At 44.3% G+C, this 144,179-nt stretch overlaps 1 protein-coding gene and 1 long non-coding RNA gene across 2 annotated transcripts; both read right to left on the reverse strand.

Moving 5' to 3' along the window:
- Nucleotides 1–1,537: 1,537 nt before the first annotated feature.
- Nucleotides 1,538–4,957, reverse strand: LOC143998996 (uncharacterized). The gene is made up of 2 exons (XR_013277979.1): nucleotides 4,158–4,957; nucleotides 1,538–3,760 (listed from the first exon to the last, which is right to left on the reverse strand). It is a non-coding gene; the product is annotated as an uncharacterized LOC143998996 (long non-coding RNA).
- An 8,497-nt stretch (nucleotides 4,958–13,454) lies between these two features.
- Nucleotides 13,455–121,382, reverse strand: LOC143999107 (interleukin-13 receptor subunit alpha-1-like). Its single transcript, XM_077493981.1, has 10 exons — nucleotides 121,227–121,382; nucleotides 107,789–107,936; nucleotides 95,851–95,977; nucleotides 69,272–69,319; nucleotides 65,963–66,147; nucleotides 62,647–62,792; nucleotides 47,542–47,686; nucleotides 39,543–39,639; nucleotides 34,579–34,642; nucleotides 13,455–14,170 (listed from the first exon to the last, which is right to left on the reverse strand). Exons 1-10 carry the CDS (start codon nucleotides 121,326–121,328, stop codon nucleotides 14,066–14,068), a joined length of 1,167 nt encoding a protein of 388 aa, XP_077350107.1. The 5' UTR covers nucleotides 121,329–121,382; the 3' UTR covers nucleotides 13,455–14,065.
- Between the last annotated feature and the right edge of the window lie 22,797 nt (nucleotides 121,383–144,179).

Below are 144,179 nucleotides of genomic sequence, written 5' to 3' on the forward strand. Positions count from 1 at the left end.
TTGATGGCCAGCATTTTATTCTCTAAAAGTACTGTAAACGTTTCTGAGAAAACCACAGAGACTGCCATTGCTAAATTATTATTCTAGAAATTCTCCTTCTGCTACCTGGTGTTAAACCAAATGCATTTTTTCATTGACTAGAGCAGCTCTTCCCAACGTGGGTTCCTTGATCAATTGTCTTCCACCCAAGATGGCCATAGTGTGTAGAACATCAAAAGGACATTGGTTTTTCAGCTACTTTGAGGGAATTTAGTTATGTGGATTCCCTATATATTCAATAAGCAATAAGGGTTTGCTGCTGTTATATATAAAAAAATACATTAACAGATACAACTTGAGTAATGCAAATCTGACCCTTGCTGCTTAGATTGAACCAACTGGCAAAAATAAGGTGTATTGACACAACAATGATGCACATTTATTTTCCAGTGTACATTGCAGAGAGTTGGGTGTCTTATATGCCCTTCAGTATGAAGCACATGTAGTATTGTCCAAAATGTATTTATATTAAACCACTTGCAGACCGGACCACTTTGCTGGTCAAAGACCAGACCACTTTTTGCGATTCGGCACTGCGTCGCTTTAACTGACAATTGCGCGGTCGTGCGACGTGGCTCCCAAACAAAATTGACGTCCTTTTTTTCCCACAAATAGAGCTTTCTTTTGGTGGTATTTGATCACCCCTGCGGTTTTTATTTTTTGCGCTATAAACAAAAATAGAGCGACCATTTTGAAAAAGACGCATAATTTTTTACTTTTTGTTATAATAAATATCCCCAAAAATATCTAAAAAAACATTTTTTTTCCCTCAGTTTAGACCGATACGTATTCTTCTACATATTTTTGGTAAAAAAAAAAACAATAAGCGATTATTGATTGGTTTGCGCAAAAGTTATAGCGTTTACAAGATAGGGATAGTTTTATAGCATTTTTATTAATAATTTTTTATTATTTATTTTTTTACTAGTAATGGCGGTGATCAGCGATTTTTATTGTGACTGCGACATTGTGGGGGACCCATCGGACATTTTTGACACATTTTTGGGACCATTGTCATTTATACAGTAATCACTGCTATATAAATGCAGTGATTCCTGTGTAAATGACACTGGCAGTGAAAGGGTTAACCAGTGGGTGGCAGTGTAGGGGTTAAGTGTTCCTAGGGGTGTGTTACTAACTGTGGGGGGGTTGGGCTTTCATTTAGTGAACACTGATTTCTGCTCCAATCACATGGAGCAGAGATCAGCGTCACTAGTTGCTAGGCAGAATGGAGAAATGCTGTTTACTCGGCATTTCCTCCATTCGGCCGCTCCGTGAGACGATCGCGGGGATGCCCGCAGCGATCGAGTCCGCAGGTCCCGCGACCGGACTCATGGGGGTCCCGACCAGCGCTGGCAGATGGCAGGGCGGCATTGAATATTGGATGTACCTATACGCCAATATGCCTGCCCGTGCCATTCTGTCGACGTACATCGTCGTGCGCTGGTCGGGAAGTGGTTAAGGAATAGTATTACAATAGTATTACAATGACTGCAGATGAGATAAATAGATACTTTATTATCATAAACTCTGTGTTAAAAGCTCAAACAGTACAACATATATACATCTCACATTTTCCACAATTACACCATGGTGTGTGTGTGTAATTATAATGAGCATCATTTTAAAACAAATGTAATACACATTGTCCTTAAAAAGTACTTATTTACAAAGGAATAATAAAGTAAAAATGTGAAAAAACATTTTAAGTGCTGTTTAAAGTTTGACTCCAGGCAACATTTATATACATACAGTGCCTTGCAAAAAGTATCCATACCCCTTGAAAGAACAATAAATTCAGCTTGGTCACCAATCCACCCCATGCTGTGGTTGTACACCAAATGGGCAGACACAGATTAGGGAGGTCATCTTTCTGCTCTTAGTTTCTGCCCACAGGAATAATGACTGACAGTAATTTGCAAAGCAATAATTGACCAAGAGACCTGCATCTGCCCCTTTGACTCTGATGTGCACAGGATTATATGAAACTGGTATCGAGACTATATATACAGTGAGGGGAAAAAAGTATTTGATCCCCCTGCGAAGGGGTCAAATACTTATTGCACTCATTAAAATGCAAATCACTTCATAGCTTTTTTGAGTGCGGTTTTCTGGATTTTTTTGTTGTTTCTGTCTCTCACTGTTAAAATAAACCTACCATTTAAATGATAGATTGATCATTTCTTTGTCAGTGGGCAAATGTACAAAATCAGCAGGGGATCAAATAGATATAAATAAGAATGTGATTTATATGATATCCAATTGAAATTCAGCTTTTGGACTCACTGAAAGCATCACCCGGTTTACATCATTTTTGCTAATTACCAAATGCCACATCCCTTTTTAATGTATGTTGACCAATAACTGAATGCCAATCAAATTTTTCTGCAGAAATACCATATGACATCAAGTGGAAGATGAACTACAGATGAACTATTAATGTTAAGATCATGACGTCCATTTTGTACAGTTGAACTTCTCAGCCCATGTGTCTTAATCTGTATAGACAATGAGTATAAAAGCACAGAATGAGAAGTCCTAGAAATTGCTCAGGAGTTTTTGGCAACAGACTGGATCTATTCACCATTTATTTGCTTAATTCATTCAATTTTTTTGTGTATTGGATCAATCACTTCCTCTTTGCATTTTTTTACCTACAAATAAAACATCCATTGTAAGAGAAAAAAAGCAAGACAGGACCTATTAAATATGAGATCTGGGGTCAAAAAGACATCAGACCTCATACACTAAAATGCAATAATTAAAAAAAAACAAAAAACGAACTGTCGGCCGAAGAAGAGGATACCGGGGTTATGGCAGCTAGCTGCTGCCAGAACAAAGATATTCCTCTTCAAATGTAGGATGTAGGTTGCCATGTGGAGGTCCATAAGTGGTTAAAATCAACTCCAGACTCCTTTTTCCCCCCAACAATCACCTCTAGAGTAGACTGAGGGTGGGTTTTTCACTAGTCAAAGAAGACATAACCACCATTTTAGGAATGTGTAAGCTGTACTAAATGAAACTCAAGCCATATACATGGGGCAGAATCCATCTGAGCTAGCCAGCATAGCAGGGGATCTGTCTGCTGATACCCGCTGAGCGGGTAAATGGCAGATCCATGTTCACTCTGCTTATGCAGAGCTGATAAGGACAGGATCTCCTCTCCTCTATGGGTGGTCAGATGTAAACGGACCGCCTCTTCATTTACACCCGACTATCATCCAATCTGATCTGCTGGACAGGAGGGGATCCCCATCTGTTTGTTTTTAGCGGATCAGATTGCATGTAGAGGAGTGTAAACATCCATTTACACCTGTCGCTCTATAGAAAAGAATGGAGTTTCCAATCGTGTACACCTGAATATCGAACAGTTGGACCCGATTGGATGGTTCATGTGAAAGTCGCCTAAAGTTAACACATATCAATGCTTTTTCTCATGGGCTAATAGAACAATTGCTAAAATAAGGTGCAGGAGCAATAGAAGTACACAGGATCAATACAAGAAAATCCCACATTGATGTCTAAAGCAGTGTTTCTCAACTCCAGTCCTCAAGGCGCCCCAACAGGTCATGTTTTCAGGCTTTCCTTTATTTTGCACAGTTAATTTGATTAGTTTCACTGCTTTTCTAATTACCACAGCTGTTTCATCTGAGGGAAATCCTGAAAACATGATGTGTTGGGGCGCCTTGAGGACTGGAGTTGAGAAACACTGGTCTAAAGACTTAGGGTCCTTTCACACGGGGCGGATCAGTTCTGATCCGCCCCGTGGATATCCGTTTGCTCAGCGGGGATCACTCCGCCGATCCCCGCTGAGCAGGGAGATGACAGCTCCATCTCTGCACACTGCGCAGGGACGGACCTGTCACAGCGCCGCTCTCCCCTATGGGAGATCAGATGACGACGGACCGCAGTGCCCGTCGTCACCCGATCCGATCCGCAGACGGATGGAAAAATAGCTTTTTCCTCCGTTACACTTTTTCGGATCGGAGCGGGTCGGATGTCAGCGGACATGTCACCGCTGACATCCTACGCTCCATAGAGCTCTATGGAGCACCCGTTCAGGTCCGCCTAAAAAAACTGACAGGCGGGCCTGAACGGGACGTCAGTGTGAAAGAGGCCTTAGTTTGCAAGTGCCAAAATGTATTAATACAATTTATTTTCACTTTAAGCTGGACGCAGTCTTGCAAAGTGAGACACACAAACCAAAAAATACACATTTATGGGGAAATCCCAGAATTTACAAAGTTTTGGCTGTCAGTTGAATCTGCTTTAAAGATAAATTCCAGGTATGGATATTTTAAACATGGTTACATTGTTCCAGCTTGGACCAATGTAACTATGCAAATACCATACCTTTGCAGATGCCTCTGGTAGCTGGAAACGATTGAAGTAGACTCCATTACTCCAGTGATCTATACTAGGTTTAGGGTATGTGCCAAGTGGCTATTATGCTGCATTGTGTGAACACCATTGGTCAGCCACTCAGCATGGGCACTTTTCAAGAATGTAGACTATTGCAGTTTTTACCCAATTTAAAGGGGTTGTAAAGGTAAATGTTTTTTCACCTTAATGCATTCTATGCATTAAGGTGAAAAAACATCTGACAGTGCCGGCGCCCCCAGCCCCCCTGTTTTACTTACCTGACCCCTCAAAAAAGTCCCGCGCTCGTTCCCCGATGTCCTCTTCGCCACTCAGCCTGGCCGCTGATTGGCTGGAGTGGATGGATTGAAAGCAGCACATCCAATGGCACGGCGCGCCGGGGGTGGGACCGTGTGATACAGCGAGCGGCTATAGCTGCCGGCTGTATCACAGGAGCGTGCCCGCAGGTGCTTCTCACCATGCGAGGGAGCTTGCATGAACATGAGAAGTACCTGCGGGAGGAAGCCGAGTCAGCCGCCGAGGGACCCCAGAAGACCAGGTTCGGGGCCACTCTGTGCAAAACGAGCTGCACAGTGGAGGTAAGTATAACATGTTTGTTATTTTTTTTTAAATAAAAAAAATACCTTTACAATCCCTTTAAGTTTTTCTGAGTGTCCTAACACAGGTATTTTGCGGAACTGCATTCCATCCAACACATACCTCAAGAAAGCCCTAAGGGTAAATAGCTGCACTATACAAACAGTGGCAGTTCTTGTCACAGCAGGTTGTAATCCCCCCCCCCCCCCCCTTTGCTGTATATTCTGTTGCTACTAGAAAGTAAATCAAATCAATTCATGCTTCCATGATAAAATCTGTATTGAAGAAAATATGTCATTTTCATTGCTGACCTGCTTCTGAAAATGCTAGTTGCCTGAATTTCTCAGACTTAAAAACTCTCCTAGTCACTAACCCAGAGCAGGCATACAGGGAGTGAAATCAGAACTCCCGATCTGCACACTTGAACCAGAACTTTGACTCGGAGACCTAGAAGTATTAAATCCACTGGACTGGTATGACAGCCAGCCAAATGGCAGTGAGATCAGCAATGGTAGCCCCCACCCATATTCTCCCACTACAAGTTTCATTTAACATGCATATTTAGCTATGAATCAAAACAATATGATAAAAACGAAGTGGGTTGACACTGCATTTTACAACTAAAAACATAACAGGTGTAAGGAGGTAGGAATATGTAGGTTTGGTGCTACAATGAAGTTCTAGATAAAGCCTGTCCCAATATGCCTTTCATAGGCTAATCTGTAAAGATTATTAACAGTATGGTCACTTATAAAAGGGGTATGCCAGTGACATTTTACATAGCAGGGCATAATGTAAGTCACAAAGTAGGGCATATTTTTTCTCAAATCACAGCTCTCAGGGGTTGTAGACCTTACATAGAGCACATGACTCACATTACTTTGCAAAGACATGGGACACTTCTGCTGCCAAACTCAAGCTTTAGACATCGTTTTTTTTTTTTTTCTATCTCGCCCGCAGACAGAGAACACCTTCTCCAGTGCTGATATTGTCTCTTTCTCAAGGCCCGTACACACGATCGGACTTTTTGACAACAAATATGCAAATTAGCTGTTAGCAACATCTGACCATGTGTATGCTCCATCGGACAAACTTTTTTAGTTTTCATCTGTCTTTTGTTGGCTGTGCAAACCAACAAACTTTTTGACAACATAAGTCCGATGGAACAAAGTCCAATCGTGTGTACACAAAACCACCGGACTTTTGTACAAAGTACAAACAAGCATGCTCAGAACCAATGCAAAAGATCAGACAACAATACAGAAGTTGACCAAAGGTGGCACTGGAGTAATTAAATGTCCTCTTTTGAAGTGTCGTCAGTAAGTTGAAATGTCACTACGTTCGTGTTTGTTGCCTAAAAAGTCGGATCGTGTGTATGCAATACAAACTTACGGCCAATGCCCTGTGGACAAAAATCCAAGGGACAGTTTGTACAAAGTCCGATTGTGTGTGTATGGGGCTTCAGTCTTACTTGTCCAGCTTGAGTACCACTAGCCTCAAAACCGTTCCCATCAGGGATTATAACTTTTCTTTCTGGAGGAACATGGGAGAATAACGTTCACCTAAGATGAGGGAACAGTTATGTCCAATAATCACATCAGAAGAGCATTTAACATCTCCAAGGAAAGGCAACAGCTATCACTACATCAGGCTGCATCCTTCTCTCTGTTCCGTTTTGCTCAACAGAAATGATGTATACTCCTACCATTACAACTCTTAAATCCTAAAACAAGTTTGCTGCAAAAGTAGTATTATACTTACTCTCCCGCAGCCCATGTCCACTGTCTTTACTAATTGAGTGTTACAGCCTCTTTTGGAGCATTTCAACACTCTTGGGAGTGATCATTGCGACACAAGGCCCAGTGGATAGAACCATACTGCAGTATAAAGTATGGGCACCTGACACTCCCAAAAGCATTGAATGTTTTATGCCCCGTGACACATGACTTTCCGACAACAAAACCATGGATTTTTGTTCAAAGGATGTTGGCTCCAACTTGTCTTGCATACACATGGTCACACAAATGTTGACCAACAATTACAAATGTAGTGACGTACAAGACGTACGTGGTATCTCCATTACAGATGCTAGTTTTACAAGACCGAGCGCTTCCTGCTCGCACTTGATTCCAAGCATAGGTGAACTTTTGTGCGACAGACTTGTGTACACAACGATTGTAAAGTCCGACAACAAAGTTTTGTTGGCGGAAAATTTGAGAACCTGCTAGCCAACATTTGTTGGCGGAAAGTCAGACAAAAAATGTTGGCTGGAGCATACACACACGGTCAGACTTTCAGCCAACAAGCTCACATCCAACATTTCACGTCAGAAAATCCAACCATGTGTATGTGGCATTAGAGTGTGAAAAATGCTTTTCGGTGTTGGTCAATGTATTTGTCAGCAAAGACAAGTGTGCAGCACACCATAAAGATCAGTAAATTCTATGTGGCAGATTTACTAAATTACTAAATTTTATCCGTTGGCTCAGAAAAGCTATAATCTGATTTGATGTTCCAACTAAAGCTTTAATGAAAATGTATTCCTTTAAACTGGTAGTAAACTCTGTTACACCACTTGTACTTACAGGTAAGCCTATAATAAGGCTTACCTGTAAGTACTGTGAATATCTCCTAAACTTACAAAGTTTAGAGGATATTCAGAGTGCATGCAGCCGATGATATCACTGCATGCGCTCTGAAGAGCCCATGCCGTAAATGCCAGCTGCGTGTGTGAGTAAAGCGATCGCACCCCCGGCCACTCATCTAGCCGGAGGCCCCAAACCCAGAAAGGAACACCAGGGGAAGATATCAGCTGTCTCAGCATGGACATTACTGCACTGGAGGGCTTCATTCTGAGGTAATTTTCTCATAATGTGCTAGTAGGTGATGCATACTAGAACATTATGCTATTGCCTTGCAGTGATTTTTTTTTTTCTTTAACCACCTGCGGTTTACTACCGCTTTAAGGCAAGTTCACACTTTTGAAAAGAGCTGCATTTTTGTGAAGAAAACTGCAGCTCTCCACAAGGGAACATGGAAAACAATGGTTTTTATGTGTTCAGTTCACACTTTAACACAGTTGTCAACTGCATTTTTCCACACCACTCCGCACATAAAAGCAGTTGAACTGATCAAAAATGCACAGTAAACCAATACAGCAGGTAGTAAAGAAGAAAACAAATTGATGGCTGGCAGATGTTTGGCCTGGGCAGTGACAGCTTCCTGGAATTCTAAAAAGCTCACAAGAAAAAAAATGCAGCTAAATGCGTTATGTAAAAAAAGCATAAAAACGCTGGTAAATGCATATAAAACACATGTACCCTGTTTCCCCTGAAATAAGACCTAGCGTGATTGTCGACGATGGCTGCAATATAAGCCCTACCCCCCAAATAAGCCCTAGTTAAAGTCCTTCTATGTCTTATTCTCAGGGTAGGGCTTATTTTTGGGGAAAGAGGATGAGGTTTATTTGGGGGTAGGGCTTATATTGCAGCCATCACCGACACTCATGCTAGGTCTTATTTTAGGGGAAACAGGGTAAAAGCAGATGAGTGCATATTCATTTTTACCTGTATTTTTCATGCACGTATGTGTGAACCTGCCCTATCTTTAGAAAAAAATGCATTAACACAAAACATATTTCTTTATATCCTGTAAGCTTTGATTAAATGGATAAATAAATTTAGGTACAGTAGTAAGTACATTTCTATTCAAGCAGTTCATGTTGTAAGAGTTCAATATCCATTGAATCAATTACATGTAAACAACTACACATAGAACAAAGTCCTTAGAGGCTTCCTGATAGCTATATTTTAATGAAATGCTTATCATTTGGCTTTAAATAGCAATCTCAACCCTGCCTGCAAGCCTGAATATGCTAGAGCGATTTTTTTTTAAATTAATAAACATGTTATACTTACCTCCACTGCAATGGTTTTGCACAGAGAGGCCCTGAACCTCCTTATTCAGGGTCCCCTGCTAGCGTTCTAGGCTCCTCCACAAGAAGCCGCTTCCTATGGTGGCACACATGTGGACTCAATCCCGAGCTGGGCTGTGTGTGTCTATTGACGGACACACAGCCTAGCTCAGACCAGCTCCCTCACAGGATTTGACTGACAGCAGCAAGAGCCAATCGCTCCCTCTGCTGCCTTCATGTCCAGGGAGGAGGGAGACAGTGCAGCGCTACCAGTGCTGGATCGGACTCAGGTAAGTATTTAGGAGGGGCTGGGGGGAAATTCTGACCATGGAAGGGTTTTTACGTTAATGCGTTAAGGTAAACAAAAATGTAAGCCTTTACAACCACTTTAATTAGTATAGTTTGCGAGAATGGCACAGAATTGCGATCAGATATTGGATTTATTATATTTCTCCTGTAAACATAATTGCAAACATGATAAAGTAAAGGTTTAAGCAACCATAGGTCCCAGCTAGTATTCATCTAGAGCAGGTTAATGCCCTGTACACACAGTCAGACATTCCGAAGACAAAATCCAAAACTTGTCTTGCATACACACAGTCGCACAAAGTTGTCGGAAAATCCGATCGTTCTGAACGTGGTGACATAGAACACGTACGATGGGACTATAAAGAGGGCAGTAGCCAATAGCTTTCATATCGTAATTTATTCTGAGCATGCGTGGCACTTTGTCCGTCGGAATTGTCTACTCACGATCGGAATTTAAACAATCGGATTTTGTTGTCGGAAAATTTTAGATCCTGCTCTCAAATTTTGTGTGTCAGAAATTCCGACGGAAAAAGGCTGATGGAGCCCACACACGATCGGATTTTCCGACAACAAGATCCGATCGCACATTTTCCATCAGAAAGTCCGACCGTGTGTACAGGGCATAAAACTAAAAAGATAGAAACATAATTGGCTATTTCACATTCCATCAATCACACTTAATAGTAAGTTAAGTGACATTATACAGCAGCCTTCACTCGAATTCTAAACATTAACATGGCAATTTCCAGGTTTCAACCACTTTATATCAACTTTTAACCAAAAGACCAAAAAAACAGAAATGTGACCTATCGCCGGCATCTGCATTTTGTGGTTAAAAGTACTTAAAATTGTACAGTCATTATAAAGCTGGATAATCACTCCCAAGCTGTGTTTAAAGTGAGTCTTAAGCTATACTATGAATATTAAAACATTTGCAAATTCTTATTCAGCAGTAACCAAGTTAAACAGCAACTCAAGGACATCTGTAGAAGCAGGCACAGTGGAGCAATTCATTCAAATTTACAGTAGAAGCACTGAAGTTAAAGTCCAGAGAATCACAAGAGAGATATACACCACCGCTCAAAGGCAGGTCCTGGGAGAGCAGAGATAATTGCTCCAGGTGAAGGGATCTGGGTGAGAGCCACAGCATGCAGATAATATGAGTAAGCACTAGCCTTAATGCGAAACATGTCAGCTGTTAGCACATTTCGCTGTGATGTCATTTGCTGTGTCCTAAATATTATTTGAATAAAGCATCGTTTTAGCATTGGAGTGCGGCCGTCCAGAGTTCTGTCATTATCCACATTAGAAGCACTGAAGTTGTCTATGTCATTCCTCTCACTAGCTCTGCTCTCCCTCCCAGCAATAACTGAGCAGCCTGTTTTCTGTTTTGGTTTTTCTCTCTAATGTAAACAGGAGTGTGGAGAAGGGTTAGGCTCGGTTTACACAGGAGGTGGCACGACACGGCACGACTTGCCGCGCCGCGACCTGACAAGTCGCCCCCGTTCTGTACTACGGAACCGTTCTAAGAGGAGTAACTCAAGTCGCTCCGACTTAGAAAAAAGGTTCCTGTACTACTTTTGGCATGACTTCGGGCGACTTGCATTGACTTCTATACAGAAGTCATTTTGCAAGTCGCCGCTTAGGTCTCGGCAGGTCGCGGCGCTGCAAGTCGTGCCGCGTCGTGCTGCCTCCTGTGTGAACCGAGCCTTAGCTAAGCTGTTGAGAGAATGACTTGTACAATGTTGGTGCTTCTGCTGTGAAATTTGAAGATTAATTGCTCCACAATGTCTGTAGCTACATGAGTTGATGGGGGGCTTGCTTTATAGGTTATTTAAGGTTATTTATAGGTTATTTACTGCTTGCTAATAATAGGTAAAGAATTGTATATCCATAGTCTGGACACATGTTCACAACTACTGTGAGGAACACAGGGACTCCCATTACTGATCTCTTTATTAAAAAGACTAGCTGCCTTGATGTCTCTGTTAACGATTCCTAATGCCGCGTACACACGAGTGGAATGTCCGACACAAAAAGTCAGACGGGAGCTTTTCATCGTATATTCCGATTGTGTGTTTGCCCCATCGGACGTTTTACGTCGAAAATTCTGACGGACCTAGAAATAGAACATGTTCTAAATATTTCCGACAGAATCAATTCCTATCGGGAAAACTGCTCATCTGTATTCTGTTCCGACGGACCAAAAAACGACGCATGCTCTGAAGCAAGTACGAGATGGAAGTTATTGGCTACTGGCTATTGAACTTCCTTTTTCTAGTCCTGTCGTATGTGTTGTATGTCACCGCATTCTTGACGGCCGGACTTTGGTGTGATAGTGTGTACACAAGACAGTTTCAGCGGAACTCCGTCGGAAAAACCTTCAGCGTTTATTCCGATGGGAAAACCGGTCGTGTGTACAGGGCATAAGTTATAAGATAAAATAACCTTGCTGAAAGATCTCTGGCTCTCTTTTGGATGTCTGGCCCTTCAATGTTCTTCGTGGTTCCTTCCTCCACCCCCTACATCACTACTTTGTCTTGTAATGATGTAGCGGCTGGTAGAGGGAACCACAGAGTTCAGCAGGGGATGCTGGCATTCAACATTACAGGATGTGCTGAATGCTGAATATTCTTCAACAAGCACAGATCTTTAATGCAGCAAATTCAGGCAGCGTGAGCAATGGGGCAGATAAAGTAATAACCATTTTCTTTGTAGGGTCACATTCAATTTTGAATGGTGTTTGTCAAAAAAGTAGACAATTCCCATTGTAAAATGTATTTTTTCTCCACATTTCTGAGATTTCTAAGAAAAGCTTTAAGAAACAACATGCAAAACTGATCAGTGGTGGTTAGTTTCAGAAGGTGCTGCACTTATCTGCAGCATCTGTTTTAAATTCTCTACTATCTGCTCAGATAAAGCATTGTACAATGTAAACTTCTGCTGATATATGTAGCCTGCATGAATGGTGTAAAATTATTAAAAAACAAATAAAGTTGCATCGCCCTACTAAATAAGCCTGTTGAAAATGTTCCACGACATACTCAGACCTTGATCTAGTTTATACTTCTAGCAACCAAAATCACGACAGCGACAGCATGGAAAAGCCCCATCATAGACATTGCAATAGTAAAACGAAAACTTACATGGATCATGTTGAATGAAAAAGATAGTAAGTGTCTTACGAGAGAAACAATCCAATTTTGACAAAATATGGCCCCCCTTGGCTTGTTTACTTACAGGTTCTGAACGACTGAATCATATAGTACGAATAAGTTGATGCTGGATCCCAGGATGGACCCATCCCCCCCCCCCCCATCTTTCTTTTCTCTTTGCTTGTTCCCTCTACTTAGGCCATGTCCTCTTAGCTTTTCCTTCATACTTCTTATTTAAGCTCTTGATGTTCATATTTGGGGGTCTGGAGCCCCTTTGTGGAACCATTTTAATGCTTGCTAACAAGTAATATTATGCAAGCCGTGGTCGTCAGATGTGGGCTTTACTTAATTATGGGCCGACTTCCAGGGATTACCAGTCAAGATGGTCTTGACCTCGATATCTCGAGTCTTGCTGTCCCATACTATAATCCAAGGGGTGATCATATGGAAAAAAATCCTTCCTAGTAACTGCAATTGCTTTGCGGTTTTATACCCATGTTGCAACACAAAATATGTTATTCTGGTCCACTTCTAATGGTGGTCAAATACTCGTGAGCTTAGCGAATACCCACCGATTTGCCAAGATTTTCAGAGATTATGTCTCCCCCACATATGTACCTTTGTCTATCCAGAGCTAGCGAGGATTGTTTGCTGCTTTGCACAGTGCTTTTGTTATTTTTACTCTTTTAAAACATTAATATTAAAAACAATTGAAACAAAAAAAAAAAAGAAGACTATTAAAGTTAAAAACTCTGGAAACGTTAAATGCTTGTTTTTGCCTAGCATACTAATTAAAAGCCATCTGTGTCCTCACTTACAATGCAGGACTGCTGTTTCTACCTTGTACATGATAATGTTGAAGTGTAGCTGAAAGAAAGAGGGTCAAAGAGAAGCAGTTGTGGGGATCAGTTCCATGGAGAGTAGGAGGATGGAGGTGTGACTGGGGGAAGCCCTACTGCATGAATACTTTTTTTACTTTATGTTCTTGGAGTTCAAGTTTAATCACAGTTGAACTAGTGGAAAACATCAGTCAGCCCAATATGGTATCTGAATATCCTGAATAGCAGGGATGTGCTACTGGAGGCAGTATGCATTTGCTTTATATACAAAGTCACCAATAGACAATACAGTGTGTACAATAGACAAGACAGTATGTACAATAGACAAGACAGTATAGTATACTAGCCATGAGCCGGTTGAGAAAGAAAAGGTGGCTGTATGCTACTAAAGCTACAGAGTGTCCTGTGATTCTTCTTAGCAAACGCTACACCTTCCTCCTTCCTTTAATTGCATTCATCTGCAAATGAACAGTGGTGGCCAGGCCAATCCATTTTTTTTTTCCTGAGTATTTTATAGTATGTAAGTAGGTATGATCTCGAGTACTGAGACTGGCTGCCTTATCAGCTTTATGTAACAAAGACACAACAGCAGGTGAGAAAATAGAAAATAGTGCTTAACATAGGAAAGCTCCCCCTGCCTGTTGATGAGAGGTCAGAAGCATTAGCTCTATTTGGTGAATATATACACAAAGTGGAGTTCTTTTCCTCATCACCTGAGTCCAGAGTCCAAAAACCATGGCAGTGATCAGTCGCAACAATGCTTGTGTTTAACTTTCAGCTGTCATGAGATGTAAACCTAAGGACCAGAATAGAAATTGTCTTCACATTTTCCATTTGGTTAGAAGAATGTAGAGCTATTCCACGGGCGGAGATGTTAGAGGGGTTTCCAACATAGAAATAGGACATATCTCTTCCTTCCTGGGCTCATTGTATACAGTTCTGCCATTCTTTAGCCACTGCTGTAAGACAAACAAAATATACGGTAATACTGTAAATGCTTGAATGTTTGGTAATAGAAACAGATCATAAAAGTTTTTAATACCGTAAGTTAAACATGTTTATGTGTTTGTTTAAATAGCTTTAGTTATGGCCAAAAACTACTGATTGAGGACTTGGTCTTGTAGGCTCTTCCTGATTGGCAATCAGGAGTGCTTCCAATTCTCAAAACATTTCTTATCATACACAGAGGCTTTTTGTTGGAAAATCTTTGCACAACAGGTTCTGAAGAGTTCCAGAAGTGTTTAGAAGTGTTAGCTTGTTCCACCCTGCCAACTTTGAGTACAGGCAGATGTTCTACAATCCATATTTCTTGGTGGGACAACCACCTGTTTTTTGCCAGCCTTTTGCTCCACACTTATCATTAAATGTCTTATCCAACAGTGGAAATTAGTCTGATTGGTTTGTTCTGCTTTATTTCTTTACAGAGGTCCATCTATTGGCAAGAGCTAGATGGATTAAAGAGCAAAGCAATGGAGGTCCACTCGAATTTATTCTGCATCTCTGCACAGCTAAGTTTATGTAACAAGCGTTGGTATTAGTCTTGTAATCAACATGCTATAACGTGCTTCCCCTTTATTGAGAATGATCATTTTAAATTACGTACTTGCTTCCAACCTTCAAGCAGATATTTTTTATAATGTGTTGCATCTTAGCTATATAGAATGAAGCATACAAATTGTTTTAACAATTAGTGTTCTTCCTGTGGGAAGTGGTTAATGCCTTTCCAAGACAGACAGGAAACATGCACAGAATAATACAACTTAGATCTTAACACTTAGTTTCCACTGTTATGCACACACGCAGCCTTGATGGGTAGCATGCTTACAGGAGCAAATTCTAGTTTTAGTGCCTAGATGTGCCTAGATTAAAAATTGAGCTTTTATCATTAAATGCATATGCAATAAATGCTATTTTTTCATATTAATATTTTCTATTGTATATCATATGGATATGCTTGTTGGTATTAAACAAAATACAGAACATTCTTGTAATAAATATAAGAATTTACATCATTCTTATTCATGTCTAGATAATATCAACCAGAATCCTAAAGTCATTCTGGAGCTTTAAAGAGGAGCTACAGGCTCCTTCAGAAAACAAAAAAACTTAAAATACTGTAGCTTTTAATATTAGGATACTTACCTGTCCAGGGATCCCTTGGTGCCTTCACCCCAGCCAATGTTTCCATCAGCTCTCAACTGCGCTTGTGACCATTTCTTGTAAGAGAAAGTGGCTGTGAAGCCTTGTAGCTTCACAGCCGCTTCCCTACTGCATGGCCCAGGGGCGGGGGAAGGAGGAGGGGGCTGAACTTCTGGGTGATCTTACAGTGGCGAGATCACCTGGAAGTGGGAGCAGGTACCTGTCAAAAACAGGTACCCCCCCTTTCAAAAGGTGCCAAATGTGGCAGCGAAGGGGGGAGGTGGCAGATAAGTGGAGCTTCCCCTTTTAGGTGGAGCTCCACTTTAATTTTACAACTACTCACATGGGGGTGGGGGGGGGTGTATCCCCAATTTAGGGCTTGTCCACACCAGCAAGTTGCACTGATCCTGGTGCATTGCACTATTTTCTTTTTTAGAACTTTATTGAAAAATGACAAGTTCCATTCATGTAGTGGTGTGGCATGGTGTTGCGGTAGTTTGCATCACAGCCCACTGCACTGAAAAAGTACGGCATGCAGTTTTGCCTTCAGTTCTAATTCACTAATAATTTTGTCAGTGGCAACATCTAACATATGACAACATTTCTAAAACTCAATTTATTTTTGTCTACATGTAGATGGGGTGTAGTGTGGTGCGGCAGGAATAACACACACAGCCCAAGTGCGATGAAAGAACTTGTATTGAAATAATGCAAAGGCAGTTCACAATAAACCCAGAAGAAAGACAATCCAACAGGGAACACTCACAGATCTAGCAGCGTGTAGAGAGTAGGTTTCAGACGATTTGACAGTGCCTGTTAGGAGGGGCAGAGTGCGGCCTGGCTATCTCGTGGCCAAACTGGAAGATGTCCAGATAAATTCCGAGCCCTACGCTTTCCCTCCTCATCAGGAACCTTATCCCGCTGCTAGTTCTGTCCCTACGAGTTGGGGTACCTGTCCTACTCTACCCACTTGCAAAATGCTCACCAAGCCTAGGAGCCAGAGCCTTAAATAGGTTCTGCCTGACCCAAAATGGCTTCTAAAGTCACATGGGGCAGCAACATCCAATTGGATCGCTTCCCCCAGTGACCCAGGAAACCATAAAGGAACCATGTTCCTCTTGACTTCCTCTCCAACTGCAATGCTCCTGCATAATAGCGCCACGTGCAGTGGAGAAAGTAGACTGCACCTGCCTACATACGGCATTGATCTGTAGCTAATGAAAAAAGTGATGTATTGTTCACTCACTGCTCCCTTACTAGTGACGGAGATTCTGCAACATTTTTTCAGAAGTGATGTAGTGAAATTCATTACAGAAAGTGATTTTGACACTTCATCAGCATGACATGGGCCTAAGGCCACAGGAGTTTCACCAACACACGCTGCAACCTAATTGGATGTCAAACAGGGTTGCCTACAAATTCACAGACAGTTTGTAAACATCTGTAATTTTTGCAGCTGTTCATGAATGCCTGTTATACACATAAAATGTCCATAAAAAATACTGTAAATCTGCTAAGTGGAGCATCCAATAGCACTGCTCATCTGAGTAGCAGGAAGGTCCTTACGATGAGGCAAATATACTGAACAGGCTGCAGTGACAATTGCTCCACCTCCCACCCATCCTTAGCCAATCAACAAGCACTGTAACCTGTTCTTCCCACCAGCCATAGTTGACTGAAAATAGAAGATGCTGGCGGCCCAATCAGGGCTGGATAGGGGCGTCAGGGAGAAGAGACCTAGAACCTGAAGTACAGGATCTACTAGAAGAAGGTATGATAAGAGTTAGCTGCAAACTAATCAAGCAACACACACATAACTCTAGCCGAAACAGCTCAATAGAAACAGCTAAGAATCATCAGCAGCAATGTGTCACACACTCACATGTAGAGTCTTCAAGATGTCTAATCAATGTGTTTAACCATCTCGTATAGGCATCTATAAAAAAAGAGTAACACCTGGGACCACCATGAGGGAGCCATTCCCTGATCAGTGTGTTTCAGTGTGTATATTGTCTAAGTGAACACACACTGTTGGTCAGAATTTTATGCCGCGTACACACGATCGGAATTCCGGCCAGAAAAAGACAGATGAGAGGTTTTCATCGGAAAATGCGACCGTGTGTATAAATCGGAATTTAGCTGTCCGAATTTCCGCCAGCCAAAAATTGATAGCATGTTCCTAGACAGAACAACTGTCTATCGGAAATTCCGATCGTGTGTATGCAATTCTGACATGCCAAAAATCACGCATGCTCAGATTCAACTACGAGACAGAAGATATTGGCTACTGGCTATTGAACTTCGTTTTTCTAGTCCCGTCGTACGTGTTGTACGTCATCGCCTTCTGAACGATCGGAATTTGGTGTAACCGTGTGTAGGCAAGACACCTTGAGTGCAATTCTGTCGGAATTCCGTTGGGAAAACCATCAGAGCTTCTTCAGACGAGAATTCCGATCGTGTGTGCGCGGCATTAGAAGACTCGTCAACCAGCACTACATGTGAGTGTGAGACACATCGTTGCTGATTTATATTCAGCTGTTTCTATTGAGCTATTTGCGCTAGAGTTCTGCACATGCCTTGCATGATTTGTTTGAAGTTGACTTTGGAGGATTAAGGCTTTTTGCAGATTTGCACTACAGTCCTTTTAAAATAGTTTCCTATGGAACATATTCTGTAGTGCAAATCTGCAAAATGCAAAAAGCACAAAAAATGCATTGACGTGAATCAGGCCTTACTGCTGCTTCAGGCTAGAGGCTTCACAGACTTGTTGACCATTTACTGTCACTTCTAACTGCTCTTGATCAACTGACTGTTAGCAAGATAAGTTTTACTTTGGAAATTTGAAGTGCTGCTGCTTTCTCTCACTGTGTTGTATTTTGTAAGGCAGATTACTGGCTTGGTCTTCCAGAGCTGGTGAGGAGATGGTTTGAGTAGAGGGGAGAAGCCCTGCATTATTGTACACTTTTACACTGGGTTCATACTCAACCTGCAGCCCAAGGGCCACGTGGGACCCTGCTTACTGTGCAGCCCTCAGGCATCAGAAGGTGGTAGGGGAGAACAAATGCCGCAGAACTTATATGTAAGTGGAATTTATGATGTCTAGCAGTCTTGTATACAGTAATATGTCTCCAATTTCTGCATTGTAGCATGCTTGCAGTGTCTGACCATCTCCTGTAGTATGACTAGCACTAAATAATATGCACAATCCTTTGGTGAACAAGGGGTTGCAGTTGACTATCACTGGGATGCAGTCTCGAACCAAGCTATATGTCCACAATATAAATGGAGTGTATGAGAGTAAGAACAAGCCCTTTTTGGCTTAAAGTGGACTTTTTCCCCACAAAAGGTCAACTTTAATTTGCAGTTCCTACCACCCCTCCTATAAAGAGCTCCATGGTAAATCACTTTGCAGAGGCAGTTTGCAGGCATTCAGAAGGCGATAGTGCTGCGTCCTGAATGTCTGCTGATGAGAAAATGTATTTAACAGTTTATATTTACAAAAACTATTGCATTTCCATGTTCTGTGTACCATGGGAGCTCAAACATAGTGAATGCAGGGTCCTGGGTTTAGTAACATTTTAACAGTGGTCAGTGAAGTCTACGTTCATTCTGCTATCCTGGAGGAGGGAGGAGCAGGAGAGTACCTTGTCATCCTAGGCTATGGCTGTGCGTTTTATTTTGGTGCACACAGTGTGGGAAGGCACAGCTCTAGTCCCTGCATGCAAGGGTGGCTCCACAGGATACTACAAGAGAAAGGAGCCACCCTAAATTTGGAAACCTGGGGCAGTGGTCATGGCATCAGCTTAAACTGGAAAACAGGCAAGGATTATAAAATAAAGAGGCTGCATACTCAGAAAGTGATTACATTATCTGATGAAAGTGCTTAAAGAGGAAGTAAACCCTGATGGGTTTACTTCCTCTTTGACTCCCTGCAAAGGTAAAGCATAATGGACTACTATGCATCACATAGTAGTCCATTATGTGTCACTTACTTGACACAGGAGCCAGCGATGTCACTACTGTCCTCTTGTGTATGGAGCCTCCATCTTCTCGATGGGTCTCGCTGCTCCGGCGCTGTCATTCGACGAAGCTGCGATGACGTCACTCCAGCGCATGCGCACGGGAGCCGCCACTTGCGGCATATCGTCGTTTACAGCCGCGCGCTCAGTGCGCTTGCGCGCCGCATGCGCCGTAGACAGCGGTGCCTGTGTTTGGGCAAATATCTCCTAAACCGTGTAGGTTTAGGAGATATTTCTTGGACCTACAGGTAAGACTTAATCTAGGCTTACCTGTAGGTCAAAGTGGTTTGTAAGGGTTTACAACCACTTTAAAAACTGAAGGTTTGGAGGGGAGCCAGTCATGTAACTTTGACATGTCCCATTACCCAACATCTCCATCCAGTTTTTTTCCCCCAATTTATTATTATTGTGCTCTCCTATCTTTGGTATCCCCAATCCAGCGGTGCAAAATGCACTTTGTTATGTTTTTTTTTCTAAAGTAGTATTATGGCCATACTTCTGCTTTTCAAATAGATTCCTAAATGTAATTTCCTTTTCAATTCTTTTTAGCAGTTGTCTGGGGTTACCCTTTAATTAGCATTTTACCACCTTCCATAGCCGCAGGGAAACAACCACAAATTGCACCACTATGGGACAAGCTATATGGCTGGCACACAATTTGACCAATGCTGGCCATAGGCAGGATCAGGTGAACACATATAGTATCTCACAAGTGAGTACACCCCTCACATTTTTGGAAATATTTGATTATATCTTTTCATGTGACAACACTGAAGAAATAAGACCTTGCTACAATGTAAAGTACAGCTTTATTGAACGTTGCCTATGGAGATTTTTAAGTAGCAATGTCTTATGCCATTCCACGAGTTTGTGCGCAATTTTGAAGCATGACATGTTAGGTATCAATTTCCTCGGGTGACATTATCTTTCACATTATAGAAAAAAATTTGGCTAACTTTACAGTTTTCTTATTTTTTTATTTAAAAAGTGTAGCTTTTACAAAAAAAATTGCGTTTGTAATACCGCTGTGCAAATATGGTGTGACATATTTGCTCCATTTTATTTTCTAGGGCAGTGATGGCAAACCTTGGCACCCCAGATGTTTTGGAACTACATTTCCCAGGATGCTCAGCTACACTGAAGAGTGCATGAGCCTCATGGGAAATGTAGTTCCAAAACATATGGGGTGCCAAGGTTCGCCATCACTGTTCTAGGGTCTCTGTTAAATTTTTTTTTTATATACACATATATATATATATATATATATATATATATATATATATATTATTTTTTGATGTTTGGGGGTTCTAAGTAATTTTCTAGCAAAAAAAAATGACTTTAACTTGTAAACAACAAGTGTTAGAAATAAGCTTGGTCCTTTAGTGGTTCAAAAAAATCTGATATATGACCAATTAATACTCCCACAACAAGTGGGGCCATGTGATTGTATCTAAAAGATATAATGTTTAGGAGAATCTGGTAATCGCTAATTTATGAGCATTATTTTATGCTGTAACAGTAATTAAATGGAGAATTTTAACTATCAGGAGGTGGTATTTCACATAGTGATTAAAATAGTTGTATACATGCAAAAAAAGAAAAAGAAGTAAATGTATAAAATAATAATTACTTTATTACCTATTGATTATGGCTATGGCAGCATACATATAAAATGTATGCAATAACGATAAACTCCAATACACTAAATATATAATGGTATTTTTCACTTCCCTATGACACACATGTGTTTTTAACAATGGTGATCACTTATAAACAACCTGTATTAATATTCAGAAATCATGTCCAGCAATGGAATATAGGGGTTTTGTCTGTAACAAGAATTTATAACCCATTGGCTGTAAGATTTTGAGGGACAACAAATTTACACTGTTATACAAGCTGTACACTCACTACTTTACATTGTAGCAAAATGTAATTTTTTCAGTGTTGTCACATGAAAAGGTATAAAATGTTTACAAAAATGTGAGGGGTGTACTCACTTTTGTGAGATACTGTATGTGTTCCCAGATTAGTTGGGTTGTCTAAATAAACAGGTCTAGTACAAATCTGTCCTGCAGGCCCTTGGCGGAGGGGCACAAAAAGCCTCCATCGAACTTCCTTGGACCAAAAGTCCTGCCCAGGGGCAAGCAGGAGCAGGGCAATGCTCACATGTGGACCCCGTCTCTAAAAGAAGAAGGGGAGGGGGGAATTACCAGTAGAGGGAACGGGTCCTATGATAAGATAACAGGTCAATGCCGCCGCCAGTTTTCACAATTCAGATATACATATTCAGACCAAGAACACAAAAAAAAGAAAATAGAAAAAGGAAAAAATAGAGAGGAGGGGGAGAACCCTCTCCTCCAGGCACGTATCTCTGCTTCCTCTAGGAAAGTGTTGAACACTCACACCAATGATCACTGCCGCAAAGGAAAAATAAAGGAGAAAATGTCTAGGAGATGTCTAATCAGGTGAATTACGATGTCCAGAGTGTCCGCTAAGTGACGATTCAACTAGCTCTAATAATGCGATGCACAGGCTACACGAGATATGCCCTGCGTCAGAGGTATGTTCTAGCCACAGTGCCCAAATGCAATTAAAATGTTCCTTTGTACCGCTGCAAGTTGCCACCCATTCTTCCGCTTCCTTAATCTCCCGCACCTTCTGAATCCATTCCTCATGGCTTGGAACAGGAGCTTCCAATAAACTGGGAGCATCTAGCTGCATTCAAAAAGATGTGGCAAGGCGCTTTTCTTACATTGGCTAACTGGTATATCGGGGGAATATGAAAGAGAAAGTGCAATGGAGAGAAAGGAATATCCAGGCCCAGTATTTCCTTTTTCTGTTCTATAATGTCTTCCCAGAAGGGTCTGACCACCGGATTCTCCCACCCCAAGTGTAACAATGTACCACGATGGCCACAGCCTCTGCAGGAATGGTCAGACATAGAGGTATAGATCCGTGACAAAGCAGCATATTAATATGTTTATAACTGCAGCAATGCTTTTCAATCCTGTGTAGATAATGTGACTTTATTATCTCAAGGGAGTTTATAAACATTGACTCCAATGAGAGGAAACATTCTATTACTGTGAAATATCTAGTAGTTTACATTTAAAAAAAAAAAAAAAGCTCAGACTTTTTTGATCTTAGTACAGGCTAAAAATACTGCTCCTTGTGAAGGGAACAGGATCAATTGATAACACACGACACAAGGATTATATACTAACCTTTTCCAGGACCTCCTGCCAACCCATTCAATCGCTATGGCTCATAAAATGCTTGCGCAAGTTTTGACTTTCAGAAAGTTGAAGCTTAAAGTGGGCCTAAACTGTATCTGAGCTCCACAAGCCGGAAATTATTTCAAATGAATTTAACCACTTGCCTACTGGGCACTTTTATCCCCTTCCTGCCCAAGTCAATTTTCAGCGCTGTCACACTTTGAATAACGATTGTGCAGTCATGCACCAGTGTAGTCATATGACATTTTTAGCATTTTTTTCACACAAATAGAGATTTCTTTTGGTTGTATTTAATTATCAATTGTTTTTTTATTTTTTGCCAAATAAAATGAAAAAAGACCAACAATTTTGAAAAATAAAACATTTTTCAAAGTTTGTTAAATTTTTTTGGAAATGGGTAATTTTTCTCCTTCAGTGATGTGGGCTAATGAGGCTTCACTGATGGGCAATGATGAGGTGTCACTGATTGGTGGAAATGGTGGGCACCGATGAGGCGGCACTGGTGGGCACTGATGGGGGGCACTGATGAGGCTGCATTCATAGGTGGCACTGATGGTCACTAAGAGATGGCACTGATAGGCAGCACCAATAAGTGGCACTGATGGGCACTGATAAGCACTGATAGGTGACACTGATGAGGAGGCACTGATAGGCACTGATGGGGGGCACTGATGAGGCTGCACTCATAGGTGGCACTGATGGTCACTAAGAGATGGCACTGATAAGCACTGGTAGGTGACACTGATGAAGAGGCACTGATTGGCAGCACTGATGGAATCTGTAAAGTGGCACCGTTTGGCAGCACTGGTTACACTGATTGGCAGCACTGGTGGGACTGTGCTGATAATCAGGACAATGATACTCAGTGTCCTGATTATCAGTGCCGAGGACCCTTTAACATAAGCCAGTTATTGGCTTTTTTCTCTCCTCACGCTGTCAGTGTAAGGGAAAAAAAGCCCATAACTAAAAAAAAGCCGATAACCGCTTGCATCAACATCCTGTGATCAGCTGTCATTGGCTGACAGCTGATCATATGGTAAAGGGCCGATGCGATTGGCCCTTTACCTCAATCTGTGATCAGTTGAGTCCGAAGGATTCACCAATCACGAAGCCCACAGCAGAGGGTATACGGATGTCCTCCCGGCAAAGGAAGCCCGCAACGTAGCCGTCTTTCAGCTATAGCGCAGGCAGAAAGTGGTTACTATTCAAAGCAAAACCACCTATCTATCCATGTCTCCATGCTTTATTTTGTTGAGAATTCGCTTTGAAAAACACCCCCCTAGCATTTCTAGCCACTACCATCTTAATTGTGGATGATTCGTGTAGCATTTGCTTCCTGGAATCCATCTGCCCTTAGCACTGGCATGTAGGTAGGAAGGGTATGCTCAGCTGAGAAAGCCCCTCCTCCAGATGAATGAAAAAAGGGCCAATGAAAACTCCTGGAATGTATGACATTTTTTGCCTAGGGCAGAAACCAGGAAGCAACTAAAGAAATGTTAAAAAAAGGGTTTTTAAAAAGGAAATACCTTCCATCTATTTACCGATGTTAGCAGCATAAGGAATACAAATAGTTAATGTTGATTGAGAGAGCTTAGTTCTGCTTAAAGTTTATTTTTATTTTTTTCCAAATCAGCACAAGGGAGGGTACTTATAATCAATGAGATGTCACTTGTGCCAGTGGCTGCTCTCTTAGTTGAGATCTTTAGTTCTCTGCCCCAATATTCCTGCAGTGGTAATCTCCCAGTGCTGTGGGGGGTTAATACAAGACCTGTCATATGCACTCATTAAGGGTGCCCGCTATGCCCACTCTTGCTGTCCTCTCCTCATTGTACTATATTTCCCAGTAATGAAAAGTAATCTATGAATTAAGGACGGGCAGATGAATGAAAGATCAGCTTCTTCCATTCATCTTTCATTGCTGGAAACTATTGTACAGCGTCTATGAGGAAGGGGGCAGGAAGGGTAGGTGTAGGGGGCACTCTTGGCAAGTACCTGTAACAGGTCCAGCGGCTCGTATTCACTACCCCCCCACAGCAGTTATTGGGGGGGGAGGCAGAGGACTGAAGAGTTAAAGTGGTTGTAAACCCTTACAACACACTTTGACCTACAGGTAAGCCTAGATTAAGGCTTACCTGTAGGTCCAAGAAATATCTCCTAAACCTACACGGTTTAGGAGATATTTGCCGAAAGACTGGCACCGCTGTCTACGGCGCATGCGGCGTAGACAGGCGCGCGCATGCGCACTGAGCGTGCCGTGGTCAACGGCGATATGCCGCGAGTGGCGGCTCCCGTGCGCATACGTGGGAGTGACGTCACCGCGGCTTCGCCGAATGACAGCGGCGGAGCAGCGAGACCCACCGAGAAGATGGATGCGGCGGACTACAGGGGACAGCGGTGACATCGCTGGCTCCTGTGTCAGGTAAGTGACACATAATGGACTATTATGCGATGCATAGTAGTCCATTATGCTTTACCTTTGCAGGGAATGAAAGGAAGTAAACTCATCAGGGTTTACTTCCTCTTTAACTTAGGCCTCATCATAGGTGTGCGCAGCCCATTGCATTAGGGTATGCACCCAAAAGCTCAAACACACACACACACACACGTGATTGTGACGTGACAGAATTGCGTGGCAAACTGTTTCTTTAACCACTTTATAACAGCGCTATAGCTGAAAGATGGCTACAGAGCAGCTCTTTTGTTCCAGGAGGGCATCCATGGACATCCTCCCAGAACCGTACCCCCGACTGCTGGGGTGCACATCTGGTTAAGTTCAATGACCGCTGTGCCCACAGATCACAGTTAAGGGCCAATCACAGTGGCCATTTACCATGTGATTAGCCGTGTCCAATCACAGCTGATCAAATCTAAACTGACTTGCTAGTTATCGGCAGTACTTTGTTCACATGCTGTCACAGCCTGTGATCAATGTAGGCCCATCAGTGCCACCTATCAGTGCCCATTAGTCTCGCCTATCAGTGCCACTTATCAGTGCCCATCAGTGATGCCTCATGAGCGCCCATCAGTGCCACCTCATCAGTGCTCATAATACAAATGCACCAGCTTCTTCTTCTTACACTCTGTAGCGCCAGGCAATCCCGCCACTTTGGACTGCAATGCCCATAATTTCTTGCAGTACAGGAGGGAGGGAGAGGAACACTGTGCTCTCTTCTCTCCCCTATGTATTTCCACTGCTGGGAGAGTGATTGAGGGAGAGAGCAGAGGTAGGAGGAGAGGGGCAGGATGCTGGGCGAGAGGGCGATCATGTGTCCCCGCATCGTTGCTGTTTCTTTAGCTGACAAATGTGGAGGAGGACTGGCAGCTACAGTAGCACACAGTCAGGCTGGAGCCACTCTAGCTCCTCCTCTCCAGCTCTGCAAGTACTACCGCAACCACAGACCTGGCTCCTCTCACAGCAAACGCAGCCCCCGTCCCCTGGGAGACTGCCTGCCCAAGTGCCCAGGATCGGCATGGCAAAAGCAGGGACAAAACCGGGAATGGACGTCTGGTCACCGTAGGCTATGGTATCCCTGACAGCGAAGTCAAATTTAGCTGTTAGGGATGCTGCAGCCGGAACTATAGAAGTAGCATCGAAAAATGCAGCCGCCTGCCTGCTTACTCCATGGCCAGGGGCTGCACTTACAGAAGTTATACAGCCAATCAAGAAATAGTCCCACTCACAGCGCTACCATTGTCCATTAGCAAAGGTGCCAAAATGGAGATCCTGCACATTCTGCCAGCAAAAAAGACCCGTGCGAATTCCTATGGGCCACATGTACACTGGATTATTTTAAAACCTGTTTCTCCTGCCAACCCATGTTTTTTTTTTTTTTTTCAAACCAGTTTAGGTGAGCGTAGCTTTATTTAGCCGTGTTTGGAGTTTAGGAGTTTATTTATTTAATTGGACAGAATTTTAGTTTGTTCTGGCCACTAAAATAAACACTGAAGCGCGAAATGCGTTTTTTTTTGGTTAAAACACTCCTCTCCTGAATGCAATTCTTCTGTGATCAGGAGTGGAACATTTTACTACCTCTAAACTCTGCTGCTCTTAAACTATGGTAAAAGCCTATGTATGCGCATAGAAACACAAGCTTTTACGGCTTTTGCCTGTATAATGGTCAGCACAGTGGTGTAGTGGTTAGCACTCTCACCTCGCAGTAAGAAGGGTCACTGGTTTAAATCCCAACCATGACACTACTTGCCTGGTGTTTGCATGTTCTCCCTGTGCCTGCGTGGGTTTTCTCTGGGTACTCTGGTTTCCTCCCACAATTCAAAGAGATGCAGGTAGGTTAATTGGCCTCTGTCCAAAATTGGCCCTATTATATGAATGGGAACCTTGGATTGTGGGCTCCTTGAGGGTAGGGACTGAGGTGAGTGCGCAATGTACAGGGATAGGGACAATTGTAGATACTCACTCAGGATGGACTGGTGTCTTTATTCAACCTTACTAACTATGAAACTATGAATGGTCCTACGATTATACAGGCATGTAATATTCCTATCCACACTTTTCCAATTCTGCTACATCAAGTTCATTGAGTTTTGTTGGAACTTTCACAGAGGTAAAGCTAAAATGCAAGCTAAGTTATGTGAAAAGGATCGCCAAAACATTCTCAGTCATCCTTATGAAGCGTACACACGATCAAACAAGCGGGTGGAAAAGTCCAGCAAACTCAAGTCCGCCAAACAATCCCCCCGTGTGTAGCCTCCGGCATACTTTTTTGACCCGAAAGTACGGCGGACTTAGAATGTAGTTTTACACTCCAATCTTCCCACCGGACTCGCATTTCGGCGGACAATCCGGCCGTGTGTATGCCAGTCCGCCGTACTTTTGAAATGAACAGACTTTTCCCGCCCGGAGAAAAGTCCGCTCATTTCGAGCAGGTCTCCAGGTAGGCGGGGCCCGCGAAGGAGACGTCGCTGGCCCCGCCGCCTGGTATGGACTTAAAGGGGAACCCCAACGCCAAAAAAAAAATCGGTGTGGGGGTCCCCCCAAAGTCCACAACAGACCCTTGTCCGAGCGAGCACCCCCCCCTCCTGAGCCGTACCAGGCCGCCCCACCCCAAAGCACCTTGTCCCCATGTTGATGAGGACAGGGGCCTCTTCCCGACAACCCTGTCCGTTGGTTGTCGGGGTCTGCAGGCGGGGGGCTTATCGGAATCCGGGAGCCCCTTTTAATAAGGGGGCCCCCGGATACCGGCCCCCCACCCTATGTGAATGAGTATGGGGTACAATGTACCCCTACCCATTCACCTGTAAAATAAAGTACAAAAAAAAAACACAACACACAAGATAAAATAATTTATTGCACAGCTCCGGGGGTCTTCCGTTATCGGGGGTCTTCTCGCCGGACTCCTCTGCTATCTTCTTGTAGCTCTTTTACTAGCGGAGGAGCCTGGCATTCTTCTTTGTCGCCGCGCCCTCTTCTTCCGACTTCGGGGGTCTTGTCCCCCTCTTCGGTTCTTCTGCCGGGCCACCGCGCCTTCTTATAGCTGTTTTACAGGCGGTGGCCCGGTCTTCTGTCGCCGCCGCTGCCGCCGCCTTCCGTTCTTCTTCTTCTTCTCCTGGAGATGTTGACTCGAAATTCTCTCCAGCCGCAATGCCAGGGACGCGCTGCGCTGCGACTTATATAGGGACAAGGGGCGGTGTCACATGGGTTGATGTCACATGGGTTGGTCACATGGGTTGATGTGACATGGCGACAGTCCCAGCATCCTCCGGGACTGTGACATCGTAAGGGGGCGGGGTCACCATGTGACACCAACCCATGTGACATCAACCCATGTGACACTGCCCCTTGTCCCTATATAAGTCGCAGCGCAGCGCGTCCCTGGCATTGCGGCCGGAGAGAACGTCGAGTCAACATCTCCAGGAGAGGAAGAAGAACGGAAGGCGGCGGCGACAGAAGACCGGGCCACCGCCTGTAAAAGAGCTATAAGAAGGCGCGGTGGCCCGGCAGAAGAACCGAAGAGGGGGACAAGACCCCCGAAGTCGGAAGAAGAGGCCGCGGCGACGAAGAAGAATGCCAGGCTCCTCCGCTAGTAAAAGAGCTACAAGAAGATAGTGGAGGAGTCCGGCGAGAAGACCCCCGAAAACGGAAGACCCCCGGAGCTGTGCAATAAATTATTTTATCTTGTGTGTTGTGTTTTTTCTTGTACTTTATTTTACAGGTGAATGGGTAGGGGTACATTGTACCCCATACTCATTCACATAGGGTGGGGGGCCGGTATCCGGGGGCCCCCTTATTAAAAGGGGCTCCCGGATTCCGATAAGCCCCCCGCCCGCAGACCCAGACAACCAACGGACAGGGTTGTCGGGAAGAGGCCCTTGTCCTCATCAACATGGGGACAAGGTGCTTTGGGGTGGGGGGACCGCACGCCCCCCCCTCCCCAAGGCACCCCCCATGTTGAGGGCACGCGGCCTGGTACGGCTCAGGAGGGGGGGGCGCTCGCTCGCCCCTCCTTTCCTGGCCGGCCGGGTAGCGTGCTCGGACAAGGGTCTGTTGTGGACTTGGGGGGGGATCCCCACGCCAATTTTTTTCGGCATTGGGGTTCCCCTTTAAGTCCATACCAGGTGGCGGGGCCAGCGGTGTCTCCTTCGTGGGCCCCGCCTACCTGGAGACGTGCTCGAAATGAGCGGACTTTCCTCTGCGTGTGTGGGCGAGTCCGTTCATTTCAAAAGTAGGGCGGATAGTATGGCGGACTTAGTACGCCGTATTAGTCCGCTGAAAAAGTGCTGTGTGTGGGCAAGTAGCCCGTTCGGAAAGTCCGACGGACAGTCTGGCGGGAAGTCCACCAGACTAAGTACGTCGGACAGACGGCTACGTGTGTACGCGGCTTTAGGAATCTTTCTAAAGTTTTTGCTTGACACATGTCTGCAGGCAAATACAAGAAAACTATTTGTAGGCAGAACAGACAAGCGACTTTCTTAGCAAAAAATGTTGGCCCTAAAGCAAAGGCGTTTTTACCGCGATTTGCCACAATTTTTTACTCCGTTTTTGACACATTTTTGCAGCATTTTTTGCCACGACTTTGTACAGGTCACGAATCAAAAAAAAAAAAAAAAAACAGAAAAACGCCTGTACTCTGCCCCAAAGAAACTCACGTTCTTTTTTGAGCTCAAGGTCCCTTTCACACTTGTACGGCTTGTCCTGCGACTTGGGACTGCAAAGTCGCATGACAAATCGTACCCTATGATTTCCAATGAGTACCATTCATACCTGTGCCTGCACTACTTTGGTCTGACTTTGATGTGAGTTGAGGCTCATAGACCTCAAGTTTACACAGGCATTCCCTGAAATTGCGTCAAAATTGCGCCCGCAAGTCGCTGTAGTGTGGTAGTGCCATTGAAATTAATGGGATTTTGCTTGTTGCCCATTTTTCAGGCATTTTTTTCTGGCAATTTACGAGCGTTTTATGAGCTGCAAACGCTCAGGCGTGAATGAAGTCTAAATCTAAATTAAAACTTGATAGGGAAATGCATTTGCATTTATGTATACTTCCTGTTAAAGGAGCAGTGTGGCAGAAGCTTTTCTTTGGCTGTACTTTCGTTCTCCTGTGGCCTGGAGTCAGCTGATGGCAAGCTACTGTGGACGGGGCAGAGCCACGCCAAGTTCAGAAAGGATCCTGACAATATTCCTGGGATTCACTTGGATGTCTGATTGACAAATGAATTTGCCTTTCAGTGCTTGGCTGAGAGTTAGATCCAGCTGTCCTCACCCCATCCCCAGCTTGGCCCTCCAGTGAGCATTGGAGGAGTCACTTGAAAGCAGACAGAGTCAAGCGTTCAATGGTCATGTGGTCAGTCAGTGCTTTAAGTTAGAGCCTGAGTGGAAAAGCTGCAGTGTCACATCATGCTGCTGCACGACATTAGCAGAAGGTGCCCAAAGGGTGGCGCTCAAGAGCTTAAATACCATTTAGTACGTCACTACGTTCGTGTTTGTTGGCCGACAATTGTGTGCTGTTAGTATGCAAGACAAAATCCAGGCACACACCCTTCGGACAAAAGTCTGACACTCTGTCTGTCTGTGTACAAGGTTTAAGAGTGCTAAATCAATAAAAAGGTCTCTTAGTGCAAGATGTATAGGAGGAAACAGAACAACGACCTGCTCATCTATGAGAGACCATATCTCAGAGCCAGATCAACTAGGCTCACAACACAAGATTGACATTAAATGACAAGCTAAAAGAAGCTTGTGCAAATGTGGAAGCAACTAAAGTGCAAAATTCCTTGAAGATCTCCTGTCGTTCCTGGAAATTGCCAAACTGGTGATGAACTTCTATGGTCACCTACAGCTGGTGGGAGCTGATCCTTTCCAGAACTCTCATTGCAAATGGCTATTGTCTATGCCTGAGCTTTCTGAAGAGGACTGGGAAGAAACAACAGATATGTTTTCAGGAGATAATTAGAACTGCTGACCTACTGGTACAATTTAAGTTTATATACCACCTGCAGCTAGGCTGGTCCGGATGGGTCTGGGACAGGATATTGCATGTGCTAGATGTGATATGATTGTTGCTGACTTTTTCCATATATTCTGGACCTGTCCCGGACTCTCAACTTTCTGGAAGGAATTGTTTTCTTTCTTTGACCACAAACTTCATCTACCGCTACCTCACACCCCGGAGGTGGGACTTTTGGGAATACTCAACGTACCCACGCCAGAACTTTGTTACGTATACTATTATTTTATGCACGTAAAACCATCCTATTTCACTGGAAGGATGTGGGCGTCCTTTCAGCCCACGCCTTCTTCCGCATTGTTCATGGAGTCCTTCCCAAATTCAAATTGATATACAAGAGTAGGGCATGTCCTAAGAAATTCACTAAAATCTGGAAACCATGGCTTGATGTCTCTGAGGATTTCTGAGGGGATGTCCTTTCTTCACAGCTTTCCCTGTAGGTTCATTACTAATGGACTCTAATTATTATTTTTCGTCAAGATGCCAAAATTGATAATCACAGATTGCTTTATATGAAATATCTAATGCATGGGGGTATCCTAGACGTCTGCTGTCCTTAAGGGGTCGCATGTGTTGCAGGTTTGAAAGAGTGCAAGTATGAAGGTATTGAGTGTGTGTTGTTGGGGTATTTCAGTTTCTTATGGACTGTTAAACTTGATCCACTCATTATGTTCACTTTACACATTTGGAATTACAGTCCTTCCTTTATTGTTTTTATGTTACAAAATCAAAATAAACACCTTTTTTTAAAAAAGTGCAAAATTCCTTTGATAGAAATGAAGCACAAATGGAAGCTCAGAAGAAAATGAAAGACAAAGACGCAAACTCAAAAATGAAAATTCAAGGGTCAGAGATGGGAAAGAGTTTTTTTGGGGGACTTTAAATGAGACATATGTGACATACATACATCTCCATTCCTAAATCTGGTGCATAAAAAAAAGAGGGGTCGAGACTTTAAATGAGGTGTGTATGAAGAGGCTCAACAATGAAACAATGTAATATGGATGTGTTTATTGTCTAAGGCCGCGTACACACGGGCGGATTGTCTGCCCAACTAAGTTCGTCAGACAATCCGACAGACAGTCCGTTCAAAATTTGCATGAACGGACTTGACCACACACGATGAGCAGACAGTCCGCTGAAAGCGTGCGCGATGACGTGTACAGCACGTACGACGGGACTAGAAAAACGACGTCCTATACACTGCAATGCAACCTTCGGCCGTGTAAATCCTTTCTGAGCATGCGCCATACTTAGTCCGTCCAACTTGCCTACACACGAGCGGACTGTCCGCTGAAACCAAGTTTGGACGGACAAAACCAAGTTTGAACGGACAAAATTTCGGAAATTCCGTAAGACTTTGTTCGTCAGACAGTCCGCTGAAAAAGTCCGCTGAAGCCCACACACGAGCGGATTGTCCGCTGAAAAACGGTTCAGCAGACTAAGTTGGACAGACAATCCGCCCGTGTGTACGCGGCCTTAAACACACAACAGTAGCATGCAGCATTGAGTACATACAAATATAGTAAACATGTAAAAAGCATGATGCAAACCATAAACATGTAAATATTGACTTATAATAGCATTGTTAAAAAAGCAATCCTCCAAGAGATGGAATCATCTTTAAAACCCAAGGTTAGACACCACTTCCTTGTGTCATGCCAACATGATGCTGGTTGGGCTCGTTAGACAATACCGGGAACACTCACTCTATTTATGGGCTGCGGGCTATCTTTGCCACCAGCACAGTTTATGCATTGAAAATGCACCACATGAAAATGGCGGCGTGGCATCAGTAAATAGGTCCCTCCCAGCACATTTCGTGTCACGCATGTTCTCAAGGAATTGGCTCAGGAGGCAATCAATGGAGGCAATCCCTTGAGAACGTGCGTTGTAAGAAGCCTATTTGCTGACGCCACACCGCTGTTTCCATGTACTTGGAACGGCGGCCACCAATGTAAGTGCACTTACTGCTTACTTTAATGTTTATACGAATGTTAAATAAAGAAATACTACGCTATAGAAGTCTTTTTTGGGCTCCTGGTCAGTGAGCTTTTTTACCTAGTGTGGTGCTCCAGGATACCGTTCCCTATTCAACCCTCTATCTGGTGTGTGCAATGTTTGGGTGAAGGTTCATGTGTGGAGACCTCCTTTTGCACCTGGCATTATCTTTTGGATATCATATTATGCCTCAATACCTGCCATTTCTGGTGAGCTGTACTACTGACAACTGTATACTGGAAGAATTTTTCTCCATATGGACTTTTTCTCTTAGAATATAACCTTCTTGCATTATTAAAATACTGGGTTGTACTATACAGATTTCTGTATTAGCTTGATGTAGCACTGCACATTAATTAATAGTATATTGGTTACAAGGGTTGTACAGTCGCCTTGAGTGCTAGCTGCTTGTAAGTGTGGTGCGTTTACTAAACACGTTGCTGTTTGACAATGATAAATTAAGCTCAATTCTTATGAACAGCAATTTAAATTACAACATTGTACAATAGTTATTCAATTATTTAAATAAAGGTAATTGTAAATTGTAATTTGAATTAAAATTGCAATAGTAAAGTAATAAATATACATACAATACATACAACAGTAATTGCAGTGTGGATTTTGAGGAGAGCAGGCAGTCAAAGCATATAGGAAATAATACTGAGCGGTGATCACCCAGATTCAGTAAATTTAGGCCCCTTTCACACTGCTCTGGTGCGGTTTCCCATCATAGTGTACACACAGTTTTCGCACAGGTAAGAATTTTAGTGCACTTTCAGAAAACGCACCTAAACCACTGTGCTGCACGCACGCTGCTAGAAAGCCGCACTAGAGCATTGTGAAATGCAAGTGTAATTTTCTGTTAATGTGCAAAAGGATCTGTTTCTGTAGTCCCGGGAGCCATGTAAAAATGCCTATGAACTATTGCAATATGAGTGTGTAGAGCCTTGCAGTATATCATTTGCTGCACTGAAACTACATGAAAAAAAATGCATAGAAATTAAATTGCAATGCAGATTTAGCTCCAGAGTACATGATAAACTTAAAGGGGTTGTAAAGTCTCATGATTTTTCACCTTAATGCATTCTATGCATTAAGGTGAAAAACCCTCTGTGCTGCAGCTGCCCCCCAGAGCCCCCCTCTTTTTCTTACCTGAACCCGATCGTTCCAGCAACCAGCACGAGCCCAGCAACTCCAGCCGCTGCCTCAGGTCCATTGTCTCCCGCTGCTGTCAATCAAATCCAGTGACACAAGAACAGGGGGCGGAGCTGAGTCCTGCCGTCTGTGTCAATGGACGCAGCAGTCAGTGCCCTCACTGAAAGCGGCTCTCCGGGGGGGGCAAAAGATGAAGAGGAGGGGACACTCCAGAAAAGGAAGATCAGGGCAGCTCTGCAAAACTTTTGCACAGAGCAGGTAAGTATGACATGTTTGTTATTAAAAAAAAAAAAGAAAAAAGAAAGAAAAAAAAACAAACCTTTACAATAACTTTTAGAGAACCAGTATTTACCTGCAAGTCACTGGATAACACTTTTCCAGGGTCAGGAACTCGAGGGAAAATCAAAATCTTCAACCTACAGAGTAGACAAAAAAATATGTTTCAAACAATTTTCATGACCAAGAAAAATATCAAATCTGAAACATTTTGCAGCCTCTTTAAAGAAAACCTTGTCTTAGGGCTCGTTCACACTAGCGGTTGGGGGGGGGGGGGTAAAACCTGTGGTTTAGCCACTCTTTTATCAGCCCTTGACCGCTACCCCCTTTAGCTTCAGAGACAGCAGCTGGGAGCGCACACATGCTGCAGCCAGGGCAGAAATGCACCTGCCGCTTCAACTAAATGGGGCCACTCTGCAAATGCCCTGCAACCACGTGCAACGTACACGGTTGTAGTGCGCTAGTGCGAGATTCAAAGGGTTAAAGCAGATGGCGAGAAGGCAATACAACATCCTCACCACCTGTCAAATGCTTTCAGAAGAGAAATGTTCAGTTTAAGGCCAGTCACGATTCTTTTTAGAGTTCATTATGAACATTTGCAGAAGATTCCAGAGAAGCTGAAGAATCTTCATGGAGGTGAATGAGACAGAGGGGCTGAATTTCTAAAAGCGGAAGGAGAGGAGAGACACATAAAGGCGTGGATCTGGGTCTGCTACATAGTGGCATAAAGTGTGAATGTGGGACACTCCTAATGGCGCGTACACACGGGCGGATTGTATGGCGTACTTAGTCCGTCGAAACACATTTCAGCGGACAATCCGCTCGTGTGTGGGCTGCAGCGGACTTTTTCAGCGTGCAGTCCGGAGTACTAAGTATTCTCGGTTTTTTCGAAATTCTGTCCGTCGTACTTTGGTTTCAGCGGACAATACGGTCGTCAGTATGCTAGTTCGACGGACTAAGAATGGCGCATGCCCAGAAAAGATTTACACGGCGGAAGGGTGCTTTGCTGTGTCTTGGACTTCCTATTTCTAGTCCCGTCGTACGTGCTGTACACGTCATCGCGCAAGCTTTCGACGGACTGTTTGTGTATCCGTGTGTGGTCAAGTCCGTTCAGTGGAAAGTACGACGGACTGTCCGTCAGATTGTATGACGAACTAAGTACGCCATACAATCCGCTCGTGTGTACGCGGCATTAGAGGGGGGAGCCTTCTGGTGAGTGCAGTACCATAGGGGGAGCACAAAGGGAAGCACCAACACAAGTATGAATTTGTGATGTGCACGATTGAAGAGCATCTGTCACATGATTTACTGACTATTCATCCAAGGACTATTTCTATATTTCAAAGACTGACTATTTGCTCATTTGCCTAATTTTAAAGAGCACCGGTCACTTTAAATTGCAAATATTGTTCACTTAAAGTGGTTGTATAGTCAATTTTGGTACTTTTACCTACAGGAAAGCCTATAATAAGGCTTACCTGTAGGTAAAAAAAAGATATCCTAAACCTGTACGGTTTAGGAAATATTCCCCTCGCAATGCGTCGCTGACTGCAGCAATGCATGCGCACAGGGGATTCTCGGCTGAAAGTCCAGCAGACGCCAGACACTGCCGAGAAGAAATCTCCCGCGCATGTCAGCTCCCTCGGCATGGATCGGGCCAGATGTCGGGGGCCTCGTTCTAAGGTAAGTATTTCATAATGAGCTAGTATGCGGTGCATACTAGCTCATTATGCCTTTTCCTTTGCAGGTGAGCAAAAAAATAATTCAGCGGGTTTACAACCACTTTAAGCATTATTTTGCACATCAAATGTTTATACAATTTTATTATTTTACTTATTTATTTCTGAATAGCAAAAGCACCAGTCACTTTACAAATTCAATTAACAAAATAGGTTTCAAAGAATACGTTTTGTTAACAGATACTAAATTGGTATTTAATTAAGCACTAGGAATTTATATTTTATTTAAAGGGCACCACACACATACAAACAATTGAACAGCGCCATACCTACTACCCTTAAATACTTTCCATTTCAGACTCTACCTAATTAGGTAGTCGTAGTAGGGGCAGCAGTTCCCACAAAGACAAAAACAAGTATTAACCAATAGCCATTCGTGCGGATCCACCACAGTATTTTAGTTTTGAAATAAAACTCTTTGCTACAATTAGGAAAGTGAAAACAAAAATGAAATACTATTAGACTGTACTCACACATGATCGTGGGTGGAATTGCCGCTATTCCAAATGGCTGCGAAACGCGATTGCGATACCATTACTTCTAATGGCACTTCAATTGCGCTGCAATTTTGCCAAGATTGTCAGATGGAAAATCACACTGCAATCATGGCAAATCACTACGTGGCACACTGTCACCCAAAAGAAGCCAGTGTTCCTTTTTGAGGGACAAGCGATGTGTGTTGTCGCGATTGCAATGTGATTTACCGTCTCGTGGCAAGATTGCTGCATGATTAGGGTGCTACTAGAAGTAATGACATCACAATCGTGCCCCTTGTTTTGCAGCCATTTGAAATCGGGGGGCGGAATTACGGTGATTCCGACCACAATCTTGTGTGAATGCAGCCTAAGGCCGCGTACACACGGGCGGATTGTCTGCCCAACTAAGTTCGTCAGACAATCCGACAGACAGTCCGTCCAACTTTTAAATGAACGGACTTGACCACACACGACGAACAGACAGTCCGCTGAAAGCTTGCGCGATGACGTGTACAGCACGTACGACGGGACTAGAAATACGACGTCCAATACACTGCAATGCAACCTTTCGCCGTGTAAATCCTTTCTGAGCATGCGCCATACTTAGTCCGTCCAACTTGCCTACTCACGAGCGGATTGTCCGCTGAAACCAAGTTTGGACGGACAAAATTACAGAAATTCCGAAAGACTAAGTCCGTCAGACTGTCCGCTGAAAAAGTCAGCTGAAGCCCACACACGAGCGGATTGTCCGCTGAAACATGGTTCAGCGGACTAAGTTGGGCAGACAATCCGCCCGTGTGTACGCGGCCTACGGCTCTGTTCACACCTAGGCATCCTGGATCGTGGGCGGAATCTCAACGATTCTGCCTGTGATCACTAACTTACTACAAATTGTGAGACGCCCTTTCGATCACTGCCAATAGTAGCCCGATTGCAGTGCGATTTTACCGCAATTGTTCTGAAACTTCTTTTGGGCCACAGGCATACCGTGATTCTGTTTGTGCAATTTTACCATGGTTCATCAGGTAACAATCGCGGCAAGACCACGCCGCAAGTGGGGTGCCATTGGAAGTGACGGGGATCGCTATCTGTCGCGATTCGGGATTGCGAGCAGGATCGCAGCGATTCCACCCACGATCCGGAACGCCTAGTAGTGAATGGAGCTGTATGCCACATACACACGATCGGAAATTCGGGCAACAAAAGACCGATAAGAGCTTTTGGTCGGAAAATGCGATTGTGTGTATGCTCCATCAGACTTTTGCTGGCTGAATTTCGGCCAGCAAAATATTGAGAGCAATTTTTTGGTCAGAAAAAGTTCCTATCCGCAAAATGCGTTTGTGTGTATGCAATTCCGACGCGCAAAAACTCACGCATGCTCAGATTCAACTACGAGACGGAAGCTATTGGCTACTGGCTATTGAACTTCCTTTTTCTAGTCCCGTCATACGTTTACAATTTTTTATAGGTTACCTGTTTAAAGTTACAGAGGAGGTCTAGTGCTAGAATTATTGCTCTCGTTCAAACGTTTGTGGCGATACTTCACGTGTGGTGCGAACACTGTTTACATATACGTTCGCTTCTGCGCTTAAGCACCGAGGGACGGGGATTTTTTTTTTTCACTTATTTTTTTTATTTATTTTTTTATGCACACTATTCCTTTATTGTTTTTTTTATTGTTTTTTTAAGACTTTTATTCCAATTACAAGGAACGTAAACAAGTCTTGTAATAGAAATAAGGAATGACAGGTCCTCTCTACCTTCAAAATTAAAACATCAAAGCAAAAGACCCCTCTCGTTGCTTCGGAAAGTTATCTAGAGGCTAACTAGCTGCTCTGACCACTTTCATGAGAAAGCCAGTCCCTGGCTGAAAAAAAAAATACTGGGGTTATGCCTATGGCCATAACCATAACCCCGGTAAATCCCTTGAAAACCGTATATATACACATACTGTACCGCCGGCCGTTGGTTATAGAACACAACCCAATTTAAATACTCTATTAATGTAAGATAGACAGACACACAGACTACATTTTTTTTTTGGGGGGGGGGGGGGGGGCAGAAAACAATCCTCCACCCGCCCTCCTGTTCAGTTGGTCAGTCAAACTCCCCCATTCGGTCGATCCGCCAGTAACAAATCCCCCACCGCCCTGTCGCTTAGTCATCCACCCACCAGCCCCACACTATCCTCTAGGTCACGGGCAACTTTGACGACTTCCTCCTGTGTCTCCTTATCAGCGGCTTCCCCCTGCATCTCCTCCTCGGCAGCCAATATGGTCGCTTCTCCTCTTGGCCAATCAGGTCTTAAGACGCGCTTCCTAATTGGCTGGGAGGAGCAGCAGGAAGACAATTCGCTATTGTCACACACTGTTCTACGAAGAATCATTTGAATGTTTGATATACTTTTATTGTCTTATTGATACACTTTTATTGTTTTATCTGAAGAAATCGCAGGGCAAGTGACATGTTTTTATACTGCCTAGAACTGGATATATATTGACCTTTGAACATTGCCTCTTTCAACCTCTTTCATTGAGCACCTTTGCACATTATTACGCACAGTATTTAGGTTCATAGCGCAGCACTACCTTCACTTTATATATTTTCTGGGTGGGCTCATGGCTCAGTGCTCTGTACCCCGCGCCCACCCTTTTTAATAGATAGATGGATAGATAGGGATATAATAATATAAAAAGAGGAGGGATAAAAAAATAATAAAATAAAAGACAAGGCACTGGAATAAAAGAAGAAAAAAGAAAAAAGACAAACGGAGAGATAGACAGAGGAACATCTATACTAGTGTTGTCATAAGCATAGGAATTTACCTTCTCATGTAAACGAGCAGGATGACTGCTGCAACAATAATTATTGCTGGTATTAATAGAAGTAATAGGATGGCTATATCTCGCCCATTGCTCTCTCCTGGAAAATAATAACAGACACATAAGCATTCCGCATAAATCAGACAGCAGAACAAACCTGTAAAATACCATTCCCTATAGACTGGAGCTGATCGTCTGCTAAGTATCTGGACTCTATAAAACCACATTCTGGAATGGCAGGCAATATTTACCATAGGTATGTGAAATTGCCAACCTGTAAAAATCTACAGTGTTATATAACCATCTGTGTAATTTCAAATCAGAAAATAAAAAAAACATGTCCTTCAATCCGGTTACATGAGTAACATGAAGGCTGCCCTTCACCTTCTCAAACTTCTAATTCTGGCTGCTATAGAAAAAACATGCAGATTGGGAATACTGCATTTTCTATGGCTTTCCTGAACTTGTTCTAGGTTTCTAACTCCAAGTTTTGAGATCGGAGAGGTCAACATGACAGCCAGGCAACTATCATTTTCACAAGACATTAAGAAAGGACAAACGCTGGTATTTTTCCCATGACAGATTTACTTTTAGATTGTTTGTTTGTTAAGCTGGCCATAGATAGATCGAAATTTGGCAGGTTCGGCAAGGACTGGCCATATTTCAATCCATCTCTGACCATTCCCATTTCTGAGAAGTCAATCTAATGAGCAACTTCTTGCAAACGGGTTTGCTGGAAAAAATTTTGTTCGATCGGTGCTGCAGCTAATAGTCTCCAGCGCTTTCAGCCCTTTAGTTGATTGAAAAAAAATCTGATGCAAGTATGTCTAGCTTTATCCCTAAGAGCCGATTCACACAGGGGCGACTCGTCAGGTGACTTAGCGACGACAAGTCAGGTCCCATTCCGTACAATGGAACCGTTCTAATAGGAGAGTCGCTCCGACTTAGAAAAAGGTTACTGTACTACTTTTGGGGCGACTTGCATTGACTTCTATACAGAAGTCATTTTGCAAGCCGTCGCTGAAGTCGGATGCAGGTCGCCTGAGGCAGTCGCGCTGCCTCAGTGTGAACCGACTCTGAACAGTGAAGGAAGCCACAGATGTGAGCTAATCATTTAATGTCTACTGGTACTTAACGCAGTATTAAACCCGAAACCAAAAATGGCATTTATTACTTGTCTTTTTTGTCTTTTTTTCCAAGGCCTTTTCCTTGGTTTTAACCTGGTGATCTGGCCAGTAATACACCTCCTGTATTAGTGAGACACAACTCTGGATGAAGGAGCACAGGTGACAGCTTTGGATAGCAGCATTGTGGGGGAGGAGAGTGTTGGATGTACTAGCAAATTTAAATACACTAAGAAATTGAAGCTGAACAACAGTTCACACTTTATAAGCAGTAACACCAGTTTTTTTTTTCCTTTCAGGATAAAGGTTTTACATGAATAACTCAAAGTGGATCAATGTAAGCACCCCTTGTTAGTGGTAAATGGTTTGTCTCTGTAACTGATTCTGCTAGAGAGCTTGTTCTTTTAAAAGACTTATTGACTAGATCACCAGGTGAAAATACAGTGCCTTGCGAAAGTATTCGGCCCCCTTGAACTTTTCAACCTTTTGCCACATTTCAGGCTTCAAACATAAAGATATAAAATTTTAATTTTTTGTGAAGAATCACCAACAAGTGGGACACAATTGTGAAGTGGAACAAAATCTATTGGATAATTTAAACTTTTTTATCAAATAAAAAACTGAAAAGTGGTGCGTGCAAAATTATTTGGCCCCTTTACTTTCAGTGCAGCAAACTCACTCCAGAAGTTCAGCGAGGATCTCTGAATGATCCAATGTTGTCCTAAATGACTGATGGTGATAAATAGAATCCACCTGTGTGTAATCAAGTCTCTGTATAAATGCACCTGCTCTGTGATAGTCTCAGGGTTCTGTTGAAAGCGCAGAGAGCATCATGAAGACCAAGGAACACACCAGGCAGGTCCGTAATACTGTTGTGGAGAAGTTTAAAGCTGGACTTGGATGCAAAAAGATTTTCCAAGCTTTAAACATCCCAAGGAGCACTGTGCAAGCGATCAGTTTGAAATGGAAGGAGTATCAGACCACTGCAAATCTACCAAGACCTGGCCGTCCCTCTAAACTTTCAGACAAGGAGAAGACTGATCAGAGATGCAGCCAAGAGGCCCATGATCACTCTGGATGAACTGAAGAGAACTGCAACTGAGGTGGGAGAGTCTGTCCATAGGACAACAATCAGTCGTACACTGCACAAATCTGGCCTTTATGGAAGAGTGGCAAGAAGAAAGCCATTTCTCAAAGATATCCATAAAAAGTCTTGTCTAAAGTTTGCCACAAGCCACCTGGGAGACACACCAAACATGTGGAAGAAGGTGCTCTGGTCAGATGAAACCAAAATCAAACCTTTTGCCTACAATGCAAAACGATATGTTTGGCGTAAAAGCAACACAGCTCATCACCCTCAACACACCATCCCCACTGTCAAACATGGTGGCGGCAGCATCATGGTTTTGGCCTGCTTTTCTTCAGCAGGGACAGGGAAGATGGTTAAAATTGAGGGGAAGATGGATGCAGCCAAATACAGGACCATTCTGGATGAAAACCTGTTGGAGTCTGCAAAAGACCTGAAACTGGGACGGAGATTTATCTTCCAACAAGACAATGATCCCAAACATACAGCAAAATCTACAAAGGAATGGTTCACAAATAAACGTATCCAGGTGTTAGAATGGCCAAATCAAAGTCCAGACCTGAATCCAATCGAGAATCTGTTGAAAGAGCTGAAAACTGCTGTTCATAAACGTTCTCCATCCAACCTCACTGAGCTCGAGCGGTTTTGAAAGGAAGAATGGACAAGAGTCTCTCGATGTGCAAAACTGATAGAGACATACCCCAAGCGACTTGCAGCTGTAATCGCAGCAAAAGGTGGCTCTACAAAGTATTAACGCAATGGGGCAGAATAATTTTGCACGCCCCACTTTTCATTTTTTTTATTAGTTAAAAAAGTTTCAAAAATGCAATAGATTTCATTCCACTTCACAATTATGTCCCACTTGTTGGTGATTCTTCACAAAAAATTAAAATTTTATATCTTTATGTTTGAAGCCTGAAATGTGGCAAAAGGTTGAAAAGTTCAAGGGGGCCGAATACTTTCGCAAGGCACTGTAAAGGTAAGAAAATTAATGCAGACATCACATATAAGAAATGGTAAGCTGCAATATAAATGTTTGCTTTTGGGTTTAATACCGCTTTAACACACACATCAATGGTAGATTGATGTGAACTGAATCTCAACTTTAAGGCCTCATTTACACTAAAAACTGTTGAAATGTTACTAAACCCACAACCAGGGGCAGATCCGGGGGGGCAACAGGGCAATTGGCCCCTCCGAAAATACGAGTGGCTCTGCGGGTGATAGGGCAGGCAGCTCCGCGGGTGACAGCGCGGGCGGTTCCGCGGGTGTCGTTCCGGGCGGGTGGCTCCGCAGGTGACAGCGCGGGCGGATGAGGGGGGGCAGCTGGGCGGCTCAGCGTTTGAGCAGGGGAGCAGGGAGATTTCATCATCTCTCACTGCCTTGCATCTCTGCAGTTCCGTCCTCACTGTGTGGGAAGCAGTGGGCAGCAGAGAGATTACATTATCTCTCTGCTGCCTAATTTCACTCTGGGAACAATCCGCAATGTGTGGCAGGCAACATGGCAAGTGACAATCCGCAATGTGTGGCAGGCTACGTGGCAAGTGACAATTCGCAACGTGTGCCAGGCTACGCGGCAAGTGATGATATGCAATGTGTGGCAGGCTAGGTGGCAAGTGACACTCTACAACGTGTGGCAGGCTACGTGGCAAGTGACAATCTGCAACGTGTGGCAGGCTACGTGGTAAGTGACAATCCACAACGTGTGGCAGGCTACGTGGCAAGTGACACTCCGCAAAGTGTGGCAGGCTACGTGGCAAGTGACACTCAGCAACGTGTGGCAGGCTACGTGGCAAGTGACAATCCACAATGTGTGGCAGGCTATGTGACAAGTGACAATCTGCAATGTGTGGCAAGTGACAATCTGTAATGTGTGGCAGGTGACGTGGCAAGTGACAATCCGCATTTGGTGACAAGTGACATGGCAAGTGACAATGTGCAGTGTGTGGCAAGTGACGTGGCAAGTGACACACTCAGGGCTCCCACTGATTCTGCATTATGGTGAGTTGAACCATTTACTTTTATATTACAATGTAATAATAGAAATAATGCGCTTCAATCATCCTGACACCATAACAACCATGGTGCCGTGATGATTGAAGATTGAAGTGCCAATACCAGCCATTTCCCTGATAAATTGCCCCCAAAAAAACATTTTCTAGCAGTGCCCCTCCCGAGACTAGACTCTGGATCCGCCCCTGCCCACAACAGTAAAATCAATCTGTATATGCAGTAAAGCAGGCTTGTTATACTCACTGTGGAACCTAAGGCATTAATCCTCTGCTTTGTGTGAAAAGGCTGTTTGATCCTGTCTCCTCTGATCCTCCCCTTCTTCCATTGACCCCAATCCATCTCCTGATAGTACAGAGCCTTGGGGGCACTCTGCACATGCTATGTTTGATGTGTATTACTAGAGATTTTTTTTTTGGGTGGGTGCATGTGATCGCACAGGGCCAATCAGCACTCTCCAGACAGAAAGTCAGGGGTCCTGCAGTTTCATAGGATAGTCGGAGGAGAATTAAAACTCCTCCTACAAGCTTTAACCAGTGCTCAGCCAGACACTGACATAAGTCACAAGACTTCTATATACTGCTCATGAGAAAAGGTGTTTAGGTGACCAGAGATAGTGAATGCAGGGTCCTGGGATTAGTAAAACTTTGAGCCACATTTCTATCCCCACCCGCCAACTCTCTCCTTTAAGCTGCAAGGGCACGAAAAGGGGTGTACACATGCCACAGACACAATGCTTTGCATCGCGGTGTGGCAAAAATGATCACATTCAACTAAAGGGCTAAACTGCCTTACAACCAGGTGCAATGCATGCCATTGTGGTGCAGGTTTTTAGAGAATAAAAGTTGGTGAGGTGGCAGCATAATGCCTCCTTACCGCCTGTCAAATGCCCACTGAAAAGCGATCAACTGCGATTCACTCACCAGAGGGCCAAGCTCAAGTAATTTAACTCTAGGATACTGGACGGGAAAGGTTAAGACAACTCTCCAGTGGTATAACAGTCCAATCAATGGTTAGGAGCTATGTGGGTGACACAGGTTTAAGAAGAGACCCCGATTTAATCCAGTTATGTGTTAATTAAAATATTTTAATTATTTATATAGTACATTAATCTGTTAATTTCTTTATTTATAGTAGCTTTTTGTAATTCTATGCACATCACTATCAATCTGAAAATTGAGGCAGCATTGTTAGCATTGCATAGTGCTGTGAAACTAACCAATAGAGTTTGTGGATTGGAGGAGGAAGCACAGAGGTGACTTATACCGCGTACACACGATCAAACAAGCGGTTGGAAAAGTCCAGCAAACTCAAGTCCGCCGGACAATCCCCCCGTGTGTAGCCTCCGGCATACTTTTTTGACCCGAAAGTACAGCGGACTTAGAATGCCGTGTTGCACTCCAATCTTCCCGCCGGACTCGTATTTCGGCGGACAATCCGGCCGTGTGTATGCCAGTCCGCCGTACTTTTGAAATGAGCGGACTTTTCCCGCCCGGAGAAAAGTCCGCTCATTTCGAGCGGGTCTCCAGGTAGGCGGGGCCCGCGAAGGAGATGCCGCCGGCCCCGCCGCCTGGTATGGACTTAAAGGGGAACCCCGACGCCGAAAAAAAAGGCGTGGGGGTCCCCCCCCAAGTCCACAACAGACCCTTGTCCGAGCACGCTACCCGGCCGGCCAGGAAAGGGGGGGCGAGCGAGCGCCCCCCCTCCTGAGCCGTACCAGGCCCAAAGCACCTTGTCCCCATGTTGATGAGGACAAGGGCCTCTTCCCGACAACCCTGGCCGTTGGTTGTCGGGGTCTGCGAGCGGGGGGCTTATCGGAATCCGGGAGCCCCCTTTAATAAGGGGGCCCTCGGATATCGGCCCCCCACCCTATGTGAATGAGTATGGGGTACAATGTACCCCTACCCATTCACCTGTAAAATAAAAGTACAAAAAAAACACAACACACAAGATAAAATATTTATTGCACAGCTCCGGGGGTCTTCCGTCTTCGGGGGTCTTCTCGCCGGACTTCGCTATCTTCTTGTAGCTCTTTTGCTAGCGGAGGAGTCCGGCTTTCTTCCTCGCCGCCGGCCTCTTCTTCCGACTTCGGGGGTCTTGTCCCCCTCTTCGGTTCTTCTGCCGGGCCACCGCGCCTTCTTCTAGCTCTTTTACAGGCGGTGGCCCGGTCTTCTGTCGCCGCCGCCGCCGCCTTCCGTTTTTCCGTTCTTCTCTTCTTCTTCTTCTTCTTCTTCAGATGTTGCCTCGCCGAGTCCTCCGCTCACAATGACAGGGAACGGGCACGCGGCGACTTATATAGCGACAAGGGGCGGGGTCTTCGGTGGATGTCACATGGGTTCATGTCACACGGGTTGATGTCACATGGCGACAGTCCCAGCATCCTCCGGGACTGTGACATCGTAAGGGGGCGGGGGTCACCATGTGACATTAACCCATGTGAAGACCCCCGAAGACCCCGCCCCTTGTCGCTATATAAGTCGCCGCGTGCCCGTTCCCTGTCATTGTGAGCGGAGGACTCGGCGAGGCAACATCTGAAGAAGAAGAAGAAGAAGAGAAGAACAGAAGAACGGAAGGCGGCGGCGACAGAAGACCGCGCCTTCTTCTAGCTCTTTTACAGGCAGTGGCCCGGCAGAAGAACCGAAGAGGGGGACAAGACCCCCGAAGTCGGAAGAAGAGGCCGGCGGCGAGGAAGAAAGCCGGACTCCTCCGCTAGCAAAAGAGCTACAAGAAGATAGTGGAGGAGTCCGGCGAGAAGACCCCCGAAGACCGAAGACCCCCGGAGCTGTGTAATAAAGTATTTTATCTCGTGTGTTGTGTTTTTTTTGTACTTTTATTTTACAGGTGAATGGGGAGGGGTACATTGTACCCCATACTCATTCACATAGGGTGGGGGGCCGGTATCCGGGGGCCCCCTTATTAAAGGGGTCTCCCGGATTCCGATAAGCCCCCCGCCCGCAGACCCCCGACAACCAACGGCCAGGGTTGTCGGGAAGAGGCCCTTGTCCTCATCAACATGGGGGCAAGGTGCTTTGGGGTGGGGGGGCCGCGCGGCCCCCCTTCCCCAAGGCACCCACCATGTTGAGGGCACGCGGCCTGGTACGGCTCAGGAGGGGGGGCGCTCGCTCGCCCCCCCTTTCCTGGCCGGCCGGGTAGCGTGCTCGGACAAGGGTCTGTGGTGGACTTGGGGGGGACCCCCACGCCGATTTTGTTCGGCGTTGGGGTTCCCCTTTAAGTCCATACAAGGCGGCGGGGCCGGCGGCGTCTCCTTCGCGGGCCCCGCCTACCTGGAGACACGCTCGAAATGAGTGGACTTTTCTCCGCGTGTGTGGGCGAGTCCGTTCATTTCAAAAGTAGGGCGGATAGTACGGCGGACTTAGTTACGTCGTATTAGTCCGCTGAAAAAGTGCCGTGTGTGGGCAAGTAGCCCGTTCGGAAAGTCCGGACGGACAGTCTGGCGGGAAGTCCGCCAGACTAAGTACGTCGGACAGACGGCTACGTGTGTACGCGGCTTTAATCAATGCACTGCTGTTCTCTCACGATCCAATCACCACTTTGACAAAATGGTATTGCTTTGACTGCAATGAGATTGAATGGTTAGAACTTTGCAAAATGCCTTGATGCTGCAAAGGTGTCACATTAGAAACTAACTGTTTGGCAGGCAGCACTTTTTATACTTATGCTGTATTCTATGTTAAATTAGATTCATTATAAACTGCCATCAGCCTGCTATTGCAGGTTCTTTTTTTATAAATAACGTCATTGTAATTCATCTCAACTTTACCTTGCAATGTCTGTTCTTCACTCCAATCACTCCAAAGAAAATGGCCATCTGAAATGGATAATTCTGATACCCTCACCCGTACTTTTGCAGTGTATGTGACATCAGAAGCAGCATTGGGAATTTCTTTGCTTAATTCATTAATACCCTTAAAGATAAAAAAGGAGCTGGGATGAGTCATTCATTTCAGTTATTACATACAGTATCTCACAAAAGTGAGAACACCCCTCACATTTTTGTAAATATTTTATTATTATCTTTTCATGTGACAACACTGAAGAAATGACACTTTGATGCAATATAAAATAGTGCGTGTACAGCTTGTATAAAAGAAAAGAAGGAGGGCACACCAACCTAGTGCATTACCACTAGTAAAGCTTTATTCAAATTTAAAACAGCAAGATGTATACTCACAAATGAGTATTGATAATAGGCAAAATCATTAAAGCAAAATCCACTGTTCCGAACATCGGCAAGCCAGGACCTGACGTTGAGTGGATCATATGATATCTCCTAATTTCTGACACGTTTCGGGGAGAACCCCTTTCCTCAGAGCCTAAATGGGCAATGGTTTCTCACTTACGAACTCCTCTATATATGTGTGGTCGTGCAGCTTAGACCCCACCCAACCCACACCCACTCACATTATCTGGGCATAGCCTGAATGATACAACAAGGCAAAAAAAAAAAAAAAAGGCACCAACCTCCATAGAACAATGGTGATCGAATACAGTAAGTGTGTGAGCAGCTGCGTTCCACTCGCGACTTCCGACTGCCCGACGTCACTTCCACCTCTGCGCACGCAAGCAATGGAGCAGATACCATCTTTTTGTGTTTTTTGTGTTTGTACAGCTTGTATAACAGTGTCAATTTGCTGGCCCCTCAAAATAACTCACACAGCCATTAATGTCTAAACCACTGCCAACAAAAGTGAGTGCACCCCTATGTGAAAATGTCCAAATTGGGCCCAATTAGCCATTTTCCCTCCCTGGTGTCATGTGACTCGTTAGTGTTAAATTTGGTGTTATAGCTCTCACTCTCTCATACTGGTCACTGGAAGTTCAACATGGCACCTCATGACAAAGAACTCTGAGGATCTGAAAATAAGAATTGTTGCTCTACATAAAGATGATCTAGGCTATAAGAAGATTGCCAAGACCCTGAAACAAAGTTTCAGCAGAGTGTCCAAGACCATACAGCGGTTTAACAGGGCAGGTTCCACTCTGAACAGGCCTCTCCAAAGTCGACCAAATAAGTTGAGTGCACATGCTCAGCGTCATATTCCGAGGTTATCTTTGGGAATTAGATGTATGAGTGCTGCATATGGTCTGAGCATTGCTGAAGAGGCTAATGTCAATGCTCAGACCATACGCCGCACACTGCATCAAATTGGTCTGCATGGCTGTCGACCCAGAAGGAAGCCTCTTCTAAAGATGATGCACAAGAAAGCCCACAAACAGTTTGCTGAAGATAAGCAGACTAAGGACATGGATTACTGGAACCTTGTCCTGTGGTTTGATGAGACCAAGATAAACTTTGGTTCAGATGGTGTCAAGTGAGTGTGGTGGCAACCAGCTGAGGAGTACAAAGACAAGTGTGTCTTGCCTACAGTCAAGCATGGTGGTGGGAGTGTCACAGTCTGGAGCTGCATGAGTGCTTCTGGCACTGGAGAGCTACAGTTCATTAAGGGAACCATTAATGCCAACATGTACTGTGACATACTGAAGCAGAGCATGATCCCCTCCTTTCGGAGACTGGGCTGCAGGGGAGTATTCCAACATCATAATGACCCCAAAACACACCTCCAAGACAACCACTGCCTTGCTAAAGAAGCTGAGGGTAAATGTTATGGACTGGCTAAGCATGTCTCCAGATCGAAACCCTCGAGCATCTGTGGGGCATCCTCAAACGGAAGGTGGAGAAGCGCAAAGTCTCTAACATCCACCAGCACCCTAATGTCGTCATGGAGGAGTGGAAGAGGACCCCAGTGGCAATCTGTGAAGCTCTGGTGAACTTCATGCCCAAGAGGGTTAAGGCAGTGCTGAAAAATCATGGTGGCCATGAAAAATATTGACACTTTTGGCCCAATTTTGACATTTTCACTTAGGGGTGAACTCACTTTTGTTGCCAGCGGTTTAGATATTAATGGCTGTGTGTTTAGTTATTTTGAGGGGACAGCAAGGTCCTGGATGGCTTAACTCCAATTTAAAATGCTCATAAAAGCAAACGAGAAGGCATTCAAAAAATACAAGATTGAGAGATCATCATCAGCATTCAGACTTTATAAAGAATGCAACAAGAAATTTAAGGGTGCAATTAGGGAGGCTAAGAAAGTACACGAAAGCACATAGCGGTGGAGAGCAAAAAAAAATCCCAAGAAATGATTTAAGTATATAAACAGTAAAAAGGGGAGGACAGACCATATTGGCCCCATAAAGAATGAGGAAGGAAATCTCGTTACAAAGGATGGGGAGATGGTGAAGGTACTGAATTTATTCTTCTCCTCAGTTTCCATGAGGGAATTGTGGACTTCAGTAACCAAAACTGCAGTGTTTATCCATCATGACGCATCACAGGAAGTCCTAACAGAGGACAGAATTAGAAACTTGGAAAATTAAACTTTAATAAGTCACCGGACCAGATGGCTTGCACCTGAGGGTACTTAGGGAACTCAGTCAAGTAATTGCAGACCGTTGTTCCTAATTTTTATTGACAGTCTACTGACTGGAATGGTACCAGCTGATTGGAGAAGAGCCAATGTAGCACCAATATTTAAAAAAGGGCCAAAATACATCCCTGGGAATTACAGTCCATTTAGCCTAACATCAATAGTATGTAAGCTCTTGGAGGGCATGATAAGGGACTATATACAAGATTTTAGTAATGAAAACGGTAGCATTAGCAGTAATCAGCATGGATTCATGAAGAATCGTTCTTGCCAAACCAAATCAATCTATTAACCTTCTATGAGGAGGTGATCTGCCATCTAGATAAAGGAAGGCTCATAGATGTGATGTATCTGGATTTTGCAAAAGCATTTGACACAGTTCCCCATAAACGTTTACTGTACAAAGTAAGATCCGTTGGCATGGACTATAGAGGGTAGTGAAAAATGGGGAGTACTCGGAATGGTCAGGGGTGTAAAGTGGATTCCCCCAGGATTCCTCTGCTGGGACCAATCCTATTTAATCTGTTCATAAATGACCTGGAGGATGAGGTAAACAGTTCAATCTCTTTATTTGCGGATGATACTAAGCTAAGCAGGGCAATAACTTATCCGCAGGATGTGGAAAGCTTGAACGTACATGATAGGCTCAGTAATGGCTTGCAATGCCAAGCTGCTGCTAACAAAGCAAACATAATATTGGCATGCATTAAAAAGGGGATCAACTCCAGAGATAAATCGCTAATTCTCCCACTCTACAAGACTTTGGTCTGGCCTCACCTGGAGTATGCTGTCACGTTCTGGGCACCAGTCCTCAGGAAGGATGTACTGGAAATGAAGCGAGTACATAGAAGAGCAACAAAGCTAATAAGGGACTGGAGGATATCAGTTATGAAGAAAGGTTGCAAGCACTGAACTTATTCTCTCTGGAGAAGAAACACTTGAGAGGGGATAGGATTTCAGTTTACAAATACAATACAGGTGACTCCACAATAGGGATAAAACTTTTCTGTGGAAGGGAGTTTAACAAGACACGTGGCCAATTTGAAGAAAAGAGGTTTAACCCTAAACTGCATGTAGGATTCTTTACGGCTCTTTAATGTAAGAGCAGCAAGGATGTGGAATTCCCTTCCACAGTCAGTGGTTTCAGCGGGGAGCATCAATAGTTTCAAAAAAACTATTAGATAAGCACCTGAACAACCACAACATACAGGGATATACAATGTAATACTGACATAAAATCAGACACATAAGTTGGACTTGTGTCTTTTTTCAACATCACCTACTATGTAACATCAATAGGCAGACAGTATGGAATCATGTTGAAAGAAAAATCTAAGGAAGCCACATTGTATAAAACCCCTTTTTAAAGAATTACATTTATTATAAAAAGCCTCTAATTACATATAGGATAAAAGAATAAAGCACTCATCTATAAAAAGCCAATTCCGGGAATCAAACAAATAACTTCTTGATTGTAGAGTGTGTGATGACCTCACAATGGATAGCTCCGTCCTACACGTTTCATCGCATCTGATATCATTGGGGAGTGGGTAGGTTTATGATTCGACTTTTGACTCTTTATTTTAACCACTTCCCGACCAGCCGCCATAGTTATAGTGCAGCAGATTGGCTCCCCTGGGCGAGCCATCGTAGCAATACGTCGGCTCGCTTTCAGACTACTACTAGAAGTAATGGTAGCGATATGCAATTTTTATTGAGACTGCGACATTATGGCGGACACATCGGACACCTTTGACACATTTTTGGAATGATTGACAATTATACAGTGATTAGTGCTATAAAAATGCACTGCTTACTGTATAAATGCCACTGGCCGAGAAGGGGTTAACACTAGGGGGCGATCAAGGGGTTAATTGTGTTCCCTGTGTGCGTTCTAAATGTAGGAGAAGGGACTGACTATAGGAGATGACAGATTGTGGTTCCTAGCTATTAGGAACTCACAATCTGCATCTCCTCTCCTCACAGAACAGTGATTTGTGTGTTTACACACACATCCCTGTTCTGCCTCTCGTGCCCGTAATTGCGCGTGGCCAACAACCATCGCAGCTTCCGGTCATGAGCATCGGCACCCCCGCAGCGCAGCTGATATTGCTATTTTACAGAAGGGGGAGAGACACAGGAAGTGCCAACCTGAGTGTAGTATATTAAATGCGATTTATTAGAAAAGTAATTAATGCACTTACAATAAATAACATAAAAACAGGCTCATCTGTAAATAGTGGTGTCTGCAGGTGTAGATCGGGATCCAAAACGAGCGTCCATGGATCTGGCAGATGACTGGGGGAGCCTCAATCAGTCCTGTGGCCACCAGGAAGTCGGTCTGGGCCCCCGTGGAGTGCAGGGAGATAATGTCACCAGGAAGCAGAGACACACCAGGAGAGGGAAAAAAGGATAAAAGAGGCTACCCCTTTGGAGCATCAGCTCCTTCTACAGGCCTTGGGGGGGAAGCACTAGAATGGTGGTATTTATCTGTCTGGGCTGGTTGTTGGACAACAGGCTCCAGCACATCTGATGGTCATGTGATCACTAATCACAAAATGGCCAGACACTGAATATTAAAACTATCCAGGGATGTTTACGTGCACAGCAATAAATAAATGTGAGTTTAGATGGAAACTAAGTATCCATATAAATATCTATAAATAAAAAGAAGGGGGATGGAACCCTCAAAATTCATAAAGACATATTTGTATAAATATATATATATATATATATCATAGTCAAAACATCTATAAATAGCATATATATGCTTGTGTATTAAATTACAAAAAATTATAAAATAATAATAATAAAAATTAATAAAACCTTTCACAAGATCATTAAAAGGCATAATTAAACAAATGACAATTATATTGGCCATATGTGCGTATACATTGGGATAAGTACCAATAGTTGGCATGCATCAGTGCAAAAAAACACTTTGCCTGACCTGCTAATTCGCCCAACATGGGCAAAAAACATTTACAGATAAAGGAAAAACATATTCGTTCAATAAGTTTTATAATTGTTCCACTGATTATGTTATATACTGTCTTGCATGTCCCTGTGGGCTCCTTTATGAAGGACCATTAGAGCACTAAGGGCACACTTTGGTGAGCACAGATGATTTATTGAAAAGGGCCGTCACCACCATAGTGTTCCCAAATACTTCCTATGTCAACACAAAAAATCCACCCTGGGCCTGAAGGTTTGGGTCTTAAGCCCCATACACACTATCAGATCTTCTGATGATTTTTGTCTTCAGATTTACCAAAATCATGTAGTGCAAGGGCCTGCCCGATTGCATACACTTTGAAACTCCTAAGGTTTGACCTCATATTATATGGTTTTGGTAAATCTGAAGGAATAAAAATCTGCAGAAAATATGATAGTGTGTATGGGGCTTAAAATCCATTCCTGGGACATTTCCTGCAGCTGAACGATTCAAGCGTCTATGCCAGCAGGAATCCGTCTGGATCTACACTTTAGGGAATTTGGCACCTGCAGGGTTAAACGAAGAAATAGAAGTTCATACCCTCCTATAATAACCTATTATCTTTTTTCTCAGTTTATGTCATCAGTTTGTTTATAACCATTTTTCAATTATTTTTTTTTCCGTCCTTTGCAGTGGACCCTTATGGTCCTGTCCCACTATCCGTTATCCCACTGTCCATAGGACAACAATCAGTCGTACACTGCACAAATCTGGCCTTTATGGAAGAGTGGCAAGAAGAAAGCCATTTCTCAAAGATATCCATAAAAAGTCTCCTCTAAAGTTTGCCACAAGCCACCTGGGAGACACACCAAACATGTGGAAGAAGGCGCTCTGGTCAGATGAAACCAAAATCGAACTTTTTGCCCACAATGCAAAACGATATGTTTGGCGTAAAAGCAACACAGCTCATCACCCTCAACACACCATCCCCACTGTCAAACATGGTGGTGGCAGCATCATGGTTTGGGCCTGCTTTTCTTCAGCAGGGACAGGGAAGATGGTTAAAATTGAGGGGAAGATGGATGCAGCCAAATACAGGAGCATTCTGGATGAAAACCTGTTGGAGTCTGCAAAAGACCTGAAACTGGGACGGAGATTTATCTTCCAACAAGACAACAAGACAATGATCCCAAACATACAGCAAAATCTACAAAGGAATGGTTCACAAATAAACGTATCCAGGTGTTAGAATGGCCAAGTCAAAGTCCAGACCTGAATCCAATCGAGAATCTGTGGAAAGAGCTGAAAACTGCTGTTCACAAACACTCTCCATCCAACCTCACTGAGCTCGAGCTGTTTTGCAAGGAAGAATGGGCAAGAATTTCAGTCTCTCGATGTGCAAAACTGATAGAGACATACCCCAAGCGACTTGCAGCTGTAATCGCAGCAAAAGGTGGCTCTACAAAGTATTAACGCAAGGGGGCCGAATAATTTTGCACGCCCCACTTTTAATTTTTTTATTAGTTAAAAAGGTTTCAAAAATCCAATAGATTTCGTTCCACTTCACAATTGTGTCCCACTTGTTGGTGATTCTTCACAAAAAATATAAATTTTATATCTTTATGTTTGAAGCCTGAAATGTGGCAAAAGTTTAAAAAGTTCAAGGGGGCCGAATACTTTCGCAAGGCACTGTACATCCCTTCAGTGAGATACACACACGTTGTATTCCTAAGGTAAATCAATACACACACCTCTTATTGACTCCATGCAATGAGATCCATCCATTTATCTATTGATTTATCCCTTCATTGAGAAGTGTGGAATCATTCTTGTGTATGTGCACATTGTTGTGATGTGTATATGGATTTCTCCATCTGCACACCTCAATGCTCTATCAGACCTATGGCTAGCTATATACAGTGGTGTGAAAAAGTGTTTGCCCCCTTCCTCATTTCCTGTTCCTTTGCATGTTTGTCACACTTAAGTGTTTCGGAACATCAAACCAATTTAAACAACAGTCAAGGACAACACCAGTAAACACAAAATGCAATTTGTAAATGAAGGTGTTTATTATTAAAGGTGATTGCCCCCTAAACCTAATAACTGGTTGGGCCACCCTTAGCAGCAACAACTTCAACCAAGCGTTTGCGATAACGTGCAATGAGGCTTTTACAGCGTCCTGGAGGAATTTTGGCCCACTCATCTTTGCAGAATTGTCCTAATTAGAGGGTTTTCGAGCATGAACGGCCTTTTTAAGGTCATACCACAACATCTCAATAGGATTCAGGTCAGGACTTTGGCTAGGCCACTCCAAAGTCTTCATTTTGTTTTTCTTCAGCCATTCGGTGGTGGACTTGCTGGTGTGTTTAGGATCATTGTCCTGCTGCAGAACCCAAGTTCGTTTCAGCTTGAGTACACGAACAGATGGTCGGACATTCTCCTTCAGGATCTCTTGGTAGACAGCAGAATTCATAGTTCCTTTTATCACGGCAAGTCTTCCAGGTCCTGAAGCAGCAAAACAGCCCCAGACCATCACACTACCACCACCATATTTTACTGTTGGTATAATGTTCTTTTTATGAAATGCAGTGTTCCTTCTACGCCAGATATACTTGGACACACACCTTCCAAAGAGTTCCACTTTTGTCTCATCGGTCCACAGAATGTTGTCCCAAAAGTCTTGGGGATCATCAAGATGTGTTGTGGAGAAATTGAGACGAGCTTTGATGTTCTTTTTGCTCAGCAGTGGTTTTCTCCTTGGAACTCTGCCATGCAGGCCATTTTTGCCCAGTCTTTTCCTGATGGTGGAGGCATGAACGCTGACCTTAACTGAGGCAAGTGAGGCCTGCAGTTCCTTGGACGTTGTTGTGGGGTCTTTTGTGACCTCTTGGATGAGTCGTCGCTGCGCTCTTGGGGTAATTTTGGGCGGCCGGCCACTCCTGGGAAGGTTCACCACTGTTCCATGTCTTCGCCATTTGTGGATAATGGCTCTCACTGTGGTTCGCTGGATTCCCAAAGCTTTGGAAATGGCTTTATAACCCTTTCCAGACTGATAGATCTCAATTACTTTCTTTCTCAATTGTTCCTGAATTTCTTTGGGTCTCGGCATGATGTGTAGCTTTTAAGGATCTTCTGGTGGACCTTACTGTGTCAAGCAGCTCCTATTTAAGTGATGCCTTGATTGTGAACAGGTGTGGCAATAATCAGGCCTGGGTGTGGCTAGAGAAATTGAACTCAGGGGTGGACAACCACAGTTATAGTATGTTTTAACAAGGGGGGCAATCACTTTTTCACACAGGGCCATGATGGTTTGGATTTTTTTTCACCTTTAATAATAAACACCTTCATCTACAAATTGCATTTTGTGTTTACTTGTGTTGTCCTTGACTATTGTTTAAATTGGTTTGATGTTCCGAAACACTTAAGTGTGACAAACATGCAAAGGAACAGGAAATGAGGAAGGGGGCAAACACTTTTTCACACCACTGTACGTGTGTAGCATGTGGGTATTATAATTTACATTTTCTTATTATTTTTTTCTATATATACACTATATCCCAAAAATACAATTTCTCTATACATATTTTATTGTAGCTATGACGGTCATTATTATTGTTTTGTGCACATGCTTATATATATATATATATATATATATATGTGAATATATGTGCGTGTGCATGTATGTATATGCACATATGGGCAATCTAATTGTCATTTGTTTAACCACTTCAGCCTTGGAAGGATTTACCCTCTTCCTGACCAGAGCACTTTTTGCTATTCGGCACTGCGTCGCTTTAACTGACAATTGCGCGCTCGTGCAATGAGGCTCCCAAACAAAATTGGTGTCCTTTTTTCCCTACAAATAGAGCTTTCTTTTGGTGGTATTTGATCACCCCTGCGGTTTTTATTTTTTGCGCTATAAACAAAAAAATACCGACAATTTTGAAAAAAAAAAAACACATTATTTTTTACTTTCTGCTATAATAAATATCCCTCCATATATTTTAAAAAAAACAAAACATTTTTCCTCAGTTTAGGCTGATACATATTCTTTTACATATTTTTGGTAAAAAAAAAATTGCAATAAGCGTTTATTGATTGGTTTGCGCAAAAGTTATAGCGTCTACAAATAGGGGATAGTTTTATGGCATTTTTATTAATATTTTTTTTTTTTCTAGTAATGGCGGCGATCAGAGATTTTTATCATGACTGCAACATTATGGCGGACAGATCAGACAATTTTGACACATTTTTGGGACCATTGGCATTAATACAGCGATCAATGCTATAAAATTGCATTGATTACTGTAAAAATGTCACTGGCAGTGAAGGGGTTAACCACTAGGGAGCGGGGAGGGGTTAAGTGTGTCCTAGGGGAGTGTTTTTAACTGACTGGGGGATGGGCTTGTATGAAGTGGATACTGATCGCTGCTCCCAATGACAGGGAGCAGGCGATCAGTATCCTGTTATTAGGCAGAACGGGGAGATTCTGATTACATCGGCATCTCCCCGTTCTCGAGCTCCGTGATACGATCGAGGGTATCCCCGCGGCGATCAAGTCCGGAGCTCGCGGCAGGCGCGCGCACGGCAGGAATTTCAAAGTAACTTTGCCCAGCCGTGCCCTTCTGCCGACGTATATATGCCGACAGTGGTCGGCAAGTGGTTAACAATGCGTTTTAACGATTCTTTAACCACTTTCAGACCGGACCATTTTGCTGGTAAATGACCAGAGGTCTTTTTACAATTTGGCACTGCGCTGCTTTAACTGGTAATTGCGCGGTCATGCAATGTTGTACCCAAACAAAATTTGCGTCCTTTTCTTCCCACAAATAGAGCTTTCTTTTGATGGTATTTGATTGCCTCTGCGATTTTTATTTTTTGCGATATAAATGGAAAAAGACCGCAAATTTTGAAAAGAAATGATATTTTCTACTTTTTGTTATTAGAAAAATCCAATAAACTCAATTTTAGTCATACATTTAGGCCAAAATGTATTCAGCCACATGTCTTTGGTAAAAAAAAAGTCAATAACTGTATATTTATTGGTTTGTGCAAAAGTTGTCACATCTACAAACTAAGGTACGTTTTCTGGAATTTACGCAGCTTTTAGTTTACGACTGCCTATCTCATTTCTTGAGGTGCTAAAATGGCAGGGCAGTAAAAAAACCCCCCAAATGACCCCATTTTGGAAAGTAGACCCCCCTAAGAAAATTGATAAGTGCCATGTTGAGCCCATTGAATATTTTATTTTTTTGCCTCAAGTGATTGAATAATGACAAAAAAATAATTTTTTTTTTTTTTTTTTTACACAAAGTTGTCACTAAATGATATATTGCTCACACATGCTATGGGCATATGTGAAATGACACCCCAAAATAAATTCTGCTGCTTCTCTTGAGTACGGGGATACCACATGTGTGGGATTTTTTGAGAGCCTAGCCGCGTACGGGGCCCCGAAAGCCAAGAACCGCCTTCAGGTTTTCTAAGGGCGTAAATATTTGACTTCACTCCTCACTACCTATTACAGTTTTGAAGGCCATAAAATGCCAAGATGGCACAAAACCCCCACAAATGACCCCATTTTAGAAAGTAGACACCCCAAGCTATTTGCTGAGAGGCATGTTGAGTCCATGGAATATTTTATATTTTGCCACAAGTTGCGGGAAAATTACAAACTTTAATTTTGTTTTATTTTTTTTTCACAAAGTTGTCACTAAATGATATATTGCTCACACATGCCATGGGCATATGTGAAATGACACCCCAAAATAAATTCTGCTGCTTCTCCTGAGTACGGGGATACCACATGTGTGGGATTTTTTGGGAGCCTAGCCGCGTACGGGGCCCCGAAAGCCAAGAACTGCCTTCAGGTTTTCTAAGGGGGTTACAGTTTTGAAGGCCATAAAATGCCAAGATGGCACAAACCCCCCCCAAATGACCCCATTTTGGAAAGTAGACACCCCTAAATTTAGGGGTACACTAGTGAGACTAGGTAATAAATGGCGGGTGCCCTGAAACTATAAAAAAATAACTAACCAACCAGCGTCACCTGTAACAGTTATATGGTGATCACTGGTAAAAGGGTTAACTAGGGGGCAATCAGGGGGCTTTATGCGGTAGTATATGGGGGTCCCTGGCGCTATAAAAAGTTGCGGCGAACCTAAATACCTACCTGCCTAACTAGCGTCACCTGTGACACTAATACAGCGATCAGAAAAATGATCGCTTATTAGGCTGGGTTCACACTGGAGCGATGCGGGAACGCCACGAATCCGCGGCGGGTTCCCGCATCGCATGCCTCCCGGCGGCAGTTCACACTGCCCTATGCGAACTGCTGGGAGTGTCAGTGAAATGTTAATGACACCCCCAGATCAGTTCGCATATCGTAGTGCGATCTGCAAACTCGGATCGCATGGTGTGAACACCCATGCGATCCGATTCTGCTGCGGACCAAAAAAAGGGTCCCGTGCGAATTTGCGGCGGGTGCGGCGGGTGCGGCGCGAATTCAGCCATACTATCTGTATGGCTGAACTCGAATCGCACAGAGATCGGATGTGATTTGCACTGCAGTGCGGTGCGAATCACATCCGTTCTCATAAACCGCTGCAATGTGAACCCAGCCTTAGTGACACTGGCGACGGGGGGTGATCACGGGGTTAAACCTTTATTGGGGGGGTTAGGGGGGCACATTAGAACTAAAGGGGGCTAACCCTAACTGCTCTAACAGTTATTACAGTCACAAATGACACCAATGCAAAAAAAAAAAAAAATGCAATTGGTGTCACTGTGACTGGGGGGGGGGGGCAGGGGTAATTGGGGGGGTGATCGGGGGGTAAAGGGGGGGGTGTGAGTGTGCCTGGCATGTTCTACTGTACGTGTGGTGTGTTGGTGCAACTCACCGATCCTCTCTCCTTGGTGCCGGAACGAAAAATACCGACACGGAGGAGAGATTACATCACTTCCTCTCCTGTGCGGAGAGGAAGTGATGTCAGGGAGCATTTCTATTCGTCGGGAGCGATCGCGAGGGGGTGGCCATGAATGAATGGCTGCCCCCTCATCCCGGATCGCTCCCGAACGAATGCCGACCGCCGCGGGAAGGCAGGGACTTATATATACGCCCATATGCCTGCCCGTGCCATTCTGCCGACGTATATCGTCGTGCGGCGGTCGGCAAGTGGTTAATGATCTTGTGAAAGCTTTTATTGATTTTTATTATTTTATATATTTTTTATTTATATACATTATTTGTACACGTGTAGATGTTGTGACTATAAGAGATATTTATATACACACACACACACACACACACACACACACACACACACACACACATATATATACCCTGTTTCCCCGAAAAGAAGACCTAGCGTGATTGTCGGTGATGGCTGCAATATAAGCCCTATAAGCCCTACCCCCTAAATAAGACCTAATTAAAGTCCTTGTAGGTCTTATTTTCAGAGTAGGGCTTATTTTCGGGGAAGCCATCACCGACAATCACGCTAGGTCTTATTTTCGGGGAAACAGGGTATATCTATATATCTATCCATCTATATATATATATATATATATATATATATATATATATATATATATATATATATATATATATATATATATATATATATATATATATAAATGAATTTTTCAGGCTACACCCCCCTTATCCTTTTTATTGATGTGCTCTTAAACATCCCTGGGTAGGTTTAATATTCAGTGTCTGGCCTACCCATCTTGTGATTAGTGATCACATGACCATCAGATGTGCTGGAGCCTGTTGTCCTATGACCAGACAGATAAATACCACCATTCTAGCGCTTCCCCCCCTAGGCCTGTAGAAGGAGCTGATGCTCCAAAGGGGTAGCCTCTTTTATCCAGTTTTTCCTCTCCTGGTGACATTATCTCCCTGCGTGCCACGGGGGCCCTGACCGACTTCCTGGTGGCCACAGGATGGACTGAGGCTCCCCCAGTCATCTGCCAGATCCATGGACGCTCATTTTGGATCCCGATCTACACCTGCAGACACCCCTATTTACAGATGAGCCCGTTTTTATTGTAAGGGCATCACACCTCCCAACTTTTTGAGATGGGAATGAGGGACACCTATCAGCAAAAGTGTGCAGGCATAGGACACACCCCTTGCCACGCCCCCTTAAAGGAGAATTGTACAAAAAAAAAGAAAAAAAAGAATATTGGTTAAACCCACAAGTGCTTTTTTTTAACACAACTATTTCTTCATATTGGCTTTTGGAATTTACAAATGCAGCAATTTATAAATTAGATAAAAGGTTTAGCGCCGGAAAACACTTTTTGATAGATAAAAAGTGCATTTTATATACATATATATAGATCAGACCAAAATGAGGGACAAATGAGCAGGAATGAGGGACCTTGCTCCAAATCAGGGAGAGTTGGGAGGTATGGCGCTTCATGTGTCTCTCCCCCTTCTTTAATCTGCTTACAGAGCTGGCTTTTCTCTGCCACCTCACCCTAAGGACTGTTACTGCATGGACTATTGAGCCTTTATTGCTCTCATATTGCCTGTTATATTACTTCATGTACACAAATATTTGCGCTTACAGTTTTTTCTTTTCATCTGATGTTGCTCTTTTGCTGTCCAATCAGCAGGCTGGGGTGGAGAGAAGACACCACTGCAATGCTTTACTGTAAAGGGTGTCACCTACCCGGCTGTGAAAAAAACTTGAATGTACAGAAATGCAAATCTTTTGATAGGTAGGTTCATCACATATAGGAGAGTTCAGTAGAGATGTTCTGACTATTATATTTTAAAGTGGAACTTAATTTTCTGACTAAAGTCCTGCTAGATCACTTCAGGGTGGCCCCTTTTGCAGATATAGCTATGTAAAACATTAAAAACAAGTGTCTACACTGTTTAGAGTACAGAAATATACTATTTCACCCTAATCTGCACATGCTCAGTTGCTCTCCATCTTTAGGCACTGATGAATTTGTAGAGGCCGATCTGCTGACAGCCTTAAAGAGGAATTAAACCCTCCTACCCTTTACAGCCAAGAAAACTGCTTCTATTTCACCTGTAACTGTCTTGGTGCTGCACATGTGGTCAATTGGTGACACCATCCATTTGATGATTTGACAGTTTGGTTGAGGACACAAGCAAATGTGACAGTTAGACATGTAGTTAGTTATATTGAGGAGTTTAGTTCCACTTTATGATTTACTGCTGTTCAGGGGCTCTGTGCTTCAATAAAATGGCATCCTCCAGCAAGTAGACACAGGAGTAATGCTGGAGGCTATTTACAACACACACTAATGTTGGCAGCATAATTATTAATGTAGAATGTATGTCCCTTGATAAAGAACATTATTTTTTTATGATGTTGTTATTGGTAAAATTGTGCTTTAAATTTAAATATCCTTCTTTTTTGCTAAACCAGCTTTCATGTGTATTTCTGTCCAAAAATTCCAGATTATAACTTTCCAGCATTTATTTATTTTTGTCCAAGAACCAATCGAAAAAGGTCCCTACCTTGTAGTTTTCATGAATTTTGCTATTGGATTTTTGTACTAGGACTTCATATAGCCCTTTTTTATACGCTTCCGTGTTATTCCAGCTGACGTGTATGCTGCCATTTTCAGTGCGGTAGGCACTTATGACAGGTGGCTTTAATTTTGCTAAAAAAAAAAAAAATTACAAAAACGTAATGACAATTTAGCAAACAGACAATGTTTAAAAATAAACCACATGGTATGGTATAAAAAAATATGCATTTTACAGCAGTACCTGGACATATGTGCAATGGCCTCTATTCACTATAATTAAAATCCCATTCACAGCCTGAAAGGTTGACAGAAGAGTTTTCTGTGAAAGAAACAGAAGCTCCAACATGCATACATACTTTGATCCTCTAGGGACAGCTCCCCGGTGATATGATTGCTAGGAAAGCAAATAAATCACTCATATCCTACTATGGCACCACTCTGTCACACCTCCCTCGATGGTGGGTGAGACTTTGAATTGATCAGTGCGGAAGCAACTCCATTAATGGCAGTGAGAATTTTTGTTAGCAATCATGCTGCTGGATAGCTGTTGCCAGGAGCAAGATCATTAGTGTTACATGGACCTACACAATTCTGAAAGGTATGGACACAGAAGTAGAGTTGCGGCAAACGGCTTGGCCACAGCATGAGTTTGGGTCAAACATTGGCTGCTTGCCTGTTCAACGAATACCCGAGTTATCGGGGTGTTCGACCATTTGTCCGCCCCCCCGAAGCCCTGATTGGCTGAAGCAGTTGAAAGCTTTGCCCAATCGGGCACATAGCACTGTCAGAGACATGATTGGACACTGTGATAATGACTTTATCCAATCATGGCTCATTGCTCTTAGTCCCACCCCATACTATATTCTTCCCATTGCGGCCATTTGCAGTGTGATATTGGTGTGGAGAGAGATATAACAGGCCTCTGTTCAGTGCTACTGGTGAGTTAGTGTGCTATAGTGTGTACTGTGATTCTATTGTGAGTGTAGAGTAACAGTTAGTGTGAATCTAGTGATAGTTCATTCAGTGTGAGTGTAGTGACCACCATTCATCTTTTACATTAGTGTGAATCTAGTGATAGCACAGTGTGAGAGTAGTGCGACCGTCAGGGCCGGAGTAACATAGGGGATATTGGAGCTGCAGCTCCAAACCCCTTGCCTTAAGATAGGACAATTTGCAGAAAAGAAAAAATAAACTATCTAGTCAAGGCTCGTAGAGATTTTTGATTTGGTATGTAGCCAAAGACCTACCCCACCACTGCCCAAAATTTGGGGCTCCTATGATTCTGGAGATACGGCACTCCTTGCACAGTCTCTCAGAAGCTACATACATAACGGCCAGTTTAAATACAAGCTGGCACACTGTTTGCAGCAGACTGAGAGGATGAGCTCAAAGTGCCTCTCCTCACTTCTTGCCAGAGGTATTGAGCTCAATGGACAGCTTGGAGTCTTGGACCAGCTGTAAAGTACCATTGGTCCCAGCTGTCCAAATGCTCCCGTCCAGCCCAGCCCTCTTAATTACAAGGAAATACAGGGGTTTATGTGTATAAGGTTTACCCATAATCCCATGTTTTTCTCACACAGTTAAGAGGGAGAATGAAAATTTTCTGCTGATGAAAAGGTACTGTTTTAATCAAGCTAAATCGTATATTATACTTTTTTTTACCTGTTACTTCTATCCAAAGTCTGCGAAAAACACCAGAGTTTATCCAAAAAAACTCTAATATTCTTCCGAGTGCACTAAATTTTTGACCTATCATACAGACTTGCTACCTTATACAAGTCATTGTGTATAAAATAAAGAAAGCTTGCAGGCAAAATTAATTTTTTTTGGCTTTATAAATGTCATTATTGCTGCAGCAGGTTCTATACGTGGTACAGATGAAGTAGACCCCCCCTCCCCCGGCACTATATTTAAAGGATTTTTTTCATTTTTATTGTTATTTCTCATTTTTATGGCTTTACTTTAAGCATCAGTAAATCACTGCTCATTTAAAATTATGTTTTTTACAAACTTAGTTTTTTGGGGGGGTTTTTTGATACATGTCCCCCAGGGCAGTATCTGGACCCCCCATGCCCAATTACTTGCAAATAAGCCTTCAAAATGGGCACTTTAGATTTTTACAGTTCTGGTTCCATAGACTTCAATGGGATTCATTATTTGGTTCTAAACTTTTGCGATGTTTGTAAGTTCTGCCGCGAACCGAGCCAGGGGTCGTTCGACTCATGTTTAAACAGAGGCTGTGCAAAAATGGGGATGTTGGTAAGTATAATCTATGCCAAAAGTGCTGGGGAGGCAGAACAGAAAAGGATAACTACACCAAAGGTGTAGTGCTCCTATAAAATATCTTACTGTAGCATATTTACACATTCCGCCTTCACTCAAAATCCACTACAATATTATCAGGGGAATTTATAAAGAGTCTACAGCTCACCGTAGAATTCCATTGTGTCTCTGCATAACAGATATCATTGCAACAGATTTATGTACCTGATGGAAAAATCTGTGGAAAGCACCATATGCGGAGATGCAATGAGAGTGGAATGTCCATACAGACACTCGCACACATACAATTTATTGCCTTTTGTTGTCAGAAGGAAAGAGTGGACATGAAGAACTAGTGTCTCAGCTTCCCCATCAGGTTCTGCTCACTCTATACAACACTGGAGGCTGTTGGTTGTGAAATTTCCACAAGGCGGTGTATGTATTTAAGAGCAATGGCATTGCTGCTGTCGCTACAGCCCTGTTCCTTGGAAAAAGCCCAGGAGTGAGCTGTAGCGGGATAGCTTACTACAAAGTGTGACTGTCCCAGCAAATCCAGGACAGTTGGAAAATATGAAGTTGGGAGCTAAAACAGAACTAAAGTTTTTTTGGAACAGACTGAAACATTCAAACTATTATCGTACAAAAGACATGCGATGTCTCTTCTGCAATAAAATACACCTACCTACCTGCTCGCTGTCTCTTCTAGCTTACATTGCCTGCACTGTCCGTGTCTGCCAATGACTGACTCCTGTGCATGCACAAGAGTTATGTCATCCTGTGCTGGCCAATGAAGACTCCAAAAGACCACCACCCAGGGAGAAGAAACCGCTTCTGCTGAGGAGCCCGGAACCGCTAGAGAGGAGGTAAATTTAGTTCCCCTTTAAGTGTGTCAACTGTTAGCTAAAACAGTTTTGAGGATAGAAATGATGAAGTTTGCCTGACATTCTGTACAAGGCTCCAACCTTAAATGCTGTTTCATAAAGTGTATTTAGTATCTAGTGCTATTTTCTATTCTATTTTGTGTCTCTAGTTATACATACCTATGCTATTGGCATCCACATAGTAGAGGTATGGCTTGACCTCCTTTGACCAGTCTGACACTGCTGTTACCAGTTTGCTAAGTGAAGCAATCGCTTTTTGAAATTTAAACTGGCACCCGGTAGGAATTCCATTGCTATAGGTATAGTTAGAGCAGGAACTCCCTGTAGGTAATAAATCATGAAACCTAAAATCAAGAGCACAATGAGAAACAGAACCACGTTATAGAAAATGTTTGACCAAACAGATATTACAGCATAGATAAACACAGGAGCAAAAATGTAATATATTGTAGTTTACCAGTTCTTAGATGGTGACTGCATTAAAGGAGTCCAGCCTGAGCTAGTTTGGCTGGACTTTTCCAAAGGGTCACTGAGGCCCATTTTAAGCAGAGAGCAGTCTGAAGTCTGCTGACTTTCCCCAAGATCAGTCCAGGCACCCCATCATCCCGACCACGGAATCTGGATCCGCTAGGTGCCTGGACTGATATCCGTCTCAGCCTCTCAGCAATCCGCTGGGAGGCTGAGACAGCCACTCCCTGCCCCAGGAGAGCTGCTGATTGACAGGCAGCAACGCTTTGCTCGGGGAGCCAAGAGAACTGAGCCAAATGCCATCATCAATGTTCAATGGCTCGGTTCTCAGTGCAGAAGTGGAGGGGGACAGGTGTAGCATCGGACCGAAACTGCATCCACCTAGGTAAGTATGATTAGGGGAAAAAACCTAAACCCATACTTCTCCTTTAAAATCATTGTAAAGTTTTTTTTAAATGACAAACATGTTCTACTTACCTGCTCTCTGCAAGGGTTTTGCACAGAGCAGCCCCGACCCTTTTCTGGGGTGCTCCAGCGGCACTCATGGCCCCTCCTCTTCATCGAGGGGGGGCCCCCATGGAGACCTGCTTTCCCTGGGAGCACTCATGCGGGCACACTCACGAGTCCCGCTGCTGCGTCCATTGACACAGACAGCAGGACTCACCCCCGCTCTCGTGTCACTGGATTTGATTCACAGCAGCTGAAGCCAATGGCTCCCACAGATATCGATCTATCCAATGAGGACGGAGACAGCTGCTGGAGCTGCTGGGCTCATGCTAGTTGCTGGAACGGACAGGTTCAGGTAAGAAAAAAGGGGGAGGGGGGCTTGGTTGGCAGATGCAACACAGAAGGTTTTTCACTTTAATGTATAGAATACGTTAAGGTGAAAAAACTTGAGACTTTACAACCCCTTTCAATATTTTTTTTTTTTTTTTGTTCATCTTGCCAGAAATGCACTGCTTGTGTCACTTTTTGGGACAATGAATAGAAAATAAATGTTATGTTATGTAAATTACTAATCTCCTCAACCACCATGTAATGGAGATAAACCAGCCTGGGTAAAAAATATGGTTGCCTTAATAGATTTTTTCCTGTATGACTATGTCTCACATTACGCCCCTTAATTATATTAACAAACCATGCACAGGACATGCAAGGATACAATGCCCCATCATCTTCTACCCAGTATATAAACACTGGTAATCAGTTCTTTGTCTGAGTCTCTCCTACACTATATTGCCAAAAGTATTGGGACACCTGCCCTTACATGCACAAAAACTTTAATGGCATCCCAGTCCTAGATCGTAGGGTTAAATATTGAATTGACCCACCCATTGCAGCTATAACGTTGGGAATTGATGTGGACAACAAAGTCTGGCTTGCAATCTCCACTCTAATTCAAGTTCCTCCACTCCAAGCTCTCATCCATACTACATTGCCAAAAGTATTGGGCCACGTCTCCAAATCATTTGGTGGAGGGGGGATTATGGAGTGGGGTTGTTTTCCAGGGTTTGGGCTTGGCCCCTTAGTTCAAATGAGGGGAACTCTTAAGGAATCAGCATACAAAGACATTTTGGACAATTTCATGCTCCCAACTTTAGGGGAACAATTTGGGAATGGCCCCTTCCTGTTCCAACATGACTGCGTGCACTAGTGCACAAAGCAAGGTGCATAAAGACATGGATAAGCAAGTTTGGAGTGGAGGAACTTGACTGGCCTACAGAGTCTTGATCTCAACACGATAGAACACCTTTGGGATGGATTAGAGCGGAGACTGCGAGCCAGGCCTTCTCATACAACATCAGTGCCTGACCTCACAATGCGCTTCTAGAAGATTAGTCAAACATGTATAGCCTTGCCAGAAGAGTTGAAGCTCTTATAGCTGCAAAGGGTGGGCCAACTCAATAGTGAACCCAACGGACTAAGAATGGGATGCCTTTAAAGTTCATGTGCGTGTAAAGGCAGGCGTCCCGATATTTTTGACAATAAAGGCATGGGCCAAATATTTGATCAAATAGATAATATTGATCACTACTGTAGAACATTGGAATATAAGTAAATCCCTTAGTCTCCTTTCATACCTATGCATGTTCCCAGAAAGACGCTCATTTCTTAATGACACCACAAACATGGCTAGTGGGCGTATGTTTTGTCACACGAAAAAACGTGCCAAATCGTGCAGTACAAAAACTGCCCAAAAAAGGTGCAGGAGCTTTGGCGCGTTTATTGCGCATAAGGCAGCCTATTCAGAACAAATGTAGCACAACAAATGTATAAAAAAAATTTGACAAAAAATGTAAATAAGTGTCACGCAGATGTGAATAGGGCCTTACTGTGAACATTCCAACTTTGATGACTGCATTACTTATACTTCAAAAATTGGCATATGCTGAAATAATGCATGCCAGGGAATATGCTTTCAGCTCATTGTTCTCTTGTATGGAATAGACTATAGGATAACTATTGCAGACATGGAGGTGACTTCAAATGTATAGGAGGGAGACTGGGATGATGAACAGATTACCATATTATTGAGCAGGATACGCCAAAGCATGTATACTTCAATGTCCATTGCACGCTGTCTTCATTTTTTCAGGATTGCTCTTTATCGAACACATAAGTGGTACATAGTCAACAGGTATGCATATACGGTCTTAATTTAACTGAGAGGATAACAAGAGACATCCTCAGAAAAAGTAAAATCTAGGGATTAATGGGTATATTTAATTGCAATAACAATTATGTTGTTTTAAAATATGGAATTAAATTTTTTTTTTTATATATAGAAAAATAAGAAGGCTAATTGCCACTGCTAATAAGAGTATTAACTTGCACCTTTGAACAAGTAACATAAGTGTTTGTTGATTTCATGGGCTGGATTGATCATGTGATGTAATTTGTAATACATTTAACTAAATATTTTATTTAAACTTGTTGAACACTTGATGAAGGCATATGGAGAAAAGATTAAGATTAAGTACTTGTAGTCATATAACTTACTGTTTAGGCCGTAATAAATTAAAAGGACAAAGAATTTCACCACTCGTCCTGCATGGAATGAAAACAGACAAATTTAATATGTTAGATAAATATATGCTGAATGTAAATACAGTATCTCACAAAAGTGAGTACACCCCTCACATTTTTGCAAATATTTTATTTCTTTTCATGTGACAACACTGAAGAAATTACACTTTGCTGCAATGTAAAGTAGTGAGTGTACAGCTTGTATAAGAGCCCATTCACACAGGGGCAACACGACTTGTAGGCGACTTGATCAGGCTACTTGGACACGACTTGACAGCGGCGACTTGGGACGACTTCAAAACGACTTGTGATGACTTCAAGCGCGACTTGGGACGACTTACAAGTCGCCCCAGGCCAGGCGACTTTTGCCGCGGCCAAGCAGAGAATGAGCTCAAGGGGAAACTCCACGGCAAATTTCTGAAAAAAATTTGGCGTGGGTTCCCCCTCCGAGAGCATACCAGGTCCTTAGGTCTGGTATGGATTCCAAGGGGAACCCCCTACGCCGAAAAAACGGCGTGGGGGTCCCCCCCAGATCCACACCAGACCCTTATCCGAGCACGCTACCCGGCCGGCTAGGAAAGGGGGTGGGGACGAGCGGGCGCCCCCCCCCTCCTGAGCCGTACCAGGCCGCGTGCCCTCAACATGGGGGGGTGCCTTGGGGGAGGGGGGCGTGCGGCCCCCCCCCACCCCAAAGCACCTTGTCCCCATGTTGATGAGGACAAGGGCCTCTTCCCGACAACCCTGGCCGTTGGTTGTCGGGGTCTGCGGGCGGGGGGCTTATCGGAATCCGGGAGCCCCCTTTAATAAGGGGGCCCCCGGATACCGGCCCCCCACCCTATGTGAATGAGTATGGGGTACAATGTACCCCTACCCATTCACCTGTGAAATAAAGTACAATAAAACACACAACACAGAGAAAAAGTATTTTATTGCACAGCCGGGGGTCTTCCGTCTTCGGGGGTCTTCTCGCCGGACTCCTCCGCTATGTGTGTGTAGCTCTTTTGCCAGCGGAGGAGTCCGGCTTTCTTCCTCCCCGCCGCCGGCCTCTTCTCCCGACTTCGGGGGTCTTGTCCCCCTCTTCGGTTCTTCTGCCGGGCCACCGCGCCTGGTCCGGTGGCCCGGTCTTCTGTCGCCGTCTTCCGTTCTTCTGTCGCCGCCTTCGGTTCTTCTGCCGGGCCACCGCGCCTTCTTATAGCTCTTTTACAGGCGGTGGCCCGGTCTTCCGTCGCCGCCGCCGCCGCCTTCCGTTCTTCTCCTTCTTCTTCTCCTGGAGATGTTGACTCGACGAGCTCTCCGGCCACAATGCCAGGGACGCGCTCCGCTGCCTCTTATATAGGGACAATGGGGCGGTGTCACATGGGTTGATGTCACATGGGTTGGTCACATGGGTTGATGTCACATGGTGACCCCGCCCCCTTACCATGTGACATCAACCCATGTGACCAACCCATGTGACATCAACCCATGTGACACCGCCCCATTGTCCCTATATAAGAGTCAGCGGAGCGCGTCCCTGGCATTGTGGCCGGAGAGCTCGTCGAGTCAACATCTCCAGGAGAAGAAGAAGGAGAAGAACGGAAGGCGGCGGCGGCGGCGACGGAAGACCGGGCCACCGCCTGTAAAAGAGCTATAAGAAGGCGCGGTGGCCCGGCAGAAGAACCGAAGGCGGCGACAGAACAACGGAAGACGGCGACAGAAGACCGGGCCACCGGACCAGGCGCGGTGGCCCGGCAGAAGAACCGAAGAGGGGGACAAGACCCCCGAAGTCGGGAGAAGAGGCCGGCGGCGGGGAGGAAGAAAGCCGGACTCCTCCGCTGGCAAAAGAGCTACACACACATAGCGGAGGAGTCCGGCGAGAAGACCCCCGAAGACGGAAGACCCCCGGCTGTGCAATAAAATACTTTTTCTCTGTGTTGTGTGTTTTATTGTACTTTATTTCACAGGTGAATGGGTAGGGGTACATTGTACCCCATACTCATTCACATAGGGTGGGGGGCCGGTATCCGGGGGCCCCCTTATTAAAGGGGGCTCCCGGATTCCGATAAGCCCCCCGCCCGCAGACCCCGACAACCAACGGCCAGGGTTGTCGGGAAGAGGCCCTTGTCCTCATCAACATGGGGACAAGGTGCTTTGGGGTGGGGGGGCCGCACGCCCCCCTCCCCCAAGGCACCCCCCCCATGTTGAGGGCACGCGGCCTGGTACGGCTCAGGAGGGGGGGGGCCGCCCGCTCATCCCCACCCCCTTTCCTGGCCGGCCGGGTAGCGTGCTCGGATAAGGGTCTGGTGTGGATCTGGGGGGGACCCCCACGCCGTTTTTTCGGCGTAGGGGGTTCCCCTTGGAATCCATACCAGACCTAAGGGCCTGGTATGCTCTCGGAGGGGGAACCCACGCCAAATTTTTTTCAGAAATTTGCCGTGGAGTTCCCTCTTGAGAGCTGATAATTCTGTCAAAGTCGCCTCCGTATAGACGGAGATCCGACTTGGAGGCGACCTCCATTGAAATCAATGGGTACCGGTCGCCTACAAGTCGGATAGAAGTAGTACAGGAACCTTTTTTGAAGTCGGAGCGACTTCAGTAGCGTGCATTAACACGGCTCTCATTCACTTACATTGCTTTTTAAATGTTGTCCGACCTGAGGCGACCTGAGGCGACTAGGGGCGACCTGAAGTCGGATCAGGAGTTGCCCCTGTGTGAATGGGCTCTAACAGTGTCAATTTTCTGCCCCCTCCAAATAACTCAACACACAGCCATTACTATCTAAACAGCTGGTAACATAAGCGAGTACCCCCCTAAGTGAAAATGTCCAAATTGGGCCCAAAGTGTCAATATTTTGTGTGGCCACCATTATTTTCCAGCACTGCCTTAACTCTCTTGGGCATGGAGTTCACCAGAGCTTCACAGGTTGCCACTGGAGTCCTCTTCCACTCCTCCATGATGACATCACAGAGCTGGTGGATGTTAGAGGACTTGCGCTCCTCCACCTTTCATTTGAGGATGACCCACAGATGCTCAATAAGGTTTAGGTCTGGAGACATGCTTGGCCAGTCCATCACCTTTACCCTCAGATTCTTTACTAAGGCAGTGGTTGTCTTGGAGGTGTGTTTGGGGTCGTTATGTTGGAATACTGCCCTGAGGCCCAGTCTCTGAAGGGAGGGGATCATGCTCTGCTTCAGTATGTCACAGTACAAGTTGGCATTCATGGTTCCCTCAATTAACTGTAGCTCCCCAGTACCGGCAGCACTCATGCAGCCCCTGACCATGACACTCCCACCACCATGCTCGATTGTAGACAAGACACACTTGCCTTTGTGCTCCTCACCTGGTTGCCCCCACATGCGCTTGACAACATCTGAACCAAATAAATTTATCTTGGTCTCATCAGACCACAGGACAAGGTTCCAGTAATCCATGTCCTTCCTTCATCTGCTTTTCTTCGGCAAACTGTTTGCGGGCTCTCTTGTTCATCATCTTTAGAAGAGGCTTCCTTCTGGGACGACATTCATGCAGACTAATTTGATGCAGTGTGTGGCGTATGGTCTGAGCACTGACAGGCTGACTCCCCCCCCCCTTCAACCTCTGAGCAATGCTGGCAGCACTCACACATCTATTTCCCAAAGATAACTTCTGGATATGAGCATGTGCACTCAACTTCTTTGGTTGACCATGGCGAGGACTGTTCTGAGTGGAACCTGTCCTGTTAAACCGCTGTATGGTCTTGACCAATGTGCTGCTGTGCTGCATCTCAGTTTCAGGGTCTTGGCAATCTTCTTATATCCTAGGCCATCTTTATGTAGAGCAAACATTTTTTTTTCAGATCTGCTGATAGTTCTTTGCCATGAGGTGCCATGTTGAATTTCCAGTGACCAGTATAAGAGAGTGAGAGCAATAACACCAAATTTAACACACCTGCTCCCCATTCATACCTGAGACCTTGTAACACTAGCGAGTCACATGACACTGGGGAGGGAAAATGGCTAATTGGGCCCAATTTGGACATATTCACCTAGGGGTGTACTCACTTTTGTTGCCAGCGGTTTAGACATTAATGGTTGTCTGTTGAGTTATCATAAGGGGACAGCAAATTTATACTGTTATACAAGCTGTACACTCACTACTTTACACTGTATCAAAGCATCATTTCTTCAGTGTTGTCACATGAAAAGAATAAAATATTTACAAAAATGTCAGGGGTGTACTCACTTTTGTGAGATACTGTATATACACACACACCGTCATGGCCAAAAATATTGGCACCAGTGCATTTCTGTCTGATAATGCACCACTTTTCCTAGAAAATTGTTGCAATTACAATGTTTAGGCATTCTCAGATTTATTTCTTTTGTTTGTATTGGAATGACACAAAAAAGGGAGAAACAAAAAAACAAATCTGGCACATTCTATGCAAAACTCCAAAAATGAACTGGACACGATTATTGGCACTCAATTTAATATTTGGTAGCACACCCCTTGGAAAAAATAACTGAAACCAATCACTTCCTGTAACCATCAATGAGTTTCTTACACTTCTACCGGAGTTTTGGACCACTCTTTTTCCAACTGATTCAGGTCTCTCAGATTGGAAGGGTTCCTTTTCCCAACTGCTGTTTTGAGATCTCTCCACAGGTGCCCAATGGGATTTAGATCTGGATTGAATCCACTGTCCCTGACACATTGGAGCCCAAACACAGACTGACACAAATTATTTACAAAGTATTTATACCACTCTGGCAAATCTGACTATTGAAATTAAGGGGGCGAAAATAGAACTGACGCTGGTCCGACAGGACATGCAAAAACTTAGGGATCGCACAACACCCTTAGAGGGTCACATGAATACAGTGGATGATGATGAGGCACCAATACAACATGAGCTGCGGCAGGTGCAGCCTTTGACCTCCAGCCATGCTGCCTGACTGGAAGACATGGAAAACAGGCTTATGCCACGTACACACAATCGGAATTTTAGCCAGCAAAAGACCAATGAGAGCTTTTAATTGGAAAATGCGACGGTGTGTATGCTCCATTGGAATTTAGCTGGCTGAATTCCTGCCAGCAAAAATTTGAGAGCATGTTCTCAATTTTCCCGACGGAAAAACTTTCTATCGGAAATTAAGATCATGTGTATGCAATTTAGAAGCGCAAAAACTCATGCATGCTCAGACTCAACTAAGAGATGGAAGCTATTGGCTACTGGCTATTGGTCTTCATTTTCCTAGTCCCATCATACGCGTTCTTGGTGGTCAGAATTTGGTGTGAACGCATTTACACAAAACAGCTTGAGCGGAATTCCGTTGGGAAAACCATCAGACCTTTTTCTGACCAAAATTCCGATGGTGTGTATGCGGCATTAGACTAAATAATGTGCTGACAATGGGCATACCCGAAAAAACAGAGGGGAAGAATCATGTTGCATTCATCGAGCGCTGGCTTGTGGAGGCTTTTGGAAGGGAGGTGTTCTCTCCAATGTTTGTGGTGGAACATGCTCATCGAGTCCCTGGCAGGTACCCTGGAGAACCGCCAAGGCCGTTTTTATTTAAATTCCTGATCTTTAAAGACCGGGATATTACTCTATACCATGCCAGAGCCAGGGAGGATGCCATGAAGGTGGATAATGTTCACATATCCTTCTACCCTGACTTCTCTGCTGACCTACAACGCAAACAGACAAAGTTCACAGGAGTTAGAAAATGCCTAAGTGGTTTTATGTCAGCTATGCAATGTTATATCCTGCCCGACTGCGTGTGGATGCCAACAATCAAACCCACTTTGACAACCCCAACGTGGCCTCAGAGTGGTTCAATTGTGTAGAACATCCTTTGAGAAGGCCAGCGGCTACCTGAGAGATGTGCTTTTGCTATTTTCCCTAATGACCACTGAGCACAAACAGGTTGACTGTTATCTAAGAGGTTTCTTTCTACTACCTAAAGATGTTTTTTTCCCCTCATATTGTTCTTCTATGGAATCTACAAAACTCATTGATGACTTTGTGACAAAGGGGCCACCTTATTGCACCTGTCCTCCATGGACACCCCCATTATGTTTCCCTTCAAGTTACCTCAGGGATTGAAAGTGTTTTTTTACAGTTTTGCTCAACTTTGTTTTTCTCACTGATGAAAGTGTTTTTTTACAGTTTTGCTCAACTTTGTTTTTCTCACTGATGCTCAAGATACTGTGCAGTGGGCCTACCACTTGGCATTTTGAGCAATGTGCACACCAACCTTTTTGCAATGACTGCCTGTCCCTTTAGTAATCCGGTTTCTCTGCTGGCCCTGTGAGTTGCTCCTAAGCGTCATTCCAATGTTTCTGGTACTCTAGCGGCCTCCAGGGCTCTTCAGGTTTCTACAGTACATGTTACTGACTATGAGGACTGTTTCATTGTGTATTTCTCCCCTGGGGTTAAGGCCTCGCATGTATTACTACTTACCTCGATATGTCGGTAGCAGCTGATTACAACTTTATTTCCTGGAATGTGACTGAGTGACGGAGTGGAACGCGTCGTACTATTTTCTGCTTTCAAACATTACAGGTCTGCAATAGTGTATTTACCGGAAACACATCTTTAACCACTTGCTTACTGGGCACTTAAACACCCTTCCTGCCCAGACCAATTTTCAGCTTTTGGTGCTCTCACACTTTGAACGACAATTACTCAGTCATGCAACACTGTACACAAATGAATTTTGTGTCCTTTTTTTCCCACAAATAGAGCTTTCTTTTGGTGGTATTTGATCACCTCTGGGGTTTTTATTTTTTGCGCTATAAAAGAAAAAAGAATTGAAAAAATTTTGAAAAAAAACACATTTTTCTTTGTTTCTGTGATAAAATTTTGCAAATTATAATTTTTTTTTCATAAATTTTGGCCACAATTTATACTGCTACATATCTTTGGTAAAAATAACCCAAATTAGTGGATATTATTTGGTCTTTGTGAAAGTTAGAGAGTCTCCAAGCTGTGGTGCGAATCGCACAAAATTGATCACACCTGATGTACTGGTGGCCTATCTCATTTCTTGCGACCCGAACAAGTCAGGAAAGTACAAATACCCCCCAAATGACCCCTTTTTTGAAAGTAGACATTCCAAGGTATTTACTAAGATGCATGGTGAGGTTTTTGATGTTGTCATCTTTTTCCCACAATTCTTTGCAAAATGAAGATTTTTTTTCCTCACAAAATTTTCAATGTAATAGGTTATTTCTCTCACGTGGCATGTGTATACCACAAATGACACCCCAAAATACGTTCTGCTACTCCTTCTGAGTATTACGATACCAAAAGTGTGAGACTTTTACACAGCCTGGCCACATACAGAGGCCCAATATTGAAATAGCACCATCAGGCGTTATAGGAGCATAAATTACACATCTTATTTCTCAACCACCTATTACAGTTTTGAAGGCCCTGGAGCACCAGGACAATGGAAATGCCCACAAAGTGACCCCATTTTGGAAAGCTAACACCCCAACGTATAATCTATGAGGCATAATGAGTCGTTTGAATGGTTCATTTTTTTTCCAGAAGTTTTGGGAAAATGTGGAAAAAAATGAAAACGCATTTTTTTTTACGCAAAGTTGTCCATTTAACCACTTGCCGACCGCCGCACGCCGATGTACGTCGGCAGAATGGCACGGGCAGGCATAAGCACATACATGTACGTGATTTGCCTCCCGCGGGTCGGGGGCCCGATCGGGCCCCCGCCCGGTGCCTGCGGCGGTCGGTTTTCGTTCGGGAGCGATCCCGGACGAGGGGACGGCCATTCATTCATGGCCACCCCCTCGCGATCGCTCCCGACGAATGGAAATCCCCGGTGACATCACTTCCTCTCCTGTAATGTAAACACAGGAGAGGAAGTGATGTATTCTCTCCTCCGTGTCGGTATTTTTCGTTCCGACACGGAGGAGAGCGGATCAGTGAGTTGCACCAACACATCCCACACACAGTAGAACATGCCAGGCACACTCACACCCCCCCTTTACCCCCCGATCACCCCCCCAATTACCCCTGCCCCCCAGTCACAGTGACACCAATGTCATTTTTTTTTTTTTTTTTTTTTTTTTTGCATTGGTGTCATTTGTGACTGTAATAACTGTTAGGGCAGTTAGGGTTAGCCCCCTTTAGTTCTAATGTACCCCCCTAACCCCCCCAATAAAGGTTTAACCCCGTGATCACCCCCCGTCGCCAGTGTCACTAAGGCTGGGTTCACATTGCAGCGGTTTATGAGAACGAATGTGATTCGCACCGCACTGCAGTGCAAATCACATCCGATCTCTGTGCGATTCGAGTTCAGCCATTCGCCGCACCCGCCGCACCCGCCACACCCGCCGCACCCGCCGCAAATTCGCACGGGACCCTTTTTTTGGCCCGCAGCAGAATCGGATCGCATGGGTGTTCACACCATGCGATCCGAGTTTGCAGATCGCACTGCGATATGCGAACTGATCTGGGGGTGTCAGTAACATTTCACTGACACTCCCAGCAGTTCGCATAGGGCAGTGTGAACTGCCGCCGGGAGGCATGCGATGCGGGAACCCGCCGCGGATTCGCGGCGTTTCCGCATCGCTCCAGTGTGAACCCAGCCTAATAAGCGATCATTTTTCTGATCGCCGTATTAGTGTCACAGGTGACGCTAGTTAGGCAGGTAGGTATTTAGGTTCGCCGCAGCTTTTTATAGCGCTAGGGACCCCCATATACTACCGCATAAAGCCCCCTGATTGCCCCCTAGTTAACCCTTTCACCAGTGATCACCATATAACTGTTACAGGTGACGCTGGTTGGTTAGTTATTTTTTTATAGTTTCAGGGCACCCGCCATTTATTACCTAATAAAGGTTTAACCCCCTGATCACCCGGCAGGTGTCATTTGTGACTAATAACTGTTAGGGCAGTTAGGGTTAGCCCCCTTTAGTTCTAAGGTACCCCCCTAACCCCCCCAATAAAGGTTTAACCCCGTGATCACCCCCCGTCGCCAGTGTCACTAAGGCTGGGTTCACATTGCAGCGGTTTATGAGAACGGATGTGATTCGCACCGCACTGCAGTGCAAATCACATCCGATCTCTGTGCGATTCGAGTTCAGCTATACAGATAGTATGGCTGAATTCGTGTCGCACCCGCCGCACCCGCCGCAAACTCGCACGGGACCCTTTTTTTGGTCCGCAGCAGAATCGGATCGCATGGGTGTTCACACCATGCGATCCAAGTTTGCAGATCGCACTGCGATATGCGAACTGATCTGGGGGTGTCATTAACATTTCACTGACACTCCCAGCAGTTCGCATAGGGCAGTGTGAACTGCCGCCGGGAGGCATGCGATGCGGGAACCCGCCGCGCATTCGTGGCGTTCCCGCATCGCTCCAGTGTGAACCCAGCCTAATAAGCGATCGTTTTTCTGATCGCTGTATTAGTGTCACAGGTGACGCTAGTTAGGCAGGTAGGTATTTAGGTTCGCCGCAGCTTTTTATAGCGCCAGGGACCCCCATATACTACCGCATAAAGCCCCCTGATTGCCCCCTAGTTAACCCTTTCACCAGTGATCACCATATAACTGTTACAGGTGACGCTGGTTGGTTAGTTATTTTTTTATAGTTTCAGGGCACCCGCCATTTATTACCTAGTCTCACTAGTGTACCCCTAAATTTAGGGGTGTCTACTTTCTAAAATGGGGTCATTTGGGGGGGGGGGTTTGTGCCATCTTGGCATTTTATGGCCTTCAAAACTGTAACGCCCTTAGAAAGCCTGAAGGCGGTGCTTGGTTTTTGGGGCCCCGTACGCGGCTAGGCTCCCAAAAAGTCCCACATATGTGGTATCCCCGTACTCAGGAGAAGCAGCAGAATTTATTTTGGGGTGTCATTTCACATATGCCCATGGCATGCGTGAGCAATATATCATTTAGTGACAACTTTGTGAAAAAAAAAAAAAGTTTGTAATTTTCCCGCAACTTGTGGCAAAATATAAAATATTCCATGGACTCAACATGCCTCTCAGCAAATAGCTTGGGGTGTCTACTTTCTAAAATGGGGTCATTTGTGGGGGTTTTGTGCCATCTTGGCATTTTATGGCCTTCAAAACTGTAATAGGTAGTGAGAAGTGAACTCAAAAAATTACGCCCTTAGAAAGCCTGAAGGCGGTGCTTGGTTTTCGGGGCCCCGTACGCGGCTAGGCTCCCAAAAAGTCCCACATATGTGGTATCCCCGTACTCAGGAGAAGCAGCAGAATTTATTTTGGGGTGTCATTTCACATATGCCCATGGCATGCATGAGCAATATATCATTTAGTGACAACTTTGTGAAAAAAAAAAAAAAAAAAAAAAAGTTTGTAATTTTCCCGCAACTTGTGGCAAAATATAAAATATTCCATGGACTCAACATGCCTCTCAGCAAATAGCTTGGGGTGTCTACTTTCTAAAATGGGGTCATTTGTGGGGGTTTTGTGCCATCTTGGCATTTTATGGCCTTCAAAACTGTAATAGGTAGTGAGGCGTGAAATCAAAAATTTACGCCCTTAGAAAGCCTGAAGGCGGTGCTTGGTTTTCGGGGCCCTGTACGCGGCTAGGCTCCCAAAAAGTCCCACATATGTGGTATCCCCGTACTCAGGAGAAGCAGCAGAATTTATTTTGGGGTGTCATTTCACATACGCCCATAGCATGTGTGAGCAATATATCATTTAGTGACAACTTTGTGTAAAAAAAAAAAAAAAATTTTTTTTTTGTCATTATTCAATCGCTTGAGGCAAAAAAATAAAATATTCAATGGGCTCAACATGCCTCTTATCAATTTCCTTAGGGGGTCTACTTTCCAAAATGGGGTCATTTGGGGGGGTTTTGTACTGCCCTGTCATTTTAGCACCTCAAGAAATGAGATAGGCAGTCGTAAACTAAAAGCTGCGTAAATTCCAGAAAACGTACCTTAGTTTGTAGATGTGACAACTTTTGCGCAAACCAATAAATATACAATTATTGACTTTTTTTTTACCAAAGACATGTGGCTGAATACATTTTGGCCTAAATGTATGACTAAAATTGAGTTTATTGGATTTTTCTAATAACAAAAAGTAGAAAATATCATTTTTTTTCAAAATTTGCGGTCTTTTTACGTTTATATCGCAAAAAATAAAAATCGCAGAGGCAATCAAATACCATCAAAAGAAAGCTCTATTTGTGGGAAGAAAAGGACGCAAATTTTGTTTGGGTACAACATTGCATGACCGCGCAATTACCAGTTAAAGCAGCGCAGTGCCAAAGTGTAAAAAGACCTCTGGTCATTTACCAGCAAAATGGTCCGGTCTGAAAGTGGTTAAAAGATATTTCCAACACATAGCATGTACTTAGCAAAAATGACACCCCAAAATACGTTCTACTACTCCTCCTGAGTATAACGATACCAAATGTGTGAGACTTTTACACAGCCTGGCCACATACAGAGGCCCAATATTGAAATAGCACCATCAGGCGTTCTAGGAGCATAAATTACACATTTCATTTCTCAACCACCTATTACAGTTTTGAAGGCCCTGGAGCACCAGGACAATGGAAATGCCCACAAAGTGACCCCATTTTGGAAAGCTAACACCCCAACGTATAATCTATGAGGCATAATGAGTCGTTTGAATGGTTCATTTTTTGTCCAGAAGTTTTGGGAAAATGTGGAAAAAAAATGAAAACGCATTTTTTTTACGCAAAGTTGTCCATTTATAAGATATTTCCAACACATAGCATGTACATAGCAAAAATGACACCCCAAAATACGTTCTACTACTCCTCCTGAGTATAACGATACCAAATGTGTGAGACTTTTACACAGCCTGGCCACATACAGAGGCCCAATATTGAAATAGCACCATCAGGCGTTCTAGGAGCATAAATTACACATTTAATTTCTCAACCACCTATTACACTTTTGAAGGCCCTGGAGCACCAGGACAAAGGAAATGCCCACAAAGTGACCCCATTTTGGAAAGCTAACACCCCAACGTATAATCTATGAGGCATAATGAGTCGTTTGAATGGTTCATTTTTTTTTCAGAAGTTTTGGGAAAATGTGGAAAAAAAATGAAAACGCATTTTTTTTACGCAAAGTTGTCGATTTATAAGATATTTCCAACACATAGCATGTACATAGCAAAAATGACACCCCAAAATACGTTCTACTACTCCTCCTGAGTATAACGATACCAAATGTGTGAGACTTTTACACAGCCTGGCCACATACAGAGGCCCAATATTGAAATAGCACCATCAGGCGTTCTAGGAGCATAAATTACACATCTTATTTCTCAACCACCTATTACAGTTTTGAAGGCCCTGGAGCACCAGGACAATGGAAATGCCCACAAAGTGACCCCATTTTGGAAAGCTAACACCCCAACGTATAATCTATGAGGCATATTGAGTCATTTGAATTGTTCATTTTTTTTCCAGAAGTTTTGGGAAAATGTGGAAAAAAAATGAAAACGCATTATTTTTACGCAAAGTTGTAAATTTATAAGATATTTCCAACACATAACATTTACATAGAAAAAATTACACCCCAAAATACGTTCTACTACTCCTCCCGAGTATAACGATACCAAATGTGTGAGACTTTTACACAGCTTGGCCACATACAGAGGCCCAACATGCAAGGAACACCATCAGGTGTTCCAGGGACACATAGCATGCACATACCAAGAATTACACCCCAAAATACATTCTGCCGAGAAAAGAGTAAACAAAAGATTACCTGTGGTTTTAGCAGCGCAGTTGTCCACAGGATGATAGCACTGGTCCAGGCAGCAGACAGGGACTTGGTCAGCAAAAGTGAACACAATTTTCCAGGCAACAGGCAGGTATACTGTCCATAGTCAATATTGGCAGCAGGCAGGGATACTGTCCATATACAGTCCAAGGTCAGTGCAGGCAGAGATCGTCAGCATTGCCAAAATATTGGTCCTGGTAGTAGGCAGGAACATGGTCCATCCATGTGGTGTGGTCAGTTCATGCGACAGGCAGAGGCATGATGGTATAGGTCCTACAGGCAGCAGGCAGAAGTAGGGCCTTGTTCAGGACAGAATGGGGATAGGGGTAGAGGCTTCTCCCACCCAAATCTCTTTGAAGCCTCCAAGTCTCCAGATCCTAGGAATGAGAAAACAAAGGAAATTGTCTTCTTCATCCAAAAAATCTATTCTGGAGCCCCTCACATATGTGAGACCCCTGTTATGAATCCCACTAGTCCACTGAGAGGGTACAAGATCAGTCCAAGAGGCAGGCAAAAGGCATGGTCAAACAGTCCAGGGTCAGTTCCAGATCAGGCAGAGGTATGTACAGAATCAGTAGGCAGAAGCATGGTTGAATAACAGTCCAGGGTCAGTTCCAGATCAGGCAGAGGCATAAACAGAATCAGTAGGCAGAAGCGTGGTCGAATAACAAGCCAGGGTCAGTTCCAGATCAGGCAGAGGTATGTACAAAATCAGTAGGCAGAAGCGTGGTCGAATAACAAGCCAGGGTCAGTTACAGAGCAAGCAGAGGCATAAGGGGTTTGAAGGTAAATGGCAGGAAGTGAGGGTTAGGGTTACCATACTTCACTAATAATTCACTAAAGTATGGTAACGGCGGAAACAGTCACCTATGCAGAGGCCTGGTTGGGAAGGGCATTGGGCACAATGATAAGTGGTGTCTCTTCTCACTCCTCGTTTGCTGCACACCCGACATTTTTTCTGATGTCTTCGGCCTGTTGGTTTGGGAGGGATTTTGTCAGGAAAGTGGCGTTCAGAGAGTCTGCTAATTACATCGGATCGAATGTTTTGTGGCGGGCCGTTGGGGTATATAAGGGCAGTGGTGATTTCCTCCTGGTAGCCAAGGAAGGGTATGGGTCTTTCTGTGGACTTACGATAAATGACATAGGTGTTGTATATGGCCAAATTAAAGAAATAAATTGAAATTTTTTTATACCACTTGTATGTTCTTCTCATGGCAAGATAGGGTTCGAGCATCTGGTCGTTCAAGTCGACACCCCCCATGAACATGTTGTACTCATGGATACAAGTGGGTTTTTGTATTGGGCCATCCCTCCTGGTGATCTCAACAAAAGTGTTGTTGTGGATCGAAGAAAGCATATAGACATCCCTTCTGTCCCTCCACTTCACAGCCAAAATTTCCTCGTTCCGTAAGCTCGCCGCTTCGCCTTTTTTTAGCCTTTTGTTGACGAGGCTTTGAGGAAAGCCCTTCCGGTTCGTTCGTACGGTGCCACATGCTGGAGTTTGCTTTCTATGGAGGTTGCGGAACAGGGGTAAACTTGTATAAAAATTGTCCACATACAGGTGGTAGCCTTTCTCAAGGAGTGGGTTTATGAGTTCCCAAACAACTTTTCCACTCGATCCAATGTATTCGGGGCAATTAGGGGGATGTAGCTGGCTGTCCTTCCCTTCGTATACCATGAAGGAATATGTATACCCTGTGGCTCGGTCACACAACTTATACATCTTCACTCCATAGCGGGCCCTTTTGGAGGGAATAAATTGCTTTAGCCCCAGCCTGCCAGAAAATTTTATCAGGGACTCATCCACACATATGTGTTGGTCTGGGGTAAACAACTGGGGGAAAATCTGAGAAAAATAATTCATCAGTGGCCGAATTTTGTAAAGTTTATCAAAATTTGGGTCATTCCAGGGAAGGCACTGGGTATTGTCATTAAAGTGTAGGAATCTCATTATCGTTAGATATCTGGTCCGGGACATTATTGAGGAAAAGATGGGCATGTGATAGATGGGGCGGGATGACCAATATGCACGTATTTCATTTTTATTGTTTAGTCCCATACAAAATGTGAGGCCCAAAAATTTTTTAAACTCCTCCACTGTTAGGGCTCTCCACTCGTAGGGACGGGCATAAGAGGACGTTGGGTTACTTTCAATAAATTGTTGGGCATATAGGTTGGACTGGACCACAATGGATTCAAGCATATCCTCTGTAAAAATTAGGTGAAAAAAGTCCATCAGGAAAAAATGTTGTGTGTCCACCTGGACTCCTGGGTTGGCAGTGAAAGGGGGAACGTTGGCTTCTCCTGAGTTAGGAGGAAGCCACAAGGGGTTCTGGAGGGAATAGGGAAGGCTGGCATGGGACCTAACCCTTTGGGGCCGAGTTGACACCCCACTGGTACGTGGCCTTTGCCGAGGTACTGTGGTGCCGGTGGATGGCACTGGGTTGCCGGTGGATGGCTCTGCGGTGCTGGTGGATGGTACCGCCTCCTCACCAGTGCGCCTTCGTCTGACGGGCGGACTATCATCTTCCTCCTCTGAGGCTGTCATGGTACCACTGCTGAGGACAGGCTCGTAGTCCACGTCAGAGTCACAATCTGAATATGAGGAGGAATCCGAAGCGGAAACCTCCCCGTTGCTCTCGTCGGCTGCAAGGATATCATATGCCTCCTCAGCTGAATACAATCTTTGTGACATTTTTATTGATCACAAATGGCACTGACAGGCGACGCTGATGTGGCAGGTGACACTGACAGCACTGATCACAGGTGACACTGACGACACGTGGCACTGACAACACGTGGCACTGGAGGCAGATGGCACTGGAGACAGATGGGGCTGACAGATGGGACTGACAGATGGGACTGACAGATGGGACTGGCAGATGTGGCTGGCAGATGTGGCTGGCCGACAGATGTGGCCGACAGATGTGGCCGACAGATGTGGCTGACAGATGTAGCTGGCAGATGTGGCTGGCAGATGTGGCTGGCAGATGTGGCTGGCAGATGGCACTGGGGCTGGCACTGGCAGATGGCACTGGCTATTTGCTCTGGCTAATTGCTCTGGCAAATGGGGCTGGCAGATGGCCCTTCGGCTGGCAGATGGCACTGGCGCTGGCACTGGCGCTGGCACTGGCAGGTGGCACTGGCGGCACTGGCGCTGGCGGCACTGGCGCTGGCGGCACTGGGGCTGACGGCACTGGCGCTGACGGCACTGGGGCTGACGGATGGCACTGGCGCTGGCAGGTGGTGCTGGCAGGTGGCACTGGCACTGGCGGCACTGGCACTGGCGGCACTGGGGCTGACGGCACTGGGGCTGACGGCACTGGGGCTGACGGCACTGGCAGGTGGCACTGGCGCTGGCAGGTGGCACTGGCGCTGGCACTGGCGGCACTGGCACTGGTGGCACTGGCGGCACTGGGGCTGACGGCACTGGGGCTGACGGCACTGGGGCTGGCAGGTGGCACTGGCAGGTGGCACTGGCAGGTGGTAGGTGGCACTGGCGGCACTGGCACTACTGGCAGATGGCACTGCTGACAGATGGCACTGGGCTGACAGATGGCACTAGGCTGACTGATGGCACTGGGCTGACAGTTGGCACTGGCACTGGGGCTGACAGATGTTAGTCACAGTAATTCAGTGTAACACTCACAGATCCGCTCTCTCTCCTCACACGCTGTCTCTGTGTGAGGAGAGAGAGACACGGCAATGGGAGATGATCTCATTTGTTTACATTTGAGATCATCTCCTATTGGCAGCTGTGATCGCTCTGTGAACGGCCGCTTTGATTGGCCGTTCACGGCGATCTGTATTCGCCTGTCTCCGGGAGACACGGCGGATACAAAACTTCCGCGATGCGCGCCCCCGGCGGTGCGCATTGCGGAAGTAAACACAAAGCCGTCCAGGGACGACCGCCCGGGCGGGCGGGAGGAGGTTAAAATGGCACCAGTTCTCTGTTGAAATCCCGTGCATACCAGACTCAGTTTCACTCCACACACACCTGCTGCATGCCCCTGGTGATGGTGGCCTGATAACATGCACACAAGTTGACACAAAGGGGTTTAAATGGCTGTTAAAAATAGCCATCCTCACCTGTGATATGTATGCTTGTAATTAGTGTGTATATATAAAAGGTCAATGAGTTTCTACTGACTCCTGACAGATCCTTGCATCTTTCATCCAGTGCTGCACTGACGTTTCTGGATTCGGATTCATGGGGAAAGCAAAAGAATTGTCAAAGGATCTGCGGGAAAAGGTAGTTGAACTGTATAAAACAGGAAAGGGATATAAAAAGATATCCAAGGAATTGAGAATGCCAATCAGCAGTGTTCAAACTCTAATCAAGAAGTGGAAAATGAGGGGTTCTGTTGAAACCAAACCACGGTCAGGTAGACCAACTAAAATTTCAGCCACAACTGCCAGGAAAATTGTTTGGGATGCAAATAAAAACCCACAAATAACTTCAAGTTTAATACAGGACTATCTGAAAACATGTGGTGTGGCTGTTTTAAGATAAACAATAAGGAGGCACTTGAAGAAAGATGGGCTGCATGGTTGAGTCGCCAGAAGAAAGCCATTACTACGCAAATGCCACAAAGTATCCCACTTACAATATGCCAAACAGCACAGAGACAAGCCTCAAACCTTTTGTCACAAAGTCATTTGGAGTGATGAGAGCAAAATTGAGCTTATTGGCCACAGGAGAGTAGTCAACAAGGCCTATGATGAAAGGCACACCATTCCTACTGTGAAACACGCTGATGTTTTGGGGATGTGTGAGCTACAAAGCCACAGGAAATTTGGTCACAATTGATGGCAAGATGAATGCAGTATGTTATCAAAAAATACTGGAGAAACATTTCCATTCATCAATCATGAAGCCGCACATGGGGCGTACTTGGACATTCCAACATGGCAGTAAACCAAAACACAAGGCCAAGTCGACCTGTCATTGGCTACAGCAGAATAAAGTGAAGGTTCTGGAGTGACCATCTCAGTCTCCTGACCTCAACATCATTAAGCCACTCTGGGGATATCTCAAATGTGCAGTTCATGCATGACAGCCCAAGAATTTACAGGAACTGGAGGCTTTTTGCCAAGAGGAATGGGCAGCTTTACCATCTGAGAAGATAAAGAGCCTCATCCACAAATACCACAAAAGACTTCAAGCTGTCATTGATGTTAAAGGGGGCAATACAAAGTATTAAGAACTGGGGTATGTAAACTTTAGATCAGGGTTATTTGGGTAGTTTCTGTTGTCCATTGTGATTTAAAAAGAGTAAACATAGTTGATTGACAATAAATTGCTTCAGCCAAACACTAACCATGAGTGAAAGAAAAAAGTTTTTGTGTTATCATTCATATTCTCAGAAAAATGGCCAAAAAATCAAATTATGCCAACGTATGTAAAGTTATGAGCACAACTCTATTTTCCTATTGTGTAAACTGGCTAAAATTTTATGTATAGTAGCCAATATATATGTTCAGGGGTGGACCGGCAACATTCAGGGCCCCCAGACGAAATAAAGCAAGGGCCCCTTGTCAGGCCCTGTCCATGACCCATCCCTGACCCCGCCCATCACCCACCCCTTACACCGCCCCTACATGTTGCACAAAGTACAACTTCTGCTTTTTTTTTTTTATTGAACCTGGGGGGGGGGGGGGGTCTCTCTCTAACAGTGTCCATTAGATAGTTTGTTAGACATCCCCTCCAGACCCCATTAAAGTCTACAACGGAGTCTAATGGGACCTGGAGGGGGGTCTCTCTCTAACAGTGTCCATTAGTGAGAGACCCCCCCCCTCCAGGACCCATTAGAGACTACAAATGAGTATAATGGAACCTGGAGGGGGGTCTCTCTAACAGAGGCCCTTTCAGTGTCCATTATAGAGTCTGTTACAAACAGTCCACCCCCAGGTCCCATTTGAGACTACAAAGGGGTATAATGGAGGGGGGCCTCTTTCTATCAGAGGTGTACAGTGAACACCTTCATTCACTCTGGTCCAACCTCTCACAAAGTAGAAAAAAATTGGTACTGTGTAGCGCTCCTCTTACCTTAACTTCGGGTACTGTAGCTGTGGCTGGTTCCCGCGTTCTCTGTGGCTGGCTGGTTCCCTGGTGTGGGTTGGTCACCGTGGGTGGCTGGCTAGCACTGCTGTTGGTGGGTCACCATGGGTGGCTGGCTGGCTGGCTGGCACCCTGGCCCTGCTGTGGATGGGTCACCATGGGTGGTTGGCTGGCACCCTGCCTCTGCTGTGGGTGGGTCATCGGCATGGGTAGCTGCCTTGCCCACACCCTGGCCCTGCTGTGGCTGACTGGTGTGTCCTCTCCTCTTCTGTCATTCTGGGAACTGTTTGGTGAGGCGAGGGAGGGCCTTGGAGGGAGGCAGCGGCCTTTGCCCTATCCAGGTTAGTAGAGCTAGGTTTGCAGCAGGCCCAGTGAGCGGAGGTGCGCACGTGTGTGCAGGTCCTCTCTGTCAATTTGAGAGTCTATGTTGGAAATATTCCCCATTAGTGCCCATCAATGCAGCCTCACCAGTGCCCATCAATGCAGCCTCATCAGTGCCCATCAATGCAGCCTCATCAGTGCCCATCAATGCAGCCTCACCAGTAGACATATGCGGGTTGTTTTTTTCGTACGAATCAAAAATTTGTATGAATTTCTGAAAAATCTTACTTTCAGAAGCATCCGAGATACGAATTTCTATGCTTCCGAATTGTATATGAAATATGAAATTTCGTTGACAAATTTTGGATCCAAATTCCGTTACAATGGAAACGTGACTGGTGTTTTGTTGACCAATCAAAGGTTTTCCTCTGCTGCTGAGTGAGGGTTGGGAAAATTACCTTTTTTAATATGGGAGACTGGTACTGGTAGTCAATGGGAGATTCAGAATCGGACAAAATAAGAATCTCTGTTAATATCGTTTTATTACTGTCATAATGATTACGATTATTCGTTATGATGAAGTTAAAAACCCAGGAAGTCAGCACAGCACAGGGATGGTGGGAGCCCCTCATAATGAGCACAGCTGGGGTACAAACCCAGGAAGTCAGCACAGCACAGGGGTGGTGGGAGCCCCTCATAATGAGCATAATGAGTCAACGACTGCCATATTGAGAAAGTTTTTTTTTAATTGTTATGAAAAGTTAACAAACCTAATGAAAATTCGTATTTCGTATGAATCCAAATTGAATTTCAGACACGAATTACAAAATATGAATTAACAGCTAATATGAAACGAATCTAAACAAATTTATTGACGGTGCACATGTCTACTCACTGGTGCCCATTAATGCAGCCTCGCCAGTGCCCCTCAATACAGCCTCACCAGTGCCCATCAGCGCAGCCTCACCAGTGCCTCTCAAAGCAACCTCACCAGTGCCCATGAATGCAGCCTCAGTGTGCCCATGAATGAAGCCTCCCTGTGCCCATGATTGTAGCATCACTGTGCCCATGAATGGAGCCTTACTGTGCCCATGAATGGAGCCTCACTGTGCCCATGATTGCAACCTCACTGTGCCCATGATTGCAACCTCTCTGTGCCCATGATTGGAACCTCACTGTGCCCCTCAATGCAGCCTCACCCGTGCATGGGGATTAGAAAGGAGAGCCGCCGGATCACACAGAGCAGGTCTCTACCGCTGCGTCACCTGGCGGCCGCTGTCATCCGATGATAGATGTCACATGTCCCCTGGCATTGGACCAGTGTGATATCTGTCAAAGAACAGGAGGCGGGACATCCGATGACAGCAGTCCCTGGGTAAGCGGGAGATCCCGCTCTGTTTGATCCGGCGACGCTCACCCTCCCCTATATACCTCCTTTCGCACAAATAAGAGTTTCAAAGATTGATTATACTCTATGTAGTATCTCGGATCATTCGCTTCTGTGGGCACAGATTACATTTCCTGGAGGGAATGGTGTGAGATTGTACAAAGTTAACCCCTTTTGGCTCCAACTTTTGCTGATGACCCTATTCCTAGGGCCATTGAAACTTTTATGCAAGACAAAAAAGGTGTACGGATGCAGTGGGGGTGGTCTGGGATGCTCTCAAGTCTTACCTTCAAGGCCTTGTTATTAGGCAAATATCGGACATTATGAATGGGAAACCTTTGTACGAGGTAAGGGGGCGGAAGAGAGTTATATTTTAGACCCCTCGCCTTCTTCTGAACGAAGTTGGTTGGAAGTGTAAAAACTGTGCCAACAAGTTATCTTTACTGCTGCGGAGAATACTTTTTTTTTCATGCAGCAGCTATACTTAATACAGGCCATCTATTGGCAGTTATTTCCTGATCACAGCAAAGATCATCTCATATAGATGCTATCCAAAGCCCCACGGGGGAAGGGGTACAGAATTTGAAGCAAATATCCACTATCTTTAGTGACTACTTTAAGGACGTCTACTCTTCCAAGATAACCCAGACGGAAGAGGCGCTGTTGCAATTCCTGCATTGCTGTCCTCTTCCGTCGCTGACCAACGAGGGTCGCAAAATTCTCAATGCTCCCATAACAGCAGAGGAATTAGCTGAAGCTGTAGTGGGTATGGCCAATAGCAAAACCCCAGGTATAGATGGGATCCCAGCAGAGATATACAAGCGATATAGTGAGCCTCTCTTGTCTATATTATTGGAAACCCTAAATGATGCTGCTAGGACTGGCTTATTATCACCCTCTATGAATGAAGCTGTTATAGCAGTGATTCCCAAGCCTAGTAAAGACACATTATTGCCTGATTTTTATTGACCTATATCCTTTATAAATATGGACATCAAGCTGTTGGCTAGAGTACTTGCCACAAGATTAGCAAAAGTGGTGTCCGGTTAATTCATTTAGATTAGTCAGGGTTCATACCGGCTACATCGACAGCACTGAATATCAGATGATTGTTTCTGAATATACAGTTGCCAGTTGATAACCCGGGTAATAGGGCGGCGTTCTCCCTTGACGCTGCCAAAGCTTTCAACAGCATTGAGTGCAGATACCTGAGGGCTGTCCTAACCAAATTTCAGTTGGGGAAGACCTTTATTAAGTGAACTCACTTGCTTTACTCGGCTCCTAATGCAAAAATTCTGATTAATGGGTCCCTTTCTGATTCCTTCCCTTTACATAGGGGGACTAGACAGGGTTTCCCCCTTTCACCATTGCTTTTGCCCTGGTGCTAGAACCTCTGGTGGCCACGGTATGGGCATCCCCTGATATAGTGAGGTTTCAACATGCTGAGAGGGAAGATAAGCTCTCCCTTTATGCCGAAGACACCTTAATATAATGCTGGATCTTTAGAAACAGTCATTCGACTCATTAAATAGTTTGGGCAGCTATGTGAATTTGCTATAAACTGGCACAAATCCTCATATTGTTGGACCCATTGACGACACACCTTCCAGCAGTGGCATCACAGGTTTGAGATTGTACAATCCTTCAAATACTGGGGTATAATGGTGACTGACAATGTCACTGACTATATAACCTTAAACCTCAAACTCATCTTACAAAAAGTAAAACATAAACTCAGTAGATGGTGCAAATTACCTCTCTCAGTGATGGGTAGGGTCAATCTAATTAAAATGGTTTGGCACTCCAGCTGTTGTATGTCCTTCATAATGCCCCTGTGTGTATACCAGGATACTGGTTTCAAAGGGTGGACTCATACCGAGCATTGTTATGGAAAAATGGAATGGCTAGGATAAAACTGACTACTCTACAATACCCTAAGGATCAGGGAGGATTGGACATGCCACATGCCTTTACATACTTTTTAGCTGCCCAAATGCAACAGTTAACTGGGTGGGATATACCAAATACAGTATGTTAGATCCCTCTAGAACTCTGTTGATCGCTTCACTAGCGGACTACTCTGCAATGTCTCTGGTAGAACAGGGACTCCCTGATATGGCAACACACTGTCCCACGGTAGAACTGTTTCTGAAACTCATGGCAAAATTGAAAAATAGGCTGGGTATCGAGGGTCTTATGGAATCTTCTCCCATTTGGAGTAATCAATCCTACCCCAAACTAAGTAAACGTCTCAATCATGTTGTATGGATAGAAGCTTGAGTAAAATACCTCATACAGCTCATACAGATGGGTTAGAACTGAAATGTTTTGAACAACTACGAGAAGAGTTTCCCCTTCTGTTTGTATGTTTTTACAATTATGACATGCTATAAGAGCACAAAGTAGGGGTTCAGTCCTGCGTTTGTGGGACTCGGATTTACTTTGATCTATATTCACCGCCATAGATAAGAAAGTTATTATCTCGCTCATCTACACCCGTTTACGTACATATATCCAGGCTCCTGACCTACTGCCCTGTAGAGAAAATTGGAGGCTGATATAGGTCCCATAGATGGGGATAGGTGGGATCAAATATTGACAAGGTGTCTGTATTGGCTGCCCAAAAGTTGACTCAATTGTTCATCCTTCATCATTCATATAGGACACCATTGCAGTTATATAAGTGGTGTAGAAGGGACTCCCCTTTGTGTCCAAAATGCCAGCTACCCCAGGGAACCCTAATCCATATGTTTTGGAGATGTCCCAAACTGGTACGATATTGGCAGGAGTTGCTGGGAATTGTTAACCATACTTATCATACACAACAACTGATTCCAGTCACTTGCCTACTTGGTGGTTTAGAGGTGGACTCATACCCCCCTACTACATACATAGCGATACTGAGGCTGTTGTACTTAGCCAGGAAACTGATTGCAAGATACTGGATTTCTCCTCAAGTCCACACATCCCACCAATGGATTCAAGAAGTTAATAAGATACTCATTAGGGAAAATAATACATAGTAATACATACATCAGCACATGAAAGTACCAAGCAAATTTATCAAAATATGGCAGGAGTGGCTGGAGTCTCCTGGGGATGCTCCCCTGCAACTTGTTCTCGATAGGTTGTTGGTGGCATAGCAGAGAGTAGGGGGTAATGTCACTGTATGGTCTAGGGGCCTGCGGGGGTCAATAGTAATTCTGTGTGTGATACATTGGGAAAGGCATATATTTGGATTATCTGTTTTGTTTGTTCGGGAGGAAGGTGCACACCCATTGTGTTGCTCGAATAGATTAATTGTTGTTTGTCCTATTCTATTTTTTGTTTCTTTTTTACTCGGGTTCGCCTTGTTTGTTACTGGAGATACATTCAACAGTATAATGCACAGGGTTGGGGGAATGCGTTATGCACTGAAATGTTTAATACTTCTTGTATATTCTCTATAGGAGCTGCCTGTAACCCTAATGTCTGTGTATATGATTATTTTTTTATGTCGACAAAATAAAATCTTTTTTTCTGATTAAGCATGCGAGTGAGTATTTGGCTGGCTTATAACAGGTTTGGTTTCCACCCAGAGACTAACCACATCAATCACTGTAAAGGTGGACAACGACAGAGAGAATTCCATAGCCAAAACCAGGATGCTGGAATAAGGAGCAGGAGCGCTAGACTCTCCTGACAGGGTCATTGTCCTGCTGTAAGACCCATGACCTCTGATGGAGACCCAACTTTCTGACACTGTACCCTACATTGCACCTAGAATTCTTTGGTAGTCTTCAGATTTCATAATGCCATGCACACAGTCAAGACATCTGGTGCCCGAAGCAGCAAAGCAACCCCAAAACATCAGTGAACCTCCACCATGTTTGACTGTAGGGACTGTATTCTTTATTTAAAGGCCTCATTTATTTTTCTGAAAACAGTAGAATGATGGGCTTTACCAAAAAGCTGTAATTTTGTTTTATCTGTCCACAGCACATTCTCCCAAAAGTATTTTGGCTTCCTTGGGTAAGTTTTGACAAACCCATTGATACATTTTTCTCTTTCGTCCACATCCAGGGAGACTAGCTACAATGCCATGGGCTGTAAATGTCTTGAAAATGTTGTGCACAGTGGACACAGGAACATTAAAGCCCCATACACACAATCAGATTTTCTGCTGATTTTTGTCTTCAGATTTACCGAAACCATGTAGTTCATGGGCCTGCGTGATTGCATACACATTGAAACTCCTAAGGTTTGACGTCCTATTATATGGTTTTGGTAAATCTGAAGGGAAAAATCAGCAGAAAATCTGATAGTGTGTATGGGGCTTAACATCTCTAAAAGTGGACTTGTAACCTTGAGAATGTCCATGCTTTTCCACAACTTTTGTTCTCAAAGACAATTCTATGCTGCTCTTTCTCTTCTCCATGCGGCACACAGAGATACACAACAGGAACGGTTGAGTCAATTTTTCACCATTATAACTAGCTGCCAATGACATTGTATATTATCTATATCATCAGTACCTGAAAGTGTTTAATTACAAATTACAGGAGCATCACAAACTTGGAATGCAAATTTCTCTCAATTTTGAGAAGGTGCCAATAATTTTACCCAGTACATTTATGGAGTTTTGGGTGGAATTTGGCTTTTTGTTTCTCCAATTTTTTGTGTCATACCAATACAAGCAAAATAAATAAACATGAAAATGCTAAACGTTTTTAACGGCAACCATTTTCTGGGCAAAGTGGTGCATTATCTGACAGAAATGCAAGGGTGCCAAAATTGTTGGTCATGACTGTATACACATACAGTATCTCTTTACAGTATAAAAACAAACTTTCCATCCTGTTGATCCTGCCTTTAGCTTTGTGTTGAGCTTAAAATGTAGCTCAATCTCTCTAGCAAATATAATATCATAAAGAAGGAAAGTATAGCACAAAAAACATATTACCTTTCTGTTTAACCACTTGCCGACCAGCCGCCGTCATTTTACTGCGGCAGGTCGGCACGATCCCGTATACCGCAGTAGCTATACGTCGGCTCGCGGGACTCTGGATAGCGGAGGTGCCCATGCTCATGGCTGATGGGCACAATGACCGCCGGCCACAAGCGTTCACGTGCACGAGGGACAGAACCCGGAAGTGTGTGTGTAAACACACAAATCCCTGTTCTGAGAGGTGTGACACATTGAGTGTTCCTATTAGCTAGGAACCACGATCCGTCACTTCCTCTAGTCAGTCCCCTCCCCCTTAAGTTAGAATCACCTCCCAGGGAACACAGTTAATCCCTTGAGCGCCCCCTAGTGTTAACCCCTTCCCTGCCAGTGACATTTTTACAGTAACAAGTGCATTTTTATAGCACTGATCGTTGTATAAATGCCAATGGTCCCAAAATGGTGTAAAAAATGTCCGATGTGTCCACCATAATGTTGCCGTCCCAATAATAAAAAATAAAAAAACGCAGATCGTCGCCATTAGTAGTAAAAAAAATAATAATAAAAAGGCTATAAATCTATTTCCTATTTTGTAGACGCTATAACTTTTGCACAAATCAATCAATATACGTGTATTGCGATTTTTTTTACCAAAAATATGTAGAAGAATACCTATCGGTCTAAACTGAGAAAAAATTTGCTTTTAAAAAAAAAAAAAAAAAAAAATGGGTTTATTTATTAAAACAAAAAGTACAAAATATTGTGTTTTTTTCAAAATTGTCGCTCTTTTTTTTGTTTATAGTGCAAAAAATAAAAACCGTGGAGGCGATCAAATACCACCACCAGCTCTATTTTTGGGAAAAAATTACATCAATTTTGTTTGGATGCAGCGTCACATGACCGCGCAGTTGTCAGTTAAAACGACGCAGTGCCGAATTGCAAAAAATGGCCTGGTCATTCAGTAGCTAAATATCCCAGGGCTGCAGTGGTTAAGCATCCTTTGTGCTCAAACACAGATATTCATAAAATCTAGTTGCTATGGGCAGACACTTGAGGGGGAATAAAACATTTGCAAATTAAGTCAATGCTGAATCTTGCTAGCCTATGCAGAGACATGTTCATTTCATACCAACCAGTAAAATAGGGTGTAGTTGACATTTGGAGGAGCATCTCTTCCTGGCGTCCAGGTGCATTGAACATATTCAAGATGGTACCAAATGCAGCTGAAGTTTCTCACTGAGGTATTTGGATTACCTTTACCTATCAAACAGAAGTAAATTAATGTGTGGATGTCTATTAAAAAACACACACTATCAATTACAATATATAATAGGATGTATTAAATTATGAGTATAAAAGTTATTTAACCAAAAGTTAAATTTTCTTGCTATTAATAGGATTTTTTTGAAGCATGGTAAACTGGTGGTCCTGGGCGCTCAGAGTGAACATATGTGAACTTGTTGACAGCATACGTTACGTTGTCAGCACATATCCTTACTTGTTTGATCTCTTAGGGTAGCACAACATACAGCCTTTCCAACACATCCTGTTAGTGTAGAATAGTCTTCCTCCAACATCTATTAGTTCAGTGTCCTGCCCATCAACAATAGTGATGGGCTAAGATTTGGGCAGAACCCTGTGGAAACTTACACATGATGAAGGCCACCAGTCCAATCAGCTTTGGCTGGGGAATTCCTGGCAGCCACATGTAACAAAGAGGCAGTGATACTGTTGATGTCATTAAACTAATCTAGCCAAGCAGCTATATATTTAATCAATTAAATTGACCGAATGTGGTCCTGTGGCCATATTATGGTAATGATGTCACCAGCATCCCTGTTAGGTTTGCCACTTTTTCTTCAAGCCAAAACTTAACACAGCAAAAAAAAAATGTGGCCATAAACGATATGATTGTTATAGACCTAGGAAACCTTTGGGTGCGCCAAAGAGAATAGTATTGTGGCATGCATAGTGCCCCCTCACCCCCCTATCAGGCCCTGTTCTGAGCCCATTCCTGTATGAATATTGCGTCCGGGTTTTAGGTGGACTAAAACGTGGACACATGATTCAAAACCCCGACTGTCTGGATGAATCCCAAACAGGTGGCAACCCTAATCCCTGCCCCTTACATGTGACTGCAGAGGGAATTTCCCAGCCACAACTGATTGGGCTGGTAGCCTGCTATCATGTGACAGTTATTTTGTGGGTTTGAATTGCGTAAAAAAATACAGTATTTATCGGTGTATAACACGCACAGGAGTATAACATGCATGTTCATTTTAAGAGGGAAGTTTCAGGAAAAAAAACTTCAATTATAAATAAGGAACTTTGCAGCCTCACCATTGCCATCACTGCAGCCTGATCAATGCCCATCTGCAGCCTCACAAGTGCCATCAATGGAGCCTCACAAGTACCATCAATGCAGTAGCTTTGTCATTTCCATCAATGCATCAGCCTCACCATTGCCATCAATGCAGCAGCCTCACCACTGCCATCAATGCAGCAGCCTCACCACTGCCATCAATGCAGCAGCCTCACCACTGCCATCAATGCAGCAGCCTCACCATTGCCATCAATGCAGCAGCCTCACCATTGCCATCAATGCAGAAGCCTCACCATTGCCATCAATGCAGCAGCCTCACCACTGCCATCAATGCAGCAGCCTCACCACTGCCATCAATGCAGCAGCCTCACCACTGCCATCAATGCAGCAGCCTCACCATTGCCATCAATGCAGCAGCCTCACCATTGCCATCAATGCAGAAGCCTCACCATTGCCATCAATGCAGCAGCCTCACCATTGCCATCAATGCAGCAGCCTCACCATTGCCATCAATGCAGCAGCCTCACCATTGTCTTCAATGCAGCAGCCTCACCATTGTCTTCAATGCAGCAGCCTCACCATTGTCTTCAATGCAGCATCCTCACCACTGCCTTCAATGCAGTAGCCTCACCATTGCCTTCAATGCATCAGCCTCACCATTGCCATCAATGCAGCAGCCTCACCATTGCCATCAATGCAGCAGCCTCACCATTGTCTTCAATGTAGCAGCCTCACCACTGCCTTCAATGCAGAAGCCTCACCACTGCCTTCAATGCAGCCAGCCTCACCATTGCCTTCAATGCAGCCAGCCTCACCATTGCCTTCAATGCAGCCAGCCTCACCATTGCCTTCAATGCAGCCAGCCTCACCATTGCCTTCAATGCAGCCAGCCTCACCATTGCCTTCAATGCAGCAGCCTCAACATTGATCACATTGATGCCCATCTGCAGCCTAGAAGGGAGGGGGGCGGGAGGAGAGCTGACTGATAACCTCCTATGATAGACAGAACAGTGGCCCAATAGTGGCCCAGGGGACGGGACTTCCCATTACAGAGGCCACCAAGTAAACAGGAGATTCTCACTGTATGTAATCTGATGGCGCACATCCCGTCCCCTCCCTGTCCCCTCCAAGGCAGCTAAAATTGAAGTAACGGCGTATAACACGCACACACCATTTGCGTTTTCAGGGTGAAAAAGTGCATGTTATACGCCAATAAATACAGTAAATAAAACAGGATTCTCTGCACAACTGAATCAGAATTTAAAAAGGATAAATTGACACAATGGGGTTGACTTACTATAGCGGGAATATGTGAATGCATGAATAAATACTCGCAAAATAGCCAAACTGCGTTAGTTAGTGCGGAAATGATATTCACTATAGTGCTGGGGAAAGAATACAAAATCAAATTCACTATAGGTCACAGACAACAGAGACAGTCCAAATCATTAGTCATGCTAGAAACCCGGGAATTGCACATGGGAAAAATGTATAGAACATGATATGATAGCCTAAATGGTCCTAAACCACTTCAATGCCAAGCACTTTCGCCCCTTTCCGGCCCAGGACAATTTTCAGCTTTCAGCGCTATCGCACTTTCAATGACAATTGTGCAGTCATGCAACGCTGTGTAAGCTCTTTTGAGCAGGGTCCTTCTAACTCTATTGTCAAATGCTGCAGCATCATTTCCACGCCTTTTATTTATTTTTGCCAAAGGTACATTAATGTATCAAATGTTTATACTAATGTTAAAATAAAAAGTTGATTCTTTTTTGCTTTATGTTTGACTTTTGCAGACTATAAATACATATTTTATAAGTGCAAACTATTTATACCCATTTAAATCTGTATTAAATCTAGTTGCATGCAAAAGTATTTGGTTGTACACACATGCAAGTCCTTGAGTAGAATGTGTGATGGGGGAGGGGGAACAAATAGGAAAAAAAAGTGAATTCTCTCTCTAAGCACCAAATTACCCAGTGGGGTAACGGGTGACGCTGGTTAGCTAGTTTATTTTTTAGAAGTTTAGGGTTCCCAAAAACACAGGGTTATCGGGATCAGCCCAGATACCTGCTAGCACCTGCGTTTAGCCCCTCCACCCAGCCCAGCCCACCCAAGTGCAGTATCAATCGATCACTGTCACTTACAAAACACAACACACGTAACTGCAGCGTTTGCAGTCAGGCCTGATCCCTGCGAACGATAACAGTTTTTTTGTAAAGTTTGAAGCAGTCGCTGACAGGAGCTCTTTTTCCTGTGAGTCTCACTAGTGTACCAGTAAATTTAGAGACCAAAATGTCAAATCGAAGGTACACTAATGAAGAGGCCTACACGTTTCTGAGCATGACAGATAGTGAAGAGGAAGGCACTCATCTGTCAGATTCAGGCTCAGAATACAAACATGTAGACAGTGGCGGCACCCTGACAGATAGCTCTGACAGAGTTGTGGGCCCTGCCAAGGTCAGGTGTACCCGACCCCGTTCTTCTGCTGTCGTTGAGGTACAAGAACCGCAGGGCTCTCGTATGGAACAGAGCACCAGTACTCATCCTTCTGGTGAACTGGCAAGCACCAGCGGCCTAATACATCCTGGTCATACATCTAGCACTGCAGTAACACTGATGTGGCGAGTCCCATAAGTGCAGTTCAAGCTTGCGAGGTGGGTAGCACGAGTAGTGTCCCGCTGCCACTAAGAAGACACACACAGGCCTGTCGAGCCCATAGTGCCCTTCCTGCTGCATTCGCGAATCCTAATTGGGAGCCCACCACTTCTGCAGCACCTGTACTTCCCCCGTTCACTGGTCTACCCGGAATTCAGGTGGAAACAGTTGATTTTACATCAGTTGATTTTTATTTGCTGTTTCTCATGGAAGATCTCTATAGATCTATTGTGGACCAAAGCAATTTGTATGCTGGTCAATTCATCGCCGCTAATCCCCAGTTGACCCTTGCCAGAGATTGGAGACCTATTACGGTCTCCGAATTTAAGACATTCCTGGGCCTATCCCTCCTCATGGACATAACTAAAAAGAGTGAGTTGCGATCATATTGGTCCACTGACCTAATTCCCCATATGCCCGCGTTCTCTGCCTCCAAGACCAGGACACGATACGTGCAGATCTTGCGGTTCATGCACTTCAATGATAATGAACTCTGTCATCCTCGGGGTGACCCTGGATTTGATCGGCTCTACAAAAGTCGGCCCCTTGTAAACCACTTCAACCAACAGTTTACAACCTTGTTTACTCCTGATCAAGTTGTCTGCGTTCCAAATATGAGACTGAATATCAGATGAACCGTCCAATCATAGCTCAACCAAGCAGCCACCCGTGTGACGATACCACCACCTTAATAGATGTAAGTTTACCAAATGGTGTTGACCCAAACGAAATTATATTCTAAGGGTCATACGTACTCAATAAACTGGTTGTAAAAAGCGAACTTCCCAGGTCACAGGATGGTCGAAATCAATATAGAGGATGCCCTCCTCCAACATATGGATATGAACAGATTTTCTCCACTGAACAGAAATCTCCAACATCAACCGAAATATATATAGGGCAGAAGAATAGGGCCATATAGCGCAAGTCCGTTTAAAATAGTATTTATTAGAAAAAAGTATCAAACTTACATTTATGCAGTTGTTAAAGTGCTCTTCAATAAAAAATAGGCAGTAGTGGAGTCCCCCCGACGCGTTTCATCCTCATGGACATAATCTGGAGTGTACTACCACTGCTGCCAAACTTACTTATATAAGATATAAAATAAATACTGTAGCGCTAAGGTAATGGAAACAATCAGTGTGAATGAGTAAGAATACTAAAAAAGTATGTATGATCGCACCATAATTGTGCAATACAGTGCAGACAAAACTAAATATCATAAGAAATTATTGTGCAATATAATGCATAATAAAACTGCTAATCATATACAGTTATTGTGCAATGCAGTTATTTGCCTGGTTCCTGAAGTACCATTTGTTTCTGGAACTTAGAGATCACTTGACAGCGGCCATTGTGTATACCTACTTTTATCTGCGATCCGCGGGCGGTCAAATGAGGACTACATACCGGGATTCTTCCTATTGGAGGCCAGAGCATAACCTTCGGTGAATATAAGCCTTTCTGACCCACTGTCATATGACAAGTGGGACCAACACCATTGGTAAGAGTACCCATCTTACATCTTCAGAAGGTTCTCATACAAAAATCGCTTCAGGCAAATAGATTGTCACTGTTGATCTTTTCCTCTCCTCTTGTCTCACCCTGGATGAGAAGATTGGGTCCTGTGTTCTATTCATGCTTGCATACCAAGCCTCAATGTGGTTACTAATGCCTTGTGTGGCTACCAGAAGTGACACGAAAAAACAGCGCGTCACTTCCGGTTAAAAAAAATGGATATCATCGAAGCTTATATACCAAGCCTCAATATCACTATTGTTTGCGTTCCATTATCCCTAAACCTCAAACTAGGCAGCCTCAAATGTGACACTCCTAGAGCAATTACATGCCATCGTGTCGGGCGAGATTCTAAATGATATGTAACCAATGTTAATTAGTTTACATTATTAAAAATCTATTAAATATAACCCCACCATAAATCCCACATGGGTAACCCACAAAAAATGTGATATATAGTAGATGGTATGTATTTTGAAATCTCTTTGCCACCCCAAACGAACCATATGCTCGTCAGGTGAAAACATTTGATTATGCACATTATATATGTTGCTACTCAATTGAACCCACATTTATATTAAAAATAATTTATCTTTCCTTGTGTGCCAACATTTATATTACGGATACCCTTACTCCACTTATGTCCCTTAAAATGGGAACTACTCCAAATTAAACCATCCAGTGAGATGAATTCTGTTCACACAACAAAAAAAAAAAAAAATAGTTTCAAGCTTCATTGATGAAAGCATTAATGTCCCACTCCACGTTCATACCAAACGGGAAATGGGACTGGAGCTCATAAATCCAATAGGTCTCTAATCGTGATACTCCCCTTGTCATGCCCCCCCCCCCCCCCCAGACGGTATATATTTATCAATAGCAACAAACTGAGTTCCCTTTGGGTCACTATTATGGAACTCTCTGTAATGTCTAGGGACACTATGTTTAGAGTCCTTACTCTTGATAAGGGCAATATGTTCGCCTACTCTAGTTGAAAAAGTCCTTGTCGTGCGGCCAACATATTGTCTGCCACATGGACAGGTAATCAAATAAACCATGCATCTAGTACTACACGTGCAGAATGTCTTGATCGTATATTTCTTATTGATGACGGTTGACATAAACTCAACTGTTTTGCATTTCCCTAAAGTGTTATGTTGACACACAACGCATTTTTTACAAGGGAAACACCCAATCAGATTATGAAAAAATGACGGATGAACGGGTGAATTGATAATATTTGGTGCAATCCTACTTTGTAAAGACGGCGTGCCTTTAAAGAGAAGCCTTGCTCGTTCAGGTAATTTAGGACCTAGGATGGAGTCATTCCTGAGAACATCCCAGTGTTTATTCCTAATAGTTTTCACCTGTTTATGTTGTATGGAAAATATGGAAAATTTTAATCTAGTTCTCGTTGAGGTTTAACGACTAGGAGGGAATCTCTGTTGACTTTGAGTGCCCTTTGTAGTTCCGTATTAAAAATGTTATTGTCATATCCTTTGTCCAAAAATCTTTGTTTCAGAGTTTCGGCCTGCAGGTGAAATGTATCTATGTCTGTACAATTCCTCTGGAACCTGAGAAATTGGCTACGTGGAATTGAACTTAGCCATGATTTCTGATGACAACTGTCCTTAGAAATGAAACCGTTACGGTCCATAGGCTTAAAATAGGTTTTAAATTAAAATTTATTTTCCGTTATTTTTATTTCTAAATCTAAAAAATGTATTTTGTTAGTACTCATTTCATAGGTTAGTACAATACCTCTATCGTTGGCATTTAAAAAATCAAAAAATTCCGACAAAGATTGGGTGCCACTCCATAGGAGGAGGATGTCGTCAATGTACCTAGCCCACAGAACCAATGATGGGTTCTGTTGGGCATAGACAACATTCTCCTCCCATTTGGCCATGAAAGGTTAGCAAGGCTGGGGGCAAATTTAGCCCCCATTGCCACACCCCGTTGTTGTAAATAGTAATTTTCATTAAACCAAAAATAGCTATGTTCAGTAGCAAATTCCAAAAGTTCGATGAGGTATTCACATTTGAACAGTGCTAGAAAATGTTCACGACTCAAAAAATGGCAAACAGCCTCTATACTCCTTCTGTGCGGTATGCACGTGTATAAAGACGCAACATCCGCAGTAGCAATAATATACTGGCCTTGCAAATCAATATTCTCTAATTTCCTAATAGTGGCCAGTATCCTTAGATACGATGGTGTTTTTTCTGACAAGGGGCTGCAAATAAAAATCTATGTAACGACCTACACGTGAGGTTATTGAGTTAATACAGCTCACTATCGGTCTACCCGGGGGGGCTGACTGGGTCCTTATGAATTTTAGGTAAATAATAAATTGTAGGTATTCGTGGAGCTATAGGGATCAAAAACTACTTTTCTTCAAAAATTTTAATTCATGACCTTTATTAAGATCTTTAAGTTCTCTCTTGTAGGTATTGGTGGGGTTATTCGGAAACCAGGCACATATAAAATGCTTCTGAATAACCCCACCAATACTTACAAGAGAGAACTTAAAGATCTTATTAATATATATTAATTATTATATTTCGGTTGATGTTAGAGATTTCTGTTAAGTGGAGAAAATCTGTTCCTATCCATACGTTGGAGGAGAGCATCTTCTATATTGATTTAGACCATCCTGTGACCTTTTTACAACCAGTTTATTGAGCACGTATGACCCTTAGAATCTAATTTTGTTTAGGTCAACACCATTTGGTAAGCTTACATCTATTAAGGTGGTGGTATCGTCACACGGGTGGCTGCTTGGTTGAGCTATGATTGGACGGTTCATCTGATATTCAATCTCATATTTGGGACTTCACTTCTATAAAAGGACTGTATCTTTTTCACAAAAAAAGTTTTCTTTTTTGTGCGTTATTTTTTGTTATACACAAGGTTCATTCACCCATTGATGTATGTATACTAATATGTATTTGATTGTTGGAGATGTAATATTCTTTATTGTGTAGACCAACAATATTTATACTATATTTTAAACTATAGCACAGATTTATGCACTATTATTTCTCCTTTAGCGCTACACTTTATATATTGTTTACACTGTTTGAGATAAAATATCCATTTTAGTGTGTTAGAGGCTTTATTTTGGATAGGGCAGTGTCACTTTTGAGTTTTAGTTTTTTCACAAGTTGTCTGCGTTGAGGAGTCCCTGATTACGTTTTCTGGCCGCTTGTCATTCAAACAGTATCTTCCCAGCAAGCGTGCCAGATATGGGGGTCAAGATGTAAAAGCTCTGTGACAGGGCAACAGGCTATACATATAGTTTTATAGTTTACGAGGGAAAAGATAGTCACGTAGAGCCAGAGAACTGCCCAGACTACATAGGGAGCGCTGGTAAGATTGTGTGGGATTTAGTGTCACCCTTATTTGGAAAGGGGTATTACTTGTACAATTATTAAACAAGGGTGCCACTTTAGTCACCTTTTTGATTATGGAATTGGCGCATGTGGCACCGTGCGATGTAATAGCCGTGGCTTTCCCCAATGGCTTGTAGAATCCTGACTTAGACAGGGGGAGAGAGCCTGCTTGAAGTGTAATAATTTGTTAGCAGTGAAGGGGGAATGTTTTTGTTCTGTCCTCCCTTCACGCATATACAACTGTCCAAATTTCTACAGAAACTTGTATTGTGAAGAAACCCCTCTGTGTCCCCGAATACAACCTTAATATGGGAGGGTTGGACCTCAACGACCAGTTGTTGGCGCCGTACCTAATTGGCCATAAGGCCAGACGCTGGTACAAAAAAGTGTCTATATATGTATTTCAATTGGCTCTGTGGAACGCTTTTGTGCTATACAAAGCTTCGGGATGGACTGGTTCCTTCCTTAAATTCCAGGAAGAGATCGTCAGAGCCCTTCTGTTTCCATACAGTACTATGGCCCACCTTCCCAAAGCAAATGCAGTGAGCCGACTGCATGAGAAGCATTTTCCGTAAGTCCTCCCTGGTACCCCTACCCAAAGAAGATGTCGTATCTGCAGAAAACATGGATTTAGGCGTGACACGCGCTTTTATTGTCCCTCCTGTCCTGACCAACCTGGTCTCTAAAGGCTTTCAAACGCTACCACACACTAGTTGAGTATTAGCGCAGGGTACAGCACTACACAGTCCTAGGGCATACTAACAAAGGGTCTCAAAAGATGCGATGGCCATCACATTTTGAGAGACCCTAATCTGCAACGTTCAGTTTACAGTTTTTATGAAAATGAAAAAAACCAAACACACACACACAAAAAAACACAAAAATTATAAAATAAAAAAAGCCAAAAAAAGTTTTTTCTAATTTTCTTCTCTCTCTATTCTCTCTTATGTTCGCTCTCTACTGTCCGCTCTATTGTTTGCTCACTATTGTTCTATATCTAGTGATCTCTCTCTGTTTTATTCATACTATGTTTTATTGTATTTGCTTTGCATGTATGGCATGTTATACTGTAATATTACTTTTGTTTTATTGTTAACCATCATTTGCTTAGCAGGTATGCCATTCAGCTGCAGCATGGATTAATTTATTCTGACAGCAACAGCGTTTTCTCCCACTCCAGTGCTGTCGGAGGTGATTTCACCACAGGCTGCATGAAAAAAAGAACATTACAGTGTATGCACAGCAAGAACCAGCGACATATTGGTATGTCGCTGGACTTTGGGTGGTTATACCAGAATGATGCGTGCAGGTTTAGGTATCATCTTGTTATCATTCATTTCAGCCAACAGTCAGCTTTCATGTAATTGCAATCCTAGCGGATAATTAATCTCTAGACTGCTTTTACAAACAGTGGGGGGGAATGCCCCCCCCCCACTCATGGAGTGTGCCCCCCCCCCCCCCCAAAATCCATACCAGGCCATTTTTCAAAATGTAAAAACCACAAGAGAAAGTTTTTGACAATTCTTTTATTAAAAAAAGAAATAGAAAAATAAAAAAGTGCCCCGCAATGTCCATCCACCATCCATCACGCCGCCCGACGGACCCGAAGAATTGAAGAACTATACAAAGCTCTGCCTTGATGGGAGGTCTCTTGGCGACTGCTGTCGAGCAAGTTTTTCCTTTAAAAATGTCATTATTGCTGCGGCATGTTTTACACATCATACAGATGTGACACTTTACAAGCATACTAAAAAGGACCCCCCCTCCCCCGGCATGATATGTAAAGGAATATTTAATTTTTATTGTTTCACTTTAAGCATCATTAAAATCACTGCTCCTTTAAAAACTATAATTTAAAAACTTTTTTTTGCATTGATAGGGCAGTACCCAGGTCCCCATACACTTTTTTGGCAATACCTTGCATATAAGCCTTAATATGAGCATATAACAATTTATATATTTATATATATATATAAGGACTATGCTTATAAGGATATAAGGACTTTGCAGTTTTCATGTTCCTGTCCCATAGACTTTAATAGCGTTCACACCTTCGCTAAAATAGGCGAATGCCCAATAGCCAATGCCACATCAGCATGATCATGGTTGTTTCCATAATATTAATGCCTCAAATGCAAAACATTGTATAAAATAAAAAAAAAAATCAAAACACTACTAAATGTATTTTCTATGTATGATTGTACTCAGCTCAGTAGCCTAGTGGTCTGCACTCCTACCTTGAAGGACTCAGGCTATGGGTTCAAATGGTTCAAATATCACCCACTGAAAGCTTGCATTGTACTCAGCAGCATATGCTGAAAATAGGCAAATTCCAACTAGCCATTGCACATCAGTTTGGTTAATTCCATAATATTAACTTTTCAAATTCATGCAATGGTAAATTTGATTTGAGATCATGGTGCGGAATTGCCATACAATCAATCCAAATTGCACTGCGATAGTAGCAAATGGCACCTCAAATGTGTGGTTTTGTCACAGTGGTCACAGGACAGAATCATGTGGCAATCGCGGCAAACCGCATCGCACAAAGCTTGTCATCCAAGGAGCTGGAGCGTCTTCTAGGTGGCAAAGCTTGTGCAAAAATTGAATCAAAACTGCACCAAGTTTGAGGTGCCATTAAAAATGAATGGCGGCACCCAAGCATGCATGGTGTGTTTCGTCACAGTTACAGTGCGTTTTGGAATTGTGGGCAGAATCACAACAATTATCGTCTGATTTCACCCGTGACCCCAAATCACCAGATGTAAATGGGGCCTGTTTTTATATATTTTTTGCAATCCATGCCATACCATATATACAGTACTGAAACAAACATCCAGGGGGAGCCATCAGCCAATGGATTCAAATAGTTTTTAACTGCAGTTTTTATTGACGAGTGGTACCAATGGGGTTAATTTTCTAAAACTGGAGAGTGCAAACGGACTCTCCCACAGGGACTCTCCCACAGGGATTATTACAGTATGTTTACGTGTGACATTTCATAAAATATCTAACAAAAAAGAAAAAACTAAACAATGCGATGCACCTGAATAAGTGCATCATCACTGTTTACTCCCAGCACACACACCGGTGCCCATGTGATTTCCCCAGTTTGCTGGCATGAATAAGCTCTAAGACAATTTATGATGGATAAATACCTGGTTAAACAGACTTTACCTGTTGCTATCTGTACAGAGAGAGTTGTATTGTTACTGAAGATGTTTGTATTGTCACACACAGCTTGAACAGTAAAGAGAATTTCTTTATTTATATCAACTTCTCGAACATGCGTTTTGTAATATGTATTCGCCCCTTTTCCTTTTTTCTGAAAAACAGAAGATTTAATTACCTAATTGCTTATCTACATCAAATGCTTTTACTCTCTGACATGGATACTCTCCAAAGTAAATTCCAAGAATCCTAAACATGCCACTATAAAAAGTTTACCCACTACCCATTACCCACTAAAACCTGCCATTATATACATAAGTTTACACCTTGGCAGAATTTATGATTTCTTGGCCATTTTTCAGAGAATATGAATAACACAAAAACATTACTTACACTCATGGTTAGTGTTTGGCTGAAGACATTTATTATCAATCAACTGTGTTTACACTTTTTAAATCATAAGTTTATATACCCTGATGATTTTGGCCTGATAACATGCACACAAATTGATACAAAGAGGTTTGAATGGCTATTAAAGAGGACGTAAACCCTGATGGGTTTACTTCCTCTTTGTCTCCCTGCAAAGGTAAAGCATAATGGGCTACTATGCATGGCATAGTAGTCCATTATGTGTCACTTACCTGACACAGGAGCCAGCGATGTCACCGCTGTCCCCTGTAACACGAAGCGCCCATCTTCTTCCGGGTATCGCTGCTCCGGCCACTCACAGCGCCGGAGCAGCGATGATGTCACTCCCGCGCATGCACACGGGAGCTGCCACTAATGGCATATCGCCGTTAGCAGCGGCATGCTCAGTGCGCCTGCGCGCCGTAGACTGTCTATGGCGCATGCCTGTCTTTTTGCAAATATCTCCTAAACCGTGTAGGTTTAGGAGATATTTCATGGACCTACAGGTAAGCCTTAATCTATGCTTACCTGTAGGTCAAAGTGGTCTGTAAGGGTTTTCATCCACTTTAAAGGTAACCATCCTCACCTGTGATCTGTTTGCTTGTAAATAGTGTGTGTGTATAAAAGGTCAATATGTTTCTGGACTCCTGACAGACCCTTGCATCTTTCATCTAGTGCTCCACTGACATTTCTAGATTCTGAGTCATGGGGGAAAGCAAAAGAATTGTCAAAGGATCTGCGGGAAAAGGTAGTTGAACTGTATAAACCAGTTAAGGGATATAAAAAGATATCCAAGTAATTAAGAATGGCAATCAGCAGTGTTCAAACTCTAATCAAGAAGTGTAAAATGAGGGATTCTGTTGAAATCAAACCACGGTCAGGTAGACCAACTAAAATTTCAGCCACAACTGCCAGGAAAATTGTTCGGGATGCAAAGAAAAATCCACAAATAACTTCAGGTGCAATACAGGACTCTCTAAAAACATGTGGTGTGGCTGTTTCAAGATGTGCAATAAGGAGGCATTTGAAGAAAGATGGGCTGCATGGTTGAGTCGCCAGAAGAAAGCCTACACAAATGCTACAAAGTATCCCGCTTACAATATGCCAAACAGTGCAGAGATAAGCCTCAAACCTTCTGGCACAAAGTCATTTGGAGTGATGAGACCAAAATTGAGCTTTTTGGCCACAACCATAAACGCTACATTTGGAGACAACAAGGCTACATTTGGAGTCAACAAGGCCTATGATGAAAGGTATGGAGGTGGATAACTGATGTTTTGGGAAAGTGTGTGAGAAACAAAGGCACAGGAAATTTGTTCAAAATTGTTGGCAAGATGAATGCAGTATGTTATCAAAGAATACTGGAGGAACTGCATTCATCAGCCAGGAAGCTGCGCATGGGACATACTTGGACATTCCAACATGACAATGATCCAAAACACAAGGCCAAGTTGACCTGTTATTGGATACAGCAGAAGGAGATCTCAAAACGTGCAGTCCATGCAAGACAGCTCAAGAAGTTACAGGAACTGGGGCTTTTTGCCAAGAGGAATTATTAATCGGGACTGTCCCAGAAATTGGTCCCTGTCCCAGAGTCCCCACAAATTCTGAGCCCCATAATGCTTGCGGTGTGTGCTGCGTATGGCTGCCGCCAGCCAGGATCTCTCTCCGCCAGTTCGACTGCCTCTGACACACACACACACAGTGCAGAGAGGATTGCACTGAACCCTCCCCCCCCCCCCTCCTCCTGCAGTGATTTTTGTTTTCCTGTACGGAGGAGGCGGGGAGCATGCACTCCACTCTGCCAGAACTACGATCTGAGTATAAGCGACACTTGCAGAGGAGGGACCTCCTTGTCCATGAGAGAAAGCTCCACCCACTGGACCCAAGAGGAGAGAGTCAGCCTGCTGTAAGCTTGAAGGTACCATGTGACTGGGGGGGAGGGGGGCAGTCATTGGGGAGTGTAAAGGGGGAAAGATTGGGGGTGTAAGAGTAAAGGGCGATAGACTGGGGAGGGGGGGATTTGTGTCCTCCGTCCTGCTGACCCCTGTACCCTGCCCTACTGACCCCCGGTCCTCTGTCTTGACCCCTGTACCCTTCTCTACAGACCCCCGGTCTTCTGTGCTGATGATCCCTGTACCCTGTTCGACTGACCTCCAGTACTCCATCCTAACCCCTGCACATTGCCCTACTGCCCCCAGTCCTCTTTCCTGCTGACCCCTGTACCCTGCCCTACTGACCCCCTGTGTTCTGTCCTGCCGACCCCTGTACTCTGCCCTACTGTGCCCCCTTTTCTCTGTCCTGCTGACCCCTGTACCCTGCCATACTGACCCCCTGTCTTCCGTCCCCATCCCCTGTACCTTGTTCTACAGACTCCCTGTCTTCTGTCCTGCTGACCTTGTACCTTGCCCTACTGACTCACGTTGTTCCATCCTGCTGACCCCTGTCCTACTGACCCCCTGTATTCTCTCCTGCTGACCCCTGTACCCTGCCCTATTGACCCCCTGTCTTCCACCCTGCTGACTCCTTTACATTGCACTACTAAACCCCTATCCTCTGTCCTCTGCCCTTGTGATGCCTTTTCTCTGCCCTGCTGATGCCCATACACTGCCCTGCAGACCCTTCTCCTTTGCCATTCCTGTCTACCACATTCCTTAAGCCCCTCCCACTGCATTTGGCCACACCCAAATTTTGCTATGCGTGCTGCAAATTGCTTCCTTCATCAAGTGTCCCTCATTCCAAAGTTCAAAAGTTGGGAGGTATGCAAGTGTTTCCACTTTCTTATGGTTTCATCTTGCCCCTGTGTGTTTATCTTATTTTATTGTTAAGCATATTATGCGGGGACTTCTGTAGCTGTGTTTTCTCTGGATTCTAATGCTTGTTTTTTTTTTTTTAATCAAAGATGTTTTTATTGAGAAAATACCCAGTGCAAAAAAATATTAAAGGACAGACTTCTTCCATTCCAGTAAATCATTGCTCAAATCTATGAAAAACTCATAGGTCAAGCAAATCTGATACATTAATGGCTTGCAATTTCATCCTATAGGGTTAAACATGAGATCCCACTGAGACCTACCCCATCCGCGCACTCAGATGGATGACTATTGAGTTTGTACGACCTGTATGCTATTACATGACTCATTTTACTATCTCCATATTTGTAGGATTCTCACAAAGTACACTCATCCTATTGCAGCGTACACACGATCAAACAATCCGGTGGAAAAGTCCGGCAAACTCAAGTCCGCCAAACAATTCCCCCGTGTGTAGCCTCCAGCATACTTTTTTGACCCGAAAGTACGGTGGACTTAGAATGCCGTGTTGCACTCCAATCTTCCCGCCGGACTCGCATTTCGGCGGACAATCCGGCCGTGTGTATGCCAGTCCGCCGTACTTTTGAAATGAGCGGACTTTTCCCGCCCGGAGAAAAGTCCGCTCATTTCGAGCGGGTCTCCAGGTAGACGGGGCCCACGAAGGAGACGTCGCTGGCCCCGCCGCCTGGTATGAACTTAAAGGGGAACCCCAACGCCGAAAAAAATCGGCGTGGGGGCCCCCCCAAGTCCACAACAGACCCTTGTCCGAGCACGCTACCCGGCCGGCCAGGAAAGGGGGGCGAGCGAGCCCCTCCCGCCCTCCTGAGCCGTACCAGGCCCCCCACCCCAAAGCACCTTGTCCCCATGTTGATGAGGACAAGGGCCTCTTCCCGACAACCCTGGCCGTTGGTTGTCGGGGTCTGGGGGCGGGGGGCTTATCGGAATCCGGGAGCCCCCTTTAATAAGGGGGCCCCCGGATACCGGCCCCCCCACCCTATGTGAATGAGTATGGGGTACAATGTACCCCTACCCATTCATCTGTAAAATAAAAGTACAAAAAAAACACAACACACGAGATAAAATACTTTATTGCACAGCTCCGGGGGTCTTCCGTCTTCGGGGGTCTTCTCGCCGGACTCCTCCGCTATCTTCTTGTAGCTCTTTTACTAGCGGAGGAGCCCGGCTTTCTTCCTCGTCGCCGGCCTCTTCTTCCGACTTCGGGGGTCTTGTCCCCCTCTTCGGTTCTTCTGCCGGGCCACCGCGCCTTCTTATAGCTCTTTTACAGGCGGTGGCCCGGTCTTCTGTCGCCGCCGCCGCCGCCTTCCGTTCTTCTTCTTCTTCTTCTTCTCCAGGAGATGTTGACTCGACGATCTCTCCGGCCGCAATGCCAGGGACGCGCTGCGCTGCCACTTATATAGGGACAAGGGGCGGTGTCACATGGGTTTATGTCACATGGGTTGGTCACATGGGTTGATGTCACATGGCGACAGACCCAGCATCCTCCGGGACTGTGACATCGTAAGGGGGCGGGGTCACCGTGTGACACCGCCCCTTGTCCCTATATAAGTGGCAGCGCAGCGCGTCCCTGGCATTGCGGCTGGAGAGATCGTCGAGTCAACATCTCCTGGAGAAGAAGAAGAAGAAGAAGAAGAAGAAGAAGAACAGAAGGCTGCGGCGACAGAAGACCGGGCCACCGCCTGTAAAAGAGCTATAAGAAGGCGCGGTGGCCCGGCAGAAGAACCGAAGAGGGGGACAAGACCCCCGAAGTCGGAAGAAGAGGCCGGCGGCGAGGAAGAATGCCGGGCTCCTCCGCCAGTAAAAGAGCTACAAGAAGATAGCGGAGGAGTCCGGCGAGAAGACCCCCGAAGACGGAAGACCCCCGGAGCTGTGCAATAAAGTATTTTATCTCGTGTGTTGTGTTTTTTTTTGTACTTTTATTTTACAGGTGAATGGGTAGGGGTACATTGTACCCCATACTCATTCACATAGGGTGGGGGGCCGGTATCCGGGGGCCCCCTTATTAAAGGGGGCTCCCGGATTCCGATAAGCCCCCCGCCTGCAGACCCCGACAACCAACGGCCAGGGTTGTCGGGAAGAGGCCCTTGTCCTCATCAACATGGGGACAAGGTGCTTTGGGGTGGGGGGGCCGCGCGGCCCCCCCTTCCCCAAGGCACCCCCCATGTTGAGGGCACGCGGCCTGGTATGGCTCAGGAGGGGGGGGCGCTCGCTCGCCCCCCCTTTCCTGGCCGGCTGGGTAGCGTGCTCGGACAAGGGTCTGTTGTGGACTTGGGGGGGACCCCCACGCCGATTTTTTTCGGCGTTGGGGTTCCCCTTTAAGTCCATACCAGGCAGCGGGGCCAGCGACGTCTCCTTAGCGGGCTCCGCCTACCTGGAGACGCGCTCGAAATGAGCGGACTTTCCTCCGCGTGTGTGGGCGAGTCCGTTCATTTCAAAAGTAGGGCGGATAGTACGGCGGACTTAGTACGCCGTATTAGTCCGCTGAAAAAGTGCCGTGTGTGGGCAAGTAGCCCTTTCGGAAAGTCCGACGGACAGTCTGGCAGGAAGTCCGCCAGACTAAGTACGTCGGACATACCGCTACGTGTGTACGCGGCTTATGAGACACTGCAATACCCTCATTAGAACAAGCTCCCTAGGTGCTAGCCTGAGGACATTAAGCCATGGGGACCAAAGTTTTTCATATTTAATAAGTTGACCCCTATGCTGATGTATGTATTCTCATGCTCATTTACTTTTGCATGTTACAGGATCAGTGTTGCATAGTCCCTGTGGTTTGCTTTTGTTAATTTTGAAGTTCTCTTTTAAACTCCTTTTCTTTGGCATTTTTAGTCCTTTTCATTTATCTGAACTGGTTTACCCTTCTCTAGTGTCCACACGGGTCGTTTCATTGCTCATGTTCTGTTATCTGACTCCTAGATGTATATTTATTTTCAATGATTTAAGACACTTTAGTTAGGTAGAGGGTAGAGGTTGTCTCCGCAGGCTCTGAATGGTGGTCCCTTTTGCCCGTTTCTGTTGGTTTAGAGATTTTGGGGTTGATTTACTAAAGGCAAATTCACTCTGCACTACAAGTGCACTTGGAAATGCAGTCGCTGTAGACCTAAGGGGAAGATCTGAAATGAGGGGAAGCTCCGCTATCATCCAATTGTGTACAAGTAAAAATGCTGTTTTTTTTCCTTGCATGTCCCCCTCAGATCTACAGCGACTGCAATTCCAAGTGCAGTTGTAGTGCAGAGTGGATTTGCCTTTAGTAAATAACCCCCTTTGTCTTTCCTGTCTGCTTCTTTTACTTTCTTGTTTCATGCTGTCGGCTCCCCTCATTCTTTTTGGCTGAATGCTATTTTTGTTTCTTTATTTTTGCTTTGGGTCCCTTCTCTTAACTTCTCTTCTCATTCCTTTAGGATTGGGGCTGCTTCTGAGGTGGCCTGGTTAGGCCTCAGTTGAGGAGTTATTTAATGTATTTTGATCACAGGTGTTTTCATATGTTGTTGTTCTTCTGCTTTGGCTATTTCTAGGTCCTGCCAAAATTGCATGTTTTCTAGGACATTCTTTGTGTATTGCAGGTGTGTTCCAGGGTTTATACTGAGAATCTTTCCTTCTAGCATGAGCAACTAATTGGGATTGATTTACTAAAGACAAAAAGACTTTGAACTTTACAAAATGCAGTTGTACTCTGCAAGTGCAGTTTCTCCAGAGCTTAGTAAATGAGCAGAAGCTCTGCTGATTTCCATCATTCAATCATGTGGAAGCAAAAAATAGGATTTTTGTACTCACCGTAAAATCCTTTTCTCTGTAGTTCACTCACTGACACAGCTCCTTTATTCTTGACCATTGGGTTGTTATGCCACCTTCAGGAGAGGCCTAGGCAGAACATGTTAACATGTACAAAAACCAGAACTTTCTAGTTCCGCCTAAGGGGCGGTCCCTTCAGTAACAACCCCCCAGCCTGCTTCCTGCAGCCTTAGTACGTCAACAAGCAGTATAATGTATACAATAAGAGGGGAGGGTGCTGTGTCAGTCAGTGAACTACAGAGAAAAGGATTTTACGGTGAGTACAAAAATCCTATTTTCTCTTACGTTCACTGACTGACACAGCTCCTTTATTCTTGACCATTGGGACGTCCCCAAGCAGTATCATAACGAGAGGTGGGAAACAGCATAAAATAACTTCACCCACAATCAGAAGTGCTCCCTATCAGGGGAGACACCACCTTATCTACCCGCATCAGAACTTGTGGTAACAATGCAACAGTACATTATACTCAAAGGTAACTGTATTTTCTTTAAACAGAAAAAAGAAGAAGTGCAGAACTGCAACATTACACAGCCGCCCACAAAAACTTTGCGGCCAAAGCAGACATCAAACGATGCGCTTACATCCACTCTGTAGAATTCGGTAAAAATGTGAACGGACAACTAAATTGGCACCTACACACCAGAGTGACTGACACTCGAGGTCGGAAGCCCAACAGGCCCTAATTGTCCTGGTGGAATGGGCCATGGCAGGAAAGGGGGGCACCTGCCCCTTCAAGGCGTAGGCCTATACCACATCTGTCTGATCCACCTGGAAATGGTGGTCGACGATACCGCCATACCTCTTTTTTGGACCAGCTACCGAAAACAAACAGAGAATCTAACTTCCGAAGGGGAGCTGTGGCTGATAAATATATCTGTATAGCCCTGACCATGTCCAGGGAATAAAGGGCCACCTCTTAGGATGTATCAGTTTAGGACACAGAGATGGTAACACAATATCTTCATTGATGTGGAACGCCAAAATCACCTTCAGCAGAAAGGAAGGTTGCGGACGCAACACCACCTTATCCTTATGGATAACCATATAGGGCGGCTTGCAAGACAAGGCTGGCAGTTCCGAAACCCTCCTGGTCGATGCAATGGCCACTAGAAAGACAACTTTCTGGGAAAGAGTCAACAAGGGAGCTTCGGCGGTTTCTGAAGCGGCGATAACACCAGGTTCAGATCCCATGGGGGTAACGGTGTACACACCGGAGGAACTACAAGTCAGACCCCCTGCACAAAAGTGCTCACTAGAGGGTGAGATGCCAGGGGTCGCTGAAAAAAAGACAGCCAGGGCTGATATTGGTCCTTTAATGGTGCTTAAAGCCAACAGCAGGATCCTGGAAACTGAATAGGTGCCCGGATGCCATCCTTTATCCTCACACAGAGATGTATGCCTTCCAGGTACAATGGTATATCTTCATAGAAGAAGATTTCCATGCTCCCAACGTAGTCAAGGTCACAAGTCCAATAGGTCTCGGTACCTTAGCATCTGGCTTTCAACAGCCATGCCGTTGAAACCAGCGATGGTCAAACAAGATGGAGAATCGGACCTTGACACAGAAGGTCCTCTCGCAACAGCAGTTGCCAGGGAGCCTTTGCAACCAGGCGTACTAGGTCGGCGCGTCAGGGACGCTGAGGCCAATCCGGGGCACTAGTATAACTGGAACCCCCTCGGCCTCCACCCTGCGGAGCAGACATGGTAGTAGCTTATTGGAGGAAAGTCGTAGATTAGTAAGTACTGATCCCATGGAACCACCAGCGCGTCTGACGTGTCTGCCCAAGGATCTCTTGTCCTGGATATGAATCCCGGCACCTTCTGATTGAGACGGGAAGCCAGGAGATCCACGTCTGGTGTGCCCCATCGCAAGCACAGTAGCCTGAACACCTCAGGGTGAAGCGCCCATTCTCCTGGGTCCAGCATCTGGCGATTTAGGTAGTCTGCCTGCCAGTTCTCCACTCCGGGGATGTAAATGGCCGACAGGGTCGGTACATGTCGCTCTGCCTACTGAAGGATGTGAGCGACCCCCCGTGCTGCAGCCAAGCTTCTTGTTCCTCCTTGATGATTGACATATGCCACCGCCGTGGCGTTGTCTGACTGGATCCTGATTGGACGCCCTCGCCTGATCGCTCGGAGTTCGAGCACACTGATCGGCAACTTGAGTTCCGCACCCGACCAGAGAACCTTGGTCGACTGTACTCCCAGTACTACACCCCAGCCGGTCAGGCTGGCGTCTGTTGTGATCACAGTCCAATGCAGAGGTAGGAACGACTTCCTGGACCGAAGTGTCGGGGACCTCAGCCACCAAAGCAGGGAGTCCCTGACTGACTGGCTCACCTGAATCTGCCGATCCAGGGATAAACGGAGATTTGTCCCATTTCATCAATATCTCCTTCTGCAAGACTCTGGTGTGAAATCTGGCGTACAGTACCGCCTCGAGGAAGGCCACCATGAGGCCCAGAACTCGCATACAGAAACGCAGCGACGACCACCTGCGGTTCAGCAATAGTTTTACCGTGGCTCTGAGAGTCTGCAGTTTTGTCTGAAGGGAGAACACTCTCGCTTCCATGGAGTCCAGTGGTAAGCCCAGGTACTCCAAGCGCTGAATTGGTATGAACACGACCTTTTTAGGTTCAACAGCCACCCAAACTCCTGCAGGGTTTGCATGGTGATTGCCACATCCTCCTTTAATTCTAAGGTGGAAACTGCTCTCAGGAGGAGATCGTCCAGATAACTTGCGATTGCCATCCCGCATTGTCTCAACAATGCCAAAATTGGAGTCAATACCGTGGTAAAGACTCAGGGTGCTGAAACCAAGCCAAAAAAAGAAGAGAGAAAATGGCGGCAGAACAGCGCTATGGCGATCAGCTTGTGCAGACCTACAGACACCCAGCGGGGAGACAACAGACACCCAGGGGCACAACCACCCAGCGCAGCCCCCCACCCAAGTTGAGAGCTCCCCAGGGGACCCTTATCTTGATGACACACACACCGCTCAGCAGCCCATGCAGCACCCCCCACTGGGGCGGAGGGGAAATAGGGACAGGGAGAGAAGAGAGGGAGGAGAGGGAACTCAGAATCGACCTCCCAGGGATTACCCAGCTGCTCAGCCCCACGAGGCAGGTAGAGCTGTACTTACCATTCCGGACAAGCTGGGGACATTCCATTACAGACCCACTCTCTGATCAGTAGGGGGTGGCTGCTGGCCACGGCACACTGTGACGCAGACATCATTAGCCCAGTCATATGTGTGCCCCGGAGCTTTGCACTCACCGCTCTGCCCCTGGAACCTGAGGGGCATGTCGTGGCCGACCCATTGTGTAGCTATGGTCTGCACACAAGTGCTGGCCAGGCTGGGGAGACTACAAGGATAAGGGTATCCAGCCTGTCACACAGCTGGCAGTTGATAGCAGATCACAGGATCTTAATCTTGCGCAAAAGACAAACTTCTGCAAAAGAAAATTCCTGGACCGATGGGCCCGCAGGGTTCCTAGGTCCATCTCCTTCACTAGGCAAAAAAAAACTGAGGCTGCAGGAAGCAGGTTGGGGGGTTGTTACTGAAGGGACCGCCCCTTGGGTGGAACTAGAAAGTTCTGTTTTTTTGTACATGTTAGCATGTTCTGCCTAGTCCTCTCCTGAAGGTGGCGTAACAACCCAATGGTCAAGAATAAAGGAGCTGTGTCAGTCAATGAACGTAAGAGAAATGCTCTTTTTTTTATTTTCCTTGCATGGGATTCTTTGTAAAGTGAAACTTTACCTCATTTACTAAACTCTGGATGGAGCAATTGCACTTTACAAAGTTCCATGCAATCCCATGTTAGGGCTGAAAGTATTACGCAGATGGCCCATAGGATTATGAGCCCCTAGCACCCCTTGTTAGTATTAAGGCCTATTTTAGTTGTTAAGATCTTTGTACTGGGCAGGTTCTTAGCTCTCCTTTTGTCTGTTTTAGGTGTGCCTTTTGCTGTATCCAGGCAGGATTTCAGCTATAAAATTTATGTCAGGCAGATCAACTATTCGCTTTTCACCATTTGATTGCTTTTTCTGAGGGAAACCTGCCATCCAACCAGATTTCACACTCGTCTTTAAAATTACTTCTCCCGGAGGTAATTTTTAGCAGATAGAGCTTCAGTCAAGACAAGCTATCATGCCCTCACTTCCCTTTGTCACGACTATCATTTTTTAGGAGCATTATCGACCAACTATTGTGGGTGAACAGCGTACACCAGTGGCATCGCTAGGGGGTGGCTTTTGGGGCTATAGCCCCGAATCTGGGGCACATAGCCCTGAGTCTCTGCAGGGGTCCCCAAGGGGAGGGGATGCTCTCTGGGGACCCTGATGTAAGTGGGGGGCTCTCTGGAGACCCAGATTTTAAGGGTGAGGCTCTCTGGGGGCCCTGATTTATGGGGAAGGCTCTCTGGGGGCTCTAATGTAAGGAGGGCTCTCTGGGAACCCTGATGCAAGGGGGAGGCTGTTTGGGGACTCTGATGTAAGGAGGAGGTTCTCTGGAGACCCTGATGTAAGTGGGGGCTCTCTGGGGACCCTGATGTAAGTGGGGGCTCTCTGGGGACCCCGATGCAAGGGGGAGGATCTCTGGGGACCCTGATGCAAGGGGGAGGCTCTCTGGGGACCCTGATGCAAGGGGGAGGCTCTCTGGGGACCCTGATGCAAGGGCGAGGCTCTCAGGGGATATACACACATTCGTATATTACTGTATATACATGTGTATGCTCACCCAGGCATATTACTTTCTTTACTACGCTGCTATGGGCTCTAGCCCCAGATCTTTTGTAGACCTAGCAACGCTCCTGGCGTATGCAAAGAATTTAGTCTACTGTTATATTCAGCTCAAATCTTGATGACTGAGCTGTGGTGTTTGATATTTATTTCAAAATAATTATTGGTTTGTTTACGATTATAAAGTTAAAATAAATTAAATTCTTTTAATTACAGGCATACCCCACTTTTAAGTACACAATGGGGTTTATTTACTAAAGCTGGAAAGTGCAAAATCAGGCTCACTTCTGCATAGAAACAAATTTGTTCCCAGGCTTTATTACCAAAGCTTAACTAAACAAGCTGGGGTTAGAAGCTCATTGGTTTCTATGCAGAAGTGAGCCTGATTTTGCACTTTCAGCTTTAGTAATATGGAGTATATGCTTTTAACCCCAATACAGTAAAATATTTTTCCATATGGTTATCTTTTCTTATTTCATTTAATTTTATATTCCAGAAGGTTTTGTTATTTTGTTGCAAGGGGCGCTTGTGGGGTCTGCAATCCTATGGTTCATAATAGATCCCTTTTGTGATGTTGGTTTATATATTTACATGTGTGCTATATGCCCTTTAATGGCATCTTTGTTAACCATTACTGTACATTATTTTACCAGTTCTGTATTTTTAATACTGGACTTGATTGATCTGACGTGATACCTCCTTGTTCACATTTAATAAAAAAGGATTGAATGAAAAAATCAACCTTTTCAACACAGAGGAACCCTTGAAATAGTTCTCCGGTCTCGGGGGAACCCCTGCTAAAAATGAGAAATCTACAACTCATGATACAATAGTGTGATGGTTAGTGGGAAGAATGGTCCTTACATGTGTGGTCATTGGGAAGAATTGCCTCCTTACAGATAGCTAAAAAGATCAATTGTGTTGGTGGGAACTTATCCGAGAGGCAGAAATTGCCCAATGCTGGAGGAACCCCTAGCAACCTTTGGAGGAACCCTAGGATTCCACAGAACCCTGGTTGAGAATCACTGGTGTACAGGGTTAGTTCACCTTTAAATTTTTTGTGAAAAAGCAAACTAAGGCCGCGTACACACGGGCGGACTGTTCGTCCAACTTTGTCCGCTGAACAGTGTTTGGGCGGACAGTCCGCTCGTGTGTGGGCTTTCAGCGGACAGTTTCAGCGGACAGTTGGACGGACAAGGTTTTTCGGAAATTCCGTAAAACTGTCCGCTGAAACCTTGTTTCAGCGAACAGTCCGCTCGTGTGTAGGCTTGTTCGTCAAACAAAGTTGCGCGCATGCTCAGAAAGGATTTTCACGCCGAAAGCTATAATGCAGTGTATAGGACGTCGTATTTTTCGTCCCGTCGTACGTGCCGTTCACGTCATCGCGCACGGTTTCAGCAAACTGTTCGTCCGTCGTGTGTGGCCATGTCCGTCCATGCTAAGTTTGAGCGGACTGTTTGCCGAAACTGTTGGACGGACAAAGTTGGGCGAACAGTCCGCGCGTGTGTACGCGGCCTTACACTTTAACCTTTGTATTCACTTTTCCATACATTCCTATTGAAAAACATACATATATGAAACTTTTTAGGTAGCTATATCTTTACTGAACAGATTAGTGACAGGAGAGAAGGAAGTATAGGGAAGGAAAAATAAAAAACTTAAGCATTACCGTTATATTCTTTGCCAAAAAGATTTCAGAATATTTTAAAGAGCAGTTAGCTGTGTTTTCAGAGGGATTCCACTGGAAAACAGGACAAAACATTCCATCCATTCCAAAAGTGAGGTTGGTTGGTGGGGGGAGGTAATCTGTATGGAAATAAAATACATTTGTATGTCACGGCCACATTTTTTCTTGTTACAAATGATCATTCTTATGTCAATAAACCTGTTTACCCTTCACATGACCTTCTCATTTGGTTAAAGTTGCAGTTTAGTTATTATTATTATTATTATTTATTTTTTGCTATTCTGCACCAGGGACATAATGTCCTACTTACTGCTTGTTGCTTCTTATTGTAGAAGTCCTCCTTTCACTATTCCTCCAGAGCAGTGGCTGTGACTGGGAAGGCTCACTCTCCTTTTTCTCCCCATTTTATTACAGTAGAACTATAGGCACATTTCATATATTTATTTTTTTTTACTTTGGGAAGAGTTAGGGAGTGTTATAACCCCTGTCAGTTATTTTTTGGTTCTATTGGGGAAATTTCCCTTCACTTCCTGAGCCATAGCCAAAACAGAAAGTGAGAGGAAATCCCTCCAAAGTGAGGGGATCCCTAGTTGTCACCAGGGTCACCAGAACTAGTGTCCCTGGTTGCAAGATTTCTCCACTATTCCTGTTCTGGAATTTGCTTTTAATTTCAGATCTAACATTAAACAAAACAGGAGGGGGTGAAGCTCACTAACGTGTAGCACAGATAGCAGTAACAACCTGACAAGTATTCTATTCCCTCCCCCTTTTTTTTCAAATCTACAAAAAAGTTTTGCCTTTACTTAAAGTGTTACTAAACCCACAAGAGTAAAATCAGTCTGTACAGTATATTCAGTAAAGCATGCTTGTTATACTCACTGTGGAGTCTAAGGGGTTAACCCTCTGCATTGTGTATAAAGGCTGTGTGATCCTGACTTCTCTGATCCTTCTCTTCTTTACTGACTCCAACCCATCTCTGTATAGAACAGAGCAGTAGGAGTCAGGCTGCACATGCTCAGTTTGGTAAGAAAAACAGAAATGGAACGCGTACACACCTAGTGCATTACCAAAGATAATTTAATAATAAAAATGTTTTATATAAAAGTGGGTACTCACAAAATTCAACTGACAAAAGGCCATAAAATCATGGCCATTCACAGAACATGGGTTACATCTAATGCGTTTCGGGGGAGCATCCCCTTTCCTCAGAGCTAGCCTAGAGGACTGGCTACACAAGAATGCATGGAACAACTGTGCATCCCAATGCGGGTAAACATGGCCCTTGCACAGGTGTATACATAAATATGGCCACGCAAATGACGCCTCAGTCCCCATTCCCGCTCAGTTTTGTGTGGGTGATTTTCTCACAATTCCACATGTCACGCATAGGGGAACCCATTCTCTTCAATGTGCTGCCCTATGTGCGCTTGTCGCCCAAAATAAGCACCTGCTCCTTTTCAACTGACAAGCTTCACGTGATTTTTAAAGTTGTGTTTTGCCGCAATTGCAGCACAATTCTATCTTACAACGATTGTGGCAAAATTGCAGTGTTTGGGGTGCCATTTAGAATGAATAGCACCCAAATGCATGTTGTGCACTGATTGCCAAGCATTTTGGAATTGTGGGCAGAATCAAGCCGATTTCATCCGTGTTTCCAAATTGCAAAGTTTGAATGGAGTGTAGGCAGGGAAGGGGCAAGAGGTGAGCAGGAGGGGCAGCTGCCCTGGGCACAGTGAAACAAAGAGGCATAAAATGGATGCAGGGTGGTACACGGCATGTATTAACAGTGGGGGATCCTTGCCCTGGGCTCTAGATGACCCTGTCCTGGTACTGTTTCTAGGAGTATCTGCAGATGGACAGGTATTTTGGAATCAGTGTATGAAGCTCACCTTGGCGAGTGGCCAAGAAAATATCAACTTCTGTCCCAACTGACAGGCTTATATAGCAGGAGTCCACAATAAATTCCCAAGGGATCTTAAAAAAACACATCTGAAGGTTAGGTGTACCATGCTTAACATCAGTGCTGTTGGATAGGGGGGATCGGGGGGATCAGGGCGGCACAGTGGTGTAGTGGGTAGCACTCTCACCTAGCAGTAAAAAGGGTCACTGGTTTGAATCTCAACCATGACACTACCTGCCTGGATTTTGTATGTTCTCCCTGTGCCTGCGTGGGCTTGCTCCAGGTACTCCGGTTTCCTCCCACACTCCAAAAACATGCAGGTAGGCTAATTGGCCTCTGTCCAAAACTGGCCCTGATATTTGAATGGGGACTTTGGATTGCGGGCACCTTGAGGTTAGCGACCAATGTGAGTGTGCAATGTACAGGGATAGGGAAATTGTAGACACTCACTCAGGTTGAACTGGATGGACTGGTGTCTTTATTCAACCTTACTAACTATGTAACTATGTAACTATATTGGGAGTCCACAAGGTGCAACGTGAGGAAATGAATCACGTTAACAATAGTTAAAAAAAAAAGTCCCAAATGTATTCAAATAATAAAAAGTTAATGAGTTGCATTTCTCCCTCTTTGGGAGTTCCTCAAAAAAGAACAATGCATACTCTGAAATGTATTGCGTTTTATTGATTTTAATAAATTTGGGACTTTTGCTTATCTATTTTGTCATTTTCTCGGCCACTTGCCAAGGTGAGCTCCATACACTGATTCCAGTTTAACTGTCAGTCTGCTGATACTCTTGGATGATTCGGGAAAGGGGATAGGTTCGCGTTCAGCTGATATAGGTCGACTGCTGCACCTAAAGTATTGAATACCCTAATAAACGATTCTAAATAAGAAATAAGTGTGCTGTCCTCAAATGGTTCACCTTATACCATATTTATCATATATGAAATATGTGCAACACCTCTAAAACAGTATTCATTTATCTACTATAATGTAGAGCAATGATAAGGATCTATTGTATTAAATAAATCAATGCAAAATTAGTAAAGTGCAAAGCGCCATAAAACTAGTTTATATCAAACAATAACGTTACAGTGCCAAGTGCGAATTAACATGCGACACCCTAAACATTAAGAAAGATACATATAAAACAAAAATCAAACTGTGAAAAAAAAATATATAACATAAAAGTAAAATTTTTTAAAAGTATTGATGTGTACAGCAAATTGTGATCAAAGTCCAAACTCAGTCCTATTTTATGCAAAAGAAAAAAAAAAAAAGTGCTCTGCCCTGAAAATATTGTGTCCGCTGTCAGAGATTTACCACTCCTCCACCTTGGTGCTCATATAAACAGACAAACTGGTTACCAGAACCTTTGATCCACAAGGAATCAAACAACGTTCAAAGGTATGCTCCCAAGGACAACTGCAGCTCACTCCTGACCGACGCCACACGGCTCCGGCATGTGACCTTTCAGCTAATTGGAGTAAAAATATCAGGCATGTAAACATCCACACTGCGTGGCCTTAAATCCGCTCGTTCTGTTTGTGCGCGCTGACGTCATCACTAGCTCCGACCGACGCGTTTCCCCTAAACAAGTATCATCTGGGATTGGAGGCTGACTGCAGGGAGATAGAAATCTTTTTAATTTTTATTCATCTTGCTATTGCCAAGAAACCTGCTGATAATTTGCCAGCCTCCCTGCCTTCTGTTCAAATCTTGAAATAGAGAAGTATGGGTTTTTGTTTTCTTTAGATTCATACTTACCCAGGTGGAGGCAGCATGAGACCGATGCTGCAGCTGTCCCCTGACATCTCTGCACCAGAGAACCAACCCACGGAACATTGCAGATGGCTCGGTTCTCACTCCTCCTTAAGTGGAAAGCTGCTGACCGTCAGTCAGCATCTCTCCTGCTCTTATCCTCCACGCTCATTGGAGCGCTGAGCTGTGGAGTGGTGGGAGTGGCCATCTCAGCATTTTGTGGCTCGCTAAGACTGCCATCGGTCAAGGCAGCTGGCGGATCCAGACTTCTGAAGTCGAGATGACACGCTGCTGATTGCAGTGACATCAGTGGCAGTGACATCAGTGGAGAGCGGACTCCAGACAGCTCTCTGCTGAAAACAGGTCACGGAGAAGCCCCATGGTGCTGGAAGCTCCTATGACTATTCTACAGCTGGACCCAACAGACACATACTGAGGATATGTGAGCAGATTAGAGCTGCACAATTCTGGGAAAAAATTAGAATCATGTTTTTTTTGCTTAGAATAAAGATCATGATTTTTGTGGCATAACATCATCTTTCACATTATACAAAAAAAAAGTGGGCTAACTTTAAGGTTCATTTTTTTTTATTATCAATAACAATTTTATTCAAAGTTTGGTCAGATACATTTTAAGTGCATTGCTTAGTCATCAAAACATGAGTAATTTGCTTTCTAAACTTACATGGCTAGTCTACTACTGAAACTTGTAGCCTCTGGTTTTCCAATAGCCATGTTTCTTCCTTTTGTAACAAGCTAATTCAACTGTTGCGTAAAAAGTAGCTATCGGCTAAACATAGTAATTTGCATATTAAGTAGCAAACGGGAGTCCGAGGGCGACCCCTACTAAGGAAGGAAGAAAAGAGAAAAAAGAAGGGGGGGGGGGAAGGTAGGTCATCATCATCCTGGGTCATTATTCGGGTCGTGTTGTTCCTCCCGGCAGTGCCAGAGGCCCCAGACCTTACCATGCGCTTCCAAACGGTCTTGTATTCTTGCTGTCATCTTCTCCATCAACTCCACATCTGTAATCCTGGCATAGAGGGCTTCGATGGAGGAGGGGTGATACGCTTCCAGTTCAGCGCCACCAGGCACGTGAGGATGAGGATGTGCCTAGTTAACTTTTTCTGTAGGGCTGGGACTTTCAATTGGGAGAGGCCTAGCAGAAAAAAATTTAGGGGTGGCGGGGACTATCTTTTCAAATAGACAGGCAAGCAGTTGCTGGACTGAGTTCCAGAAAGGAACAATCAGTGGGCAGTCCCAGTAGATGTGGATAAGTGTCCCTTTAGCCCCCTTGGCCACCTGGGCCCATATGATCCCCCATTGTTCCATGGGTATCTCCCCACCCAGGGCCTTCTCCTGTAGTTATGTTTACCCATCGATTCGAAGAATCTTGTGTTCAGTATTTTATATATGAGATTTGGCCTTTCTGGGCCGAACCCGCGAGTATAATGTTTTCAAAGGGGGTTGGAGGGGAAAATTGCAGATTTGGTGCAAATGTCAAGGCATAGTGGCGGATTTGGAGATACCCATAGAACACCTGTTTTGGTAAATCAAACTTAGCCTGTAGGTCTGTGAAAGAGTGTAGCCTATGAGTCCGGGGGTCCACTAAATTTCCAAAGTGAAAGAGGTTTCTTGTGGTCCAAGGAGAGGACATTTGATGGGTTATGCTGTCTGGCATATTAAGAATGCAGGTAAATGAGAACAGAAGCGAGCTGTCCGAGGATAGCTTATGGAGCTGCGTTAGTTTACGCCACAGCCTCGTGAGTTGTAACATTGGGCCTAATAGCCGTGCGGGTTCTACCTCTGCATTTACATTCCACAATAGACTATTTGGGTGTACCGGGGCTAGCCATAGGTTTTCTATTTCTGTCCATTTATTATATAAGCGTAGAGTGAACCAGGAGGCTACCGCCTTTAGTTGTGCTGCCTGATAACACTTGGTAAGATTAGGGAAAGCTAGGCCGCCGTCTGATTGTGCCGATTGTAGTACCGAGCATGGGATTCTATGGCTCTTGTAATTCCAGGTGTATTGCAGTAGGTCAGTTTGGAGTTTTTTTGATTGGCCATAGGGGAGCGGGATGGGCAGGGTTTGAAAGAGATATAAGAGCTTCGGGAGGACGGTAATTTTCACTGAGGCAATCCGTCCCAATAGGGAAATATGGTGCTTTTTCCATTGCTGGAGGTGGGTCCTGATCTTGAGAAAGAGGGGGGGGGAGTTTTCTTGGTAGAGGGTAGAGAATTTCTGTGTGATATTAATCCCTAGGTATTTGATGGCTATAGTTTTCCAGCTGTAGGACAAGTTGGCCTTTAGATGTTCTATTTCCCTGTCTGGTGTATTGATTGGTAGGGCTTCCAATTTGGACGTATTTATTTTATAGTCGGAGAGGGCTTCGTACCATTCTAGCTCCGCATATAGGTTTGGGAGGGAGGTGCTGGGCTGAGTTAGAGAGAGAATAATATCATCTACAAATAGGGAGATTTTAAACTCCCTATCCCTAACTTTTATGCCCTTGATGTCTGGGTTCTTAAGAATCGTGGTTGCCAGTGGTTCAATGCACAGTGCAAATAGCAGGGGTGAGAGTGGGCACCCCTGCCTGGTGCCATTCTGCACTGGCAGTGGGGTTGAAAGCGTAAAAGAGGTTTTGACCTGGGACGAGGGGTTTGTGTAGAGGTGTTGGATTGTTCGATAGAATGGTCCCCTGAATCCAATGTGGCGTATCGTGGCAAACAGGAAGGGCCAACCCAGGCGGTCAAACGCCTTTTTAGCGCCAAGGCTGAGTAGTAGAGATGCTTGCCCTCCCTGTTTGCCACTTCCCTCAGATCAATTATTTTCCTGGTGTTATCCCCTGCCTGCCGCAGTGGGACAAAGCCCACCTGGTCCTTGTCGATGAGGGAGGGTAGAACCGTATTCAAACAGATGGAGAGTAGCGTGGTAAAGATTTTCAAGTCTGAATTTAGGAGGGCGATTGGCCTGTAATTGGCACACAGGGAGGGGTCTTTCCGGCTTAGGGATTACAGTAATAAAGGAGCATTGCATGTCCCCTGGGATTGGGGTGTCCTGCAGAAAGGCATTAAATAGTTTGCACATGTGAGGAAGTAAATAAGGAAGGAATTCTTTATAATATTCATAAGGGAGTCCACCCGGACCTGGTTCCTTGTGGTTGGGTAGGGATTTAATGGTCTGCTCCAGCTCTTCTAATGTGATTGTGCATTTAGGGATTCTAGGTCTGCGGACTGAAGCTGGGTTATCCCACTATGCTCAAGGTAATGTTGTATTCATTGGGAGAGGTCGGGTAAGGGAGGGTTGCTAAGGATATCAGGGTTATTATAGTGGGCCTTATAGAATTCCGCAAAAGAATTGCACTATATCCTCTGGGTGAGATATCAGGCAACCTGAGCTGTTCCTGACCTGGTAGGGCATGGACGCCTGTGTGCTGTCTCGTAGCTTCCTGGCCAGGAGAGAGTGGGCTTTGTTGCCTTTGTCGTAATATATTTGTTTTAACTTAACTAAGGCTTTCTCGACATGGCCAAGAGCCAGGTCACCCAGTGTTGCCCTAAGGGATACAATTTTTTTGAGGAGAGGTATGGTGGGAGAGTTTTGCAATAGTTTCTCTAAGGTTCTAAGCTCCCTTTCCATCGGTGATTTCACTGCCTGTGCATTTTTTTTCATGGCTGAGGACAGAGCCAGACATCTACCCCTCATCACCGCCTTATGGGCTTCCCACAGTGTGGGAGTAGAGACATCCACGGTGTCGTTTTCTTTTAGATAGTATTTTAATGTGGAGGTCAGTTCCGCTTTTGAGGGGAGGCGTTGTAGCAAGAATGTGTTCAGGCGCCAGTTATAGGGTCTGAGACTGGGGGTGCCCAGCTCCAATGTGATCATGATCGGGGCATGGTCCAACCAGGAGATTGGCAGGATCTGTGCTGTTCGAGTCAGGTGTAGGGAGGTATTATTAACAAAAATATAGTCTATGCGGGAGTGTGTGCGGTGGGAGGCTGGGTAAAAAGTATACTGTTGGGTGCCAGGGTGAAGGACCCGCCATGCATCAAAAAGGGCATACCTTCTGGTAAGCTGGCGAAACAGTTTTGAGCCCCTAAGTACCCGAGCTGTGGGTGCCCTGGAGCCAGGGCAGGACTTAGGGTGGTGGGGGCCCCTGGGCTTGAGTCATTTTCGGGCCCTACCTTCTATACATTATCGGATTTATCGGCGTATAACATGCAGCGGTGTATAACACGCACCCGAAGTTTAGGAGGGGATTTTAAGGAAAAAAAAATTACATTTAAATGCCCATCAATGCACCCTTATCAGTGTCCATCTGCAGCCTTGCCCGTCCATCTGCAGCCTTGTCCAGTGTCATTGCAGCCTTGTCATTTATAGCCTTGTCATTGCAGTCTTGACGTTTAAAAATGGCGTCGCCGAGATACATCTTGGCAGCTCTCGGGTCCTGTCGCAGTCCTGAGCGGAGCAGAGAGTATCCGAGTGTACTCGGCTTGGCTCACGTTCACACCCAGTCCCTGTGTTATGTCCATCATAGGGCGGGACTGGGCGTGACTGTGAGCGGAGCTGAGCCGAGTACACTCGGCTATGTATCTCGGCGGGGCCCCCTATTTGGCGGGGCCCATGGGCTTGAGCCCAGTCAAGCCCAATGGTAAGTCCTGCCCTGCCTGGAGCCCACCCCCTGGTGGTCCGAGAGTGTTTATTGAATTAAGTTAAAGTCCCCTCCCATCACTAGCACCCAGTTTCCTGACCTGAAGAGACGACCAAGTACTTAGGCAGACTGGGTTCTTGAACAAAGATTCGGTACATAGACGGCACCAAATGTGATCTCCTGGCCTTGCCAGAGGACACCCGCCCGTTTGTGGGTTCCTGAGGAAAGGAATATTTGGGAATAGTACTAAGAGGCAAACGCAAAGGAGCCCTCTTTGTCAAAATGTGTTTCCTGTACCATTATTTCATCGGCTTCTGAGTGCCTGAATTCCCGCAATGCCAGTTGCCTCTTTCAGTTGGAGTTCAACCCGTGTACGTTTAGAGATAATATCTTAGCCATAGGGACTGAGGGGGGATGAGGGTACTTATCTGGTGTAGGTGAAGGAGCTCCAGACTACTGATGTCTGTGGCGGGCACCGCGCGGGAGGAAGTCCAAAACCGTTGCAAGTATTTCTTGTTAAGCCAGTTGGCGACCTGGGGGGAGAGGCTAGAAAAAAGAAAACGGTGGTTAGTGTTGCTGAACTGTGAGCAGTCAGCAATAACATCACATCCAGACCTAAATAGGCCATCAGGCCAAGGTCAAAACGGCTTTCTGTGAGCTCCATCGGCCCAACTCGTTCAGAGTGAACCGGAGAGGCCCAGGGGGATCCTAGAGAAGTCATATAGGACTTTCAAGTTTTTCAAATCCTGTAAACTAGGTGGGGGAAGGTGGCAGGGACAGCACGGGAAGTCTCTCTCTCAAGACAAGTCCGAGACTAGCCCTTGTTGGAGGCCGAAGTTGTAGTCATGGCTTCAGAGGGGGATAAAAGTGAGAGCAATTTCCCGGGTGAAGTTACTGGCAGGGACTGTAAGGAAGTTCCAGGAGGGTTGAGCGTGGTTAAGGCCTGTGTATGTCAACCTCTTGGGGATGACCCCGATCCTCGGGATTGTTTAGTTGGGGGAATCCTCTGCCACACCGTGGGTGGTGCGGGTGGGGTGGCTATGAGATCCTAATCCGGGAGCTGAGGTGCTCTGAGTTCCAGGGTGGCGCAGAAAGTCGCTAGATCTTCTGGATATCTCAGCATGGCCGTTTTGGCTTAGTTTTGTGCTTTGCCGTGAGGCTAAAGGGAAATCCCCAGCAGTAGGGGATATTTTCTTCCTGCCAGATGCGTAACTTTGGTTGGAGTAATCTGCGTTTTTGCAGGGTAATCCTGGATAAATCCAGGGTAATCCTGGATTTGGCTGTCATCTAGGGTCACGTTTCGGGCTAGCCAGGCCTGCTTCATTATTTCCTCCTTCAGGGGGTAGGAGTTCAGTCTGCAGATGATGTCGCGGGGCCTGATGCTGGTGCCTTTGGGTCATAAAGCGCGGTGCTCTCTGTCCATGTCAATGGTTTTGGACGGGGATTTTCCAATCAGGCTGTTGAACAGGGATTGTAGAATAGTGTGGATATCCTCGGGACCCTCTGATTCCGGGATACCTTGCACTGGTATGTTGTTTCTGCGCCCCCTGTTGTCCAGGTCTTCTACATGGCGTTGCATGTCTCTGAGGAGGGAGCAGTGTTCTGTCCCCTGAAATTGGGTTCTGTGTACCTCGAGTTTGGTTTCTTGGATCTCCTCCTCCACCATCTCCACTCTGTCTGCTAAGTGTTTAAGGCCCGATTGGAGGATCTGAATCTCTGATCTGCAAGCTTAGGGCAGGGAGAGAGCTAAGAAGCTATGCTGCCATGTAGGTCGGGATCTGGACACACCCAAGGTAAAAAAAATTAAATTGATTAAAGTGTATTTTTTCCCCCCCAAAAAAATTGCATTTGAAAGGCCGCTGCGAAAATAGTGAGACATAAAATATTGCAACCACCACCATATTACTCTCTAGGGTCTTTGCAATAAATAAAACGTATGGGGGTTCTAAGTAATTTTAACTTGAAATCAACAAGTGTCAGAAAAAGGTTTAGTCTTTAAGTGTTTAAACTTCCCTCTTTTACAGACTGAAGTTCATTCCTTTGATCTAAAGAACAAAAACGTTACAATGTTTATAGTTAGCTCAGTGGCTGAGGAATGTTGTGAAACTTTGCAAACTGTTTTTTTTTTGACAACTGTCGGCTTGAGCAGAGAACTCTGCATAGAATCAGGAAATTGCTGATTAATCGTGGTGCTCTAGAGCAGAGGTGAGCTTTGTGTTGCTCAGACCCCAAGGGGGGCATTGCAGGGGGGCAGATGTGGTGCCATGTACTCGCACATACTCAGGGATTTTTACAGAACAAGGGTGGGGAGTGGTACAGCAGATGGCCTGCTGTAGGTACAGGCGTATATAGGAACGTATCTAATAAACTGCTGCATTTCTCAGAACTCTTTTTACAATGAAACATTCCTTTTCGATAATGTTCGCACCTATGTATGGCTCATATCTTAAGCAAGGAATGTTGTAACTGTCGCTAGCCTCAGGAAAATGCTCATTTTGCAATACATGTTGTCTTCACATCAAGCTACAACAGTAAAATCTGTGGGCGTGGCTGGAATGCAGCCAAATTACGCTACCAGCCTTCAGTGTAATAAAAAAGCAAATAAATCACAATTTTGCATTTAAAGTCCCTGACCCTTTCTAAAAATGCATAGATGTGAACGTGTCCTATAGAAAACCATGTTAAATTAACTGTAGTGCGTTTCTGTAAAAATCAAAAAATGCATAGGTGTGAACCGAGCCTCGCTTAACCTGATCCTTCACTCCTGCAGGCTCCTCCGTGCTGGTAGACTGGTCTCTACTGCCTCTTCTTTCCTATGCTCCAGCAGACTAAAGGTCCTCTGGCATCATCAATACCGATGTAGGGTCCATAGTCTTGCATTGCACGCGGGGATGCCGAAGAACAGTCTTTAGGGGAGCACCGTCTGCTGGGGAAGTGGAGGCTTGGGTAAGAAAAAGTGCTTTTATTGTCTCTTAGACTGAACAAGCACAGCCCCACTGTAAAGGAGGATTTTTAGGTTTCCTGGAGTTGGGCTTTAATTAAATAAAAAAAAAAACATTCTGCTGTAAAATAAACGATCACTGAAAATAATTCATAATGCCGACAGAGAAAATACAGTGGGGAAAAAGAATTACAATGCAACCGCTAATATATTTTTTCCCTGAGACAGACCCCCGTCAGTGCTGAAGAGAAACAGATATCTACAGAACACAGGTGCAAATCTGTGCCGGCAAACCAGAAATATATCAAGATTTTATCAGCACAGACAGAAAAATTCTTCTTGCATCCCTTCCACTACATATAAATACATGGACATCAGAAACAATACATTTTTCTTCTTAAGGCCCCATTCCTGAGTGTTTCGTAGCTTAAATCCAACATTCGAAACATTCAAAACCGCATTTGTTTCAAAAGATTAAATAAAATTTACTATGTAACAACAATTTTGTGCAACTGCCCTTTGGCCAAACTGGCTAACCTGTTGATTCTGCCAGGAATCCAATGTGCAGATAACTTGTTCTCTACTGACTTATCAGTAAGGACTTTGGTCTCTCTGTGTTCTACAAAATCCTATGGAATGCAGATGAGGAGAGAGGGAAGTGTTTTGCAGTCTTATCACACTTCCTAGGGTGACAACATTGCTCCTCCAAAAAAATACAGTAAGTGAGCGTTGTCACCCTAGGAAAGTGTTACTGGCTGAATCCCCAAATGAAAATATAGCCTGAACAAAAGGAAAACAAATGCAGTCACCACATATAAGAATTGGTAAGCGGCAATCGATTTTTCATTTTCTTGGGTTTAGATAAAGCGGTTGTAAACCCTCATGATTTTTAACCATAAAGTGGAGTTCCGCCGAAATGCTTTACTTTAATACTGCAGCTGCTGACTTCTAAAATATGGACACTCACCTCTCCAGGGCGCGCGTGATGTCCTCACCCAAAGCAGATCTGTTCCTCGGCTCTCCGGTGGAGGCGCTGCCATCTTTGGTAAGGGAATCAGTAAGTGAAGCCTTGCGGCTTCCCAACTTGGTTCCCTACTGCACATGCGCTAGTCGCCCTGTGCGATCTCACTGGTCCCTGCTGTCTTCTGGGACCTTTGTGTCTCCCAGAAGACAGCGGGAGGGAGGGAGGAGGGGCTGGACATAGAGTAGTTCACTGTGGAGCCTGCGGTGATCTATGCCCAGATGTGGGAGCAGATACCTGCTCCCCACTGAAAGGTGCCAAGTGTGACAACAGAGGGGGGAGGAATCCGATCAGTGAAAGTTCAATTTTTGGGTGGAACTCCGCTTTAACGCATTAAGGTGAAAAACCTCTTGTGGTGCAGCAGCTCCCCAGAGCTCCCCTTTTACTTACCTGAACCCGATCATTGCAGCGACGGGGGCGAGCAGAGCTGCTGCAGCCGCTTTCCCGACTCCTCATTGACTGGATTGATAGCAGCAGGAGCACTGGCTCCTGCTGTCAATTAAAGCCAGTGAGATGGGAGCGGGGGGCGGGGCGAGTCCTGCTGTTTGTGTCAATGGATGCAGGAGGACATGGGAGCGCACCCGCACGTGTGCCCTCAGGGAATGTAGGTCTCCGTGGGGGCACTCAAGAAGAGGAGGAGCAAGGAACGCTGCTGGGGACCCCAGAAGAGGAGGATGGGGGCTCCTCTGTGAAAAAACCCTTGCACAGAGGAGGTAAGTATGACTTTTTTTTTTTTTGTTTTTTTTTTTAAATAGCAAAGAACCTTTACAACTTTTAAACAAACTTCCATATAAACCAAACTTGAGTTTTGCTTTTAGTAGGCACAAAGCCTATGTACGTAATGTCACAACAATGCTCACAGTGTTATAGGTGTCTCTGTATACAGAGATGTTCACTGAACAAAAGGAGGCCCGGACATAGGGATGAAAAAAAATATTTACCCAGAGAAAGTGCATGTACATTTGTTCTGTGTGTTATTATAAGGTTATTTCCTTGGCTGGTTGAATTTTTTTCATTACTTTAAAATGTAAAATTCTGCATCTGGTCAGTAGATGGCGTTAAGTACCATAAGAAATTCCTGATACTTGGTGCCATCTAGTAGCTCAATGCTGTATTTTCCATTTTAAATCAATGAAAAACATTCCATCAGCACAACAAACTAATAAAGTTTTTTACCCAATTCACACAAATATAAAATTACACAAATATAAATGCACTTTTACTGGGCAAACTGCTATGAATTTTTTTTTTTAAATACACCCCAGAGTGAGAACCAAGCAAGCAATTCGGGCAGAAAGAATGAAGGGGTGCTGTGTGCTTTGGGGTAAGGTTATCTGAATTCCCATTCCACGTTCTTTGGCACTCGTTATGCCTCTTCAGTTGTATGTAATCTAATTTTACATCAGGTATATTGTAGAAAAATATCAATGCTTTTTAAAAAGGATCTGGCAGAAGAGAAACACGGATATTCTCATCACTGACTTGTTTTTTAAGATGCAAACTGCAGACCTTTCATTCATATTTGCTTCATCTGAAAACAGATGGTGCTCCACGTGTTTCTTTTATGGTAAATGTGTACTTGAAATACTGGGATGCTATTGAAAAATAAAGATGTGAATGGATTATCAATTGTGTAGATTGGGGGGAAAAAAAAAAGTTACACATTCCAGGATTCATTAGGTAATTTCAACTGCTTATCCAGTAACCACTGAGCTCACTAGATCAGATGGCGTTTTTGGCTGGCGTTGTGAAGGAGTAATGATGGCCCAGCTAGAAATAGAGTCCAAACAGTAGAAAGGTATGCGTTCTGATTAATCAACAACCTTTGTAAGTACTACAATTTATTCCAAATGCTTCAAAATGCCCTGGGACAGCTCACACTCCATTTTGACATCAACAAATTAAATGAAAATTAAATAAAGCTGAACACCAGCCATAACATTATGACCACCAGTGTTGGTCATTTTACTTTACTTATTGACTTATTAGTTAAGTTACACATTACGTCTCCCAAAAAGTAATTGCGTTAGTAACTCAGTTACTACACTGGAAAAGTAATTAGTTACTCAGCAAAGTAACTGTGACTTTTTAATATTCTAAGGGGCGGGTTTAGTATTACTGTAAGCAAGGGGTGCGATCCCCCCTGCACGTCTATTTCCCCTCTGTACCCCACTGCGCGTCTGTTCCCCCCCCCACACATATATCTGTTCCCCCTCTGTACCCCACTACACGTCTGTCATCCCCCCTACAAACATATCTGTTTCCCCTCTGTACATCTGTACCCCCCAAACTCACGGATCGGATCCTTCTTCGGATCAGTCATGGAACGGATCATTTTTCGGATCAGCAGATAACTGAATTTGCAAAAACCTGTGAAAATTCCACCACCATATAGTCACCACTGTAATATCCACAATCTCCCCACTGTAACATCCACATCATCTCCCCCACTGTAATATTGGCCGATTATGGCTGGGTACAGCTGGGTATCGCTGAGTATTAGAGCTGCAACTAACGATTAATTTGTCTGTCGACTAATCTATCGATTGTTTTTTCGATTAGTCAACGACTATCCGATTATTTTTATTTTATTTTTTTTAATGAATCTAGTAGGGTTTTTTTGATTAGTTAATTAATCCTTTGGATAACCTTACAAAAAATAAGTACATAAAAACAAAAAAGTAAGATAAAACAATATATATTATATATAAGTATTATATTCTTTTTTTATGTATTTATTTTTTGTAAAGTTAAGATAAAAGAATATATATGTAGTGCTGAGTACGGCTGAGTACGGCTGGGTACGGCTGAGTACGGCTGGGTACGGCTGGGGACGGCTGGGTACGGCTGGGGACGGCAGAGCATGGCTGGGGACGGCAGAGCATGGCTGGGGACGGCAGAGCATGGCTGGGCAGGGTATTGCTGGGTACTTCAGTGTATGGAGGTATGGCTGCTTCCATCCCATCTCTCCCCTCCATTGTACAGATTAGTACACAGAGGGGAGAGAGGCATGACATGACGCCGGTTTGTTTACAAGTGATCGCTCCGTCGGAGCGATCACAGTGTAAACAGCCTGGGTGTAGAAAGATGGCCGCCGCTTCGGAGCTAGGCCGAAGCTGCAGCCTTTCCTAAGGCCGAGACCGCGGAGCGCTCCGCGGATCGCAGCATGTGCTGATCCGAGCGGGGTGACCCGTTCGGATCACGGATCGGTGGCGATCCGATGCACCCCTAGGGACGGCGGCATGGAGGGGGAGAAGAGAGGGGGCGGCGGCACGGAGGGGGGAGAAGAGAAGGGGACGGCAGCACGGAGGAGAGTGGTAGATACTGAGAGATACTAACCACTGTGACGCATCGACGCCCTGCACACACGTCGACGTATTTTTGTAGTCGACGTAATCAATTACGTTGACTCGTCGTGGCAGCTCTACTGAGTATGGTTGTTTATTACCGAGTATTGCAGAGTATGGCAGAGTATGACTGGGTATTGCAGAGTATTAGCAGGGTATTGCAGAGTATTGGCAGGGTACTGCAGAGTATTGGCAGGGTACTGCAGAGTATTGGCAGGGTACTGCAGAGTATTGCAGAGCATTGGCAGGGAATTGCAGAGCATTGGCAGGGAATAGCAGAGCAGAGCATTGGCAGGGAATTGCTGAGCATTGGCAGGGAATTGCTGAGCATTGGCAGGGAATTGCTGAGCATTGGCAGGGAATTGCTGAGCATTGGCAGGGAATTGCTGAGCATTGGCAGGGTACTGCAGAGTATTGGCAGGGTACTGCAGAGTATTGGCAGGGAATTGCAGAGTATTGGCAGGGAATTGCAGAGTATTGGCAGGGAATTGCAGAGTATTGGCAGGGTATGGAGGGATGGCTGTGACTGCAATTGTCACAGATCCAGCCCCCACAGCGCTACTGCCATCTGATTTCTCCCCTCCACTGTACAGATCTGTACACACAGGGGAGAGAGGAACCGGCGTCATTGGTTTGTTTACAAGTGATCGCTCCGTCATTTGACGGAGCAATCACATTGTAAACTGCCAACGGGTGCACCAAGATGGCCGCCGCTCCGGAGCTAGGGCGAAGCCGCGGCCTTTCCTAAGGCGAAGGCGCGCTTCGGATCGCAAACCGTTGCCGATCTATTGCGCCCCTAGTGGTGGTAGATGTAATTGCGGCGCTATGGCAATTACATCTACCGCCCCCGTGGCGGTAGATGTAATTGCGGTAACGCTGCCCAAGTAATGGGAACGGCGTTACCATGAGGGGAAGAGTAATCAGTTAGATTACTCGTTACCCTCTAAAGTAACGACGCTAAGTAACGCCATTTACTTTAACTCCGTCACTGGTCCTGACCACTGCATCGGGAACATCACACAAAAGCTACAATTTTGGTGTTACTCTGATCCAGTCATCTAGCCATTACAATTAGGCACTTGTGAACATCCCTCAAATCCTTACGCTTGCCTATTTCTTCTGCTTTCAATTGCATCAGGGGCAACATGCTCACTTGCTGCCCAATATATCCCACCCACGTTTAGGTGGCATTGTAACAATATAATCAATGTTATGCACTATGTTTCAGGAGTCATAACGTTATGGCTGATTGGTATATTCCTTAATAGCCCAGAACATGTTGTGCGTTGTGTTGTGCTGCAGTGTGGGTTGCAGAAAGCGGCACTGATATCATGATCTCAGTTCTACTCTCAAGCTTGCATACACATGGGGTCCATTTATGAAACATTCGTTGCACGGATGTCAGAAACATTCATGCAAGCTGAAGAAAATGTCACCATAATTTTTCTGATAAACTAATTTCTGTATCATCAGCTCCATCAAAATGTGGTATAAAAATAAAAGCAAATAATCTCCATACTATACAGAGACTATTCTATTCTTCTTAAATGTGTCTCAATATTCATCTAAGTGTTTCAATTAAATTATTAAATTGTTTTCCCTGCTGCCATCTTAAAACTGTATCAATAAACCAAAAATATAAAAGTGCAAGTATTTATCACTTTAACAATAGCGCTGTGATATATAAATACATACATAATCAAATCTTGTCCATCAAAAACAATTACAAAAGTAAAAAATTATAAAACTAAAAAAATGACATAAAAAGTTCACCAGTGTCACTTGTGCGAGTATAATTCACCAAGCCCTGCTCTCAATGGGAGGGCCTGTCTAGCATGTAAACAGCTTCTTCTCTGAGCTCCGTCTCTGGCCTGGTATACTTTAGCTCGTCCTGCTGTTACAGCGCTACCATTTCCACTAAAAGGTACCTGGGGGAAGCCCTCGTCATCCTGACCAACCTGAGGATGGTGAAATACGAGAGAGAAAGAAGTTTTGACTCAAAATTGTCCGCCGGACTTCTTTTCAATTTAGACAGAAGCCAATTAACCTATCAGCATGTCTTTGTAGTGTGGGAGGAAACCCAAGTAGGCACAGGGAGAACATGCAAAGTCCAGACAGATACGGACCTGAAGATCATTCTAAATCGGTATTTAAAAGACGAATGCAGTGAGCTATGCCAGGCTCTAATAGAGTGTCTGGCAGTGTTTGTTATATATGGGTTAAAAAACACTTTAAGTGTACTGTACTGCAGCCTTTTATTGTTGGAAAATGTAATAAAAACCTTTTTTTTTTAAAGAATAAACTAGTGCAGAGACCGTTTCAAAATCGTGTTGCAGTCCTGTTGCATTGTTGTGAAGAGGCACCATTGAAAAGAATGTGCTTTCCATTGTCATGCAATTATGTGCGACTAAAGTGGCACCTGAAATCTCACTAGTGTGAACAGAGCCTAAAAATGGATAGAGATGTAAAAAAATAAAAAGCCAAGTCATGTGACCTGTGAAAGTTACAGGACCAGCTCTAATCCAATCATGGAGCTCTTGCTGATCTGCTTCGCTAGCTGCACTGCAGCCTGATTTTTATTAATGGGGTGGACCGCCTTGTGTGTAGCTCAGTGATGCATGATTGAGAGCAAATAACAAATGGACTACAAGTGATGTCACTACACATGTAGACCATTGATTACTTTTTCCGGCCCCATAATGTTAGATCTGTACCTAAATATGGACCTGGGACTAGGGAAAGAGTCTGCAGGAGCCTGTGCATTGCACCCATGATCCATTGATTGATGGCAGTTGTAATGCTTTGTGGGCATTACAAATATTAATAAATGCACTTTTTTTTGACAATATAGATGCATTTATTCCTTTTTTTTCCAAAAGGAAGAATAGAATACCTTTAAGCTGTGGTCAGGGTCATGTTTCATTCGGTGGCAGTGCTACTTTGGAGCGGCTGAGAGAAATCTGTTGCATAATCCATTTCACTACTCCTGTTTAGCTACATCTTGCTAAGCGACAGAAAAGATAAAGGTCTTCCTGCATATCACATACAATTACCATTTTTTCCCCCTGTTAGCAAATACTGTTTTCGCTGCTGCTGACGAACTTCTGCATCCTGCATCATTTTTGAAGACACTTCCTTTCTACATGCATGTACTCTGCTGCATGGGATGGGCTGCTCAACAGTGACAACGGAGGAGCATTGCCTGTGCAATGCACGTTAGTACAGTACCTTCTAGTCTTTACCACAGGCACATTAGACAGTGACAACACAAGAGAGCAAGTGGGAGAAGGACAGAGCGGTTGCCACCCCATAACATGAGCAGCCTGAACCTTCTGGGCAGAATCATAAACTATTTTAATAAAAGCTGTAAAAACAAAAACATGTCAAATCACCTTTGTAATGATATAAACATGTTCACCCTTTCCTGCCTAAGCCTATTTCTGACATTTGTTGCTTACAAGTTAAAACCAGTATTTTTTGCTAGAAAATTACTTAAACCCCCACAACATTATAATATGTTTGGGGGGGGGGGGGGGGGGGGTTAGCAGCAAGGTAAGTAATTCAAGTAGGCAATATATGTAGAAAAATATTTTATTGAAGTATACATAGGATAGTACCATGGCAGTTAAAATATGAGCTCTGGTAGGAGAATAAAAGCCATTCCAAATACATAAAATGCAAACAGAAAATTATACAATGGCATTACATATCAAAATGTCAATTGTATAAAAGCCTGCGGCGTTTCGACCTGTGTAATTAGGGTCTTCGTCGGAGGATTAGTTTGCTGCAAAAGACATTACATGTACACATGTCAAATTTTAACAAGTAATTCATAAATCATAACATATGAAATACAAATGTAACATTTATTTACCCAATAGGAGGTATATTCAGAAAGACCCTCCTAACCAAAAAAAATAAAAAATCAAGAATGATCCTACGTGCTCCCTGGCCATACGGTACCCCGAAGGAAGATGGTACTCCAAGGAGTACGGCTTATAAGAAGTCACACGTTCGAGTGCCCACCAGAGCGTGCCAGATTAGCTGGATCGCACCTGTAGCAGATACCCAGATTATCATTAAAGGATGTATTTAAGGAGAAATAAACCGACTCCATAAAATTTAAGATTTGCAAACAGGAGGTCAGAACATTCTCAGCAAAAACTATATAAATAGTATTGTATTCAATTTGAATTTTATTTATACTTAGGCAGGAGTAACGATTTCATCAAGGATAAATGATCAGAGCAACTATATAGTGTTGCATAATTAGGTGGAAAGGGTGAAAAATAGATAAAAAAAAGTGAAAGAGAAGCGTGAATATGTGAAAAAAGAAATGAAAAAAATAAATAAAATAAAACCTATTAAAAAAATTTGTAAAAAGATTATATAAATGGGGGGGGGGGGGAAAGGGGGAATAAGTGATAAAAATAAAATAAAAAAAAGAACACAAAGAAGCAGTGAGGAAAAAGGGAAGAGAAGAAAGAAAAAGAGGAAATAAAACCAAGTGAATAAATTAGTGATTGGATGTGACCGTGGCAAAAGCAAGCGAGTGCGCACAGGGTGTAACTGGAAAAAAATGTGAACGTGAAGAGGGTGATGCGAGATAATGAAAAGCAGTGGGATGAGTGAGAGGGTGGGGGAAACAGTAGGGTGACAAGAAAGGGGAGGGGGGAAAGAAGGAAGAAAGGTGTGAGGGATGGGAACGTAGGGAGTGACGGGGAAGAAGCTGAGTGAATGGTTGGGGTGAGGGTATGGGGAATTAGAATAGCAGGAAAATAAAAGGAAAGATAAGACTGACAATGAAGTGCGGTGTGAAAAGGGGGGAGAAAAGATGGAGGGGAACGGTGGAAAGGGAAGGGAGATGGGAAATGTAAGGAATGTGAAAAAGAAAGAAATAGAAAAGTGCGGCACGATGAGGAATGAGAGGTGTAGAAAAATGGAAAAATAAAAAAAGAGTGGGCGTGAGACTGACAGAACTGGGTGAGTGTTGAAAAGTGCAATCGAAGTGCCACATTAATATAAATGGTTCTATTTTTACCTTACTAACGAGGTGGTAAAAGCATTATCCAAACCATACTGCAGTAGCCAGAAAGAGGTTCACATAGAAAATCTATGACTCTGTATGTATACAGAGAGGAGAGCCAAGAGATAGAGCATGGACACAATGGGTAGATTGTGTTAAATAACGCACAACCTGGCACAGTATGGCAGGAACAATGCACTGGCAAGTAATTCAATTTTAACTTACTTAGAAGATGCTGAGAGAAGGTCTGAACATCCTGGTGGAATGAAAAGGATCATCTCAGGATCCACAATCATCCCTTGGCTTTATATGGTGCATTTAATTAAGAAAATCAATCTGGGATGTGTCGCAGGGGCTGTACTTCCTCCCACTTAACTGACCAGCCGAGGAGGTCGTGTGGCTTCCTCAGCGTCCCAGAAGACGTCACTTCCGGCGTAAACATGCAACGTAATGATGTCACGCGCACTTGAGGGGCCCCGCGCATGCGCGAGTGTCAAAAAACTTTTGGAAGTGATCGGGGATGCTGCCGGCAGAGAAATAGCACCAAAAAACGGCCCGGATGAGTTTGTCCGCCTAGTGGAGCAAAATGGGAGCACAATAAGCTATGCTCCCTCCCCTGTTAGGAAGACGTACACGATGGGCCTCTCCATATGGGAACCATAGTGACCAGCAGGGCAACAGGAATTCTAGGAGACAAAAAAGGGAAAATTGCTCATAAAGAGCATCACAATCGACTGAACTTGCTCATAGTGTAATAACATATAAACAGTGGAAAAATATAAAAAGTAATATTACATTTATTATTACATATTTTAATACAATCAGGAAAAAGATATTTAAGAGGTGTGTACTGTCAACCTATGACTCTATCTGTTGATAAAAAAAGTCACAATAAACCTCATCAGTGCCGCCTCATCAGCGCACATCATTAAAGGCGGAAAATGACTGACTTAGTTACAAAATTTAGTAAAAACTAAATTTTTGTTCTTTTTTTTTATAAAAAATAAAAAAAAACAGCAGTGATTGAATACCACCAAAAGAAAGCTCTATGTGTGTGAAGAAAATGATAAAAAAAATTGTTTGGGTACAGTGCAGCACGACCGCGCAATTGTCAAAGTGCGACAGTGCTGATAGGCTGAGAAATGGCTTGGGCAGGAAAGGGGTGCAAGTAGTTTAAAAAAGGAGAAACAGGGATGGATTCATTTAAACCTGGGAAAGAGGTAGCTTGTAATCTGAATCTTTCCCATGCTACCCCCAAACATTATATATATTTTTTTTAGCAGAGACCCTAGAGAATAAAACGGTGATCGTTGCAATATTTTACGGCACACGGTATTTGTACGGCGGTCTTTCAAGCGCATTTTTTGGGGAAAAACACTTAATGAATAATAAAAAAAAAAAAAACGAAACAGTAAGGTTAGCCAAATTTTTTGGTATAATGATGTTACACCGAGTAAATAGATAACCAACATGTCATGTTTGAAATTGCACACACTCATGGAACGGCGACAAACTACGCTATCTAATCTCCATAGGCAATGCTTTAAAAAAAAAATAATTAACGGTTACCAGGGTAGAGTTACAGAGGAGGGCTGGTGCTGTGATTATTGCTTTCACTCTGAGGATAGCGGCGATACCTAATGTGTGATTTGAACACCGTTTCCATTCGCGGGTGCAACTTACATATGATTTTTCTATGTTGTGCCAGCACACGGGGATGCTTTTAAAAAAAAAAAAAAAATTTTTCTTATTTTATTTTTTTACATTGTCCCTTAAAAAAAAAAAAAAAAAAAAAGGATCACTTTTATTGCTATCTAAAAGACCCCAAAACCCTCTTTTGCACTTAAAAGTATTCAGATCGCCAAAATTGCAATTCTGAATACTGTCATTGTTTTCAAATCGGCGCTTCCAGAACTTTACATCGGAGACCCGACCAAAGCCGAATCTGGCTTTGTTCGGGTCTCAGCCTAGCCTGTAGACATGCTGGCTGAGGGCTCATGTCTCCTGGTGGGAAGATGGTGGGGGGGGGGGGGGGGGTGGGGAGTGGGGGGCTGGGGAGGTGGGACCTCCAGCTCCTTTAGGATAATAGTCGAGCGGCTTTTGCAGGCATCACCCCAGTTTAACCTCTTCAAGGCATGAACACAAATTTGCATATGATCGGCAAAGGGGTTAATATTTATATCAAAGTTTAGTGATTGGGCTTACATCTACTTGTAAAATCTGTAACACAGACGGTTTCTCTAGGTCTCTTATCCCAAACCTTATTAGAGAAATATCCCCTATGACT

Source organism: Lithobates pipiens, unplaced genomic scaffold (assembly GCF_037356315.1).
Source record: "Lithobates pipiens isolate NorthernLeopardFrog02 unplaced genomic scaffold, aLitPip1_a1.2 Scaffold_1, whole genome shotgun sequence".
Taxonomy (NCBI): domain Eukaryota; kingdom Metazoa; phylum Chordata; class Amphibia; order Anura; family Ranidae; genus Lithobates; species Lithobates pipiens.

Coding starts and splice junctions, on each gene's coding strand:
- LOC143999107 (XM_077493981.1), bottom strand. CDS start 121,328: ATGGATGGAATGTTTTGTCCTGTTTTCCAGTGGAATCCCTCTGAAAAC. Junction 95,978..107,788: donor CTCTGTACAGATAGCAACAG/GTAAAGTCTGTT, acceptor TCTGTTTGATAG/GTAAAGGTAATCCAAATACC. Junction 47,687..62,646: donor AAATTCATGAAAACTACAAG/GTAGGGACCTTT, acceptor TTTATCTTTAAG/GGTATTAATGAATTAAGCAA.